Source organism: Ambystoma mexicanum, chromosome 6q (assembly GCF_040938575.1).
Source record: "Ambystoma mexicanum isolate Mex_15411 chromosome 6q, UKY_AmexF1_1, whole genome shotgun sequence".
Classification (NCBI taxonomy): Eukaryota; Metazoa; Chordata; class Amphibia; order Caudata; family Ambystomatidae; genus Ambystoma; species Ambystoma mexicanum.
In genome coordinates this window covers 590,614,204-590,758,382 of record NC_090937.1, presented here as the reverse complement: position 1 = coordinate 590,758,382, position 144,179 = coordinate 590,614,204, and positions in this window count along the sequence as shown.

The following is a 144,179-nucleotide window of genomic DNA, read 5'->3' as shown; positions in this document are numbered from 1 at the left end:
TTGGAAGGATGAGTTGATAAAGGCTGTGAGGAAGGGGGCTAGGCTGGGTGCGGAATCCTTGATGAGGCTGGCGGGGCATGCATCCCCTTTACAATTGGAAGGTTTAATGGAGTTGAGCAGGGTGATGACCTCTTGCTCTGTGATGTTTTTAAATTCGAACAGCGGGGAGGACGTGGTCTTGGTGGCTGGTTTAGCATGCATGTTCGCTATAATCTCGGAGAGGGCTTTTTGGTGGCCACGAATTTTACTTTGGAGAGTGTTGAGCTTCTCAAGCATGGCAGATTGAATGCTGTTACACCATTTGTCATCTTTGATGATAGAGGAGGGGGGGCAGATGTTTTTTCGAGTTCCCTGAAGATGGTGAAAAGTTCCTTGGAGCCTGACTTAGCGTCAGCAATCCTGGTGTTAAAGGAGGCAGCCTTTGCTCGAGTGATGTTGGTCTTATATAGTTTGGAAATGGCTTTGAATTTTTGTTTAGTGGCTTTAGACGGGTTTGCCTTCCATGAGGAGAGAGCAACCCTCTTCTGTGCACGTTGATCAAGGAGTTCTTTGGAGAACCAGGAGTTGGCATGTTTGGCTTTTTTGGCTTTTTTGAGACAAAGTAGTACCCTGCAGCAAAGACAAGAAAGATATACAAACAGCAGCAGGTGTTGAAATGGTAAGGGAAAATGCAGTAGGTGCACAAAGATGGTACTTTTCAAACAAACAGTGCAAAGGCATAGGGTATGCAGCGTTAATGGAATGCACCAACAAGAAAACTAACATCTGCCTTCAACAATCTTACCCCACACGTGCTTTACAATCCAAAAAAGCACAAAGAGGCAGACTTAGGGACGCCAGCTACGGAGAGCAGAACATAAGTGAAATGTACTAAGTAAACTAAAGTTTGTGTTGTAAGTGCACAGGTCCTTAGTGTATAATAGTAGGAAAGCATAATGTTTTCCTTTTTGTGCACAGCAATAGCAACCATCCTAGAATGTGTGGAAGACAATTTTCTGCATGAAAAAGCGTCAGCAATCCTGGTGTTAAAGGAGGCAGCCTTTGCTCGAGTGATGTTGGTCTTATATAGTTTGGAAATGGCTTTGAATTTTTGTTTAGTGGCTTCAGACGGGTTTGCCTTCCATGAGGAGAGAGCAACCCTCTTCTGTGCACGTTGATCAAGGAGTTCTTTGGAGAACCAGGAGTTGGCATGTTTGGCTTTTTTGGCTTTTTTGAGACAAAGTAGTACCCTGCAGCAAAGACAAGAAAGATATACAAACAGCAGCAGGTGTTGAAATGGTAAGGGAAAATGCAGTAGGTGCACAAAGATGGTACTTTTCAAACAAACAGTGCAAAGGCATAGGGTATGCAGCGTTAATGGAATGCACCAACAAGAAAACTAACATCTGCCTTCAACAATCTTACCCCACACGTGCTTTACAATCCAAAAAAGCACAAAGAGGCAGACTTAGGGACGCCAGCTACGGAGAGCAGAACATAAGTGAAATGTACTAAGTAAACTAAAGTTTGTGTTGTAAGTGCACAGGTCCTTAGTGTATAATAGTAGGAAAGCATAATGTTTTCCTTTTTGTGCACAGCAATAGCAACCATCCTAGAATGTGTGGAAGACAATTTTCTGCATGAAAAAATGAATGAGGATGATAACCCCATAGGTAAGCACCGCAGTGTCAAACAGGAAAGAATTACTGCAAGTGGAAGCTCCTAGAATGGATGGAGGTGATTTTGCCGCATGACGAAATGAGTGACCATATTAACACCATAGGTAGTGAACGGAGTGTAAAAAGTAACACAATTACAATATATTGCTTCATGTATACTAAAAACATTAGTTTGTCTTTAATGAACATACGGGAATACAAAGGAGTACACCATAAGCGGCACCTCTTCCACATAAAGATATGGCCACAGAAACTAAAGGAAATGTTGTAAATATGAAAGTAGAAACCTGGATGCAAAACGGATGAATTGCTGAACAAATTTGCTGCCTTGCATAATGTTGTACAAGACCATATTATGGAGAAAATCAAATACAACTGCCCTATCTGCACATGTCCCCCTTCCCCATTTCCTAGCTCCCCATCCATGCAAATTGCATGTCCTGACAGACGCTTCAATGAGACCCTCACCATCAACTTGTAGAAATGCCGAAAACTCCCACATATGTATCCGTTTGTGGTCCCCCTTCCATTTCCAAGAGTGGCTAAGAATGTGTGCAAATAAAGGGTAATATGTAAAGTGTTACTGAATTTATATGTCCCTTTTCTTTTTGTTGTAAGAAGCCCATTAAAACTCTGAAAGGCACAGTAGTAAACAATTTGCCACCAAATAAATTCAAATGAGCGGATATTACAACAATTATCAAAAACACAGACAAAAGGAGTAAAGAAGACAAGACATACCCTACTACACACACACAAAAAGAGCCTCTTCAAACATACCACATACCCTTCCATCAAAGTACTCAGACTCAGAAGGAACTGGTCCAATCAATTTGTCTAATACAACCGGTGGTAATTGCTATACAAATGTCACAATAAATGTTGTAGTCCAAATGTCAGCAATTGTGCAAAGCATTTATTTAATGGCACAGACCAGATGTGTTTACAAATGCTCTTCCTGCACAGAAATGCAGTAAGTAATCCTGACAACTTTTACAGTGTCTCAGTTGTAAGGCAAGAATTGGACTACTGTGCTGGAATGGTGAAATGCACATTAAACCGACAAGAAGAGTCACAGGAATTTGTAATGTACTCACTATAAATACTGGCAAGCAAAAACATACTCATAAATGAAGTCTTTCGAATGTCCTACCTGTGGAACATACATGCAGTCTCTGCAACCATCTCATTCAGGAGCAATTCCCCTAAAAAATCCTTTGTGCATGTACCAATACCTAACTGTGACTTCATTCCATTTCAGCAACTAGTGCACAACGAAAACTATAGCATATTGTGTACATCGTGCAATTCTGATAATCGGTCGACGGTAAGTATACTCTCACATACAATGGCCGTCACACATGGCCAGGTATCGCTTTGCAAGAAAACCTTCACAACAGTAGCCATAATGCACCACACATGCGCCACAACCAATGGTGTGCACCGTATTGCATACATTACGAAGTAATGGTCATGGTGGGAATGCAATGATACTTCCATCATTCCAAAGCAGAGAGTACCTGGAAATCTTGCAAATGCCTACCTAATAGTCTTCAAGGCAAAACGTAGTAATTGATGTACAAAACGTCTATACCTTACTCCTCAACAGGAACCAATTCCCTTGTAAAGGCACAAATTAAGAATTACCTTCCACACTATCGCCCTAAAGCAAGTTACCATAGAGCACGCATTCAAGAAATGCATTAAACTGTGTGTTGGATAATTTTATCCCCAGTGAACCCAATGAGGTAGAATACGCAACCTTGCATGTACCTTACACCATAATAGTACAATTTTATTTGCAGCATTACGATAACCCAACCAATGTTCCCTCTAATTTTTTTGGGCTGTGTGCGCCAAAGAATAGTTGTGTGCGGGCTGTTTTTCAGTCATGTGCACAACTGAGTGATGCGCTGCCAGACCGGTGGTGGCTAGCGGCGGCACAGCGCCCCACCAGTGAGCAAGGCTTAGTGATCAGATTCCACAGTGTGCAAGCGAGGAATGCGAATTTGCGGCACAAAAAGCTCTACTTCAAGGGACATTTGGGTGGTCTATTCTCCTCCCAAGACTTTAGCTCATCTCTCAGGCTTATCAAAAATCTCTTCCCTCTCCATCCATCCTCTCCTCCTATTCTCTGTTCCACTAATCTGCAGACTGCAGGGACTGCGCCTGGGCTATGGGGTAAAGAGGCCTGTGCAAACAACAACACATACTGACCAAGTTCCCACTAACTTGCCCAATTCGCTGCTAATTCCTAGCCTTCCTCAGCAAAATTGAGCCCAGAGAAAACATATTGGGGGCATGCATGTGCAAACGTGCTCTGCTACAGGGATGGGCATCGCACCCGCGTGAACAGATCCGAATAAAGATACCCTGACCTGGAGCTAAAAGCAGCCCCTGCACATTTTCCGCCCAGCATAGGCATTCATGTGCCGAAAAATGACTTCAAGCAAGCAACTGTATCAATTGTGTTAATTGTGTGTCTGCGCATCGCCATAAGTCAGAGCATTTTTGTATGGGCCCAATCACTGTGCATTCTATGTCTTCTGTTCAATAGGGGACAAATACAACGAGAAGCATATATGTTTTGTTGAGCTGATTTATTTAAAGGTATATATACTTTTCTAATTGATTTTGTACTTTTCAAACCATTTCCAAATGCTTAAAAGCCAAACATACTTTCTTGAACAACCTCTACAGAGTACAGAGTAGCGCTGTAACTTTGTGTTTTGTACTGCATTGCCTATGCAGTACAAAACACAAAGTTACAGCGCTACTCAACTATTGCATAATGCAAGAAAACTAGCAATGTCAAACGTTTTGACTTTTGAGTAGGCATGGGTAATGCATTTGCCAGGCCATGTCATAGGGGTGTTACCTGACCATTGATGGTAGCAGCTGCAAAATGGTGAGAGTGCTCGGGTATATAATAGCAGTCCCTAGCAAATGTCTAATACTTATCCACAAGCCAAAACTGTTGGCTTTGCCAATGCTTGTTTTTAACAGGACCTCATTGAAGGACATGCATAGTGATTACAAATCGAATGGCTGAAGGCAGACCTGGCTCAGACATGTTTATTACATCAGTAGTAGTGTACAGGTCCAATTAAGTCATTATGTTTCAGAAGACTGCTTTAAAAAAAAAGAAAAAAACTGGCAGGCACTTGGAGCTCAAAGCAGACAAGGCATTGGCGGTTCTGTGGGAGGCCTGGTTCGATTCCTGGCCAATGCAGGCAGTTTCTATTGGGCGCTTTGAAACACAATGTACTCACTGTATAAGCGGCTAACAAATGCACAATAAATAAATGTGTGTATGGAAGGGGCACACTGCATTGTTAACATTTTATAGTTCATTTTTTTAAAGGTTTGATTTCTTTTAATGAATACATAATATACAGTGCAATCCTAGTACGTGGTTACAAACCCCAAACATCCTTCGATTAAAAAAAAAAAAGCAAAACCATTTATTTTAGCTAGACCGATCTTTTCAATGTGATATCTATATGGATTCACACTTATCTTATGCATCGCTCTGTCTGTGTGTGTGTCATGCACGCTCTAGTGTACAGCATGCTGCCATTACGAGGAGACCAATTAAAAAGGTAAGTGCATTTTTGGTTTGTGAAACTATGTGTTTGTGATGTCTGTATATTGCCAGTGTGTGTATACTCCGTGGGCAGAGCATGTGAAATTGGAATGCATTATGCATGACAATCAGCTTAAGGACGAGTGACGATTGGACCTGCTTTTATTTTACAAATTGTGTTAGCTCAGGCTCTTCAGATTTTGGATGCACTATTTAAGTGTGTGTCATTATTTGCACCCGAACCCAAAAGGTGTTGAGGAAAGCAATTCATAATATTTTCAAAGCCTTTGGGTTCGGGTGCGAAAACACTTTCCTCCTATTGCTCCAACTGATATGTGCTCCCACCCACCGCCCCTACACATATACCAACCAGAGTCCACGGCTAACAAATCGATCCCCCACGCCCTGTGTGAGAAGCTGTTCATTTAAAGCGCTGAGAAGCGGAACAGGCTGCAGGTCCTTCGCTGGCCTTTCAGAAAGAACGCATAGCACAAATAGTCTTGCTGCTCACTGAAAGCGTGTGTGTATTGGAGGATATACGTAAAAGTGTTGCCCTGCGCCCAACTAGAAGGGTGCATGCTATTGTTCAATCTACATGTTGTAGGTTTTCCTGCTATTCCTGCTATTGTATATCTTTCTAAATCCAAAATATCAAAGCATACCATTACGGATGTATGCACTGACTCATTGGCTCGATTATTTTGAGGGATTGAAGAAGGGCACAAACAAACGGCCGGACAGACAAGGGATCCCTGCACCCTACACATCCAACAGGCCACATAAAACCCTGTGCCAAGAAGCGTATCTACAACGGTGACTGGCATATGTGTGGGTTGATTAGTGCCATGCCCCCACACATCTAAGGTTCAATGGGCAAGGGTTGCTTTAGCAATAAGTACACGTTCAATGCAGTCTTTGGGATCTTTTCTGTGACACAGAATATAAAGTCCTCTGGAACAATTTATGCTAGTCGTGATGCTCTTCAATTTAGAATGAAAGAAATGTCTGCTGTGCATTTTGGGATAAAGGCGGCAGTATTGCTGATGAACCAATACTCCGGATTTAAATAACTGTAATAACAACATTAGCAGCGAGCGACTGTAGAAATAGCAGTATTTGTAAACTGGACCCCCGCCTCTGTGCCCTGATTTTCGGCTTCCATAATGAGATAAAGGTCTGTGTAATTAAGTGTAGTGCTAAGATTGATGACGAGACCGGCACTTCAGGGAGTTTGTAGCAGACACATGAGAACCAACAGGCCCCTGATAGAAGAGGGGCAGACAATTACCAGAGCACAGCTTCGGCCAACAGCAGAGAGGTCCTCACTGGTTCCTTCCATGTAACGTCAGGGACAACGGAAGGAATAAATAATTCATTTTAGATTCGGAAGAATATATGTACTAACCAACCTGTGCAGCAGAAAGGAGAAAGCAGACAAAATCGTCACCGTCACGAGTCTCGGAAGCCACAGCATGCGTTGCTGTCTGCTGGCTTCTGATTCTGAAGGTGAGAGGAGGAGGCTGGCAAGCTGCGCAGAAGTGCACTCCGCACTCCAGCCCAGCCTGGACTGGCACGTGCCGTATTCCCTGTGGGTGGGGGAGGAGGGGAACGCGAGCAAGAGTTGTCAACAACTCTTGTTCGTGGTCCTGATTCGTTCTCCTCCCCCCTCCCCCACTGTTGTACAGTGTGAATGAAATCAATCATGCCATGGGGAATCTAATCCACAGCGTTGGCCTGCATCAGTGCACAGACTTGATGGACACAGGACACACAAACTGGGGAGGATAAAGGCCATTGTATCCCCCCCACTTAAAATTGTGGGGGGATTCGTCCCCCCATACCCCCATGTACTACGCCCATGCCAGCAGGCCCCTTCCTGAAGCCCAAAAACCGAAGTAGACTCATGCCGAGTGCTGAGTGCTGCTGACAGGGCCATCCTCCTCCTAGTCGGATCCTAGTTTGTTCGGCACATTACCAGCCCAGCCAACGGGCCCCCCCAAAAAAATGTGGTTTGTAAAAAAATAAATTGAAAAAAAATACAAAAAATTAAAATAATGATTTGCAGCAAAATGAGCAAGTGCGCGGTAAAATGTGCAATATGCGCGGCTCCCAAATCAAAGGTGCGCGGCCGCACAGGCGCGCACCTTACAGGGAACGTTGAACCCATCTCAACCTTCACCAACCACTGTGCTACTAACATATCCTCAAACACTTCCACAGTATGAGCAGTTACAGTACGCCAACAGGTAGATAACTACTGTCACAATTCTGCAGAAGCACAGTACAATGGCACAATACTTGCAAAAATGTAACGCTTACCTCCGGTGCCCTGCAGGAGTGCCTAGTCTGGAGTGTTCTAACGCATTGCCCCCTCACTTAGGTTAACTGTGCACTGAAGAATACCCCAGCCACTCTCTTCCCCAGTGGTCTGCCGGTGGCTTAACATCTAGAGGTCTGTGAAGCTGGGAGGGACCTGGAGCAACTTGGTTCCTGTGGAAAATGGTCTTCATGGGGTCTGGATAACTTAAAGGTAAGTGTTGTATTTAGTATTGGTTTCTATTGCTTTCTCTCCCTCCTCCCATCTCTCACCTTCCCTGACATAGCTGGCTGGCATGTTGCAGCATTTGCTCACTGTAATGAACTGAGGACTGAAGGCCAAGGTTGGTGGTAGGTATCCGACTCCAGTTACTTTCCTGAAGACTAGTGGTCCAGATCAGCTGCATCGCACAAGATACGGATGATGATCAGGTTAGGTCTAGTGAGAACTTATTCTAGATATTGGCCGCTTCTCAATCTGAAACATAGCTTGTATGTACAATGTCTTTGTTGATGCGTTCAATAATAATAGTCTCTTTATTTCAGCACTTCTAGGCAAAACACTGGCAAGCTGTCTGGACTCAGAGTGGAGCGAAGAAGCTGGAACTTGTATGCAAGTGAGTTCAAGTTAAACTGGGTACAGGAACTAGGAAATATGTGGAATTTCAGTCTCTTACTATTGTCGTTTTCTGATTTCAGTTTCACAGGAGCTGTGATTACTGTGGATGGCAGACGAAGGATCGGACACACCAGGTTCTCAGGATGGGACACCACAAGTCTTCCGAGGTGAAGGTAAGGATCAAGACCAAACATGAAGCAGAAGCCCAGCGGGGAAAGTAGTTCTTCCATTGAGGGTGAGAATGCTACAAACTCGCGTAGGTGCCAATTGCACATGCAAAATAAACAGGAGCAGTAAGGGTAACACTGCTCTGTTAGGAAGCAGATGAAACGCTATTGGTAGAGTGTGGTATGGGGCGTACTTTCATAGCTGCGCACCACACCCTGACAACACTAGAGCACCAAGGATGTTGGATCCATGTATCTATCTGGTGCCATGTTGGGGTCCACAGTTGGTTCCTCTTTGGCAGCCATGTTGGGCATGACTGTATATTTAAATAACCTAAATTTGGTGCGGAAAGCAGTTTTCCACTCATCCCCCTTCTTTATGCAGACTAAATGGCATGCACTGCGCAAAATCAATTTGCTGTATATTTTCACCTCTTTAATTTGGTACAACAGTATGGGAATGAAAGGTAGCCGGTACCTTTCTTCACAGTTATCTGATTTTCCCCTATAATCGATGCAAGTTCGGAGGTCCCCTTCCTTCTTTCGTGTGAAAAAGACAGCAGAAGAAGCTGGGGACTTGGAGTGGCGAATAAATCCATTTGCCAAGAACTGGTCCAAGTACTGTTGCAAGTGCTGGTTTTCTTTTTGCGTAAGAGCAGAAATGCGGCTACATGGAACCTAGGAGCCTGGTATCAAGTCACATTGGAAATCATATGGTCGGTGAGGAGGAAGGGAATTGGCTTGTTCTTTTTCAAACACGTCTTCAAATTCCTTGAATATGGCAGGTTGTTTTCTCTCCATTGGGTTGTATCATGGCCCCCAACATTTGTGTTCTAGATGCTGGCTCCTTTGCCACAACCAGTACAAATGGGTAACAGGTGCAAAGGCACTTGGATGGAAAGATCACTGTATGCGTTTTCCAGTTAATAACAGGATTGTGGTACTCCAACCAAGGCTTGGAAAGTATAAGTTGGATTTGTGGGGCATTAATCAGGTTGAAGGTTATACGCTCTTGGTGGCTGTCATTGCACAATAGTTTAACCTCTTCCGTACACTGTGTCACTGGCCCAGGTGACAATGGTAAACCATCTACTGAGACTATGTTGTTCATCTTCTTCCTTTGGTGCCCCGGTATGCTGATTCTCTGTGCCACTTTCATATCTATGTAATTACTTATTGCACCGCAGTCGATATAGGCTTCCAAGGCTAGATCTTTTGGGGTTGTTCTTGTCTGATAAGGATGACAGGTACTGTAAAGTGTGAGACTGTGGTTGAATTCAGCTCCCTCAACAAGCCGATCCCTACTTTTCTCGAGTCTTGGAGTTGTCCGACAGTGTAGTAGGACCTTTTGGGGTTCAATGGGAGCACCTCAGCTACTCCCAAGGGCCGTTTGCTTGGTTTCTGTTACGAAGACGCTCTGGGCACAGGTAGGTCTTCGTGGTAAGATTATTTATTTAGATAACAGGATATAAAGGCCCCCACAACATAGAGGACTCCTCTTCTCCCACAAGAGGCTTCAACTGACAAACTAAGAACCTTGAGAAAAACATAAACACACACACAGGGTCTGTGACATCATCAGAATCTGAACTAGTAAACATTCCACTGCATGGCTTTCCATGCAGCAGTGATCAACATCATAACACATCTCCCTTTTTTCCAAAGTTTCATACATACGACCCTTGAACCTTACACTTGACCTCTCTTCACAGTAGCCACCCTACTCTTGTTCCAGACCTGACCTCCTTCCACACGTACCGCTCCCTTCATAACAGCAACCACTCTAACTGGATCTGAGTATAATGAATCACCTTTTCTCTTCACCACACCCTTCTTTATTCTTACCCAATCACCTCGCTCCACATGCAATTCTTTCCTTCCTCTTCTCCTATTTTCTCGCATAACCCACTCGCTCTTTTTTTTCTTGAGTGCCTTTCTCACCTCATCAATGACTACATCCGACTCCCTGCTTCTCCCTAACCATGGAGGACACGCCATCGAGAAAGTCTTACGGCCTCTCATAAGTTCAAATGGACACAATCCAGTAGTTACATGGGGTGCCATGCGCAATGCCCACATTCTGTTTTGAATCGTCACTAATTTATCGAAACCACACTGCTCTCCCATGCGTATGCTTTCCATCACACATCTATTTAGTCTTTTCACCACCCCATTGGTCTCAGGATGATAAAGCGATGCCCTCCTATGACTTACCCCACACCTTTTTAAGTATGCAGGAAATAACCCTCCAGTAAATTGCGTCCCATTGTCAGTAAGGACACTCTCAGGTAATCCTTCACTCGCAAAGATTTCCTGCAACACCTTCACCATGTTCTCTCCCGATATTTCACGCACCACCTTGAAATCTACCCACCTGGAGAATAAATCAACCACCAGTACTACATACTTTCTTCGGCCATACCCTAGGTCAACTGGACCCAAAATATCTATTGCTATATCACACCAGATTTTTGATGGAACTCCTACATCAATCAGGGGCTGCTGCCTAGCCTCCTCTCCCTTCCCACTCCTGATGCAAAAATGGCATTGTGCAAGATGATTCTCAACTTCCTTGTCGAATCTCGGCCACCAATAATCTGATCTTAATACTCCCTTGGTCTTGTTAATACCAATGTGGCCACTATGAGCCAAATCGATAATTCTTTTTCGAATACCTGGCGGAGCGACTGCTCTCTCCCACCTGAACAACACACCATCAATGACAGATAGCTCATCCTTAACTTCCCAATAAGGCCTCTCACCCTCGACCAATTCAGATTTGTTGGGCCAAACAGACGTCGATACATATGTGATCACCTTATTAATTATCGGGTCTCTTGCAATCTCCACCAGCCACTCTTCTCTAGATACAATTCCCTCTGTGTTAACAAACACCATTTCCATTTCCATCTCCTTACCTAACCCTTCCAGGGTTGTAACCCTTACTCTTGAAAGATTGTCAGCCAGCTTGTTCTCCTTCCCAGGTATAACCTCCATGGAAAATGTGTGCGCCTGCATCCTGGTAACCCATCCAGCTACTCTGCGCGAAACCTTATCCAAACCCTTACTCTCGAAGATAACCTTTAATGGCTTGTGATCAGTACGCAAAACAAATTCCATACCCCACACAAAATTTCTAAACCGCTTAACAGCCCAATAACAAGCCAAGGCTTCCTTCTCAAGAACGGAATATCTCAACTCTGCACCCTTCAAGGCACGTGACGCATGTGCTACCACCTCCTCTGATCCATCGTCCTGTCTCTGCGAAAGTACTGCACCCAGCCCTCCTTCGCTGGCATCTACAGTAATGATAGAACATTTCCTTGTGTCAAAACAACCCAATGGGCGGGCCATATCAATCTCTTGTTTGATCTTTGTAAATTCCATGTCACACTTTTTGTTCCATATGAATTCAACCCCCTTTTTTAGAATATTCCTCATTTCCAAAACTTTGGATGCATAATTCATCACAAATTTTTGATAAAATTCCGTCATGCCTAAAAATGAACGTAGTTCACTTTTGTTAGTTGGCGTTTCAATTACCTTTATCGAATTTACAATGCTCTCTTTAGGTTTTACCCCTTCATGAGAAACTTCATGGCCTAAGTAATCTACCTTTGAAACAGCAAATTTACACTTTTCCTGCCTTAATGTGATCCCCCTTTCTTCAAAAATTCTCAAAACTTCGAACAATCTGTTGTCGTGTTCTTCAAGTGTTTCTCCACAGACCAACACATCATCCTGGAAACAAAACACCCCCTTCACACATCTGAGTAAGCGGTCCATTACCTTTTGAAATACCGACGAGGCCGATGCCAAACCAAAAGGCATCCTTCTAAATTGAAAAACACCCTTGTGAGTAATGAAAGCAGTAAGCTTCCTACATCCCTCCTCCAACTCAATCTGGTGATAGGCTGACGCCATATCCAATTTTGAAAAAAACTTCCCTCGCCCGACCCTGGTCAACATCTCATACATGTTGGGCAATGGGGGCCTATCAACCATGATACATTTATTGAGCTCACGCATGTCTTATGCACAACCTTAGATCTCCTGAACTCTTTTTAACAACCACTACCGGGGATACCCATTCAACTCCACCTGCCTTTTCAATCACACCCGACTGTAACAATTTCATCAACTCCTTCTTGACCCCTTCCCTCAAGGACAAAGGTACTGGCCTAAGCTTCGCAGCTACAGGTGTGCTATTTCTTCTCAAAATGATTTGGTGAATAAAACCTTTCATTTTTCCCATGCTTCCATTAAACACTCCACTGTGCTCTACCACATACTTACATGACCCTACACCTGATCTTGATACCTGATAAACCTGCTCCTCTTTGTTTGGGTCCAGCCTGATGGCAAGATTTTTCTGCTCCCTCCATCCCAACAAGGATTGTCCCTTTTTTGTTATGTATACCTTGCCGTCGCATTTCCGGCCCTTGAACACAAACTCACTCCACACATACCCCAACAGGTCAATTTTGTCCTGATTGTAACCACCTGGATTTATATCAGGTTTAGATAGGCCAGACACTTCCCCTTGCATATCCTTCTCAAACACACTTCTTGACACTAAAGTGACCTTGGAACCAGAATCTGCCATCATGGATAACTCATGGCCATTCACTTTCACCAAAGCATATGGACGCTCACAATCATCCACACTTTCATCCTCCATGACAACATTAACGGTGTTAACAACAACATTCTGCATTTGAAGTGTCATTTCCTCCTCAGACGATCTTCCATCTTCTTCTTCGTTCACATATAGGATCTTCTTTTGAGCATTTTGTCCAAATTGAAAGTTTCTGCAACAGTTTGCATAATTCCCTTTCCTCCTACACTTAGCACATGTAGCCCTGCTTCCCGGGCACACAACCGAGGATGCAAAGTGTGTATTGCTCGCACATCGGAAACATAGTCTCTCATCTTTCTTCTCCGCCTTCTCCGGTGGTTCTTGGCTTCTTTTCTCTTCCACAGTCCCCCGACTTGACTGCCGATTCCTGGACTTTTTCGTCCCCTTCCCGTCTGTCACACTTAAAACTTCAGTTTTGCTCTCCTTTGGCTCTCCTACTTCGTTTCTGGATAATTTGGCAACACACGCTAATGAATGTTCTACCCTCCTCGCAATGTCCAATACGTCTTCCAGATTTGGCTCATCTCTTAGCCATAGCTCCTCTCGGATTTTGTTGGCCCTGCAATGTGTCATGAATTGATCACGTATGTGTTCGTCAAATCCATCTTGGAATTTGCAGGACAAGGCAAGGTGTCTCAACGCCGTCACGTATTCCTCTACAGATTCTCCAGATGCCTGCACACACATGCGGAAATTGTATCGCTCCAATATCGTACTGGTCTTGGGATTAAAGTGCTTCTCCAACTTCATCAGAGCCAAATCAAATTCGTTCATGTCATCACCACCACCGTCCCCATGCGGTTGTGGAAGCGTTTCATATATTCTCTGGCCCTCATATCCCAAGAAATGCAGCAACAACGCCAGTTTCCTTTCGCTGGAGTAAGAAGTCCCACCAGCTGCCTTCATGTAGTGTAAGAAACCCTTGTGCCATTGAGCCCACAAGATTTTTGCAGGTCCCGGCACTGGCATAAAAATTGGCGGTCCTGCGATACCTGGTAAACCTGCCATAATGTCAAGAGTGTGAGCTGCTGGTCTCTGACTTCCTAAACTGTGGTTGATTTCCGAATGCCTCTAGGATTGCACGTGCCTTCCGATGCTGTGCTAGCTGTCTTCAGATGGAGTCCTGCAAGGTTGAAGTTTCTCTTTTGTTGCAGCTTATTCCACACACAATGCAATGACAAGATCCTTGCTTATCCTAGTTGGCGCACCTTCTACTATACTGCAGTGGTGCGGTCTATGCTGCTTGTCCACTCGTAAGTCTCTAGATCAGCACAGCACGCTACTTTCCACTCTTGCGCGCCTTCTACTGTCTGTGCGGTAATGTGTTCCGCCTGCGCGCCTCCTACTGAATTTACGGTAGTGCTCTGCGCCGCCGCCCCGGCCTCTCACTAGTTTTCCAAACTGCGTGCTTCCAACGGACTAGAGGGGATGGTCTCCTCTGGGTTGAGGCGGGACAAGGCTGCCCACCTTTCCTTCTTGCTATGCTTCGCCTTTCCCCGATCCTCGGCGATGTACCAAGTACCGTCTCTGGGCCACGCGCCCCCCCCCCCTTTTCTTTTCAGAAGCTTAAGTCCGGTCGCGGCGATCCCGCCTGTGGAAGAGAGGGACACAATCGCGCAGCTAATGGCGCCACTGAAGAGCACAGTGGGGCAACCAACTCGTCGCTCGTCAGTGCATGCGGGCAGTGCGGCACTTACTTGGAAGCAGCACTCATGGGATACGAGGATATCTGCCTTGTTGGTCCGAGGGCCGCTGCAACGCTGGGAAAGGCGGAGTGGCCCCGAGCAGGGACAAAACACCTTACGGCGGGGTGGCCTAGTTTCGGTGGTCGCTTCTACGCCTTTTGGGCAGCGGAGCAAAGTGCGGGGAGACTTGTTGCTGGGGGCCTCCTGTCATCCCATCCTCGTCGCCATTGTTACGAAGACGCTCTGGGCACAGGTAGGTCTTTGTGGTAAGATTATTTATTTAGATAACAGGATATAAAGGCTCCCACAACATAGAGGACTCCTCTTCTCCCACAAGAGGCTTCAACTGACACACTAAGAACCTTGAGAAAAACATAAACACACACACAGGGTCTGTGAAATCATCAGAATCTGAACTAGTACACATTCCACTGCATGGCTTTCCATGCAGCAGTGATCAACATCATAACAGTTTCTTACTACAGTCCTTCAGGAAGTGGCCTGCTTTGCCACAATATAAGCACAACAAGGTCCTGCTGACGTCTCTCTCTTTTCTCCTTGGATAGTGGCCACCTCACAATACCCAACTGCATGGACTCCGGGGCAATCCTCTAAGCACAGGGTTGTGTTTCACTTGTTTTGATGAATAAGGGCCTATTCTCTGACCGGGCACGCTATGCCTTTCTCTCCTGTAATCAGTGATTTAGCTGTACTACTAAATGCACTGCCCAAATAGCGGCATGCCCACCGCAATATGATAACACTGGTTCATAAAAATAGCATACCTTTGTGGGTCCCTAGAAATCATTCAGGAGGGGCCAGGGGAATGGTAGGTGGAGTGGTTACATGTGTATGGGGTGCCCCAGCTATCGTCCCATCAGATGAATGAGTTAGTGGCACATGACCTGCTTCCGTTACCAGTAGGCGTTTGGCAAAGTCATTGGTTCTTTCTCTGGTAAGTACTGCTTCCTTTCGCACTGAGTTTGTTTCTGAATGGGCTGTGAGCAACTCTGTTTGCAAGTCCTCCAAAAGGGCTGCTAACTGGTCTACCCCTAATTCCATCACACTCTGGCATGGCAGGTGATGTGGGCTTAGCGTTCTCTAACGCGTACCTCTGATGCCCTAAAGGAGTGCCCGGTCCAGGCTATTTTGAGATGTTACCCCTCACTCGGGTTACCTCTGCACTCAAGAACACCCCACCCACTCTCTTCCCCAGCAGTCTACTGGTGGCTTAACCTCCAGAGGAAAGTGAGGCTGGGAAGGACATGTATGAACTTGGTTCCTCTGCAAAATGGTGTTCGGGGGTTTGGATAACCTAAAGATATGTGTATGTAGGTAATATTGGTATCTATTGCTTTCTCTCCCACCTCCCGTCTCTCCCCTTCCCTAATGTACATGGATGACTAGAGTGTCGTGCATTTAGCTCACTGTAATAAACTGAGTACTGAAGGGCAATGTTAGCTGGTAGGCATCCGACTCCAGTTAAGTCACTGAAGACTAGTTGGCCAGACCGTCTACGACGCACTGGATATGGATGATAAGCTGATAAATTCTGGTGAGGCGTTAATCTAGATCTTGATTGCTTCACAATGTAAACGTTAATTTGTATGTGAAATGTCTTTGTAGATGCATTGAATATTAATAGTCTCTTAATTTCTTCACTTCTAGGCTAAACACCGGCAAGCTGTTGGTACTCAGAGCGGAGGGAAGAAGCTGGCATTTGTATGCAAGTGAGTCCAAGTTAAACCAAGTAGGGGAACTGGGAGGTACTTGGTATTTCAGTCTCTTAGTATTGTTGTTTTCTGATTTCTAGTTCGCAGGAGCTGTGATTACTGTAGACGGCAGACGAAGGACCAGAGACACCGCGTTACCAGGATGGGACGCCACAAGTGTTCCGAGGTCAATGAAAGGATGAAGACCGAACACGAAGCAGTAGGCTGCCAGTACAAGTAGTTCTTCAATTCTGGGTGAAAATTCTGCAAACTCGCATAGGTGCTGATCGCACGCGCAAAAGAAGCAGGAGTGGTAAGCGTAACACTGCTCTGTTAAAAATCAAAGGAAACGCTAACCACATGGTGTGGTCCGGGGAATGGTTTTATAGCTGTGGACCGCGCCATGTTAGCGGTACACCACCAAGGATGTCAGATCCATGTGTCTATCTGGTGCCATTTTGAGTTCCACAGTGGGTTCCTCTTTGGCAGCCATGTTGGGCTGTGCTGCCGCCTTGTTCCATATATGCATGTGGCAGACAGCCATCCCACAAACCCATTGACTCCCTACACTGTCATTGGGGGAAATCCTCCTGGACCGAATGTACAGTGTAGGGGCTCCAGCCATGCACTCAATATTGTAGACCCTGCCCACAACTAACTACAGTCCCAAACATGTTCATGATGCAAGACAGCAAACTCCGTACGATGGCCCAGCCACCCACGTACACTGATCCAGGGCACACACAGTCTGCCTTTGTCCACCGTTGCCTTATAACACACTGCAGTGTGCACACTACAGTGCCATTTCTCAACCATTCCCTGTGCATTGCAACTGTAATTGCACTATGTTTTCTTGCCATTCTTCCCCAGCCTCTGCTAATGCAGACACAAAAGGCAAAACGAAAAGGGAATGCATTTCGTGGTGTAAAACAACACCCCTTATGATCACTTATGCAATGCTAGATTCCCTGTTTTGCCTTCAATATGCCCTTTCTCACAATCAGCAGTTCTGCTCACCCTCACTGTGGTCAAAGTAATAATGGCCAGAGGTGGACACAGCTGTCAACTGACACACAAACATGAACAGGTCACAATGAGGGTTTTTTAAAGCTTTTTTCCTTTGGACACACACAGAGACATTGTGGCGTGGATCTAACAACACTCACTAGCACTGTCATTTTTTATAAAAATGAAACACATGCAAGGAACGTCTGGTGGGAACGTTTGAAAGACATTTTGCTAGTGTGGTGCCATACAAGGACAGTATCACATACACAACAAAGAGCAATGCAGTGGGTTCACATATGACACTACTCAATAACACTCACTGCATGTTCATTGAGGCAGCCACTTATGACAACATCCTTCCTGCAAACTCTTGTCCTATAAGCTGACAGTAGTAACACCTACATATATCTACTCTTATACCAGTTTCTTCTTAGATATCTGGCACCTTATTGCGCATGCCACGTCTTCCAAATTCCAACAGATGGGTGGTGGACCAAGCATATCAAGATTACCATAAACAGTGTGTTTTACGTCATTGTTATCTTTGCTGACCAATATGTCCCTGTTTGTCCATGTGCCGTTCGGCCATACGAACCAACCTGCACACGTTTTGGATATAAGGCATCACAAAGGCAACGGCTGGTACCTTCTTCATCTTGCAAATGAAATGCCTTCTTCCCCACCGGCCACCAAGGCCTGTACATTATTCCTTTTTCCACTTTGCTAGACACCAACAAAAGGACAGAAGTGCACAGACGGCATTGAACACTGGATTTTGGTTGCAAAAATAAAAGAGCGATGATAGCAGCCACCTTACACGTTCTTGTGATCATTCTGGAGCAAAATAAAGCTCTTGCATCAATTCACAGTGTTGGTCATATGGGAATTTTCTGGAGCCGTATGCTCTGTGTGCGCATGTGTGCTTTTGCTTTTGTTTATTTTGCTTCTTTCCGGAGCAAAGTGCTCACATGACAGCGTGTGCTAGGCTTCACTCGCACGTAACAAAACTACTTGGAGCGCATACCGTGAGCAACCATCTTCACAACGGAAGACAGCTATGCCAGTGCCTGTTGTGATAGTGTATCATCCAAATACGTATAGGTAATGGAAGCGCTGCACACATACGAATTGCATGCAATAGGTTCACCAACCGCGTTCGTGGGCCATCTCAAGAAGTACACAAAAGAAAGCTACAAGTCAGACGAACTGCCGTCCTGTATGTAGTGGGACTTATTGGCGTACATGGTTTTGTTCAGTGAAAATGTATGTGAGTCGGTATATACATTATCCATACGTAGAATGTGTGCTTCCTAGTTACGGGTGTCATGTTGCAATGTTTTTCTTCCCTCGTATAGCACAGAGTATTACCAGGGGCCCACCATACCAAACAGAAATCGTGGCATGTCAGTCCGTGAACGGCAACAAGGCCGATGACATACACCATATGCAAGTGCAGGCACTGCACGCCACCTCTGGTGGTGTACCAGATAAAACATTTCCTCCACACCCATTCTGTAATGGTGGCCACCCACAGGAGAGATGCATACTTTGGTGTCCAGTCATAATGTCGAACCAATAATGTCGAATTACAAAAATGTCGAATCCAAAAAGTCGAAAACAAAAATGTTGAATTTTTATTTTTTTTATTTATATATTTTTTTTGGGCTCCGGGGGTAAAAAAAAAGGGGTAAAACAAAAAAAAAATTAAAAAAGGGGGTTTGGGGGGGGAACCCCCCCCATTTCGAAAAAAAAGCAACCAAAAAAAAAAATTCGACATTTTTGTTTTCGACTTTTTGTTTTCGACTTTTTGACTTTCGACATTATTGGATTCGACTTTTTGACTATAAACCGCATACTTTCAATAGTTTTCGCTAGAGTTACATATCAGTATAGGAATGAACCCAAAGAAGGCAACAATCTGAAACCTACTTCCAACTTGTGGCCAAACTGTTAGTTCCAAGGGCCCTAGCCATGCACACAAGGCAGTAGGGGCTTCCCACTCTCAACACAACACAGTAGACCTAATGAAAATGTCCCAATATCATCTGCAATACTCTCCCCTTCCCCAATGGGCTCTGAAGGTAGTCGCCTGTCCAAGTACCCGACGATGATTTATGTGTGAGAAGCTGTGGAAATAGCCCATATGTCAAATGTGTGATGGTAAAACAATCCTTACATCTCTCAATGTCTTACTGTACTCCCTGAAGAAAGGCTCTGTTGACCACCATTCCAAGGGATATATGCACATGTCTCACCAATGCTGCTGTATGAAGTCTAGCATGTCCTTCTACGGCCTCCGCCCATGCACCCAAGCACCTAATCATTGTGCACACCCACTATATGGCAATAGAGTCATGCATGGCAACATGTGGCCACATAACTTTCCTGTCTACAGTTATATAGGCATAGTAAAAAACCCAAACAAGGCACCATTCTCACACCTACTTCCAACTAGTGCCCTGAGGGTTACCTCCAAGGGCCCTAGCCATGCACACAAGGCAGTAGGGGCTGCCAGGTACAACACAACATAGTACACCGACTGCAAACATCCTCATATTCTCTCCAAAGCACTATCCCCATTGGAGTCGGTCTCCACTCGGCCTCCACTCACCAAAGAATGATTTTGGGCTGTGCAGCTACCTGCCAATAAAGTATATGTGCGTTGCTGTGTGAATGGTGCATTTCGCCAAACTGTGATGGTAAAAATTCCTTCCACATGGCAATGTCTTGTTACCCTCCCTGAAGCAATGCTGTGCATGATCCCTAGCCTCTTGGGTACATGTGGAGGCTTTGCAGACACAACACAACATAGTACACCGACTTCAAACATCCTCAAAGTCTCCCCAAAGAACTGCCTATCCCCATTGGAGTTGGGCTGCACTCACCAAAGAATGATAGTGGCCTGTGCAGCTACCCACCAATGAGGTATATGTGTGTTGCTGCGTGAATGGTGCATATCGCCAAACTGTGATGGTAAACATTCTTTCCATGTGGCAATGTCTTACTATCCTCCCTGAAGCAATGCTGTGCCTGAGCCCTAGCCTCTTGGGTACATGTGGAGGCCTACAACCTCTGCCCATGCACCCAAAAGGCTAAGCTTTGCCCAAAAACACTACACACCAATGGAGGCATGCATGGCAACATTTGGCCACGTACCATACTTGTAAAATCCTACTACTGCTACCGACACTCCTACCCATCGCTAATACACAATGGAAACCCACAAACACAACGTAAGCACCGACACCCCTTGTAAACAGCATAATACATTGTCAATTTCTTCATGACATCTGCAGTGCAGTCTCCATTCCCAATGGAGCGCCCATGCTGTCGCTCAAAAGGTTGTCGGCTGAGGAGCTATCCCCAAATTGCTGCATTGGTCGCGTATACCCCTTGCACACCACTATCGTCTTTGCACTAAACAAAATTATCCTAATTTCGGCTTTTCACTCCCACAACCTTTTCATGCCCTCTATCACCAACCCGATCCTGCACACCATGTTTTGCAACTCCTTCCGGCATGGTGAAATTCCCATATTGCTTGCGTACACCACTCGCACACCACTGTGTTCTTTGACCCAAATAGATACATCACATTTTTCACTTTTCACTCCCCCAAACTTTTCATCCCCTCTTTCACTCTCCCGATCCTGCAAACCATGTTTTGCAACCCCTTTCGGTGCAGCACTTTCCTCTGATACACCATGGTGACGTTTCCCAAAATGTATGATGCATAAAACGCTTCCCCCCAACCAACCACTGGCCACATCCAAAGTTTGTCGACGGCATACTGCAAGCCAATGAGCCTGCTGTCCGCGGAGCAAACAGGGAAATGGGTCAGTGCAGCAGAGACAGATATCACTAATTTTTTGACACGTACATTTCAGTTCTTTGAAACACAAGTACTGGTCGGATTTGCACCAAACACACAAATGCACGCTTTCTGCACCAAGCCCCCGCCACAAATTTTGTGCAAATCCGTCCAGCCGATCGGCCTGTAGCTGTGCGCAAAGTTTTTCCCCATTAAATCTATGGAAGAAAAAAAATGTTTGGGACCCCCCCTTATAACTTTGCATCCCCTGCACGAAACCTCACCAAATTTGCTGAAAATATTCAGAGGGGGCATTTTTTGCAAAGTTTGGTGAGGATTCCTCCAGTCGGAGCGAAGTTATAAGCTACCAAAAAAAGTGGTATTCCAATGAGTTTAGCAACTTAACCATAACTACACGGCCGATACCGCAGGCTGTGTAATATATATATATATCCTTTTTTTACTTCTTTATTGTTTTCTTTTAACAACAACAAAACACATAACATACACACAAACTTAACATAACTGGCTTATTGGCACTTCGTACCGATCTTGCCCTTCCATTGTAGTTTCATGGTTTCCCCAACGACCTTGTTAGTTCAGTCCGGACCTCCGTTGGGTCGAGCACCAGGTCTGGTACGCATAATGTTCTATTCTTGGGCTTCGTGCTTGGCCTAACTATTTCGTCTATGGACCCTCTGTTTCCGAGGGATCTTCGGAGCTTCCCTCCTCTGGGTGGCCAAAGAGGTCTTGTATTAATGTGTTCCAAGTAGTCAACTTGTGCGCAGTTTCACCTTCCCCTCTTATCACTGCTCTTGTCCACACCACTATCTCTGCCTGCGTCCACTTCTGGAGGTCTGACCACCATGCTTCTACAAGCGGGCCCTCCTTTGACTTCCATGTCATTGCTATCCTTCTCTTGGCCAATATACTTATTAAATCTTTCATCTTCGCCAGAGGTGATTTGTGCTTAAGCCCTCTCGAGAAGAGGCTCAGTAGGTACTTTTTTTGGGGTATTCCGCCTGGATTTGAAGTCCGCTTCCTGCTATCTTAAGTCTGATCCTGTCCCAGAACTCTTGTATCACTGGGCAGGACCAGAACATGTGTACCATGTCCGCTTCTTCTGACGAGCAGCGGGGGCACCCGCTCTGGCCTCCTGTCTGGACTTTATTCATCTTTTTGGGTGTGAGATATGCTCTGTGCATTACATATAGCTGCGCCTGCCTAAATCTTGCATTTCTGGATACCTTTTTTGGGTATTGTAGGGCCCTGGTCCATTCTTGATCGCTGAGGGGTCTCCCCAACTCCTCCTCCCAATGCTGCCTCGTGTGTTGTTCCTGTGGGTTTTTGACTTTCAGTAGCTGTTCATATAACCTGGAGGTTGTGTACGTTCCCTCTGCAATGTCATACCATACGTCTAATGCCATTTCCTCATCCTGGTCTTCCCAATCTGGCCATCTTCTCATGATGTTTCTCAGCATGCCGGTATATAGGATGAATTGACCAACATGTATTTCATATTCGTCTACCATTTTGTGGAGGTCCGCCCACCTTCCCTCCCTTCTCAGGTCTCCGATTTGTGCTACACCTTTAGCCTCCCAGTGTGCTCGATATGTTGCTAGTGTATTTGTGTTCCCTCCCAGGAGACCTGCTAGAGGGATTTGCGTCGACTTCGAATCTTTTACCCCTTGGAGTTTCCACACTCTTTTCCATAAATCCACTGCAATGTTGAGCATGTTCGGCAGGGTTCTGAGCCGGGGCCTGTTGAGCCATAGTATTTCCCTTAAATAATACTATTTCAGTGCTGGCTGGAAAATGCGTGTATCTATTGTTTCGTCTTCCCCCAGCCATTTTACTGCAAATTGCAGCTGCCTCGCTAAGTAGTACCTCTCAAAGTCCGGTAGTCTGATACCCCCCTCTTCGTAGTCCTTCTACAGGGTCCTTATTGCGATCCTATTTCTCCCCCCCCCATAGGAATGAACGCGTTATTGTGTTTAGTTTAGTGAAAAAGGCCCTAGGTATGCTGTATGGGATGTTCGTGAGGAAGTATAATAGGCGGGGCAGCACCACCATTTTCAGGAGGGCTGCTCTTCCCATCATTCCCAGTGGGAGTGTCGCCCAGAAGGTCATTGACCGCTGTGTTCTTTCTAGAGCGACAAGCGTGTTGTATGCATGGGTATCAGCGGTGTCATGATGTATCCCTATACCCAAATATTTGAAGGTGCGGGGCGCCCATGTCAGACCCAGGTCCGGCAGACAATGTGGGGGGACGTGTTTTATACCTGCCAAGGGGAAGAGGAGGGACTTCTCTTTATTAATCGCTATGCCCGAAAGCCTGGTGTACGCCCCGACCGCTTCTAGGAGGTAGGGTAGGTTTGTGGTTGACTTGCTTACGAATAGGAGCATATCATCCGCGTATAGCAAGATTTGGTGGAGTACCCCATCTATGTCCAGTCCGGTGTCTGTATATTCTGCTCTAAGGAATACCGCAAATGGCTCTAGGGCCAGAATATATAACATTGGCGATAGCGGGCACCCCTGCTTGGTTCCCCTATGTATCTTCCACTCCTCGGAAATGAATCGCCCAGTTTTCACCCTTGCTCTGGGTTCCTTGTATAATAACCTGATCCATCGGAGGTACCCCCCACCCCGATACCAAAGTGGCCGAGTACACCCATCAGCCATTCCCATCGCACAGAGTCGAAAGCTTTGACAGCGTCCAAAGACACTATTACGCTCTCGTCTTGCAGTCGATTTGTCTCATCTATCACGTGGTGAAGTCTGCGGAGGTTCCAGGACGTGTTCCTTCCCGGAACGTAGCCTGTTTGGTCTGGGTGGATCAGCGTGGGTATTACCTGTATTAAGCAGTTGGCTAGGACTGCCGTTAGTATTTTAGCGTCCTGATTAATAAGGGATATCGGCCTATAGGAGGCGCATTTCCTAGGGGGCTTCCCTGGTTTGAGAATCGGGACAATTATTGATTCCGACAAGCTTGTCGGGAGACGCATGGTCTCATATGCATCTTGGAATGTCTCTAGTAGTTTCGGGGTAATGGCGCTCTTGTACGTCTACGGGCCCGGGGTTTTGAAGTTCTGTGATCACCATCTCTATTTCTCCCACCGTGAGGGGTGCATCCAGTAGCTGAATCTGTTCTTCCTCTAGCCTCGGCAACCCTATTTCTACCAGTGCATCTGCTATGTCCTCTGGGTCTATTTCCGGATTTGGGGCGTACAGTTGCTCATAGAAACTCGCAAACATAGCGTTAATGTGCCCTTGGTCCCTGATCTCTGTCCCGGTGTGGGCTTCTAGAACCGTTATGGGATCTGTTTTACTCTCCTGTCTGGTGAGCCGGGCTGGAGCCTACTAGGTTTATCCCCTTCCGTGTGTAACCGCTGTAGGTACCTCCCATATTTTAGCCTCCCTAGTTTTTCCCAGAGCAACATACATTTAGTCTGCAGCTCTATCAGCTCTCCAAGTTCCTCCCCCTTGATCCCCGCTCGTTGTTCTTTCAATTCGATCACCCTCTCGAGTTCACTCAACTCCCTCATGGCCGCTCCCGTCAATCCTCCTGTTTTGCCTATTGCCGCTCCCATTATTACCACCTTCAATGCATCCCATAATACGGCGCCACTCTCAACACTGCCCTCGTTCTGCTCGAAATAATCATTGATCACCTCCTGGAGGTGTTCCTCAAACTCACCCTCTCTCAGGGCCTCTGCTCGAAGTCGCCATGTTGGGATAGGGGCTTTCCTATTAGTGTGTGCCCATGTCGCCACTATTGGGGCATGATCAGAGAGTGTGCGTGCTTTAATGGTGATTCCCGTGATATCTTGTAGTGATTCCCTGCCTGCGAATATATAGTCTATACGTGTGAATGTTCCATGTGGTGCGCTATAGTGTGTATAACCCCTCCCCTCCCCATGTACCTGCCTCCATACGTCTGCTAGCTGTTGCTGCTCCAGGATCCTATGCAGTTCTTTGGCTGGGGGCGCCGGCTTCTTGTGTTTATTATCAGACCTGTCAAGGAGGGGATTCAAGGTGCAGTTGAAGTTGCCAACCCAGATGAACGTATCCTCCCTATATTGCGCTAACTTGGGTGCTAGCTTTTTGAAGAAGTCAGTATTCGGTGCGTAGGTGTTGACCAGGCATACCTCTTTGTTTTCTAGCATTCTAGTTATCGCATCGGGCTATGAATCTAAAACCAAATATTGTCACAAAGGATGCGTTAGTGTCACTGATAGTAAACAGTGGTCAAGTATTACATTTATATAAAGATGCATCGCTCTGGGGTAATCTGGGTTTACAGATGAATAATAAAATGTTGTTTTGGAGGAGTTGGAGTAATAAAGGTATCCTAGTGATTGGTGATGTCTGGAATAATGATGAAATGATTTCCTTTGAAAATCTGAGAGATGAATATGGGTTGAGTAGGCGGGAATGTGGAAGGTATGAGATCTTGAAGGATTTTGGAAAGTCAACAGATGTTGGGCACACCAATTGTCCAGAAACCAGATGTTTGTGATCTATTTTCTGCAATGCAGCAGAAGGTGTCTAGTTTTATGAACCTTATGCCCTTGGAAGGTCATTGGTTGGAGTCATGGGAGAAGCTACGAAGGACCTGGTCTGAGGAATTGGGTGAGGACATTTTGGTGAAAGAATGGGAACAGCTTTGGAGTGTCTCAGTAAAAGCAAAGATCGACCTCAACTTACGCTACATCCACCAAAGAGTTTTGGGTCGAGTTTATTGGACCGCTGTCTGTATGTGTGCCTTAGGTCTGGCGGATAAGGATTATTGCTGGGGTTGTCGGCAAGAAAAGGGGACGCTGTTACACATGCTGTGGAGTTGTGATAGAATGATGGACTACTGGAAAGATGTGCTGGGCAGAATTGATGCGATTTGGAACGTTAACTTTCCACAACTTCTTGATCAGTGATACTACAGTCTCCAAGCTGCGGCGGAAATATTGACTCTGTAATAAGAATCTGGATTAATCGAGGCATACTTGTGGCAATTAAGCAAATATTAAAAGTATGGAAGACGAGGAAAAAGCCTCTAATTGAGGAATGGCTTTTTGATATGAAGACTCTTTCAAAGTATGAGAAATGTGTGTTATGTAAGCAACACAAGGATGTGGTATATGAAGATCTTTGGGGGCCCTTCGATTAATTTTATGGAAATTGATAGGTGTGTGTTGGGGGTTATTTCCTTTAATGGGGGGGTGGGTGGAGGTTGTGGGTGTGTATTTGTTGTCCTTCATCTTGTACTGTCTTTTATGTTGTTGGTTTTGTTGAATTGGATTGTACCTCTAAAGATTATGAGTTTGGTTTTGCATAAGTGAATATACAGTTGTGATTTCATGAATTACTGCTTGTGCAAAAAATTATTATTATATCTGTACATAGTTCAAACTCTAAATTGATTGTTATGTAATGTTTATTTTTGGTGAAAATTATAAATAAAGAATAACAAAAAAAAGAACCAAGCAATGAGGTCCTATAGGACCTTATTTACAAACATGTTTTACAATGGTTCAATTCCTTTTGAAAAATGTTTTTCAAATCAGGCCCACAGTGTTATTAGTTAGACATATTTTTCAAAAATGTGACCTAGAAGGTTTGCTAATTTTTGGAGATTTTTAGGAAAATCTAACCTAATCTTACAAATACCCTCTGAAAATAGTATATGCTGAACTGTGGTGCAATGAAAACCTGCATGTCATGCATGCAAATTAGACACAGAGCAACACTCAGGTGGGGAAACAAGATCCTGAGGAGCGCAGAGAGAGAGCAAGCTCTGATGTGCACAGCTGAACTCAACATCATTCACCAGGCATCACTGTAGGATATCATGCATGTGTGCCTCATGGTGCTGCTATGACATTTGTGCAAAGCAAAACATATGCGCATGTGTTCAGCTGTTCAGCTGTACAGGTAACTGACAAACTGTGGTTACTGCCAACAAAACACACCCAAATCCTGTCTTGCACAGTGACATTATCACCTCATTGTAGTAGCCCCCATAATCTCTGGGTGAAATCGTTAGTTTTACTGTTTTCATAATAAGGTGCTCCCTGTTTGCAGGATCACTCAGTGAGGTAAGTGCCCGCCCAAATCATCTCTATAACAAGGCCTGCAGTTTGGGGTAGAGCTTTGAAACTCAGTGGGCTCCCTCAGCTTTTCAATCTTCGAGGTTGAAAAGTTCCATCGAATTAAGTTGGGTAAAGCTAACACTGATTACACGCACAAGTGATTCGACCTGAACAACTTTAGAGAAGCGTGATAACATGGTCAATGTCAGGGGCCGGGCTTTAAGTCGGCCGGGGCCGGTTGGCGCCGAGCCCCAGCAGGCTCTGATATCTCGTTTTGAGTGGTGTCCCTGCTGGGGCTCATTAATCTCCTCTGGCAGCCCAGCCACTACATGACAAGGATTTTTTTCAAATGCCGGACACTCTTTCTCATGTGCGAGAGCATCAGGCTTCAGAAAAAAAACGCCTTTCATTCATAATTGTGGCACCGCACCTGCGAGCCATCCGTTCAAGTAAGAGATGCCCCACTGGGGAGAGGGTGCTGATCTCTACAAAAGGCTGCCTGACAGGGTGCCTGTAGCTCATTGAGCCGGGGCCATCAAGGGGTGTGGTCTAATGAGCCAGCAGGTGACCTCACCCTTCTCCCGCTGTTAGGCCACGCCCCCTTGCTGAGCCCAGCTCATTGTGCAATGCTACTTAAGGCACTGGAACTCAGGGGTCTGTAAGGTAAGGCTTTTCTGATTTGGTCGACTATGACTCCCATGGTCTCTCAACATTGCCAATGCCATCTAGGCTTGACAGGAGCTGTAGTCCAACACATCTTGAGATACAAAGTGTGCATCTCCTTCTGTTAAACTCACATTATTGTGGCTAAGCAATTTGCGCCTGTCTAAACACATTCTGTCTAAACACATGTGCAATCCATCAATAGCAAGAGAAAAACATTTCCAATGTATCTGATCTGCTTCTAATTCCGCATGACATTTCTAATCTAGAAAAACACCAACTTTGTTTTCTGGTAGCAATATGCTTGGAAAAATACTGCATGAATATAAACCTTTGATTGCTGTATCTTCATTGTATTCTTATTGAAATTATAATGCATACATACACATGTCCCAAAGGAAGTCCAGTAGTTGAGTCTTTCAAAAAAATTCATGAACAAGTGGAGTGATTAATAACGTTGCTAACATTGTACATTGTATTGTGTGCGTTTGTGTATGACCTGTGGCGGGTGGGTGTATGGTATGATATCAGAGTGCATATTCCAATTTCCTTCTCACATTAGCAGTAGCCATGGAAGGTTGCCAGTATTGAATAGAATGACAGTTACAGCCTGAGGCCATTTTAATGAATCTGATGTGAAAACAGAGCTATTAGACAGAAGACATTACCTGGAGTTGATTGAGACGCTGGCCGCTGTCTCTCTTGTTCATAGCGGTTGCTAATGCACATATTGCTTCAGGCTCATTGCAGGTATCTAGGGATTGCGAAATGAACTGAAGGAAACATAAGGACTGTCACACGCAGGGCAACGTGTTCATCATAAGTTGTTATAGTGTCATTCGTTGTATAGCACTCAGTGCTTAAAGTGGGCCGGGGCCTGCCGGGGCCGGGCCCCGGCAGTCTCCAAAAAGTGGGACTGAGCCGGGGCCCTGCCGGGGCCCCCGTCCAACCGCAACATTGGCGGAATGCATTATCCCGTCGCGGCCGCAGCCGCGACGGGAGATGCGCCTGCCATGAAGTCAGGTGAGCCGACAGAAGTGGCAGCCAGCCACAGCGACGCTGTGACTGGCTGCCACTTCTGTCGGTCATAGTAACTGCCTTTGGTGACCCCTCGCGCGAGAGGTCACCAGAGGCAGTTGCTGTCCCTTTGTTTCACCAGGTCGCCGAGGCGTCTTTAACCCTCGGCGAACCTGGGGATTCCTCGACGTTTATAAAAGATGGCTTTGAAAGTACACATTTCAAGCCATCTTTTATAAAGCTTTGTCGACGGACAATTTTGTCCGTAGTCAAAGCTTTATAAAAGATGGCTTGAATTGTGTACTTTCAAAGCCATCTTTTATAAACCCGAAATCTTTTTTTAAAAAAAGATGGCCTGAAAACTAGGCACACCGTAGGGTATGCACACAAATATATTTTAATGTTATATATTTGTGTGCGTACCTTACTATGGTTTGTGTACTTTGCAAGCCATCTTTTATAAACGTAGAAATATGTTACATATCTCTATGTTTAGAAAAGATGGCTTGCATAGTACACAAACCATAGTAAGGTACGCACACAAATATATAACATTTATATATATTTGTGTGTATACCCTACGATTTGCCTACTTTTTAGGCCACGCCCCTCCCACAGGCCACGCCCCCAAATGAGGGCCCCTCCTCGATTTCTTACCCCACTTAAAGCCCTGATAGCACTGCTGTAGCCTGTTTAGAGATCTTTGCTGTCAGTATCATTGGAAGAGTTGTGACATGTGGAAAGAAAGGGTTGCACTCTGCTTCATGGTCGAATCAGCTTCCATTGCTACACCAACCCCTCTACTCAGCTACTCTTAACTTGTGACACACATCTTCCAGTGAAGTTATGGTTAAGTTGATCAACTCACAGGAAGAACACTTTTTGGGCGGCTTATATCTTCGCTCCCCGTGGACAAATCGTCACCAAACTTTGCATTAAAAGTATATGGTGCGCTCTGAATGTCTTGGGGGACGTTTGGTGAGGTTTCCTCGTGAGGGGCCAAAGTTATAGGGGGGGCATCATAATTGTTTTTTTTTCCTTAGACTGTACAGAAATGTTGCACACCCGTACAGGTCACACCATTGGACGGATTTTCATGAAATTTGCAGCAGGAGCAGCGGCTTGGTCCCGAAAGCGTGCTTTTGCACATTTTGTAATAATCAGTCCTGTACTTTTTTTAAAATTAGGTGAAATGTACCTCTCAAAAAATTAGTGATATATGTCTCTGCTCCGCGTTCCCATTTCTCTTTTCGCTCCACGGTCACAAGTCTGATTGGGCTGGAGTGTGGGAGTGTGGCGTGATGTCGGCAGACATTGGACGCACCAGGTGGTTGGATGGAGGGAAGCGTGATGTGCGTCATAATTTTTGGTAACGCTGCCATGTTGTATCGGAGGACAGTGGGGCACCGAAAGGGGCTGCAATACATCCGTTGCAGCATCTGGTGGTGGGAAGAGGGGATGGAAAGGGTAGAGGAGTGAGAAGTGAATCATCCAATATATTTCATTAAGTGGAAGAAGACGGTGGTGTGGCAGCGTTATTAGTGCGTACCGCGGCAGTTTGCGGGTACGTCCTTAGGGGAGAACTTTGTGTGGTGAATACAGGTAGCCTTCGTTACGGCTGCATAGGCGCTGAGGCAACCTTTTTCTGTTGTTGCTACTGGCAGGCTCCATTGCAGATGGCGAGTGCATAGCACATGACATGAGCATTTTTACATAGGGTGTAGTATGGTTTGTTGTGTGTGGTAAGCTCCTAGTGCTTTGGATGCATGGTGGCAGGCCTTGGATGCATGGATGCAGGCCTTACACCAAAAATTATGTCCATTGGTTGCAAGTACATTTCACATTGTTGCCTTGGGTGTCTGGTTTGTCAGCATTGTACACATTGTTGGTTGGTACTGGCAGGCTCAATTCCAGATGGCGAGTGCATAGCACATGCATTTTTACATAGGGTGTAGTATGGTTTGTTGTGTGTGGTAAGCTCCTAGTGCCTTGGATGCATGGTGGCAGGCCTTGGATGCATGGCTGCAGGCCTTGCACCGAAAGGTATGTCCATTGGTTGCAAGGTTGTTTCACATTGTTGCCGTGGGTGTGTGTTTTGTCAACATTGTACACATTGTTGGTTGCATGGGTGTGGTGATTGTTAGTACGATATTCAGTTGTGGGTACATGGCTTGAGATGGTGGAGTGAACAGTCCTGTAGTGTGTCCACTGGCTAAAGTGTTGAAATACTGTATGTATAGAAGTGTATAGGGTTCCAGTGGATGGTGTGTGGGGTTGGGTTGTCGCCATTGTGCAGATTACTCATTACTGAACTGTAGTATGCTGTAGTGGTTCTTTGTAGTCAATAGAGTGTTGGGGGCAGGGGCAATGTTGTGAAGATTTTGTGGTTTGGTTGGAAGTAGTAAAATGCTATGTGAATGGAAGTCGGTAGGGGTGCCAGAGGCTGTGTTATGTTTGTGGGTTCTGATATCTGGTTACATGTTTGCATGCATGGCTGATTTGTTGGGTACGACTGCCAGTGTCTGAGTTATGCTTCTGGGTTGTGGTACCTGGTCACATGCTGGCATGCATAGCTGCATTACGCTGCGGTGGGTGTGGCCAAGGCCTAAGCTTTGGGTGCATGGCCGAAGGGTGTAGGCTGTAGGCCATGCCCGCCAGAGGGCAGACCTTGGCCACACCCACCACAACATAATGCAGGCATGCATGCTATCAATGTTATATTGGTGTATGGATGCCACAATTATGTTTATGGAGTCATTTTTTTTCACCTTTGCGTCTTTGGGTAACTTGTTATAACGACACGTTGCTGCTTCGTACACATTTACACTGTACATCTCTCTTAGGGTTGTTACCTTTACAGAATGGTTGTGAAGGACATTTTAGACTTGCTAGAGCAGTAAAAGTGAGCTTTTAAGCGTACACTTCTATATGGTGTGGGTTACAGTACTTGTTCTAGATTAGGGAGCAATATGCCACTGAATGCGTTTGCTGTGGTTAGCCCTGAAGAGACCCTTACTTTAGGCACTGCAGTAAGGTATTGCGATATGAAAGGAGTTGCTCTGCATCACACATTTAAAATATGTAAAATGTACACAGCCACACACATATAATTGCAGTTACATAGAACTTACTTTTACCTACATGGAGAGAAGCTACTAACTTCCACATGATGCAATGAATGTACAGCTGCTACAGTACATCAATGTACATTTACGGGCCCCATCTGTTATCTCTGTGTAGAGTCTTACGACTGAAAAGTGTTGGTTGGCTGATTGTGTGTGTGCGATGGCTGAGCATACGTGGGTGGTATGGCCATCTTACGCACTGTAGTGCCTTTCTGCAAGGACATTTCACACCCTCTTGTTCACGAAAGGAAACACATTACTTTACAACTCCTTTACCAACTGTACTTGAATTCCAATGTCTCCTTTACAGGGAACTGAACTGATTGTGTTGCCTGCGTGGTAGAATATGGCCATTAGTGAGAAGGTTTTGTTGACAAGTGGTACCTGTCAGTGTGTGAAGGTTGTAAGCGTGCAGTTATTTTTGTTTCCATCTGCATTACATGTTGAAAGCATTTTTATTATGTATTGCCTATGTGATTGTATATGTAAAGTGGAACGAATACCGGAATTGCAAGGCCTACACAATATGGTATGGTTTGCATTTTGTGCCACTTGCTAAAATTTCATGGAATCTCAATTAGGCATAGATATATAGACTTGTTCTGGAATGACATGATTGCAGAGAGTGCATGTATGTTGCCACATGTAGGCAGTCTCAACGATTTCATATATGGGTATATTTTTGTTTCCCTATATTTGTACAAAATACATTGCAATTTCTGTGCAGCCTCTTCTCGGTTTAACATGGCCTTACCATTCTAGCACAGTAGTCCAATTCCTGTCTTAATCCTGAGATTCTACAACTGTTAGTAGGATTGTTTGCAGCACTTCTGTGCAGGAGTAGCATTTGTAAACACAAGTGGTGAGAGCTGTATACAGAACTGTTTTCAAAAATAGCTGGCATGTGTAATACATCATTGATTGCTATATTTGCATAGAAATGTACACCACTTGTATTGCAAAATTTGAATGGACCATGTAGTAGTACTTAAAAGGGTTGGGGGATGTGTTGGCAGGAAGACTTAGTGTGTATGTCAATGTGTAATGGGATGGCTTTGTATATGAATGGGAACTTGGCAGCATTAGTACTGTTGGTGAGGGGGCAAAAGCTTCACTTGTGAGTGTGTTGTACGATGTACAGTTTAACAAGTGGGTGCATTGCTGTACGAGTATTTACTTTGCAAATGGGTTACTTCTACTTGTAGAATGGTGAGAAAAAGTTTTGGAAAGGTGTTCAGCTTGGAAAGGAAAATGTTTTCCTGTGTGAAATTTCATTACCTTTTCTGTGTACATATGCTTTCCAAATGAGTGGAGCAATTATTTCACTTGTTGGTTTCATTTATCCACATTTACGATTGCTAGAGTTGTGGATGCACAGATCATTTGTTCTTTTTTATACCTAATGTCATACTGTGTGCAGTGCACAAGGTAAGTGGCAGGCCCCCTCTTCTTATTCATGCAATATATGTAGTTGGTTTGGATTGGTAGGGTTCATTAGGTACTCCTTTGCTGTGACTATTTTATGAATGTTATACGAGATATGTTAGTGCGGACAACAGTTATGCAATTGCCAGAAGAAAAGAAGAGATTAACTGTTTGGATATTGCAATGGTTGATATGGGTAAATGAAACATTTGAAAGCCCATACCATTTCAAGTGGTATTTGATGGTAGGTGAAGGGAGAAATTAGTGTATGTTTCCTGAGTAGCTTAGAGGCACTTATACCGGATGTGCAGAACCACTGTATACAATATATTGATACTTGTCCTTTCTGCTGGTGGGTGGCGATTTGTCTGGATGCATACATTTTGCATATTTTTACTGAAGTTTCAACTGCAGGTGTTTTACGATTACACTAGACTTGTACTGTAAGTGCTCTACGGTACATATGCATGTTGCATAGACATGATACTGTTAGATGCCATGGTCTTGAATGTGAATGGTGGATCCGTGTTTAACTATTTAACAGTACCCTATCAGGGAGTGCTGGCAAAAGAGTAGTAGAAAGGGAAGAAGCACTGCCCCTGCTTCACTAGGGCACAGCCCTCGCAGTAGTTGGGGAAGCACACGTGCCACAGCCTGCACTTGTCAGCATGGTGGGCATGCAAATGGGAATGTGGGGAGTATCCAATCAGGTGGTGAGGGCGTGTCTCACTGGGAGGGGCGGTAAAACTTTTTTTCATTGCTCTGTGTAGTGAGGATGGCAGAGATGGTGAGATGAACTGTGTTGCTTGTGGGTGATGACGTTGTGCAAGATCTGCACAGTTATGCCTTGGAAAGAGGCATTGCTGAACATTCTGATATGGAAGTAGTGGAGTCTCTGTGGTGTGTTGTGCATGACCTGTTGCAGGTGGGTGTATGGTACGATATCAGAGTGCATATTCCAATTTCCAATTTGTGGTGAGGTGTGCGTGTGTGCAGTTTTGGCGCTGTAGTTGCACTTTGCCGACATGTGGCTACTGTCGCTACTGTTCAAATTGTTGTTGTGCACTATGGGACATTGCATTTGGGCTACATGCCTTGTGCATGTTTGCTACATCAACTCAAGAAGTTGCTCAAAGCAGTGAAGTAGATTTTCCCCACCGCCACAGTCTTTTTTCATGTATACCACCAAGAACAGTATGGGATTATCTGAATGTAATTTGTCTGCAGCCAAAGGTCGGAAGGTGTATAATTAACATAAGCATGTTTGATTTTTTGTGTGCAGCTGGGATGTTCTACTGTGACAATGAGATCCTTAATCCTAGAAATCTATACTTTTTCCATGCTAATGGCATTTCTTTGACCACCATTGCAAATGGAATTTTGTTTCACAATCTACAGGAATCTTTGAAGAGGTTCCTGTAAGAATGTGAATGTAAGGAGGAGAAGAAAAGAAAAATCTAAAAAATAAATTAAAAAAAGATGTTTGCTTGCAAGTAACTATATATATAAATAAAGGTGCTTTTCAGAGCCACCACTACAGATGACATCTGCTACCATGGTTGAAATGTGTTCCTCCATGCTCGTATAAAGCACAATATGTCTGTGGATAGTGCTATATTTGCAGGAACGCACATGCCTCATCCAGGGTTTTTCAGGATGGTAGGCATGGCAATGGGACTGTGGAGGTGAACGGATTGGTCAATCAGGTATCTGGGTGTCGTGGGCAGTGTTGCAAGTTTGGCGACGTTGTCCCTGCATTCAGGGGAAATTACGCCCCCCTAGCGACTTTGCACTGTAAAATTGGCTGCAGACAAATGTAGATACTTTCTGCCATTGGTTTGGAAACTTAGAGTTTTTTTGATTCATTTGCAAACCCATACAAAAAAGTAGCTAGATTTTTCGGTAGCCATGCAGCTAGTCCTTGCCCATTGTTTCAGAGTAAATACTGTGCAAACTGCACAAGTTGCATCACATTTTATAAAAAACAGGAACTTGCCTAATATTGAAAAAGTCTGGCACAAAAGAAAATGGAAGAGCCATTGCAACCGTCTGACACTTTTTCATTGGTGCCTGAGACAATTTTATGTCCTAGTTCAAATGGGACGCTCTCCTAGCAGGGGGTTCCGCAGATCGGAAACAGTTAGATGAGGTGCTTTGTCAGAGCAGTCCATTGTGTCCGTACTGGAGCTGTCAAATTTTGGGCGCTTTGAGGTTTCATTAGTGTTCAAACCTGTACAGCTATTTAGGGCTGAACTACTTTCTGGGTTGAAAGTGGACAAGGGCCCGGCAGAGGAATTTTATACGTTTCAATTGATTTCCTCCACATTACACGGCCCGCGGTAGCGGCCGTGTAGCTATGGTTAAGTTGCTCATCTCACTTTTTGGGTGGCTCATAACTTTGCTCTCCCTGGACGAATTTGTTTTCGTGGAGGGGGGGGTGAAAGTTATAGGGGAGGGTCCGAAAAAAGTTTCCATACACTGAATGGAGAAAGACTTTGTGCAGGCCTGCAGGCCAAACAGCTGGATGGATTTTCACCAAATTTGCGGCAGGAGTGGCACCATGGTCCAGAAAAGCGTTATTTTGTGAATTTTGTGAATTTTGTGATAATTAGTCCTGTACTTCTTTTAAAAGTAGGTAAAATGTTCGTGTAAAAGAATTAGTGATATCTGGCTCTGCTCCGTGGTCCCATTTCCCTGTGTGCTCTGCGGTCAAAAGTCTGATCGGGCTGGAGTGTGGCGTGATGTTGGTGGACATTGGATGCGCCCGGTGGTTGGCTGGAGGAAACCGTGATGTGCATCATAAGTTTGGGTAATGCCGCCATGCCATAGCTGAGGATAATGCAGCCCCAAATAGGGCTGGAAAAAATGTGTTCCGGGATATGGTGGTGGCAAGAGGGGATGCAAAGGGAAGGGGAGTGTATCTGTGCGTACTGCACCAATTTGGCAGGACCTCCTCAGACGACTAGCTTGTATGGTGACTGCAGGCAGCCTTCGTTAAGGCACCATATGTTTTGAGGCGGCCTGTTTTGTGGTGTGTGCTGGCATGCTCAATTGAAAATAAGGAGTGGATGGCACATGACATGAGAATTTTGGCATAGGGTGTACTAGGCTTGTGTGTGGTAAGCCCCTTGCTCCTGTCATGTATGGCTGGACATGTGATTGTGCATTTCCTATATTGTGGGCATTGCGCAAATTACTGATTACTGTATTGTACTGTGATGTATTGGTTCTATGTACTTAATAAACTGTTCGGAGCAGGGGCAACATTCTGAAGATTTTGTGGTTTGGTTGGCAGTAGAAAAATACTATGTGAGTGGAAGTGGGTAGAAGTGCTGGAGGTTGTGTTATGATTGTGGATTTTGCTATCTACCTACATGTGTCAATGCATGGCAGTATTATGGTGCAGGGGTTGGGTAGCAGTGCAGGTGGCTGTGTTACATTCTTGGGTTGTGGTACCTGGCCACATGTTCACATGCATGGCTGCATAACGTTGCCGTGGGTCTGGCCAAGGCATAGGCACTTGGGTGCATGGCCAAAGGCCGTAGCAGTGCTGGTGGCTGTATAACGTTTGTGCGTGCTGGTACCTGGCCACATGTTCACATGCATGGCTACATAACGGTGCAGTGGGTGTGGCCAAGGCCTAGGCTCTTTGGTGCATGGCCAAAGGCCATAGGCCATGCACCCAAGAGCCTAGGCCTTGGCCACACCCACTGCACCGTTATGCAGCCATGCATGTGAACATGTGGCCAGGTACCAGCACGCAATGGTAACTTTCTTATACTGCTATAAAAATATACTGCTATATATTTTCTTTTCAAATTGCATAGCAGGTCTACATTTGGTGCAAATCATGCGTTCCACTGAAGTCTATTTTACAATGAGCTCTACCCCTGTAGAGAGGTATGGCTGGGTTGCATTTCCTCCCACCATGCGGATACAAAAACAAAGTCAGGAGGCAACTTGTTACCATGTCATTGTGCATTTCCGATGCAAACTACTCCAGTTACGTACACCTTCCTCATGCACTAGTTGCTGCAAGTAGGTTTCACATTTTTGGCTTGTATGTGTGGTGTGTCACCATTGTACATATTGTTGATTGAATGGGTATGGTGATTTTTTGTTCCATCCTTCAGATTTGCATCCATGGCTGGAAATTATGGAGTCCACAGTCCTGCAGTGTGTCCACTGGGTGATGTGTTGGAATATTGTGTTTATACAAGTGCGTAGGGTTCCAGTGCATGTTTTATGTGGTTGGGTTGTGGCTATGGCACAGATTACAGAGTGCTGCACGGTACTATGCTGTATTGGGTGTGTGTACTTAATAGACTACTGCGTGCAGGGGCAATGGTCTGAAGATTTTGTGGTTTGGTTGGCAGTACACAAATACTATGTGAGTGGAAGTGGGTAGAGGTGCCGGAGGCTGTGTTATGTTTGTGCATTTTCCTACCTACCTACCTACATGTTTGCATGCATGGCTGTATTATGGTTTGGGGGTTGGGTAGGAGTGCTAGTGGCTGTATTATATTTGCATTACATTTTCAGGTTCTGGTACCTGGCCACATGTTGGAACATGGCTGCATAATTTTGTGATGGGTGTGCCTTCGCTCTTGGGTGCATGGGCAAAGGCTGAAGGCCATGCACTGAAGACAGTAGGACTTGGCCACTCCCACTGCAACGTTATGCAGCTGTGCATGCCAACAATATGATACTGGTATATGGATTTTGTTTTTGAATTGTATACAGCCTGTACATTTAGCACAATTCATGCTTAGCACTGAAGCCTATTTTACACTGATCTTTTCCCCTGTTGACAGAGAGGTATGACAGGTTTCCATTTCCAGCCACCATTCAGTTAAAAAGACAAAAAAAGGTGCAACGTTTTACTATTTGATCATGCATTTCCAATGCTAAGTACTCCACTTTACGTACACGGAGACATGTTTGACATTGTATATGGTGTACTGAATGTACAGCTGACACAATATATACATATACATGTATGCCCCCTATTTACTATTTATATGTGCAGTGAGTTACAAATCAACAGTGAATGTTGGCAGACTCTTTGTGCAATAGTGCACATACGTGGGTGTCAAGGCCATTTTATGGACTTTATTGCCTTCGGGGAAGGAGATTTTTTGGCCTGTGCTTCATGAAAGGAAAGAAATTCCTTTAGGGCTGTTTCAAAAATTGTACCTGCTTTCTAATGTATGAAGTGTAGTGACCTGACCTGGTTGTGTCGCCTGTGTGGTATATTATGGCAATTGGTGTGAACGTTTTGCTGTCACACGACATGTGTACGTGTGTGAAGGTAGTAAGGTTGCAGTTATTTTTTTTTCCCATATGCATTGTACGTTGAAATCATTCATGTTTTGTGTTGCCTATGGTATAATATATGTAAGGTGGAATGATTATCGGAATTGGAAGGCCTATACAATATGCTATAGTTTGCATTTCGTACCACCTGTTGAAATGGAATGGAATCACAGTTAGGTATAGATACAGAGAGAAAACGTTTGTTAGGGACTTCTTCCGTAATGACATGATTTCAGAGAGTGCATGTTTGTTTCCACATGTAGGAAATCTGAAAGATTTCATTTATGGGTATGTTTTTGCTTTCCAATACCTGCAGTAAGTACATTACCACTTCCTGAGCATTTACTTGTCTATTTAATGTGTACTTTGTATTGCAGCCCACTACTCCAATTCCTGCTTTATTTCTGAGCCCCTGTAACTGTTTGCAGGATTGTGTGCAGCATTTTTGTCCAACCCCATTATCTGTAAACACAACTGGTGTGAGCCATTTTAATACGTGCTTTAAACACTTAGTGCCATTTACAATACACTATTGCTGGTTGTCGATGTGGATGAATCTGGATGCACAAATCTTGGATAGTTTCACAGAACTGTGTACTGGTATTGCCCGAGACTTACACTCTGAATGTGTAACGCCATATATGGAGTGTTGTACAGAACTAGTATTGCTACATGGAAGGTCTTCAATGTGGTTGGTGGATGCGTATGTGACTATTTAACAGTAACCAAAGAGGGAGTGCTGGAAAGAAGCTCGTGGAAAGGGCAGAAGGACTGTTCCTGCTTTACTGGGGCTCGGCCCTCGCTGTACTTGGGGAAGCGCACATGCCACATTGTGTGCTTCTCAGCACGCTGGCCAATGGGAATGTGACTGTGGGGATTATCCAATCAGGTACTGAGGGTGTGGTTCACAGAAAGGGGTGGTAATACTGTTTTTCATTACTCTGCGTAGTGAGGCAGGCTGACATGGAGAGACGCACTTTGTTGATTTTGGGTAATGCCTTTGTGCTAGATCCGCACAGGTATGCCCAAGAAAGAGACTTTGATGGCGATTTCGCTTTGGACGGAGTGGAGGCATTGTGTTGCGCTGTCGATGTCCGCAGTTTCGGCGTTGTACTTGCACTTTGCAGAGAAGTGGCCAGTTTTGCTCCTGTTCATGTTGTTGTCGTGCAGTATGGCGCCATGCATTTGGGTTACATAGCTTGTTCCCATTTGTTCCATCAACTGAAGAAGTTGATGAATGTAGTGAAGAGGCTTTTTTCCCAATGCCGAGGTGCTTTTCTTATCCATACCACCAAGAAGAGTATGGCACTATCCTAACGTATGTTGTCCCCAGCCAGAGGTTGGAAGGTGTCTCATCAACAGAAGTTTGTGTCATTTTTTGTCCGCCGGTGGGGTGTTCTTCTGTAACAATTACATCATTAATTCTCGAAATGCTGAGTTTTTCCATGCAAATGGCATTTCTTTGTCGACCATTGGTGATGCTATTTTGTTTGCCCATCTACAGGATGCGTTGAAGAGTTTACTGTAAGAATGTGAGGAGGAGAAGAAAACACAAAACCCTATAAAAACCGAAAAAAGGTGTTTCTCTATAAGCACCTAAAAAAACAAAAACAAAAGGCTCTTTTCAGAGCTACCACTAAAGACGAAATCCCCTTCCCTGGATGCAATTTTTCCCCATGCCTGCACACAGCACGAAAGCCAAATCTGGAGCTTTTGAGGATGGTAGACATGAAAATGGGACTTTGTAGGCTAAGGGATTGGACAATAATGTTTCTGGTTGCGGTGTCTACGCAGAGGAGTGTTGTACAGAACTGATAGTGTTACTTGGAGAGGTCTTTAATGTGATTGGTGGATGTCTGTGTGACTATTTAACAGTACCCAAAGAGGGCATGCTGGAAAGATTATAGTGGAAAGGGAAGAAGGACTGTCCCTGCTTCAAAGGGGTGCGGCCCTCCCGGTACTTGGAGAAGCACATGTGCCACATACTACAATTTTCAGCATGCTGGCAATAAGAATGGGATTGTTTGGATTATCGTTACTGAGGGTGTTGTTCACAGGAAGGGGCATTAATACTTTTTTCCATTACTGTGCGTAGTGAGCCGGGCTCACATGGTTGCCATTAGTTGCAAAGGTAATGTAGCATAGCAGAATTGGTCCGAAAGCAATTACAGCTCAAAGCAATGTGTCCCGCTACTCTGTTCTGAAAAGCTACAAAAAGAATGCAGAGCAGCAGTGTAGTGTGGCCTTTTGTAGGGCTGCTGTGTAGACCTTGCAACCGGAAAAGAGGCCTACATCATTCAAAAAAATACATACATGTGCAATGGCACTGTGTGGGGTGTTTGTAAGCGTGTACTTTCACAATAATTTTTCAAAAACTGTAGCAGGCGCCCAACTCCAGAAAGAACATGCAAGATAACCTGTTTTGCGTTTTTTCCCCACATTGAGAGTCTGTAGCCATTTCTTTTTGCTCACTGCACCTTCCGCAGATGGGAAATATCCATTTGTATATCAGTCTTTGTCCTGACCACATGGGTAGTCCAGCACCAAAATGTTATGTTATGGCAATTCCCTTCTGAACAAGAGTACCAACAGCAACCCCATACACGTGTTTCAGCCTTGTTGGGCCTCATCAGTGAGGTGGAGCTGTGCCTCTATTAGCACAGTGAGCAGGGTGTCCACGTCTGGGTTCCCCCAGATAACTCAGGTTGACATGTTCTTTCTAGAGTGGGGCGCCTGTTACCTTTTTGTATTTTTGTAACGAACTTGGGGTTGGTCACCCTAAGTTACCTGCGGAAACCCAGACATGGACCCCTTGCTCACTGTGCTCAGAGAGGCATAGCTCCACCTCACTGATGAGGCCCAACAAGGCTGAAACACGTGTATGGGTTTGCTGTTGGTACTCATGTTCAAAAGAGGTTTGCCTGAGATTTCGGTGCTGGACTACCCTTGTGGGTGGGACAAAGACTGATATGCAATTGGATATTCCTCCTTTGTGAAAAGTACAGTTAGCTAAAAGCGATTACTGTGGACTATCAAAGTGGGTAAAAACCACTGAACTGGTTATCATGCCATGTTCTTTCTAGAGAGGGGCGCCTGCTACCTTTTTTGTATTTTTGTAAGGAACTTGGGGTTGTTCACCCTAGGTTACCTGGGGGAACCCAGACGTGGACCCCTTGCTCACTGTGCTCAGAGAGGCACAGCTCCACCTCACTGATGAGGCCGAAAAAAGGCGAAAACACGTGTATGGGGTTGCTTTTGGTACTCTTGTACAAAAGAGGTTTGCCTGGCATTTCGGTGCTGGACTGCCCTTGTGGGTGGCACAAAGACTGATATTCAAATGGATATTCCTCCTTTGTGAAAAGAATAGTGAGCTAAAAGCGATGGCTGCAGACTCTCAAAGTGGGTAAAAGCCACAGTACAGGTTATCATGCCATGTTCTTTCTAGAGAAGGGCGCCTGCTACCTTTTTTGTATTTTTGTAAGGAACTTGGGGTTGGTCACCCTAAGTTACCTGGGGGAACCCAGACATGGAGCCCTTGATCACTGTCTTCAGAGAGGCACTGCACCACCTCACTGATGAGGCCCAACTAGGCTGTAACACGTGTATGGGGTTGCTGTTGGTACTCTTGTTCAAAAGAGGTTTGCCTGACATTTCACTACTGGACTGCCATTGTGCGTGGGACAAATACTGATATGCAAATGGATATTCGTCCTTTGATAATTTGTACAGTGAGCTAAAAGCGATGGCTGCGGACTCTGAAAGTGGGTAAAAACCACAGAACAGGTTATCATGTCATGTTCTTTCTAGAGGGGCGCCTGCTTCCTTTTTTGTATTTTTGTAAGGGACTTGAGGTTGGTCACCCTATGTTACCTGGGGGAACCCAGACATGGACCCCTTGCTCAGTGTGCTCAGAGAGGCACAGCTCCACCTCACTAATGAGACCCGAAAAGGCTGAAACACATGTATGGGGTTGCTGTTGGTACTCTTGTTCAAAAGAGGTTTGCATTTTGCATTTCGGTGCTGGACTGCCCTTGTGGATGGGATAAAGACCGATATGCAAATGGATGCGTGGGTGTGGTCGCTTTGTGACATTGCAAATGTTCTCGATTGGGACGGCTTTCCGCAGGACGCGTTTTGGGCGGCATACTTTGTGTGCATGTGCATAGGTGCCCTATGCACACCATTGGGATCTCTGGACTGATTAATAGTGCGACACACATGTGCCCACCATTTTGGGACAAGCTGGGTGTTTGTAGGGTATAGCGGCTGGGATGTTTATGTGTACAGCTACCTGTAGGATGTGGGTGGGCACTTCGACCTACTTAAAGTTTGTCAGACAAACGCCCACTCCAACAAATAATTATAGGTGGTTCTCAAGATGCGGACATGCGATTCGTACTGACATCGTACAAATGCCTACATTGTCATTTCGGACATGCCGTGCAGGTGTGGTGTCCGTAGGACACCTCCTCTTTGCTTAATTGTGGTCATTCCCACCAGTACTGTGCACCGCTGAGTCATAACGGGATTTTAAAAATAAGGAAAAGCCACCTATACACTCAGCAACAAATCACATATCACCCTTTATTTCCACACATTCATAGATACTATTAGGAAAGGGAAGGGGTAGCAGAAGTTGATACATATAGTGGGGAATTGGGGATTTGTAAAAGTTATTCTTGAAGGGAGGAAGGGATTGAGGTATCATCATAACGTCTCTGTTCACACAGAATTTGAGGGTTGGCGGGCTGTGAAATGGGCAAAGGGTACACGTGCAGGTCGGGCAGTGATATTTCATTTTGTCCATAATATATCCTTGTACATAATCTTTTAAGGCGGCAACATTGATCACCAATTCCTCCATTTTGGCTCCCAGGCTGTGCAATTTGCTATTTACAGAGTTGCTTTCCTTTCCTGTGCCCGTATGATGTTGTGGAAGGGGTACTGCTCTTGCTGCATTGCTTTCCATTCCAATATGGTCTCTTAAAGAAAAATAAATCTGTTAGGTGTACATGAAGCAATAGGTATTAAATAGTTTATGTTTCAGACTGTGGTGCATACCAATGGAGTTACTATCATAAGTCATTTTGTCATGAGGGAAATTCTCTTCCAGCCACTTTAAGTTGCTTGCCATTGCTGCGTAAAAAAAGAAACATTATGCTTATCTACTATTGTATACTGCACCACCTGTGCAATTATCAGACAAACTTTAGTGTGCTTACTATGTTGTAGCGACGTTCTGGTTTTAGTACTTTCCAGTCCTTACTCTGAGTGTTTGTTCTTTGTTCCTAAGTAAAGCAGCTGTGCAGTAAGATTGTTGAAGTCATACGACACTTCTCTTATTGGTGTATTCCATTATGGTGTACTGCCTATGCCTTTGTGCTGTTTGCTTCATAAGTGCACAGTTTGCAGACCTATTCTATTTCCCTTGCAATTCACATACATGGTGCCGTTTTATATATAATCCTTGTGTTTGCTGAATGGTACCACTATGTAAGAGAACCCCTGCTTTTCTGAGCCCGTTAGATGCCACCCGATGTCCACTACCAGATGCATAGTCTGAGACTGCTGTGCCCATTAACATGGCACCAGCAGGTTCAGTATGTTGTACAGTACATCTTTACAAACTAAGGGTATCCTAGTATTCACAATGCCATGACATGCCATCCACTCATCAACGTGGCAGTGGGACACTGCAGTAAACACTGGTAGGGGAGCCGATGATGCTAAGCCCAAGAAGAGGTGAACCAAAAATCTCACCATTTACACAGAAGACAGGATCTTGCAGAAGGCAGAGCTTCACCGAGGCAGCTGTCAGACTGGAAGGCAGGGCACTGAGGCAACTAGTATGAAACACACAAGCAGACATGAGAAAGCAATGAGAAACAGAAGTAAAGGACAAAGACCCACAAAAGGGAGCAGGCATCAGGGAAGTGGAAGGGAAGGCGGACCCCACAGGGATGGTCATGAATTGTAGAACATGTGTTTTGAACAGAAGGAGCAAATAGATGCACTCAGCAGCTGTCAACAGTCACCTGAAAATGTGATTTTGTACCGTGCACAGTACATGTTCAGCATGGCAAACAACAACCCCAGGGCAATGGGGGCAATGGGGGCAATGGTGTGTGCCTGGTGTCTGTGAAGAACCTGTTATCCCACAAAAGGCCAGCAATGCTGTTATGTGTGTGGACTTGTCTCAGGACAGCACCCCCAAAAGGGGAGGAAGGACCAAGATTGGACTGCCTGCATGAGTGGATCTGAATATTCAGAAAACATTTCCTGGGATGCTATGTGCCTGGCAAGACACATGTGAAAAGTGCAAGGAAACACCATCACAACCATCACCATGTATCACAGCACACGAACATCTGTGTCTGCCAGCCTCATGTCAACTCACCAACAGAGACCCTACAGTGACAGTCCCCTTCACAACTAGGAGCCTGCAACCAGTACCACCCTGATTGCCTTCAGAAAACAGTATGAATAGAAACACCAGCCTACCATCACCATCAGTCCCATGCACCCTCAAACCTGGACCCGTTCACCTCAATCCAAGCAAAAGAAAAGCACCCCCACACAGTGACAGACTCCCTGACACAAACAACAACACAACTGACAACCTGAGTTGTAGCTGCACAGGGCACCCACCTGGCGTGCATGCACTGCATCAGACCTGGAAAGACATTTTAAAGATATGCAAGGATAGGCAAGGACCACAAAGATTTGAAGGATGACAGAGTGCAAGAGGGAGACAACACACAGAATGGCAATTGCCTAGCAGTGGAGTGCAGCATGAGAGAGAGAGAGAGAGAGGAGAAGGTGAAATGTACTGCAAGGAGGAGACTGGCAGGAGCAGAGATGCGGATGGATATGTCTGACATCACAGTGGGTGAGGGCAGAGAGTATTTGTCCAAGTAAGGAAGACAGAGATATGAACACCTTTGCAAGAAGCAGCCTGGTCAGAGAGCCTGGAAGGAACAGAGATGGAAAGGTGTCACATGTAGTGGGCCATGAATGACACCATTGGGTAACAGAGAAGGGCAGACTGGCAAAGACTATGCACATGTGAAAGGTCAATCCTCAGCTGTTCAGCAGACAAACCACCAGCAACACCCACCATGGCATGCACAGCTGAAAAAGAGCCATGTATGTGTCACGACTCTCACCCAAAACCCCCCTGGCAAACCCATTGGCCAGGTTCAGTCGGACTCAGGCCTCTAGAGCCTGGCATCCTCTTCAAAAGCCTTCATGGGGCCAGTCCTGGTGCCTATTGCACCAGGCTCATACACCATGAAAAACAATGTGCTTGGGAACTACTTTATTGTATTGTCAGCCAACATGGAGGCATCCACATAGCTTGGTTCCTAAAAACCAAGCTATGCGGGCTAGTGTTTTGGGTGTGGTAGCCTAGGGACTACTTTACCTGGACAATTTTGTTGGGGCTATTTAAACCACACCCGAGATAGACATCACACTTTGCGTTACTTTGCAGCTTGCAATGTGACGCTCACCGTGTCCAGCTATTCCCTCGAACCTCGGAGAAGCAGAACCTGCAAGGAGATGAAAGGAACATCATTAGCAGCAGCATCTTACCTGCAGTCTAAATCTTTAAACACTCGCAGCTACTGAGAACAGCTCCCTCGAATCTGCACGCCTCCCGGACAGAACGACCTGAAAGAGGAAGATAGAGGCAACATTAAAGGCATACTCTAGTAAAAAATGTTATTGTCCCTATGGGTTGGCCATGTTTTTTTAAGGCTAAGTGGCTCGATTTTAGAAAACTTTCCTATGCACCTTACCCGAGTTTTCGTCCATTAAACGCACGCGAAAACAAGCACCTGGGAGCCGCCATTTTCTGATAATCCTATCTTTTCCCCGATCGCCCTGGCTGACCTGCTTTTGCGGCACTAAATCAATTCCCCCGCCCCTGAGCCTGACATTATCAAAACATTCATATTCCCCGCCTCTCCCCGTGATGTTACTGTGCTGCGTAGGCAAAGGCGCCCAGTCGTCTTCTGCGCGACTCCACACAGAACCCGGAAACCAACACAGATAAACTCACAACACAGCGCGCCACAATTCAGAATATGAAACTGTACTTTACAATGAAACAGCAACACGGTACATTTGGTAAAGTACATTTATTTGGCATCAAATGTTCAGAGAATATTCATATGAACTCCGGAAGCCATTTATTTTCTTTTATCTGTATCCGCAATAACTGTTCCGTTTCATCTTGAGTCACACGCTGTTCCATTATGGCACACAGGGTGTTCATTTTTGTAAAAAGAATCACTTTGGAAGCACGGTGAACCGCAAGGCTGTTCCATCAACTAGGCACTAGTCCAGCCTAAAGTTTGTTATGTTACTTCTAGCCACTAGTACAGCGTAAGGGCATGTGGGCCCTTGGCGATCGTCCCATAATATGGTGATCGTGCTCCAGTTGTTGACACAAAGCTGCAGGTGTCTGCTGAAGAATCCATCCGCCGGTGTCTCAAACAGGTGGCAGTTGCAGAAAGGGATCAAATACCTGTTATGAAAACAAAAAAATGATAATTAGTCTCGCTAGCCGAACTTCATTAATATTACTCATTTCATTTATTACGGCCGATCAGAAACTATTTGCTTGCAAGGGTAGTTCAATGAAGTATGTTCTTCTCTAACATAAATGCGAAAAGTAACGAGATAAATCGAGGGCAACACACAATGATAAACGACAGTCTACATGCATGAGGAATGATATGATATATGATATGGCATTTGTAACGCGCGTATACTCAAGTGTTTCTAGGCGTGACGAGGCAGGTGGGGAACAAGGGCAGACAGACAACGATCCTACTAGGCCAGGTGTCTTTCTGATCACGCATGGGGATGGGCTGTACAAGGATAGTTGAATACAAATTAAATAATAGGGCCAGCTGGTGGCAAGTGCAAGGTAAATTCCAGGACAAGGGGCTGAAGGATACAGAGACAGTCCCGTAGTGCAGGGAAAAGTGGCTGGGCCAAGGAGCGAGATCGGTGAGACCAGTGAACCTGCATGCCCATGTGCCCACTACGAACAGTTTTAACATCTTTTACAGTCTTCATTCAATTCATTTATTCATGCTTCCATTCATTAAATCTTCATTCCGGTATAAAAGCGTGTAAAGATTTACTTACATTATATTTGAAATTTCCATTGTGTCTCTTCGTAATGCAGTCTGTAAAACGGACCGTGCTCTTGACAATGATTTTTCGTATACTGACCTAAAACTGAAACTCGGTCTAGTTTCTGAATTTTCTGCCTTATCGTCTCTTACGTTATTGCGCACTCCCTTCAAATGTAGTTCTTTCGGCATGGTCCCTGTCTCAAGGTCAAAAAACAATAGACCCTTATACTTCCAGTGCAACTTGTGGGCCTCATCTGTGCACTGTCCTTCACATTCTTTATTTGCAACATCACGTAGTATAGGCATCTATGAGAACTTGAAGTTTAGAATCCGTCTATGTAGTGCGCCTCAATGTGCAAATGCGAACTGGCTTCTCTCCCAAATGCCACGGCCTGCTTGGCTGGCGCGTTCTAAGTGCCCCAATTTTGTCCCCGTTGTCTGCGAGCTTTGCAGCCCAAATTGAGACATTTAATTTTTTGCGGAAGGTCAGGGAAAGTATAAAGTACCACAGGAGCTGAGTTAAAAGTGAGATTTATTGTTTGTTTGTTATATTTTTTGCAATACGCAAGCCTCCCCTCCGTTAACAGTGCGCAGCATTTACATTTACATGAGATGAGACATGAGAAAAATATAGACATACACATATGTGAGGTGAATATAGAGAATTCAAAGATGACACCCAGCTTCTTCGCCACCCATGATGGTGAAGTTGGGGGTTAGGTTTACTGGTACACTGTACAATAACATTTATTTACAAAAATACAATCCTATTGCAATTATTTAAACCGCGATTTGTACTTTACAATCAGCTGTGCATCGGGTGGGCATGGCACAGTCGCAATGTTTGGTGGCAATGGATCACTGCTCTGTACAGAAACGTCCAAAATTCCATATCTGTGCTTCTCTTACACAGCAACAATAAGGCCTTTCACAAAGTCGAACTGCATTTCATCATAGACTGGTTTGATCACCCATTGCTTACTTCGTTTTGAAAACACCTTGGTGTAGCGAGGCATCCTTACTTTACCCCTAGTCCTAGATTGTTCACGTCCGACATTGCTGTTATGGGCCAAGACCGCTAGTACAGTGCGATGTTTCATGCCCCGAAAGCTAAAATGCAAGTGCTTTGGCCTGTACTTTAGGCACATATTGTGGAACACCTCCAAATCTCCTGTGTGACAGAATTCTGTCAGTCCTCTCAAATCTCTTGATAGAGTTTTGTCGAAAACAATCTTCTCAATGGCTTTGTGTGTCGGTGATGATGGAATCAACCACTTCTTCTTCCGTGCCTCCTCTGGGGACAAAGGGCCATGTTCACATTGGTGGAAATGTTCATTTGCTGTCCAGCGGTGATTGTTGGTACAGTGGTGTATCAGTGGCCACCATTTTTCAAGTAGTATTTCCACTGACCCCTCGCAAGTTTTTGAGCTCCACCAAAGATGGTTGGTGATAGAATGTGACCACTGCAAAATACTTTCAAAACATTTTTTTTTTCCTGCAGCCGAGATTTTCTTATTGATTGATTTAGCAAGATGCCATACGTCAAATTGATGTTTAATATGTGGGAACTGCTCTCTCATTGTCTTGGCAATTGAAACGTGTCTATCCGTGGCTATGAGGTCGATGTGCATCCCCCTCGATTGTAGATCTTCCACTGATTTTATAAATCCTAGTTTCTCCATGGCCACCGAGGATGTACATTGTGTTACCTGCACGACCTCCGAACTCACAATTTTCTTACTATCCATGACCTGAAAGTGGTAGGTGCAGTACTTGGCAGAAAATCCAGGGCTATCGCACTGTCCATCGCCGGCTAGCCTGAATCGTTTGCCTTCGAATGTACTTGCTAGAGACAATTGTTCAATTCTCCAAGCATCACTAATGGCCGGAAACAGATAATCACGTTGGTATGTGTAGTACAGCGCACTAGAAATGAAATGGAGTCCTACAAACTGAAAGAAAGCCTCTAACTTTCTAAAACTGGAGCCACTAAAAAGTAAAGCAGCTGCACACAGTAAATTGCCTGCTGGCATTTTCCCCAGCATTGGTTGTCCAGACCATGAGAACCTATGATGTAATCTACAGGAGGCATTTATTTTGACGTTACTGCATTTTATGAGTCACATTAATCAATGGCTTCCCACATACTTTCCCTCTAACGGAATGCACACATTTCAGCATACTCATAATTTCCATCAAGCAACTGTCGAATACAATGTATTTGCTGTCTTTCATTAGACTGTCATCCTGCGTCAACGTTGTTTCGGCCTTTGACGTTGTGGAGATGTCAACATATTGGAAAGTAATATCGCTGCTATCAAGTATTGTTGCGTCTATGGATGCTGCGGCTGGTTCATTCTCTCTCATTTCAACATCTGCTAATTCAACATTGATGGGAGAACACAACAATGTCGACATGTTTTTTGGTGGCAATTTTTTGGCTGGTGTAGATTGTGTAAATTGATCTGCAACTACTTCAGAGCTATCTCCAATACATTCAATAACATCTTCTTGTGGTGGTCCGGTCGCACAGTAGCTATGGTCCAATGCAACTTTGCTGTAGTCTCCAAACAGAGCTAATTCATGTTCTGGCCATTGGACATGAGCATCTGAAGCCTGAACACGCCTCGCCTCAATTAATAGTTCCTCCATAGTGTACATGGTCTGGCAAGCCACATCTCTCATTCGCTTCACTGTCTGTGTGTGTATAGTTCTGACGCCCACGGGTAACTGGAGGAGAGATTGGAAAAGGGATGTTCAGTTTAAACACAAGATGGAGTGTAATAGAATTGACTGGAAAAAAACATAAAATAGTCCCCACCACAAAAAAAAATTTAAAGTTATAAACTGTTTGTAACTAACCTTTTTTTGTTTTATTTTCTTTGCAACTTTTTTGACTCGATCTTCAACATCTGCACGCTGTATCTCCGATTCGTTTCCGCATGTCCTCCCTTCCTCTTGCGCTGCAAGGACTATATTTTCTGTATCCGCATAGCCAGCATGGAATGAGGCTCCATCGTCTCCCTGAAACATAGTACTTTAATTACTATGTATCAAAATATTGTTAGCATAAAACACGTGAGGACGAACACACAGGTACATCTCAATAGCCAAATACGATTTAAACATTTTGTGCAACAATCAAACGACAAGTATTTGACCAGTGATGATCTATTTCGATGGAACTGTTAGTATCCATACCTCTGGCTCTGCATGGACTGCCATGAATGGTTGTATTGGAGAGGAGGCATTCGCATCTCCCTGAAACACAGTACTTGGATTAGTATGCTTTTCAATATTGGAAACACAACACACACTTGGGGTCGACGGCACAGGTACATATAAAGAGATAACCGCGAAATATGCATTGTCCAAAAGAATCAAGGAAAATCAAAATATGATCACATTTCATCGACTTATTTCAACGATTCCTTTACATCTGCATCATCTCAATGAGATGTTGTGATTGTGGTGGAAGCTCCGTCGTCTCCCTGAAACACAGTACTTGGATTAGTATGCTTTTCAATATTGGAAACACAATACACACTTAGGGTCGACGGCACAGTAACATATAAAGAGATAACCGCGAAAGATGCATTGTCCAAAAGAATCAAGGAAAATCGAAATATGATCAAATTTCATCGACTTATTTCAACGATTCCTTTACATCTGCATCATCTAAATGAGATGTTGTGATTGTGGTGGAAGCTTCGTCGTCTCACTGAATCACAGCACTTGCGTTAATAGGGAAGAAAGTATAGCAAATGGAATCACGTTATATGATCACGCATGCTGGAGCTGTCAGTATCCATACCTCGTGCTGCTGAAGAATATCTATGGATGTTGCAAATATAGTGCGCACTTCCGAAAGCTGTTGCGCCGTTTCGTATACTTAAATGTCAGGCTCTACATCAAGTGCGGGGGTTGACGCTCCATCAACTGCCTGAAACATAGTACTTGCATTAGTGAGGTTTACAATTGTGAAAACATAACATACACCTGGGGTCGACAGCACAGGTACATATCAACGGATAACCACGAATGAAACATTGTGTAGAACAATCAAACGACAGGAATTCCGGCTCTGATGATGACCCTCGATGGAGCTGTCAGTATCCATACCTCATGCTGCTGAAGAATATCTATGGATGTTGCAAATGTAGTGCGCACTTCCGAAAGCTGTTGCGCCGATTCGTATACTTGAATGTCAGGCTCTACATCAAGTGCGGGGGTTGACGCTCCATCAACTGCCTGAAACATAGTACTTGCATTAGTGAGGTTTACAATTGTGAAAACATAACATACACCTGGGGTCGACAGCACAGGTACATATCAACGGATAACCACGAATGAAACATTGTGTAGAACAAACAAACGACAGGAATTCCGGCTCTGATGATGACGCTCGATGGAGCTGTCAGTATCCATACCTCGTGCTGGTGAGGATCATCTAGAAACGTTGTAGATGTGGTGGACGCTTCAGCATCTCCCTGAAAGACAGTACTTGCATTAGAATGGATAACATTAATTATAAATGAAAACAAACACCAGTGGACGATAACTAAGGTGTACATCAATTGGAAAGCAGTAACTATTACTTGACATGCATAAAACAAGTATGTAGCGGATTAGCCTAGTAAGATTACCTGGACGCACTAGAAGTGGTTGATAACTGCGACCAAGTCAAGGATGTAGAATGTTCTTGCTTCAGATTCAAGGGATAGTCAAGAAGTTGTAAAGGTCAATTAATGATTGATAGTGAAATGCCAATATTAAAAATAGCCATGTAAGGCGACAGAATACTTGAAAAATGTTCAATACAGCACAGTTCCCTGTCCCCATATATATATACATTGCGTTTGTGGGTTATGAAATCGAAAAAGAATATATTGATAAATGTCATTATTCAAAAAACTATACACTCATATCAATATCGAAGTTATTACAAGGGATAGAACACCTACAATATCTATTAATCCATTCGGCTACACACTACCGCAAGGCCTAAAGCTACATCGGGACACTTGACTCACCGGTGGCGGAATGTGGACGAATAGAGTGGGAATAGCGTTTTCGAGCAATTTGTGTGTCGTTCGCTGTTTATTCTTCTTTGTTACCCAAGAAGTTGTGTACATGTCCAAGGAAAAGTGCCGGCTGCAGATGCGGTATCGATCACCCCTCTTGTCCTCTAAGACTTGTTGGACTCTACTTTCCAGCTCATCCAGTGGATATCCGCAATGTCTGACCCATTCTCTTATTCGATCAACAGTTTTCGGGAATACATGCATTGTAGTTCCTTCAGATTTCGCATGGGTCTTCGAAGGGCAACCGCTAATCGAACAGGCAGGCATTGTTGATAAATCTGAAAAGTAAATATCGACATTATTATACAATCTTCAAGAGTAAAGATTTGATACAAAAGTAAATGAATCATCCAATGATCAATGCAAGGTTTGTTTTGGTCGCAGGAACTATTCCAGTTCATTATGTGTTGCTTAGTATTTGCAAAAGTTGTAGAAATGTATAATTCATGTGTCTGAAATCTTAACATGTGACTCGTCCATTGGATGTTTTGTCTTGCATGAGAAGGAAACATGCTAACATTATTGACTGGACCCCCGAAGGATGCAATTCAATCACAATAGTCACAGATTAAAATAAATAGATCTATTGATAGCATAGCAATGGAAACTGAAGTCAATACCAATGAGACCAATGAACATTGCACTATTTTGTACTCTACTGGAAAATAGATGGAAATTTAAAAATCTGCGAAATATAACCAGGATACATGGCCTTACCTTGACCAACAAACACTTGGGTTCAGCAAGCAGAGCAGTATGTTGCGGGAGAATAGGTGGATGGCCACAGGTAGCGCACTGATGGGTATGCTCGAAGCGGTCGGTCACAGAGTTCACGGATAGCACGACGACAAGCAGATTAGCATAGATCTCAGTGGTTCCCAGGTAGCACGTTCAAGAGTTGAGTTGCAAAGCACAAAGATGTTCTCATGAGACATATCGAGTGGTTTTTAAAGTATTAGAAACTGGGGTGTGTTTGTGAATGAATGACGTATGTATGTCGTGGTATTAGGGGGGCGGCCTGCCTCGGGGGAGGCCTGGCTGGAGACACGGGGTCTGAGTAGGCCATGTGACCGATGGCCCCTTGGCGTGGGACACCTTTTGAAGTGTACATGTAGTTTGGCACCTTGGCCTTTTGCGCCCCTGACAGCCCCCCATGCCAGCGAGCATCCACCGGCGCGAACCGCCTTTGATACAGGGGGGTGGGATGGATGGGCCTGGGGCGTGCAGATAAGGCACAGGAAGACTGTTGAATGGAGACACACTTATGTGGATTGCAGGGGGGTGGCCTGCTTCAAGGGGAGGCCTGGCTGGAGACACAGGGTCTGAGTAGGCCATGTGACCGATGGCCCCTTGGCGTGGGACACCTTTTGAAGTGTACATGTAGTTTGGCACCTTGGCCTTTCGCGCCCCGGACAGCCCCCCATGCCAGCGAGCATCCACCGGCGCGAACCGCCTTTGATACAGGGGGGTGGGATGGATGGGCCTGGGGCGTGCAGATAAGGCACAGGAAGACTGTTGAATGGAGACACACTTATGTGGATTGCAGGGGGGCGGCCTGCTTCAAGGGGAGGCCTGGCTGGAGACACGGGGTCTGAGTAGGCCATGTGACCGATGGCCCCTTGGCGTGGGACACCTTTTGAAGTGTACATGTAGTTTGGCACCTTGGCCTTTCGCGCCCCGGACAGCCCCCCATGCCAGCGAGCATCCACCGGCGCGAACAGCCTTTGATACAGGGGGGTGGGATGGATGGGCCTGGGGCGTGCAGATAAGGCACAGGAAGACTGCTGAATGGAGACACACTTATGTGGATTGCAGGGGGGCGGCCTGCTTCAAGGGGAGGCCTGGCTGGAGACACGGGGTCTTAGTAGGCCATGTGACCGATGGCCCCTTGGCGTGGGACACCTTTTGAAGTGTACATGTAGTTTGGCACCTTGGCCTTTCGTGCCCCGGACAGCCCCCCCCATGCCAGCGAGCATCCACCAGCGCGAACCGCCTTTATATCAATATACAGTATATCGCCTTTATATCAATGATAGTATATCGTTGCTTATCAATAACAAATGCCACATACCGGAGATTCTTGTGAGCACAGACCCACACTTCAACCGGTGTATTATAGTGGCCAAGACCCTAAGGCCTGTATAATCCATTGGTAATTGATAGTATAGATATATGTGATTCATTTAAAAAATTGAGACAAACGTTGTTAAAATAAATGTGGTGTTTTATTTTGTATCTTATTTTCATGACAAAAAAAAAATTAGAAGACTTTAAAGGTTATACAGGTCAGGTTGCAGCACAGCGAGAGAAAATCCCCTGTACTGACCGCTGTAACTTGGGAACGTGTCTCTAATGGCACGAACGGCACAGGCGGGTATCACTCTTCGAACGCGGTGTCCAAGCCTCCCGTGAAGCCACCATGTAAAGGAACGATAGGCCACCAGCCTGTACCACCTGTGAAAAGGAATGAAACAAACTGTTTTTAAATGACCCAGATAAGTTTAATAAACGTTTGTTGTCAATGACAATTCTTGTAACTAATGGCATTTTACACGGACAAATGCTATCTAGACAATGCACACTATTCAACGCCTTATATGCGTTACAACGATATGTAGATGTAATTTTGGATATAGCAGAAGAACATGAAATAGGAGTGGCATGACAAGCAGAGTATACTTACTCGTTACTCGGATTACGAGGACGAACAGTTGCTCGAAGTTCGTGCATAAGCACCATCATGATTTTCAAGACGGCCCGTGTGAGGCAGGCTGCCCTGAAGTCTGGCAGCTCGGTGATGCATTGCGGGCGTGGCTCTCCTTCCAAAATGTAGGCCAGGCATCCCGAGTTTTCTCGGCAGCAGCAGTTCTCGTCCTCGGTTGGCATTAGCTCGCACCGATTGCATGTGCACCAGGTGGAGACGCTGTCCATGCGACTAGGCCCAGGCTCTTCATCTGTTGAATCGTCCTCCCAACTGCCGTCCGAATCCCCATCGTTTTCGCGTGCTTCCCTTTCCAGTAGTTCCTCCTCGGTATACTCAGGCTCGTACATGTAGGGCATTATTGTAGCCATTGTGTGGTAAACAGAGTAAAATAATTTACCGAGATGGTACAGGTGTTCACACGGGCTACAAGCGGTGAAGGTAGCTGACCAGAGCACAGAAACGAGTCACAGAATACTCAAAGTAACACAGAGAGAGGAATGGAATCGAAAATCTGCTGCTGTGTGTTGTGAAACGGTCTGTTTATACTTATTGAGGAAAGAGGCGTCCTGCCATTTCCATGGCTACACGTCATTAGCTGAAGCGCAGCGAATGTTGACACGAGACGTGCTTTGGCGTTGGGAAATGGGCGGTACGAGTCTGCTGATGACAGGCTCAGGGGCGGGGGAATTGATTTAGTGCCGCAAAAGCAGGTCAGCCAGGGCGATCGGGGAAAAGATAGGATTATCAGAAAATGGCGGCTCACAGGTGCTTGTTTTCGCGTGCGTTTAATGGACGAAAACTCGGGTAAGGTCCATAGGAAAGTTTTCTAAAATCGAGCCACTTAGCCTTAAAAAAACATGGCCGACCCATCGGGACAATAAAATGTTTTACTAGAGTATGCCTTTAAAGAAAGTAGTAGAGACATTTACAAATTACGAACTGCTCAAAAGGCTTACCTGGCTGGTCGCCTCTCGGCTGGCACCACTCCGGACATTCCACTTGCACTGAAGAACACCGCGACCTACAAGGAAGGAAAACACAGGTGGCATTAAGAGCGCTACGATGCGATAAGTAAGCGCTATGTGCAGCGCTGCAAAGTCTTTCCTTTGCTATACCAGCGGGGCTCAACCAAGCCATTTCGCCGTGCTGAAGCTCTGCATACCTAAGGGAGAAAAAAGAGACATTTTAAACAAAGAAAGGGATGCAGGATAGCAACAAAACTAAAGAATAGCAATAAGACCTACATGAACAATATCAAACGGGCCGGCGTCAGTGAAGGAACTGGACCCCACTCGCCCATGAAAGACAACGCGCCCCTGCAAAGAAGGCAGAACGGAGAGCACGCCTAATTCCACCACAAGGTGAGGAGAGGGCGCCAGAGGGACAGAAATCATATGGGGTGGATACTTACTGCAGTCGGTCAGTCTTGAACACCGTCCTCCTGTATTTTCAGGCAGAACCTTCCCCGCAGACCACATCAAGGCAAAGCTGAGAAGCATACCAGTGAGTAACCCGGCTGGGTGGCGTCCCTGTGGATAGCAGGTGAGCGTAACAGTATGCCACATGCCTGCAAAGAACTGCCTACAACCACATAGCCATACCCTACACTAAATAACATTCACCCCTTTTGACCTCCACTGCAAATGAACCTCAGTACAATATGCAACTGTTCACTCACCCCCCAACAAACCACACTCCGTGAGTGAAACTGTTACAGTAAGTGCACATGGATCCCATGGTGCAACTGCAACTCACACATGGAGAACGGATTAGGAAAAGCTGTAGGGAGTGGCGATTGTTACACATGCATGGGCACAAAATGGGCACACACAACATGCGCACTCACTGACAGTGCTGGATGAGATGAACAAGGAATGCAAACCAAGAAACACCCCATTGTGGATAACCAACTGAAACAAACACTGTACAAAAACGTGACCTTATTGTTTAACACAGAAGTCAGGGGTACACATGCGCATATCTGGTGAACCCTACATGCAGCAAGTCTGACAAACCTGGACTGTGGAGTCAATGTACATAAATGGGCATAATTGGGCTACCAGAGGCTACGTCATGAAGCAGTGCTGCGGAGGATGAGCATACCTGACACTCAAAGTGTGTCGTCCATGTGGAACAGCGGCAGGCCCGGGCAAGTCATTTAAGTATACAAGGGAGTGAATGGGGAAGTGGCACAAGTCAAAGAGTAGTGTGCACAGAGAGTATATTTGCAGTGCCAGGTAGGATGTTGGTGCCGGGAGGAGGACAAGGGTGTCAGTAACGTGACAACATCATAGTCAGTAAGGCAAGTGTTGGAAATCCAAAATACACAGAGTGCATACGCACAGAGAATGCATGCCCTCTGACTGTCTGTCTGCTATCCAGGAGTGGTGTGACACCAACCATCTCTCCCTTAATACCAGTTAGGCGGAGATAATACTCATCAGCACACCTGCTCCCTTCTTTCCTATCACTCTCTTGCCGGCCTCTCTTGGCCCTATTCCTGCTCCCACCTTTGAGGCTAAGAACCTCTGGGGCATCTTTTACTCCACACTCTTCTTTTCTCCTCACATCTGTAACGTCTCTAAGAAGTCACACTACCAACTGCACCTCCACAGAGGTATTCTTCTTCTCCTCTCCTTCCCCCAGAAGCTCAATGTCTCTAGAGCTGTGGATCTCTCTAGGCTGGACTACTACAACAGCCTCTTTCTAAATCAGCCTGATTCTACTCTCTGCCCTCTGCAACTCATCCAGAACAGGACTGCAATACTTGTCTTTGGCCTCAAGCCCAGGGATCGTATCTCTCCAGCACTGAAATCTCTGCACTGGCTTCCAGTGGCTGCGAGGATTAAGTTCAAGACCCTCTGCATTGTCCACAAGGCCTTCTGGGTCCTCAATAACTCAAACTCTCTCTTTAGTAAATATCTTCTTACTCGAGCTCTTCGCTCCACAGCCTCCAACTCACTAGGGTCAGTCACTTCTCCAAGCAACAAGTTGGTGGTAGATCTCTTTCTTTCTTTGGCTGGGGCCTCCCTCTGGAACAGACTCCCTGCCTCTCTGATACTTGAGGAGAACCATATCTGGTTCCGGAAGCACCTCAAGACTTTCCTCTTGGCTTCTGCCTTCTGTCTTCCTCTCCCCTGCTGAATTCCTGGCTGAAACTGACCTGCGCTGGTCACCTGGCTACCATCTGATCTCAGGCCCAGGTCCCTTCGCTGCCAGTTGCACACCTGCACAGCCCCCCTGGCAACACTTGCACTTGGGTCTGTATCTGTAACCCTACAGTCCCCCTACCTCACTTTGGACACCTGCTGTCTGCACTTACCTTGCACCTGTCACCAGCTGGCCACACTTCTTTATTGTTTGATCCCATGTGCTGCATTGCCCCCTCCCTTTACCCCTCACACTTTTCCCCAACCCTCTCTCCTGCACTTGTGCGATCTCAATGTCACCTGGTCTAGTAGGATAGTTGTCTTTGTCTTCCCTTTGTTCCCCCTCACTTGCCTCATCCCGCCTTGAAACACTTGTGTACAGGCACGTTATAAATGCCATATCAAGTCATATCATATCATATCATGTCATATTATATCATATATCATGCCATTGAGCAGATCTCAATCGAAAAATAAAATGGAATAAACAAAAAATTCCTCCTTGGAAAAGGTGGCACAAACCATCATCCCGGTCATGGGGATTGAAAAAAAAACTGTCAATGCCGAATCAATGGGTCAATGAAAACATAGAAAAGACCACATTGGTCATATACAAAAGAAAAAAGTCCATCCTGAACTGGGGAGGTTGGGAGTACACCCTGGAGGGGGAATGGGAGGGTGCATTTCAATATCGACATGAGTGGGAAAGCCAAAAGTAAAAGAATGAAAAACACGTCCATGGGCTCATAGAGCTCACAGGAACGATAGAGCAGAAAGCTGGTCTGTGCTGGCACACCCAACCTGTGGTCGATCTGCAGGTGTCTGTGGTATTGGAGCCCTAACGCGCAGTTCTCACAGATGGCTGCAGAGTCTGTATATGTGCTCACCCATGATACATTGAGTTGCTCAGACAGTGTCTGCCTGAAGGCATCCACCTCCCTGTTGATCAGTGTTGATGTGGCTGTGAGTCCGTGATGGATTGCAGTACTCATGGCCTGCATCACAAGCCTCAGGGCCTCTCTCTCTGTCTGATCATTTGCATGCAGGAACTCCTGCAGACACCACAGATCAGCCCAATGGCAATTGATGTTGACCTCCATCCTCAGTCTGTGGGAGTGGCATGAGGAGCTCATGACCTGCAGCTGTTGCTCTACCCGGGCTGCTGTTGGGGTCATGGTCTTGGCCACCTTATCCATGCCCTGTGAAATGTTGTCCAACATGTTGCTGTGCCAAATGGTGGCATGCAACATCTGCTGCTCCCACTCTGTCTCCCCAGTCTGCACAAATCCACCACGCCTACTGAAGCCAACTGCACCTCTGCAGACTCATGGGCCCCATCTGATCCACCCGTTGTGGTATTCACCCTTGACCTCTTTAAAGCATAAGCATCTAGTTCAGCATCAAAGCCAGTTGAGTCTGAAGAGTCCACAGCACAACTGAGGATGGTTTGGAGCACCAGTGAGTTTTTATGGTGGACAACACCACATCCTCCACTGGTGGTCTGACGCACTACTGACTCTTCTTCCTCCTCTGCCTCTGTATCTGCGGCATTCTCACCTGCACATGGAGAGAGAAAGACATATCGATCCATTTGCAATGACACAGAAATGTACATTTTCATCAAAGTGCACTCACACCACAAATGGCAGAGTCTGCATGCATCACATATTGTATATTCACACATGTTTAGCTGAAAGCAAAGTATGCATGGCATTTGCTGACCATTGCCTCCCCCCACCTCCAGGTCATGTCCATACCATCAGTGGAGATGTTTACATACAAAAGTGGCATAAACTCACAGTGATGGGCCATGCAACTGTCATGCAGCACACATACCAGAGAAAAGAACAGCACAAGTGAGATTGTAATACTGAAGGACATGACATGGCAACAGACATCCACCCATATCCAGAGACATCACCACGGTCAACACATGACACACAAATCAGGACTGAGACAGTAACTGGACACATTGGGCCTCATCACAAGTTTGGTAGTAGCCCTTAAATGCGGCGCTAGCGCTGTTACCGCCGCATTAAGGGTCCGCCAAATCATGGCTTCGGCTGATTTATCCCCAGCTCTGAGCTGGGGGGAAATCTGCTGAATATTTGCCAATTTTGGCACGTTTACCACCAGCAGGAAATCCGCCAGTGGTAATAGTGCGAAAATTCCCCGTTGGGCCCAATGGGGAATAAGGAATTCCCGAATGGGCTCAATGGGGAATGGGCAATACCCGTTCCGCCAAACCCATGATCCGGCGCTAATAGCGCCAGGGGGTTTGGCAGTAGGGCTATTAACGCCAGCGCTATTAGCGCCAGCGTTACCGCTCCAACTCGTGATGAGGCTCTTTGAGTTCCAGGGCAAATTTTAGGGGGAGTGAACATGCCTTTGAATAGGTGCAGCTGAAAGTCGGCCATCAAGGCAAGGGCCATGAAGTGAGGAGATAAGGAATGAGGAATCACAGATGACAACAAGATACATTGACCCACGAGAGGGCAAGGGGGATAGGCCCATGGTGTGGATGGGAAAGAGGGAGCAGGGTCACAATGAGTAGGATCTCTTTGTCAATGGTACTGTGGCTGGTACCAGTACACCATGCCTGTTCTGCACACCACAGTACATAAAGGTGTCTAATGGTGCACATTTTCCAGGGGAGTATCCTGTGTGTGATGTGTAATGTCACACAGAAATGTGCAACACATGCCTGCAACACAGGGTACTCTCAGTATGATGAGCGTGTGACATGAGTCTGCACATCAGAAAACAACAATTACCCAGGGGTTTCTTACAACTGCAGCCTGCTATGGTACTCCCCAAAAAGCTGGCTCATGCATGGCAGGCAAAACATGCGTTGCACAATGACAGCCACCCACCAAACGTGTCCTCATAATTCTCCAGGCCTCCCACGCCTTGCACCTGCACAAGGAGGATAAATTGGCTTTTGGCCACTTCATGCTGAGTCAGCTGCTCCTCCTCTGGTGGCCCCCCTCCAGTTGCCATTACAGAGGCAAGGTTGTCACTATGCCTGTGCTTGGTCCAATGGGTGAGATCATTAAAGCACTTCTGAACCTGTTCAGCAGTGAGCATCTCCACCCCTAAAGTGTTTATCTGGTTCGTGACATGCTGCCAATGAACCATATGTTGTGCGAGTGTATGCTGCATACTTACAGGCACATTTCACAATGGTGATCAGTGACGTAGTCAATGAGGATCTGGAGCTCCTCATCAGAGAAATTCTTCTTCTGTGGGCCAGTGTCCTGTGGCGTGTAGTGGGGTTGAGCCTCTTACTGCTATGCAGGGTGTCCCTTCCTGCTTTAGTGGCACAGGGTGTTGGTGCTGCCCCAGTCTGGCTGGGACCAGGTTGGCATCTAGTTTCTGGACCACCTGTGGACTGGGGCCTTCCATGGACCATGGGGCTGGAACAGATGTGTCCAAACCACATCCCTGACCCTCTTCGGCTGGGGCAGATGTCTTCACACCATGTCCCTGAGGCCCTGGGGCAGATTTGTCCTGCCACATTCCCCACCACGACCCTGCCTGCACCCTTTCCCTTTTGAGGCCTTTCCACTCATGTCACAGGTGTAAGGGATAAATGGTAAGCACACCAAGTTATTGTCCTAGGCAATATGGTCCAGCAAGGCTCAAATGTACCCCAAAAGGGAAAAGATATGGTACGCGATATGCGGAGGCACCAAGGCACCAGAAAATTGCATACGCGATACCAGAAAACCTTCCAAAAAGTCCAAAAAGTGGCACGTGATACGCAGAGGCACCCAAAAATCTCAGAAATTGTGTATGTGACACCTGAAAAGTTTCCATGAAGTAATTAAGTAAAAAAAAGTGGTATGCAATACACAGGCACCCAGAGATGGACAAATTCTGTACGCGACACACCGTAGGCCTAAGAAAAAGCAAAAAAACATGCACCTATGCACAGAGGCAAACCCCCCAAAAAAAGAATGCAGTATGTGGTACCTGAAGGGAAGGATTGTGTAGCACAAACATAGACGTCTGCAAAACTCTTCAGGATCATAATCTTCACGCGCACAGCTAGTGATGTACGTTGCACGATTTATATTACCTGGTCATTGCCGTGAGCTGCATAGGCGTGCTGCGTAGGTGCGCAGCATCACTGCACACAGGACATAACTTTACTCTGCACAGCTTATGTGCGGCATGCATGTTTGCAGATGCTTCATCCTGTTTGTAGCTTATGTGTGTTGTGAGACACAGCTGATCACTGCCTCATGCCAATGCAAGCCATTTGTGGCATCAGACACTGTATACTGGCATTTGCGTGAGTATTGATGGTTTGCGCATTCATGGCTTGTCGTACTTGGGTGTGTGCAGTGTGTGAGCATGGAGCAAGTGTTTGGACATGAGAGATGTGGACATGCTATGATGTAGGCACATGAGTTACGTGCGTCATGTCCAAGTCCACGTGTGGCACACCTGAGAGTGCATCCATGCAGGCACATCTGCTGACAGTGACACAAGTGCATTGGTGCTTGCGTATGTGGAGGTCATGCATTGGCGACACCAGGCCTGGGATGTCACCTATCATCTCACTGCCTTTGTAACACAAGTGTGTGTGTGTACATACATTATTTGAATGGTTGGACAATCAACATGTGCACTTTGTTCCCAGATATGTGTAACGGTACATGGTGCACATTTAGCAAAGTGTATTTTGCTAAGTGGGTTTTGCTGTCTCGCTGGAATTATTAGTTGCCTGTTATCCGCTTCATCGCACACAGCCGGCATGTCATGATGCAATTTGGATCCGAATCCGACGCTGTGGATTGGTCCGTGTGTGTTCCGCCTACATACCCACAATTCCTAACAAAATCACAGTGGGCGCGGATTCACGTGCGCGCATTTAGCAAAATGCGTTTTGCTAAGTGGGTTTTGCTGTCTCACTGGAATTGTTGGTTGCCTGTTACCTGCTTCATCGCACACAGGCGACGTGTCATGTTGGAATTTGGATCCAAATCCGATGCTGTGGATTGGTCCGGTAGGATTTGCTGACTGTTTGAAGAACGTTATCTGCTGTGGAAACATAGTTTCACAGGACTTTGTCCCATAAAACTTGGAAATTGTAAATATACCTTCTCAGAATAAATTGGACCTGTTGGCTACTTGTGAAATAACTGCCATAACTCTAGAGTCTGCATGTAATACTGGGGAACTATGTTCTACTCAGCCAATATTGTCAATTCCTGGCACACATATAAGTTCCCATAACTCCTCGCCAAAACCGCCTGCAACTTGTACGGTATTAGCACAACATAAATTGTGACAAGCATATGACAACTTAACAGTTGCTGGTGAAATCGACGAGGAGGCTATGGACTTCATGAATATTAGTAATAACCAGAAGCATGATTCATAAGAAGTTATGTATATATGTTCCAACTCAGGAGACTTAATCCAACTACATGATGAGAGTAAGCTTCTAATGAAGCAGCCATAGCTACAATAGAGGAAACAGAGGTACAGAGGGTAAAAGACCTCGAGTTATCAAAATCCCCAATCATGTTTGACAAATTTGAATCTGTTTCCTCTACCAGATCTGTATCATTCGCAACGCCCACACCTTGCTGATCAAAATTTAATGATTTGATTGAGGAACGTCCTTCCTTTATTCATAAACACCAACCGAACGCCTTGCATAACCGATTTTCCTTTCCAGAAGCACCTGCCTTAAATAATCCATTAAGTGCTATGAATATGGCCTTACTTTCCATTGCCAAACTATATGAGACTCTTGATGAGAAGGTAAATAGACAAATGTCACTGCTGATGCAGTTAACAGCAGATTCAAAAGAGAGATGTATAGAGTATAACTTAAAAAATACGCAATTGAAGCATGTCTTTAGTCAAACATCGAGTCAACAAGAGGGGGTCAGTGACCATGAAGGAACCAACGTGCCTACATCATTCTTGTCCTCTCACACTATACTTCCAGTCCCAAATGCAGTAATTCAATCAAATGCAGCTTTCCTCGGCAAGCTCCCGTTAATTACAAGGGAGACAATAGCTGACTTGACCAAGAATGCAACTCAAAGGGTGTTTGGTAATGAGACTGGTGCTATCCTAGACACCTAAACAGTGAAACGTTGTATTCCTTTTAATATGTTTTGCAACAAAATAGATAAAGTAGAGGGGCACGTGATTCCCCCCATAATACAACAAAAAAGGATAATAACACAATCAAAAAGGGTCCAAGTGAAAAACATGTCCAAACAAGGAAGTATGTAAAAGCGGTTTACAATGAGAAGAAAGACGAACAACAACACATCAAAATTGAAACAATCTAAGTCACAAGTAATACGCTTTAAACTGTTAGATATTCTAGTGGCCCTAGTATCCCTAGCATCTCCTTTGGCCCCAAAAGAGCCAAGTAAAACACTGCATGCAGTGATCTTACCTCTGTCCATTGATCCTATCCTACAATGTGAGAGAACTCAGGCAGTGGAGTCAAATCAACCAGAACAAAACAGGATATTGCATCCAACTATACAAGAATTGTGTGATGAAATAAGATCCTCCATCGCACTGTACGTAAAAGAGAACAAAGAGATAGCTCTGAACACATGCAATATGCAGCCAATGCAAATGGCAATTCCAAAAATGAACCTACTTCTTAAAGGTCCTAATGCAGTTCAGGAAGGGATATCAAATGATAAACAGCATGTTAGTGCTCATAGTAATAAAAATGGGGCTCAACAAAATGATCGATTTGTCAATATACAGAATCCAGATAGATAGAAGAACCCCTTCTCCATTAGAGAATAGATGGGCTCTGTACAAAAATCATCATAGATTATTATTAAAATGTAGAAGCCATCCCTATATGACCTATGATTTAAATCGAGCAAGTATTTTAAACATTTGCTCAGAAATACCAGCCGTAGAGGATCTGACATCAACAGATATTAGTCTGGTCAAATTTGGTGACCGTACAAATCTAGGGGAAGCCAGACTCTAAATTCAATCCGGGGTGGTCCTAAACACACTTTGGCAAGCCAGGTCATCTTTATATGATATGGGATTCTTATTAAGTCAGCATTTCTCACTAACTGAGGAGAGAGAACAACACAAGAATCAGGGAGGATGAGAACTTATGGGTATACATCAAATGAAGGTAGGACTACAAATCAAAACACAGATATTAAAGATAAATGGCAAAGTAAGGCTTATGAGCAAAGATTATAACAATCCGTAACAAGTGAAGAAATCAGTTTAATATCCTGGAACACGAGAGGACATAGACATTTAATTAATTCTAAATGTGATGATCTGTTCAATTCATTATGATATCATAGTCTTCCAAGAAACTTGGCTTCTTGCAACTCGAATATGGGATGCGTACAATATTTTGACAGTATCAGCCATAAAATCAGTTCAAGGTCGGCCTATGGCAGGCTTCCTAATGGCCTTCAAAAAAGACCAAAATGTTCAAATACAATCTTATACTACTCATACTCCATGGTTTCAAGTAGCAAAAATACCGTGAGGCCACCGTGTTCTTGCCATTGTAAACATATACTTGGGGAAAAAACAGCTTACATCTGAAGCTTGCTTTGAACGTCTAAATGCCATCTTGGATATGTTACTTTTGGATAACACAATAAACCATACCCTGGTTATGGTAGATTTAAACATACATCTAATAGCTAATAAAGGGTCAAAGTAAACAGTGGATGAAGACCGCTGTTCCATTCTAATGGCAGAAAGAAATTATGTAATGCTGAATGATACCTGTCCAGGTGATTCCCTACCGTGCATAACATGGCATAGGGACAGTCAACAGGCCATTTTGGACTACATCTGTGCCGATGCTGGTTTCCTCAACACTGTTATATTGTTGAATATAAAAACTTCTGCATTGAGCGATCATAATCATGTTTAACTTGGGATTGGCCACACTTGCAACAAAAATAAAAAATAAATGGGCACATGACAAATTTGATCATTAATAATGCAAAGAACTGAGTGAGATGGAATAGAACACATTTAGCTCAATTTGAACAATTACTAACACATTTGTATCAACGCAATGAAGCTCAAGTGTAAGCATTTTATGTAGGCTCAATGCAAATATTTAAGCAGGGTGGATCAAATGTGCAGCGGTGCAATAATGGACATCTCCATGCATTTGACCATGAATTGAAGGAAAAAAAGACGCAGTTGTGAAAAGATATTCGGAACCTGATAAATGTATCTCCTGTGGCAAGTTTATTACAGATAAAACATTTGAGATCTAGCTCCGAGGAAGGCGAGCCATCCAATATCAACATGATGGTGAATCCATGATGAAACAAATCATATTGAAATCCTCGGCAGGCATATGGGCACTCTGAAATGGAGTTGCCCAACAAGCACAAGCCACTATTCAAATCAATCCCATAACTGATTATGCATGGCGAGCCCATTATGGCAATGTCTATCAGTAACCCTTTCCAGAATTATATTGTGGTCTGGATAAAATAACACTTGAACACAAGCTTGTTATTGATGTAGCTGATATCGAACATTGTATTTCAAAACTAAGCTCCTCTCGTGCCGCTGGCTTAGATGGGCTACATAACTGTATGATGAAGCGCAATCCGAAGGCCTTGGCCCAAATTTTACATGTGCTCTTCACAAATATTATGGAAACAGGTTCAATACCACCATTGTGGAAATCATCAATTATCCTACCAATATTCAAGAAGGGAAACCGGGTAGATTTGAGCTCGTATAGGCCCATTGCACTCCTCATTGCCCAGGAAAAATCTTTGCCCGGTTGGTCTTAGTTGAAATTAACAAATGGCTAAATGATAGGAAATTGAGAGATCCATTCCAAACTGGCTTCCTTCAAGGATTAGGAACAGGTATTAACCTAATAGCATTAAATACTATAATTCATCATGCAAAACAACAGAAGCAGGCCATATATGTGGCCTTTTTAGATTTCCGGTCCGCATTTGACCTTGTGCCTAGAGAATTGTTGTATAAAAAACTTCTTGAACAAGGGTGCCCATGGTTCATATTAAAATGGATAATAGAGTTTCATACAGGAACAATCATACAGGTTCGATTAAGGAATGATGGCTTATTGACCAGCCCAATAGAAACGTTTTGAGGCCTGAAACAAGGGTTTTTATTAGCTTCGGCCTCGTTCAATTTTTTCATCCTTGATATAGGCTTTCGTTTTAAAGATCTTGTAATTGATGCACCTAGACTTCATGGGAAAGCAATACATTTGCTACTTTATGCCGATGACATGGTTCTGATCTCCAAAACGCCTAGAGGATTAAGAACAATGTTGAGTGCATTAGATAAATATGCCCAAAGAAACTGTATCAATATTAACACAAGTGTTGCAATTTGGCACTGTTAGACAAAGAAATAAAAACTATCAATGGCAGATACAGAACACCAGCTTGCAGAGAGTGACATCATATACCTAAGAATTTGTGTGAATAATCATCCACGAGATAAACCTCATGAAGACCATATTAAAAAAAAACACTTACAGCTCAATCACAAGGTACTATAATTAGAGCAAATTTTTGAAATTTACTATAGAGCCATTAATCGTATATTACAAAGTTATAGTACAAGTTAGTACCGATCATACTCTATGGCTCAGAAACAAAAACTTATCAACCATATCAGTATTGGTCAAAATTAGAAGGCTCATATTGGAAGAAAGCTCTTGGTTTGCCAATGTCAGAATCACTATCCATCATTAGACACTAGCTGGGCCTTGCATGATTATATGCTATGTATAAATGGAAACTGTGCTCATTGTATAGGAAATGCATAATGGGAGGAAATGAAAACAGTCTTTTCAAGTTAAAATCAAGCCATCTTAAAACATCAAATGATGACGTTGATAAGACATGGCACCTTCAACCGCAAAGGGTGTTACACGGAGCGGGTATATCAGAAACCCTATTAATTGAGCTTCCTGATAAAGCAAAGTACAAAATCTGGACATATGACTGGATTCAAAGCAGAGAATGTTGTATGCAAATCCAAAAATGCAAACAAGATCCATTCTGTTTAAAGAAGTATGGCAAACATGAGGCTTATCTTATGCAATCACCACACTCCAACTATCGTGCAGACGTTTTGCGCTTTAGGCTGAACATCTGGCTCACTAAGGAGATTCCTCATAAATGGAAAATTATATCCCGGGAAGAACTAAATTGCCGATTCTGTAAAAATACAACTGAAACTATGAGACATCTAGTGGTAGATTGTGTTGAACTATTAGTTCCAAGAATCAGACACTTCAAATGCTACTTTGAAGAATGTGTAAATATTACACCTGATCAACTATGGCTGACATTTTTTCACACCAACAGGAATTGTGTAAGATACACTATTATAAACTATCTTAAAAACATAAAGATTGGATCAAAATTAGTGATGAACAAACATATGAAAAGTGAATCTTAGCGAATAAAAGAGCTGTTATGATGTAATAAGATATAAAAATTGAAGAATTATGTTGATATAATCTGACAGGTAGAATCTACTGTTATATATGTGTCAATTTTTGTGACTGTTATTATTTGAGAAGTCATTATAAGGAATAATGTATTGTAAATGTTTTTATATTGACAATTGTAGAATGTTATGCTTTTGTATGTTGACAGGTCGAACTATATTAACCAAAATAACATTAAAATTAAAATTAAAAAAACGGTACATGTTGCTTGCTTGCAGGTCATGCTGTCGCATGTGGACATCAGTGACTGTGTTTGTGTGGGTAGGTACCCTGGTGCTGCCCCATGACCATGGCTGCATTTCATTCTTGTGTTGGTTGGTCATCAGTATGGTGGCGTTGCCTGTTTTCAGTGATGTGTTGTTGGGCACTGTACAATGTGCTTTGTTCCCATGTGCATGGGTCATGACTGTGATTGAGCCTTCACACTACAATCATGGAACATTTGCAATCCAGTTTACCACAGCACATACTTGTGTGTGGGCCTTGTGTCTGGCAGTTCATGGTTGGAACATGATGCATGAATTGTCATGTTTATTGTGTCTATGCCAGACATTCATTGACAACAATTACTGATGCCAATGTTTTTGTTCCACAGTTGCTGCAGCTCATGAAGGCATTGTTGTGGAGCAGAAGGGCAGGAACAAATCCACAAGACAAAAGCACACACCCTGGCAAGTCAGACATACATCAATATCATCCCATGGTGATTTGGATGAAGGAGGGCAGGTTCCATCAGGTGGAGCTGCTAGGGGTAAGTCCCAGGAGGTTGTTGTGTTGGGGGACTCCTCCGTGCCTGTGGGCCAGGGTGCAGAGACATATGGGCATCTAGGGAGAAAGGCTTTCTGGAGTAATGCAGGGAGATGGAGGAGGTGTTGGAGGAGAAAGCAGATGAAAGCCATTGCACAGGGTAGGGTGGGGGGCATCCAGGGCGGTGTTCAAGCTGCAACCCTGGGCCAGGAGCAGGAGGATGTGCAGTGCACCATGGAGGGAGCAGAACAACCTCCTGTGCTGGCTACATCTGATCCAGCTGTTAACACCATTGTGGATGCCTCCACCCAATATGGGCCCTCCTTTGGGGCCACAGAGATCACCCCTGAGGTATTGCATGCCCTGTTGGCTGGCTGGTATTGCAAGGTGGACAGGCTCGATTTGTGATGATGTGAGAGAGTTTCATGCAATGCTCTCACAGCATCACAACCTGATGTGCAGCTCTCGGTGGTCTCTGTGTGCTGGTGCTTTCACATGCCTCCTCCTCCACCGCCTCCTCTGTGCCCCATTTATCCACCAGGGGACATTTCATGCCAGTTAGCATCTGTTAGGGAGAATTCTCAAAATGTGCTAATTTCCCTTACCTTTTGAGGCTCCCAGCAACTTTGCTGGATTTTTACGATTTGATTTTTTTACCTGGGAAGAGTTTTAGCCTTTTTTCCCACTCTTCCATGTACTTTGTGTGTGTTTTAATTTTGTGTTCTTTGGTTATGGAGTTTTAAAACAACTCCAATGCCATCATCTTTTTCTGTGTGTCACACAGCACCTACAGTGCAGTGGCAGAGAGGTGTCTTTCAGACTCCCCAATGTTTAAATACCTTCTCTGGGACTGACTCTGGGACTGACTACTGTCTCCCAGAGCGTGTAAAGTTAAATTGGCTTTACTAGTCTTTTTAAATTTACTGACCCAGCACACACTATCTTAGAGTGTTGGAGGGGTTGCTTAGCTTACCCTGAGTCTAGAAATCAGGTCAGCCATGTTGTTCAATATGGCTCCCAAGACCTATCTCCAAAAACAGACTCTGGTCATCTTTTTTCACCATTTCTTTTAGGAAAAGTCCTTCTTGTGTTTGGCTCTGTGCGTCAAGCCAGGTTTGGTCCGTTTGTTCATTGGCCTTTGGCGGGCTTCAGTGTTAAAGCCCTCCTCTGGCGTCTGAGTGTCTGGGGTGGACAGGATGTGAGGGAGGTGCCCGAAACTCCCTGTGCTTAGTCTCCTAGGAGACCTGAATGCACTCTGGTGTGATTTGCTGGCTGACTGTCCGGCAAGGACAGCCACCCTGCTGTGTGAGCGACAGCCAGTCTGCGGGAAAACAGTTGAAAAGCCGGTCTATGGGACTCGGTAAGCAGAGTCGACAACTGGAACGAAAGAACCAACGACGAGCTGAAGGAAGAGGACTGCTGCAACTCCTGGACGACCGGTGAAGCCCTGCTGCAGGTCCTAATTGCCTGGAATTCCAATTGACAGAGAAGCCCTTCAGGGTTAACTTCTTCCCTTGAGTCTGGTGGGAACAACCAACTCGTAAGCCACCTGGACACCGTCCTTTTCTGGTCGAATTTTCATCAGAGTGCTGTTGAAAGCCAGATAGCCAGAGGGAAGGAAACCAGCTTGTGGACTTTAAGGCACTCACACCATAAACGAACGTCTTGCTACAGCTTTTGGCCTCAATCCTGGGCAGTGAAGGATCCACCCGGCGTCCTCCTTCTTGTCCCCATGAATGAAGCACAGGAACAGCGAGATCTGCTCGAACTGCCAGGAACAAATGCCTCAGCTACAGGTTTCTTCATTGACAAGGTACTGTGCAAAGGTGGTCCGGAACTATTTTCGGCCATCGAGAAAGTGTGTGAAACTTTCCTCAACTTCAAAGGCTTGTCCTTCCCTAAACCTTGGTCAAACTTTTCGCCTAGCCAAATTCTTTTAAACTCTGTTGCAAAGACATAACCGTTATCTACAAGAACTGTGCTATCCTATACAAAGACTCTGAACCTTTAACTTTGGCCCAGGCCTATGGGGAGAATTGCTGGTTGTATTTAACTGAAACCCTTTGCCCTGCCTACAGATGTATTTGGGCTGTCTATACTTATAACCTTGTCTTTTTACCCCCTTTATTAAGTATCTGAAGTGCCATTTTGCTCCCACTTCAGGGGAGCTAAATTTGTTCATTTACTTACCGGTTGTGTAATTGTGGTTTATTAGTCTGTGATATTGAGCTGCTTATGTTAGTGTAATGTTTTCTAAATGACTGAGTAAATAAATGCATAGTCTTTTACCAAGAAACCTTGAGTAAGTGTTTGTTTGAATCATTATATTAGTTGGTCCTTTGTGTAACTTGTTCTACTGCTCACTTAAACTCTTGAGATAAGTCTGGCTGCTCAGCCATCACTACCACTTTAATGTGTAGTACAGGCTTGTTCCAAAGGTGAAATTGTGCTTACACATGTAGTCCTAATTGCCTGTAGTGTTCCCAAAGGGTACTGCAGGTGATTCTGCCTAACACCATCACAGCCCCTTAAAATCCTGTCCTACCCACACTGTCCAGTTTGGTGGTCTGAAAGTCCCTGTCTCGGGTGGAAATCCCGGAAAGTACAGTAGAGGTGGTCGCTGTGCCTGCCCAGGAACAGGCATCAGTGGGGCAGCTGGCCCATCAGGACAGTGCTGGCACTGTACCCCTCGTCGTGCAACATCCAGATCGCGGGGGTGCATTCAAAGGGTATGCTTGGCCAGGCAGCAGCATTATAGGAGATGCCAGAGGCAATGATCGTAGGGCCCTACAACATAAGGGAGGCAGGCAACACACCAAGGTTTGTACACCTGGTAGGAGGAGCGCCGTTTCTTTATGCAATTGGTGTGCGTCCGGATGGAGCTGAGGATGCAGCTGATGATGGAGAGGCAGCGGGCTAGGATGGCATGGGTTACCAGGGCAGAGGTGGTGGAGAGAAGGACAAAGAGGCTGGTTTCCCTCCTGGAGGAGGCTTGCAGGGATGCGGGGGAGTAGGAGAGTAGGATGAGGGATAGCCTGCAAGCTATCCAGGATCAGTAACCCACCTTTTAGTATAGGCCGGTACTACAGAAATTGGTAGTGTGACTGAGCAGCTAGCCTTATCTTAAGAGTGGTAATGTGAGCTGTAGAGCTGTACAATGAAATTAGTAAACACAAGTATACAAGTAAACACATGCACACTTAAAGTTACAATCAATTAATCATTCATGTATATACAAAGATATATTTAAAACATTCTTTAAAAAGCAGTAAATGGCTGTAAAATGTATCCCAAAGGTAGGATTCAATTAAAAAAGTGAACAGAAAAAGCTGGTGAGTAATTCATTCATATGTTACACGTGTTCCAGCACCTGGAGTTGATGTAATTTGAGCTCAGTATGGCATTTATATAGGTAACACCTTTGCAATATTGAGTTTTTCAGGAAGGCAAGGTTAGGGTTCGATCCGAACAGACTGATAGTTTATACGAACAGTTAGATTCTCCCAATGGGTTGCAGGCAGTCCATTATCCCAGCATTAAAGTGTTCAACATTTAAAACCTGTAAGGGAAAAAGCATTGACAAAGCAAGTAGGTTAAGTAGGAGGCTTTTTGGGAACCAGGACAGCTAAGGTCAATGACCAAAGTCAAATTCTGATGCTCTTCTTCTTAGAACATTGTTCTCAAATATTCTGTGTTCAAAATAGAAATCACAGCAAATCAAGAGGAGTCAACTTTGGAAAACACAAGCTGTAAGACCAGTGCAGGTAAGTTGAGGTCAACTTAGTGTAGGGTTAAATTGCACTCCTACAGATAAGAAGCACCCCAAATGGCAAAAGGATAATGTACCCCAAGACCGACAGTACCTTTGAAATGAAGAAGTTGTTCAAGTTGGTTGCCTTTATGATGAAATGCAGTAGACACTTGTACCTGGTCCTGTAACGCTCACCTGATTCCCACGGAGGCGCAGGTCTGGCTTCGAGTGCTGATGCTTCTTCAATGGTGAAGCGCAGGACTCTGAAGATGGACAGGAAGGGCCCTCTACTCTGGCTTCTCCGGCTCGCAGGAATATTCCCCTGTGCGTGAAAAGGGAGTATTACCTACTGACTGAGTTATGCTCAAGCCTCCCACTCTCTTCCAACCCTCCACGATACCCTTCCACGATTCCCCATGAAGTCTCACCTTAGGGTCTGAAAGGACAAGCTCTCCATCCTTCTTCTGACGCAGGGGCGCGTTGAACCCAGTTACTTCACTGGATTGAGGTTGGATGGGAGTTCAGGTAAGCTTGGTTGTACTGGTAAGGTGCTGTAAAAGTTCTGTTGCAAGTTCAAGCTTTAAATAATAATGTTCATTGTCTTTTTTCAGGTGATGAATGAAGATTCCTTTGGAGAATTCTTGCAACAAAGCGCTGATGTTGATGTCTTTTCCCCATAGGGGCCGGGGTTCGGAATGCCGGAGATATGGCGCCGACCCGAAGTGAAACGTGCAGTTCCAGTAAAGATCTGGTAAGTCCTAGATGAGCGCTCAGGTAATGTTTTTGCATTCGCTCATCTAATGTCTTTGTCTTTTTTCCCCATAGGGGCCTGGGTCCTGCTTGGAAGCAGCAAGACCCGAAATGAAATGGGAATGACCCAACAGGTAAGTCGTAGAAGGAAACTGAGCTTTTCCTATTCCCTTCCTTCTCTCACCTCTTATTCTTGTCTTTTTCTCTAGGCTCCGGGAAGTGGCTGTGTATCCGGATGATCGCTGCTGAAGATGGAGGAACCCAGGAAAGGTGAGTGAAATGCAGCGCTGCAGCGATCGTAACGAAATGCTTTTAAAAATGATGTCTTCCCTTTCAGGATCGTCTGTGATGTCTCCGTGGTGCAGATTAGCTGGTAGGTCTCTTGTCTCCCTTTGCAGGTGACCCAGGATGCTGACAGGCGTGGCTGAAGTCCAGATGCAGGAGCTGACACGGTGAGCGTCCAGCTGCGAGGAGCAGAACAACGCGAAGCGTGAGTTGCTGATCGGGTGTGGTTTAAATAGCTTTGGAAGAAGTTCCAAGTGTGTATCCTTCCTCCGATCAGGTATGTATCCTTCCCCGACCACACCCGGGTGGAAAGTAGTCCCACAGGTAAAGTAGTTCCTATTCAGGCCTCAAGAGGGCCTGGATGTGGCAGCATGGTCTGCATGAGGTAAGTGCACATTAAAACACTTGAACACATGTCTAGCTTTATGAACCTGGCGCCTAAGGCGCCAGGACAGAGGTCCAACATGAGCCTGGCGCCTAAGGCGCCAGGACTGAGTCCAAAGGGCCCCAGCTTGGGCCCGCTGGCACTCCCCTGGGGGAAATGATGCCTGCCTCTGGGGTTGCTGGGTCGGACCTGGCTCCTTGGAGGTAGGCACCATGACAGTACCCCCCCTCAAGGCCCCTCCCAAGGTTCTTCCCTCCGGGGTTTGGGCTTGTTCGGAAATCTCCGGTGAAACCTTTGTACTAATTGAGGTGCGTGGACATGGTTACTAGGCTCCCACAATCTCTCCTGAGGTCCATATCCCTTCCAGTCAACAAGATAGAAGAGTTTCGACTTTACCACCTTGGAGTCTAAAATGTCTTTAACTTCGAATTCTAATTCCCCTTCAATTTGAACTGGATCTGGAGGCTTGGACAATCGGGTTCCTGGTTGTACTGGCTTCAAAAGTGATGCATGAAAAACTGGATGAATACGCATGTTGGACGGTAGAACCAGTTTAAAGGCCACTGGGTTGATTATAGCTTTGATGGGATAAGGTCCTATGAATCTGGGATTGAAGGTTCGCGGGCCCTTGAGGGGTAAATGTTTAGTTGCTAGCCATACCTGGTCTCCTACTTGGTAAGGAGGAGTTTTACTTCGGTGCAAATCAGCGTTTTCTTTATACTTTTTCTTGGCTTGCTGTAAATGAGTTGCAGCTTCTTTGAAGGCTCGGGTTATTGTGGAATGCAGATGATTTACTGCGGGCATTTCCAGGGTCAGAGGTGGATCTAGATCAGAGGTCCGAGGATGGTGACCATACAAAGTATAAAAGGGGGTTTGTCCGGTTCCAGAATGCACTGAATTGTTGTATGCATATTCTGCGATCCAAAGGATGTCTTTCCAATTTAACTCGGATTGGTGTAACATGCACCGAAGATATTGCTCGAGAGTCTGATTGGTTCTCTCGGTTTGTCCGTCGGTCTGGGGGTGGTGGCTGGTGGATAACCGCAAATCTATTTGTGCTAGTTGGCAACACTTCTTCCAAAAATGTGAGATAAATTGACTTCCACGATCCGAGACTAAAATGGAAGGGAAACCATGTATGCGAACTATATTCTCCAGGAATTCCTTGGCCAAGGTGGAAGCTGAAGGCAAACCCTTTAAAGGGATAAAGTGTGCCATTTTGGAGAATAGGTCCACAATTACAAGGATTGTGTTGTAACCAGCACAAGGAGGCAGATCTGTTATAAAGTCCTTTGACAGGGTGTGCCATGGTGCCGGTGGAATATCCAAGGGTTGAAGTAGGCCGGCTGGCCTTTTCTTTTGAGCCTTGTTTTGGGCGCAAATTCCACAAGACAGTACAAAAGACTTTATGTCTTTTCTCCAAGTAGGCCACCAGAAGTGGCGTTTGATTTTTTCCTCCGTTTTAGCGATACCAGGGTGTCCTTCCATTAAAGATTCATGATGATGGGCAATAACAAGTTCTTGCAATTCTTTACTTGGCAGAAACAACCGCTCCTGGAAGTAGGGTAAGTCATCCTTAACGGTGTAATGAGGACCCTTTTGACTCCATTCCAGTAAGGTTGAAGAGTCTAGAAGTTGTTTTTCTTGGGTTTGGATATCCTCAATAGATTGCAATGAAGTTAAGCCTAAGATTCTTTGCTCAGGTATGATGGGCTCAGGTTCTAAGCTCGAACTAGGTTTTTCCATGCCAATCCGGGATAAGGCGTCTGCTTTTCCATTCTTGCAGCCAGGGCGATAGGTAATTACAAAATCAAATTCTGCAAAGAATAGAGCCCATCGGAGTTGTCGTGAAGATTGAGCTTTGGCCGTCTTTAAATACTGTAAGTTTCTGTTGTCCGTAATTACGGTGATGGTGTGTCTTACCCCGAGAAGGTAGTGACGCCAAGCCTTGAAAGCAGATTTGATGGCCAGTAACTCTTTATCGGTAATTGCGTAGTTGATTTCAGGAGGAGAACATTTTCTGGACCAAAAGGCCACTAGGTGTAGTTGGTTAGTTTTTGGGTCTCTTTGCGACAGGACAGCTCACATGGCCGAACTGGAAGCAACGGTTTCCACTATGTACGGGAGATCTGGGTGCGGGTGCTTCAATACAGGTGCAGAGGTGAATTTGGTTTTCAGGTCCTGGAAGGCTTGTTCGGCCTCAAGAGTTCATTCGAAGCGTTTGTTTTTCTTTGGGAGAGCGGTGATGGGTTGGACTGTTCGGGAAAATTCCGGGATGAATCTTCGATAGAAATTGGCAAAGCCGAGCATGCTCTGAACTCCCTTCACCGAGCTTGGAGATGGCCATTTGAGGATGGCGTCCACCTTTCGCGAGTCCATTCGGACTCCTTGAGGTGTCAGGATGAATCCGAGAAACTCAACTTCTGTGGTATGAAAAACGCATTTTTCGAGTTTTGCAAATAGTCTGTGCTGGCGCAGTTTCTCAAGAACTGCCCTAACATGTTTTCTGTGATCAGATTCTGAAGAAGAGTACACCAGGATGTCGTCAATGTAAACAATGACGCAGACATCGATAAGTTCCCGAAGAACATCATTCATAAAGTACTGAAAGGCGGCAGGTGCATTGCACAAACCGAAGGGCATCATCTGATATTCGAAGAGCCCAAATTTGGTGCGGAATGCAGTCTTCCATTCGTCGCCTTCTTTTATGCGCACCAGGTGATAAGCTCCTCGGAGATCTAACTTGGTGTACACACAAGCGTCTTTCACCTGGTCGATAAGCTCAGGGATCAAGGGCAGAGGATAACGATTCTTAATCGTTATTTGATTTAGGGCGCGATAGTCTATACACGTTCTAAGGTCGCCTTCTATTTTTGGCACGAAGAACAGAGCTGAAGAGACAGGAGACTTGGACGGGCGAATAAAACCATTGGCTAGGTACTGATCTAAATACTGACGCAAATGCAGGTTCTCAGGTTCCGTAAGAGCATAAATCCTACTACAAGGTAGTTGAGCATTGGGTACCAGATCGATCTGGCAATCATAAGACCGATGGGGAGGTAACGTCTTAGCCTGTTCTTTCTGAAAAACGTCTTGGAATTCTTGGTATTCTGATGGTAGCTGTACAGGGGTGGAAGTTGCTGTGGCTAGACCCATAGCTGGATTTCTTGGATAACAAGTTGGTTCACAATCAGGAAAACTTATCTTCTTTGCTTGCCAGTCAATTCTGGGATTATGTGTTTCTAACCAAGGAATTCCAAGAATTGCTTGAAATTGTGGGGCCTTGATCAGATCAAACACGATTGCTTCCCGATGTTCATCCTGACCCACCAGTGTCACTTCAACAGTGGAATGCGTTACAGGCCCTGAGGCTATTTCGGTTCCATCTACTGTAGTAATGACATCTTGGGTTACTTTCGGGCGGAGAGGAAGCTTACTCCTGGAAGCCAATTCACGGTCTATGTAATTTCCAATAGCTCCACTGTCGATGTATGCTTTTATAGCATGCAACTGCTGAGGCTGTTTTGGGTCCACGAGCACCATTGGCATGACGAAGTGCGAGGTCAAAGAGTTAGTTTTCAAGCTCGGCAAGCGGATCCCTACGCTTGCCGGGCTAGGTCGTTTCCCGAATCAGGTGTCTCTAATTCATTATCAGTAGCTCCAACCACCTTCTTAAGTGGTTTAACTGGACAATTTCGAAGAAAGTGACCGGAAGTCCCGCAATGCAGACAAAATTGCATTTGCCGCCTTCTCTCTCGTTCTTTCTGCGTTAAAGGTCCTTTAACACCACCGATTTGCATAGGTTCAGATACGTCGGTACTCTTGGAGGTAGCGTGGGTTTTGATCGGTACTCGGTTTTCATACTTGAACCGATCTGCTTTTCTATTTTGAAGTCTGTGATCAAGTTGAACCACCAAGTCAATGTAGTCTGCGCAGACCTGGGGTGGGTTTACTATCTGAGCTAGAACATCCTTAAGCTCTCCGCGCAGGCCTCGATGAAACAATGTGATCCTTTTGCTTTCTGGCCATCCAGTTTCCACAACCAGTCTGTTAAAGGTGGCTATGTAGGACAGAAGATCCTGATTACCTTGTCGTAAGGATAGCAGTTCGTTATCAAGGGCCTGTCCTTGAGAGTGTCAAGCGAACAATCTTTCCATGCTGGCCTGGAAGCCCTGAAAATTCTGGAGAATGGGATCATCCTGATTTACCAATGGAATAGACCAATCGGCAGCACTGCCACTGAGGTAAGATAGTATAAAGGCTACCTTGGTCTGGTCGTTAGGGAAGGCTCCGGGAAAGTGTAAACGACATTGGTTCATAAAGACGGCATATTTCTTGGGATCCCCCGCAAAACGTTCAGGCGGGGCCAAAGGCATGTGTCCAGGTAGATTAATTTGTACCGGGTTACTCAAACCCATTGATGTGGAAATGTCTCCGGAATTAGGTAAAGGAGTGTGCCCTGCCTGGGCCTGTAATAACCTTTTGGCTAGGTCATCAGTTCTTTCCTTAGATAAGATCAGTTCTCTATTGAGAGCGTTAGTCTCCTGGCGGGCTGAGTGCACCTCTGCCCGTAATTCCCCCAAAAGCTGGGCCAGCTGGTCAGTCTCGGAAGTCTCCATAGCGCCCGGGTAGGAAATTGTGGGTAGGCTTCGCGTTCTGTAACGCTCACCTGATTCCCACGGAGGCGCAGGTCTGGCTTCGAGTGCTGATGCTTCTTCAATGGTGAAGCGCAGGACTCTGAAGATGGACAGGAAGGGCCCTCTACTCTGGCTTCAAGGGCTCGCAGGAATATTCCCCTGTGCGTGAAAAGGGAGTATTACCTACTGACTGAGTTATGCTCAAGCCTCCCACTCTCTTCCAACCCTCCACGATACCCTTCCACGATTCCCCGTGAAGTCTCACCTTAGGGTCTGAAAGGACGTGCTCTCCATCCTGCTTCTGACGCAAGGGCGCGTTGAACCCAGTTACTTCACTGGATTGAGGTTGGATGGGAGTTCAGGTAAGCTTGATTATACTGGTAAGGCGCTGTAAAAGTTCTGTTGCAAGTTCAAAAGTTCAAGCTTTAAATAATAATGTTCATTGTCTTTTTTCAGGTGATGAATGAAGATTCCTTTGGAGACTTCTTGCAACAAAGCGCTGATGTTGATGTCTTTTCCCCATAGGGGCCGGGGTTCGGAATGACGGAGATATGGCGCCGACCCGAAGTGAAACGTGCAGTTCCAGTAAAGATCTGGTAAGTCCTAGATGAGCGCTCAGGTAATGTTTTTGCATTCGCTCATCTAATGTCTTTGTCTTTTTTCCCCATAGGGGCCGGGGTCCTGCTTGGAAGCAGCAAGACCCGAAATGAAATGGGAATGACCCAACAGGTAAGTCTTAGAATGAAACTGAGCTTTTCCTATTCCCTTCCTTCTCTCACCTCTTATTCTTGTCTTTTTCTCTAGGCTCCGGGAAGTGGCTATGTATCCGGATGATCGCTGCTGAAGATGGAGGAACCCAGGAAAGGTGAGTGAAATGCAGCGCTGCAGCGATCGTAACGAAATGCTTTAAAAAATGATTTCTTCCCTTTCAGGATCGTCTGTGATGTCTCCGTGGTGCAGACTAGCTGGTAGGTCTCTTGTCTCCCTTTGCAGGTGACCCAGGATGCTGACAGGCGTGGCTGAAGTCCAGATGCAGGAGCTGACACGGTGAGCGTCCAGCTGCGAGGAGCAGAACAACGCAAAGCGTGAGTTGCTGATCGGGTGTGGTTTAAATAGCTTTGGAAGAAGTTCCAAGTGTGTATCCTTCCTCCGATCAGGTATGTATCCTTCCCCGACCACACCCGGGTGGAAAGTAGTCCCACAGGTAAAGTAGTTCCTATTCAGGCCTCAAGAGGGCCTGGATGTGGCAGCATGGTCTGCATCAGGTAAGTGCACATTAAAACACTTGAACACATGTCTAGCTTCATGAACCTGGCGCCTAAGGCGCCAGGACAGAGGTCCAACATGAGCCTGGCGCCTAAGGCGCCAGGACTGAGTCCAAAGGGCCCCAGCTTGGGCCCGCTGGCACTCCCCTGGGGGAAATGATGCCTGCCTCTGGGGTTGCTGGGTCGGACCTGGCTCCTTGGAGGTAGGCACCATGACAGGTCCTAGGTCATGATGACAAAAGGGAGGACGTCTGGCAGGCTCCTGTGGCAGCACTCAAGAGAGGGACTAGGCAGCTTTGGATTTCCATTGATTCAGTGGCTCTTTGTGGTTTTGGAGCCTTCTTCTCAGTGACAAAGAAAAGAAAAGAAACGCTCCAGTTAAGATTTCCTTGATCCCTTGGTCCTGGACTCTTGGGAGGGGACTCTGGATGCAGATTTTTTGCTTTTGTAGGGTCCTCTGGATGCCCACGAAGATTTGCATGGATTCCAACTTCAGAAGACAATGCACTTACAGGTGTTCGAGCTCACCCAGGTATTGGGTTTTTGCAGCCTTGGAAAGTCACAGCATGTCACGGGGTTCCACCAAAATAGAGTTTATCTCAAGGCTAGTTGGTCCCAAGCCTAAGGGAGGAAGTCATCCTTTACGGATCTTCCCTGTCGATTATAAAATGGGGTCAGCACAGCTTTAGGACTTCACTGGGCACTTTGGGTCCAGGAGGGTGCTGCTGGTGAATTCTCTCATCTTCTGCTTTGGATGCTATCCTTCAGTGGTCGACACTGCTCTTCATCCCAAAAACCTCACTTTTTATGCAAGTTCCCATTCATTCCCCACCCTATACTGTCATTCACACAGCACGGTGGCTGTCCTTAAGTAGGAACAGCCAGCTAGCCATTTGGAACTAGTTTCACTCAGGCACACCTAGAGACAAAGAACCGGGACATTTCCGGATACTCCCTCACTTCCTGCCTTTCCAGACACACTTAAGCCTGGGTGGGCTTCAGGGTTGAATCCTGCCAAAAGCAAATCACAACAAGGACCAAACCCGATGGGAACAACTGAATAAAAGCCAAGAAGAAACCAATTAACAGGAAATGGCAAGAAAAGAAGACACAGGCCATTTTGGGAACATGTTCACCCTTGGGTGCAGCACTGCAGCTGAGGTATGAGCCTGCAGATACATGTCACTAGAAAGTAAACAAGAAACCACTGTGACCAGCCATTGAAGTAAGTGTAAACAAAAATTACACAAGGAATGGGTTAAAGGAATTACTAGGTAACCCCCCCCCCAGCACTCCACATAGGTTGGTGTGTGCTGGGCCCGCAATGTAAAGGTAAATAAGACACTGGTCATCTTACTATTCCTGGGAACAGTAGTTGACCCAAGAAAATGCATTGAAATATTAATAGAAGTTCAAGGGACTTCTCAGTGGCACTGTACAAAAGGTGCTGTGTGTCACAGGGCAAACGCAGATGCCTATGGAGTTTACCAGACTCCATAAAGCAGTAAGGAACATAGAAAATCACAGTCAGGAAAACACATGAATGAGTGACAAAAAGGTCCCACACACTCAGGAGTGCAGCAAAAGAGCTGGCCGGTCTATAAAGTTAAAAGGAATTGGCACAGAAATAACCATTCTCCCTAACACTCGTCCCCACCAGACTAAGGGACAAGAGGATTTAATCCACTCCTGGATGAATGTCTTGTTCCAGTCGTTCATACTTTCTGAAGAGACCATCAGCATTTTGGTGATTGCCTCCTGACCTATGCTCAATGGTAAACTCAAACCCTTGGAGGCTGATAGACCATCTAAGTAATGTAGGATTTCTCCCCTTCATTTGCATTAACCATCTCGCGGGATGATGGCCTGCTTCAGTAAGGAAAGTAGAACCATACAAGTATGGCCTAAACTTATTCAAAGACCACACAATGGCAAAACACTCAGGCTCTATAGTCCTAGTTTCACGGTCCTTCAGTATTCTACTGATGAAGCAAATAGGGTGTTCTCTACTTTGCTCATCCAGTTGTCGTAAAACTGCACCTATACCCGTATAAGAAACATCTGTTTGTACTATAAAAGATTGGATGTAAGCGGGAGCTCTTAACACTGGAGCTTTGCAGATGGTTTGTTACAGCCCTGCAAATGCCTTGCCATACTCCTCATTCCATCTGACCTTCTCAGGAAATTTTGGAGTGGATATGACATTCAGGAGAGAGACTATGGTCCTGTGGCTCTCAATGACATTTCTGTAGTACCCAGTGAGACTTAGGAAGCCTCTCACATGGGGTTGAGTACTGGGGGTGGCCCAGTCCTGTACAGCTTGTATTTTAATAGGCAAGGGCCTAATCTCACCACCTTCTACCTCATGTCAAAGGTAGATCACTTTGCTCTGACCAATTTGATATTTGCTTGCCTTTAGGGTCAGAGAGGCCTGTTCAAGAGCCTGCAATACATGTCCAAGGTGATGAAGATGGTGTTCCCAAGTGGGGCTGAACACTGCTATGTCATCCAAGTATGCCATGCAGAAGTCCTCTAATCTATTCAGAACCTCGTTCACCATCCTTTGGAATGTAGCTGGTGCATTCTTTAGTCCAAAAAGCATAACCTTAAACTGGTATAAGCGTCCTTTGGTGGAAAAAGCAGTTTTCTCTTTGACATGGTCTGTCAGTGCTATTTGCCACTAGCCTGAGGTCAAGTCAAATGTGCTGAGGACTTGGCAGATCTAAGTTTGTCCACCAGCTCATCTTTCCTTGGTAAAGGATGGGCATCAATCTTTGTGACAGCATTTACAGCTCTTATAGTCTGCACAGAATCTCAATTCCTTGGTTCCTGCCTTTGGCACTAGCACAACTGGTCTAGCCCATGGACTGGTAGGTGGTTCTGTAACCCGGAGGTCATGCATCTTGTTAACCTCCTCCTTTCTATGAGTTCTGACATGATCAGTCATTCTGTAGCCCCCCTGCTTTTCACAGGGAGACTGTCACCAGTGAGGATATAATGCTGGCCCCAAGGGGCCAATCCTGGTGTCAGAGAAAACAGGGAGGCAAACTGACTTAACAAAACTTTGCACTCCTCCTGTTGCTGCATAGTCAGATATGGAAAAGAGTTTGAATCCTTCAATTGTCTCACTTGAAGGGTGTCCCCTTAGGGGATCCGGGAGAGGCTCACTCTCCTCCTCCTCTTGATAAGAGGCTAGAAGTAAAACTCCCAATTCTGGGCTAGATCTAGAGACATTTGACTTCAGACCTTAAGTGTGAAAGACCCTAGGGACCTTCTTGTGGTTGAGTCCACTAAATATTTCACCTCTTCAAGTTTGTCTACAACATTGAACAGTCCGATCAATTTGTGATTGTAGGAACCATAATCAATAATAACTGGTCTGCACTGAACTCCACCATGATGGCCTCCTGGACATGCCAATGTTTGACCAGAGTCTGACCAGCTTTCAGGTTTTCTGTTGCTTCTGTCATCAACAGTACCATCCTCCTCCTGAGGCCTAGCATATAGTCAGTGACACAGATTAATGGAGGACTCTCCAAACCCACTTTAATCATGGCTAAGGGGCCTCTGACTGGATGACCCTATAGAAGTCCAAAGGGCTGAAACCCACTCCAGCTTGAGGCACCTCTCTCTAAGCAAATAAAAGGCATGGCAGTAGAAGGCCCCACTTTCTTCTCAGGGGTTCTTCTAAGGCACATATCATGTTCCTCATTGTTCTGTTAAACCGCTCTACCAATCCGCATGTTTGGGGTGGTAGGCAGTTGAGAACAGTTCTTCCACATGGTCTGCATGTAGTGGGACCTAAAATGAGATCCCCTGTCAGAGATAACTTCCTTGGGAAACACAACCCTGATAAAAATTCCAAGGAGGGCCTTAGCCATTGCTTGGGCAGTAACAGTCATCATAGGTTTAGCCTCAGGGTACCTGGTAGCATGGTCTACCACAACCAATATAAATTGATTGCCTGAGGTAGTAGGAGGGTCTAGGATCAAACAATGTCAATCCCACCCTCTCAAAAGGAACTCCCACCACTGGCAGGGGCACATTCTTGGATTCACTTTTGTCAGTGGTCTGACAGCTTCTACAATGTTTGTCAACATCTGCACCCATCTTGGGCTGGTAAATGTACACAGAAAGCCTCTCTTTGGTCTTCTTGGAGCTCAAGTGACCAGCCAGAGGTATCTCATGTGCTAGTTGTAGTAGCTTGGCTCTCACCACCTGGGGTACTACCAGTCGCATGAAGTCCCCTGTAGGCTTAATGTAGAGGAGTCCATCCTCCCAGTAGAGTGTATTTTTCTCTGACTCTTGCCCTTCCAGATGGGAAGCTGTTTGTTGTCTCAGATCTTCTAGAGAGGAACAATCTCACTGTCCTCTGTTGAAATCTGCCTAGAGGGTCCACCTTCTGCAAAGAAAGTCTGCCTCTCAGGATGGTCTCTACCATCCAGATCTTCAAAGCAGGGCAGGACCTCCTCCAGTTCTGTTTTCCCAGTAGCTGGGTTTTCAGAAATTGGTTTTTCCACCCACTCAGTTTCAACTGAAGTTGGGGTCACTGTGGTGACATGGGACTGCCCTCTCGGGGAAGGTCTTGTCTTCAAAGCAGGTTTGGGTTTGAGACCCTTTTTCTTTCCAGAGACTCTGCATTTCTCCTTGGACTCTTCCTTATTTCTAGAAGTGGAAGATTGGCCTGTCTGCTAGTTTAAGGTACTGGATTCGTCCCCGACCACAAACTGAGAGTTTCCTAAGGTTACCTCTGTGGCCAATCTTGTCAGCTCCTATTTATTTTTGCTGGGAGGCCTACGGTACTGGAGGATACTCCACAAGTTTTCAAGTCATTACCCAACAGAACTCTCCCAGTACTTCAGATTGCAAACTAACAGGAATCCGTACAATCAGGTTATTGAACTGGATGAGGGCTGGCAAAATGGGAACCATTTGAATAGGGCCTCCAGCAAGTTTAGTGGGACCTTTCAGTGCCTTAGCTACATCCTCAGGTTTGAAGAAGCTTTCATTAACCACTGAAATGCTGCCCCCAGTTTCTCTGATGGTAGGAGTCGCCTGACCATTTATAAGTAAACTGTCCTTATAATATTATTTTGTGTTGTCAAGTATTGTGTTATATACATCTATATTCTGTTGTTCCTACCGACCCAAGGACACTAAACAGACACTAGCTTGAACTTCAATGGGGCCATCAGCTAATAAGTGAAAGTGAGCACCTGTCATTGGATCTTCCTCCTCGGGAATGAAGGCTAAGGAGACAGTGTGGACTAGTGAATGTTTACCATTACATCTGAAATCCCCATTCACATGGTCACTAGATCCACCTACCACACATTTACCAATGCTTTCCTGGAATGGGGGTCTATGATAACCTCCCTGTGGTGTGGCCCCAGAGGTTTCACTAGCCCTATAAGGTTTCCCATGAAAGTTACTCTTCTGGTTTTTGTGGCCCTTTTTAAGTGGTGGAGGATTAACATTTTCTTTACTATCTTTCTTGTGTTTTTCCTCTCATCCTTGTTTTGAGTTGCCTCAGAATCCTTATGAATGTCCCTGTTGCCTACCAATAAGTCAGCAGCTTGAACTAGTCTCTTGGGATCAAGTTGCTTAGAGTCAGCCAGGTGATGCCCCAGCTCAGGAGAGCAGGCATCAACAATATTCTCTAGTAAAAGCAAATTCCTCATTCCTTCAAAAGAGTTTACTGTGTAACCATTAACCCAACCATCAACATTTTTCAGGCATTCGCAAACCCTGGTAGACCAAGGGGTACCATTTTTCTTTTTATGGTCTCTAAACATTTTAAGGTTTTGGGAAGACTCCTGTTTGACTAGTTCATAATATTTCCTGTCTGTAGCATTCAATTCCATAATAGCATTACAAACGTTGTGGTGGAGCCTAGAAATGATCCATGCAACTAAATCATTCCCAAAAATATTCTGCAAACCATAGGTGAATCCAAATGCACTCAATCAATCCAACACATCAAGTTTAGGGTCATGTATACTTACAGCCTCTGTAGGTAATTGAGGTCTCTTGCGACTAGTAGATTGAGATGACCCTGTGAAGGAAGCAGAATCAATGGACATCTTTTTCACATCATACTCATGCTACATTTCCCTCTCTCTTTGTCTTTGTTTTTAGATTGCACTGCAAGTTTATAGAATTCTAGTTCCAGTCTCAGTCTTCCAAGTGACCGGTTTATTTCCTGTGCTTATATTGTGACCAATAGGCGTTGTTATAGGAGCTTGTTGAATTACAGGGACAGGCTGAAGAGGACAGTTGCTCACTCCTTGAGTATCCTCCTCACCTCCTGACCCATTTGGCAGATTGGAGCTAATCTCTAAACTATCAGTTTCTTCAGTTTCCATATCAAGGTTGGGAGTAGGGGCTATTGGCCTACTCCCAAGGTTCTGGTGACTTAACAATGTTTCAATCAACTCAATCTTATAACCCTTTAAAATAAGTCCCTTTGTTCTACATAAATATTTCAATGGTTCCATTGTAAGTTCAGTAAGGAACTGTTCATTAAAACTATCCACTGCTGGCATTATTTTCCGTTACAAGATTACTTTTCTTTTTTTGGGGTACTAGCCTTGTGGATGGTTTATTTAGGCAATAGTACAGCCAATAGTCACTATAACCAATCTACACCAATCTCACCACCTGCCACGAGTGTTAGGTAAGAATTAGTGCAGTCCAAATGGTGTGGGACTACACAAGACGTATCTCATGGTATTAGGTAAACCACCTATTAATATAGACCTGTACTACACAAGTTGGTAGTGTGACTGAGCAGCCAGGCTTATCCTAAGAGGGGTAATGTCAGCTGTAGAGCAGTACAGTGAAATCAGTAAACACAAGTATCCAAGTAAAAGCTTACACACTTAAAGTTATAGTAATGTAATTATTTATTTATACACAAAGATATTTAAAGCATTCGTTAAAAAGCAGTAATTAGCTGTAACATTAATCCCAAGGTAAGATTCAATTCAAAAAGTGAACAATAAACCCAGTGAGTAATTCATTCATATGTTACACATGTTCCAGCACATGGAGGTGACGCCATTTGAGGTCAGTATAGCATTTATATAGGTAACAATTTTGCAATAATGAGTTTTTCAGGAAGGAAAGGTTAGGGTTAGATCAGAACAGGCTGACATGTTATAAGAACTGTTAGATTCTCCCAAAGGGATACAGGCAGTCTATTATCCCAGCATTAAAGTGTTCAACATTTAAAACCTGTAAGGGAACACGCACTGCCAGAGTCAATATGTTCGGGACAGCCAAAGTTGTTAGGCAGAATCACATGCAGTACGCTTTGGGAACACTAAATGCAATTAGGACTACAGGTGTAAGCACAATTTCAGCTTTGAGTCAAGCCCATACTACACAGTAAAGTGGTAGCGATGGCTGAGCAGCCGGACTTCTCAAGAGTTTAAGTGAGCAGTAGAACAAGTTACACAAAGAACCAACAAATACAGTGATTCAAAAATACACTTACTCAAGGTTTCTTGGTAAAAGAATATACATTTATTTACTCAGTCAGTTAGAAAACATTACTCTAGAATAAGCAGTTCAATATCACACACTAATACACCACAAAAATCCAACTGGTAAGTAACTGAACAAGTTTAGCTCGAAATTAAGTGGTAGCAAAATGGCACTTCAGATACTTAATAAAGGAGGGAAAAGACAAGGTTATAAGAATAGACTACCCAAATACATTCATAGGCAGGGCAAAGGGTTTCAATTAAATACAACCAGCAATTCTTCTCAATAGGCCTGGGCCACAGTCAATGGTTCAGAGTCTTTTGTATAGGATAGCACATTTCTGGTATATAACGGTTAACTCTTTGCCACAGATTTTTAAAGAAATTGGCTAGGCAAAAAGTTTGATTACTGTTTAGGGAAGGACATGTCTTCGTAGTTCAAGAAAGTTTCACGCTCTTTTTCGATGGCTGAAAAGATTTCCGGGCCGTGTTTGCGCAGTACCTTGTCAATGAAGAAAGCTGTATCTCAGGCAGTTGTTCCTGGCAGTTCAAGTAGATCTCGCTGTTCCTGAGCTGCAGTCCTGGGGACAAGAAGGAGGACGTCGGGAGGTTCCTGCACTGCCTAGGGATGAGGCCAAAAGCTGTAGCAGGATGTTGATTTAAGGTGTGTGTGCCTTAAAGTCCACAAGCTGGTTTCCTTCCCTCTGGCTATCCGGTTTTCAACAGCACTCTGATGAAAATTCGACCAGAATAAGACAGTTTCCAAGTGGCTTGCGAGTTGGTTGTTCCCACCAAACTCAAGGGAAGATGCTAACCTTGAAGGGCATCTCTGTCATCGGAGTTTCAGGCAATTTGGACCTGCAGCAGGGCTTCACTGGTCGTCCAGGAGTTGCAGCAGTCCTCTTCCTTCCTCTCCTCTTCGGTTCTTTCGTTCCAGTGGTCGACCCTGCTTTCCAAGTCCCAGAGACCTGCTTTTAAACAGTTTTCCCCCATTCATTCCAGCCTGGCTGTCACTCACACAGCAGGGTGGCTGTACTTGCCGGTCAGCCAGCCGGCCAATCATGCCAGAATGCATTCAGGTCTCCTAGGAGACTAAGCACAGGGAGTTTCGGGCACCGCACTCACATCCTGTCCACCCCAGACACCCTGGCGCCAGAGGAGGGCTTCAGCACTGAAGCCCGCCAAAGGCCAACAAACAAAGGGACCAAACCTGGTTTGGCACACAGAGACAAACACAAGAAGGACCTTTCCTAAAGGAAATGGTGAAAAAAGATGACCAGAGTCTGTTTTTACAGATAGGTCTTGGGCGCCATATTGAAAAACATGGCTGACCCGATTTTTAGCTACCGTTGTTAGCGGTCAGGAAAAATCATGGTAGTTGATCTAAACCACTGCCACCAGCCATTTAAAGTAGGAAAGGGTAACATTTTCCTGTTACATGAGTGTTTTGACTTAGGGGAAGCTAGGCAACCCCTCCAGCACTCCATTGGAAGATAGGGTGTGCTGTGTCAGTAAATTTAAAAAGACTTGTAAAGCCAATTTAACTTTACATGTTCTGGGAGATGGTAGTCAGTCCCAGAGAAGGTATTTAAACCTTTGGGGAGTCTGAAAGACACCCCTGTGTCACTGCACTGAAGGTGCTGTGTGACACACAGAAACAGATGATGCCACTGGAGTTGTTTTAGAACTCCATAACCAAAGAAAACAAAAGTAAAACACATTAAAAATGAAAAGTTGAAAGCCGTAAAATATAGCATAAGAGCTGGAGGGCTCTAAGGTACAGGGAATTTAGCAGTTGTGTGAGAATTTTCCCTAACAAAAGTCAATGGACAAAGTCAAATTTCTGATGGTGTTCTTCTAAGAAAATTGTTCTTGTATAGTCAGTGTTCAAAATAGAAGTCACAGTAACTCAAGAGGAGTCACATTTGGAAATCATAAGCTGTAGGGGCAGGTAATTTGAGGTCAAGTTAGTGTACAGTTAAATTGCACTCTGGAAGATAGGAAGCACCCCAAATGGTAAAAGGATAATGTAACCCCATCCAAACAGAACCATTCAAATGAAGAAGTTGTTCCAGCTGGTTGCCTTCATGATGCACTGCGGTAGACTCTTGTTCCTGGTCGTTGGTCGTGGTGACGTAAGGGAGGATGTCTGCTGGGCTCCTCTGGCAGCACTCGAGAGAAGGACTCAGTAGCAATGGATTTCCATTGATTTATCGACTCTTTGTGGTTTTGGCACCATTTTCTCAGCACCAAAGAAGAATGAAAATATCCAGTTACGGTTTTCTTGATCCCTCAGTCCTGAACTCTGGTGAGGGGACTCTGGATGTAGATTTCTTGCTTTTGTAGGGTCCTCTGGATGCCCACATAGATCTGGCCAGATTCGGACTTCAGAAGACAGCACTCACAGGTGGTAGAGGTACTCTGGGTATTGTGTTTATGCAGCCCTGGAAAAACGCAGCAAGTCAGGGTTGCACTAAAGAAGAGTTTCTCTTGATTCTAGTTGGTCTCACCAGCCAAAGGAAGGAAGTCGTCCTTTACAGGTCTTACTTTTCAATTTAAAAATGGTGTCAGCACAGTTGCGGGGTTTCACTGGCCCCTTTGTGGTCAATGAGGATCCTGCTGGCCTTTTCTCGCATCCTCTGCTTCTGATGTTGTCCTCCAGTGGTCAACTCTGCTCTTAGTACCAAAAACCTCACTTTTTATGCATTTTCCTATTCATTCACAGCAGGGTGGCTGCCCGGAAGGACAGCCAGCCGGCCAATTGGTACTGGTTGCACTCAGGCACACCTAGAGACAAAGGACAGGGATGTTTTGGGACCCTCCCTCACTTCCTTTCCAGACACACTGGAGCCTGGGCGGGCTTCAGGGCTGAAGTCTGCCAAAGACCAATCACTCAAAGTACTCAAACCTAATGCAAACAACAGAGTAAAAGCCCAGAAGAAACAAACTAACAAGAAATGGTGAAAAAAGAGGACAGGGGCAATTTCGGGAAAATGGTCACCCTTGGTGCAACATATACATGTCACTAGGTAGTAAAAAAGAAATCAATGCCACCAGCCATTCAAATACGTTAGTGTGAGAAAATGTTGCATGAGGAATGCGTTTAAGGAATTACTAGGTAGCCCCCCAGCACCCGCATAAGGTGGTTTGTGCTGGACCCATAAAGTAAAGGGAAGTAAGACAGGGGTCATCTTGTATTTAAACATTAAGAGAAGTCCAAGAGACTTCTCAGTGGCACTGCACATAAGGTGCTGTGTGTCAGAAGGCAAAAGCAGATGCCTATGGAGCTTACCAGACTCCATAAAGCAGTAAGGAACATAAAAAATCATAGTCAGAAAAACACATGAGTGAGTGAGAAAAAGAACCCACTCACCAGCAGTAAAAATTAAAAAGCCATGAGTCTAGCAAAAGAGCTGGGGGTCATTAAGTTTAAAAGGAATTGGCAAAGAAATTATCATTCTCCCTAACAAGCGGTGCCGGTGGGAGGTGTTAAGACTTGGAGGGCTGCCTGGGGGTGGTGTCTGAGGTGAGGGGGCCTGGCGGGTGATGTCCAGACTTGAGGGGGCTGCCTGGGATAGTGGCAGAGGTGAGGAGGCTGGTGGATGGTGTCAGGACTTAAGGGGGCTGCCTGGTGGGGTGGTGGAGGTGAGGGGGGCTGGTGGGTGGTGTGTGGACCTGAGGGGGCTGATGTGCAGTCAGGGTATGTGCCAGCAGTTTGTGTGCTGTGGGAGTCAGGGGGACGGTTTGCAGGGGTGCATCTATTACTTATGTGGGACCATGTACAGAGTAGCTGGGACGCAGTCATTACTTATGTGGGAATTCGCGCAGAGTAGCTGGGGTGCACACAATACTTACGTGTGACCTCACGCAGAGGAGCTAGGGATACAGCCGTTACTTACGTGGGACTGCACGCCGAGTGGCTGGGGTGCACCCGTTACTTTCATAGGACCTTGCACAGAGTAGCATGGGGTGCAGCCATTACTTACGTGGACCGATCGCAGAGTAGCTGAGTTGCAGCCATTACTTATGTAGGAAATCGCGCAGAGTAGCTGGGGTGCAGCCATTACTTACAAGTGACCTCACGCAGAGCAGCTGGGGGTGCAGCTGTTACTCAAAATGGACCTCCCTTTGAGTAGCTGGGGTGCAGTCTGTATTTAGGTAGGAGACCTCACGGAGAGTAGCTGGGTTGCAGCCTTTACTTATGTGGGACATCACAGAGAGTAGATGGGATGCAGACGTTGCTTACGTGGAACCTCAAACTGAGTAACTGGGGCGTTGGCTGTTGTGTCTGAGGTGGACACAGAGCTTTGTGGAATGGTTGGTCAACTGCTATGCTTTTATATATGTGTTCATATTGGCTGCACATGAGAAATGCAACATATATAATATGAGCATTAAGGAAGATTGGAAGGTCGAGAGTGCAGAATTTAATACTGACAAGTACAACAATGCATAGCTTTTATGTCAAGGGAGATTCGTATGGAAGCTCTCAGGTCCTATCATCTCCTCACCTTGTTTACCCAAAACATCACCCTTTTTTTACTGTGACCATCACAAATGATCATCCAGAACATGAAATTAATATTCCAGTGTGTCCGTCATTTCAATGAAACATCACCAATGCAACAACTTTAGCAGGTTGAGGATTCACAGTCCTGTGTTTACTGTATATTTCTAAGGAAGGCACTTAGACGGCTTTTGCCCAAGTTTGAAAACGTCCAGTTTATCTCTGATCATGTTCCACTTATGACAACACTGAATTTCCCCCAAGCCACCAATAAGCCAAGTTGCAGGAAACTCAACAATTCCCTTCTGATGAATGCTGGCTTCAGAAGTTGGAGAGCCTCATTGTGTGCTGACTTGTTAATTCACAACACTGCCCCCTCGTATTTCCCTTTCATCCTTTTGAGATGCATGTCAAGCCAGTTTCTCGGCCACTACGTTATGTGAGTATCACGAAGGGCAAAAGGGGGATGTAGCAGTGGATGAGTGTGATATGTGTCTAAGATGATGTATTAGTGGGTAGAAGGTGTGTGGCTCATCGAGGGTCGTGTGTGGTGGTCACGTGAAGGGATGAGGAAGGGGCTGGAAGGAGGTCGCATGGGTGGTAGAATGTGAGAGGGTCGGTTAGGATTGAAAGGAAAACAGACTGTGCAGGTACTCCCTTGCTTTTGTGTTTCAAGCTAAATAAAGAAAAGAAGCATACACTGGTCTTCCACGTGTCAATCTTAACAATGAGATATTGCATGTAGTTAACATAGTGACACCGAGAAATAACAACTCACCCATTGATGTTAAAGACACATATTCTATTAAAAAACACAATATATTACACTAATTACCAGTATCTTTTGCTGCCTTTTTATTAGGAATTAGATACAATATTATGTAGGTAAAAGTAGAAGAAATGGGTGTCTTTGTTTGCACTTTTATCTAATGTATATTTTGTATCTGCACTATGCGTGTTGCATCTCCAAGACGCGTTATATCCATCACCACTGCTTCCATACTCCATGTGTTGCTGGTTGAATCGTTATTCAGATCATTCTCTGGGCACTGTTTTGGGGTATTGTCTCACTCAGTTAATTAATCTATTTATTTCTGTTAATATGCACCAGGCTATGACAAATTGTATTAATCCAGTTTGGTGTACAATCATTTACATACTGTCAAATGTGTGTGCTGTTGCTTTATGATGTCATGGTTCTTCTTAGAGTGTTGTTTCTTAAGGAGATTCCATGTGGAGTCAGTTGTTGCCTGCTGCTCAAGGCAGTGCCTGCTGTGACCATGTCTCTGACTAAATAAACCTCACTAAAGAGTTATGCTTGTCTGCACAGCATTTCTTAACACACTGTCACTTCCTCTGCAACACTAATTCATAATAACTATATAACGATACAACACATCAACAGAAAGTAAAATAGGTAGATGGACAAAAACGTAAGCATCATTACTTACAGTGGCACCAATTTGATTTAGTAGAGACACAATATTCGATATACTGCAGGGCTGAGCACACGACCTCTTTACAGCAAAGGCTAGTTTACCAGGCTCACCTCCAATGCAAGTTCCATCATGTGTGGGATGGAACCTAACTGACTAGGGACCAGAATGTGATGTGAGGAGGGAGGGACACCAAGTGAACTTTACAGTGTACAGCTGGTTTTTGTATTGCACCAATGTGTGTATGTTCGTCCTGAATTTCCATAAGAAATCATTGAAGGCTTGCCCACTCCCACAGTTAAGTGGCATGTTGCATAGAACGGCACCATTGTATTGTTCACGTGATGGATGCAGAACATCCATGTCCCAGACACTTAAGCACTAGATGACCCATCTTCTCCGAGTGCATTATGCTACTAGTTAATTGGTTAGGTAAGCCCGTGCGCATGGTGAAATCGTTGTCTGTTGTTGTAATTAAAACCCGCACATTCAGCATGCAAGTAGGCAAACTAAGAGGTCGTTAAAATGTCTGTTTTATCAGGAGAGCACTAGGAACATTCTTGACTTTCTACCAGCTGTCTTTTCAGACATCCGAGTTCATAAACAAAAAGTTTATAATCTAAATGTAATGGATTTCACTTCCTGGGGCAACGCAATGCAATGAAAGTGTTTAAAAGGCTTTCCTCGGTATAATCAATACGGCTTTCACAAAGCATTGATTCAGTCGCAGAGACCTCTTTAGCAGTTTCGGTGGCACTCCCAGGAAAACCAAAGACCATTTATCACGGCTGCTCTAAAAACAGGGAATTAAGCAATGCATTGTTCACGCCGCAGCCTGAAAAGAGTAGGTCTCGCTGCTTACATTTATGCACGAGAAGGAACAGAAGCCCTCTCCTGGTGATATATTGATACTAATTTCTGGATGCTGTCACACATGCATACTTTATCAACCAAGACCTTGTTGGCTCTGGGACACAAGACATCTGGATAATCTGGTTTGGGTGCCTCCTGTAATTATAATTTACTCTAAAGAAAACACAGCCCATCCCATTTAATCTTCCTCTCGGTACGCAGGTGTCAACTCGTAAATCACTGGTATATATATCAACTATTTCTTAAGGCATTTAGCCTATGGAAACACAGGACCCACTGCAATATCTTTTGACATGAACACATTTCATTGCGTGAGCTTTAGCGACAACGTGTTTCATTCTTGCCTTCTTTCATGTGCTGTGCAAGATGGAAAATCGCGGTATATTGCAATGCATTTAATTTACTGTCAAGTACCGGATGTAAACTAGAGGTTGTGGTCAAGTCAACTGCAAGATTTGACTGTCCTATTATGTCAATCAGCAGGTAATTGCTATTGCTCATATGGATATTATCTGGAGAATGTGGATAAGGAACAATTAGATTAAGGAAAATTGGAGTATGTTGCACGCGTGCGCACTGTACAGAGGCCATCTGATAACAACTATCCCTGTTGGAACCATCTCCCATGTGACCAGGAGTTCTAACTTTTCGGCAAATCTTATCAGAAGGCATCGGAGAATATGTGCAGATCCGTCCCTTAAAAATGTGTGCAGCACTGAATATGTGTGACTGACTGTGCCTCATGAATTATTGGCGATACCCTCTCTGAGGTGCATGGTTAAAAACAAATATCTATGTAGGAATGACAGACAGAGCCAGAGAGAGTATTTCCATTATGTCTATTTTCTATTTGCATACATAGTCTACAAGAAACCTCACGTATTTTTAAGAGAACAACATGCATTTGTAAATATTTAAACTATGTGTTAGCTCCATAATTATGTTTTCACGTTTAAAAGGTAGCTAAATGTGCACTTCTCTGACAATTCCTTAATTATGTGAGGAAACGCCTTTCCCAAAATGAAGTCAACACTGTACAGAAGCGAGTAACAGCAATAATCACGCCTACCTGTCACTTGTTTATACGCCAGGCCCAAAATGTGTTATTTTCCAAGCAATGTGATTTAGTAACAAAGCTAATGAAAAACCTCTACAATATATTTAAAATGATATTCTACAAGTAGGTGTCTTATTGTTTCGATACAGTTCTCATTTTTACATAGATCACAACACTGGGAAGGGTCCATCAATTTTTTCACCAGAACCTTTCACTTACAAAGTTGTTAACATGTTCAAATAGACTAACATGAACGTCCTAGCAATTTGTATACACAGACATTTTTCAGTATACGAATGTGGCATAAAATATGGTGCAAAAAAACATAATGTATTGTGGGGTAAATATAGCCCTAGGATGGATGAACTTCCCTGGCAATGGTGGGCTTAAAAATGTAATTTGAAAGCACACAGTAGACTGGCAGAGCAAAGGCAGCAGTTAATTTCAACTGCAAAACCATGAAAACGTTAATGTATTTGCCAAAATAGAGAGCAGGGCTGGACTGGGAACTAAAAGAGGCCCTGGAAATAATTACTGCGGTCCAAAAGAGGCCCTGGAAATAAAGTTCAAAGTGGCCCCAATGACACATTGTCAGCAAGCCCAATGCTTTTCCTATGAGAACATTTGGAAATACCACAGAAAAGAGGCCCAGGGTACAGAGGCCCACCGGGAAATCTCCAGAGTTCCCTATAGGCCAGTCCACCCCTGATAGAGAGACCATGGTTATGTTGGCATTCTCAAGCTTGGGACAAGGAGCTTCTTAAATATGAAACTACACTGCAGAAGAGAATTCAATGGCACACAGTAAGGAAACTGGTGGATGTAATAAAACACTTAAGCAATATGCCCATTGAGTCGGAAAATGCTCCCGCCGCGAGGGGCATATTGCTATTAGTATCCCGGCCTGCAATATCTGCATGACAGGAACACTGAAAGCATTTTTTTCTGTCCTGAAATGCTGCTGCGTTTTGGGACAAAAAAAAAAAAAAGAAATGACCAAGAAAATGACCACCGGGAAAGGGAAAACGGAGTCCATTTTGAGTTTCCATGGCGGCCGTCGGGAGCAGATGCGCTGGGAACAGAACTGTTCCCAGCGCGTCCGCTCCAGAAAAAAAAGGAGCAGAAGGTAAGTGGGGTTGGGGGGGTGGGAGGGTAAGAGAAAAAGTTTAAAAAAAGAAAAAAAAAAGTACCTGCATCCCTGACAGGGGACGATGGAAGCCTCCAGCCATGTGGAGGTGCGGAGCAGGGATGGCCCCGCTCCGAGTCTCCACACACGTGGAGGCTGCCATCGTTCCCCACCAGGGATGAAGGAGCAAGAAGCTAAGTGGGGTGGGGAAGGCAGGGAGGAGGGAGGAAAGGGGAAAAAAAAGAGAAAAAAAGCCTTACACGAGTACACGGTGGGGGGGCCAAGGCAGCCTTTCAGCCGTGAGGCGACTCGGAGTGGGGATGGTCCCACTTCGAGCCTCCTCATTGGCTGAGGGGCTGCCACGCCCCCCGCCGAGGACAATGCGCCTGGAATCCCGGCCAAGAATCGAAGGAGTCTCGGCCGGGTAACAACCCGGCGCGAGCCAATCAGAATGCAGGTTGTATTCTGCTTGACTCTCGCCGGGTACTTATTATAAATACGATGCAAGAAGGAAGATGGAAGCAAAATGTTTCTGATGAGATACAAGACATGGAAGCAGGTGCCATGTAATGGAAATAAACCTGTATTTTAAAATCACCAGTTTTTGTTCATAAGAATTGGCCCCAGCCTGGGCTAAACACCCAAACTACTTACCTTTTCCCATCAAATTCAAGGGTCAAACTCTTCTCTTGTCTCCATCACCAAAAAAAAAATTTCTTTAAAGCTGCAGGCTGGCTGGGAAGGAATTTATGGGGGTGAGGTGCTAACAACTGTGTAAACAGAGAGGCAGCGGTTAATGGGAAAATACAATAATTAAAACACATATTTCTGGTCCCTCTCCATTAGCTGATGACATTTAACAGACAACAGGAGACCACCACATGATGTTAGGAGGCAGAGCTGTCCTCTCTGCACTAAAAGATAAAGGAACAGATGGACATTAGCCACTGGAGACAGAAATGTGAAGTGCTTTCATGGCAGTCTAAGTCACAAAGGAACAAAGGAACAGATGGCAAGGCTACATGTGAAGTTTCTTAAAGAAAAGTAATGGGAGGTTAATTAAAGTTGAAGACATGCCTGTATTTAGATTTAGAGATTGCCATAAGTGTATATGGATGATCGAATTTCGTCAATGTTTCCTGGAACCATAACTCTCACTTAAATTATGCAAATATCACTGAACATCTATCTATACATTTCTTATATAGTGTCATTGGCCCATGCGCCTCAAGGCACTCACAAGACATAGACAGCAAAGAACATAAAAAGGGACTTGCAGAAGGTTAGGGAAATTAGTGCAATCTAATTTAAATCTAATTCTTTGATTTACTGACAACCAGTGCAGTTTCCTTGGTGCCTTGGACACTAGGAACCGACAACCAATGCCACAAACAGCACATACTGCTCCATTTTGAATCACCTGAAAACTCTTAATATTTCCCTGGGAGGTTGCAACAAGAAGTCTATTACAATAATCTAGGTTGGTGTTAATAATAGCAGACACAATTGTAGCCCTGTTGGACTCGAAATGTCACAAAGCAAAGATTCTGGGAGATGATAGCTTGTTGAATTATATATCTCTATCAAAGAATGCAAAATAAAAAAAAAATGATGTGGAACGATTGGATCAAGACCATTGCAGAGAAGTCGACCTATAAAGAAAATCTGAACTGCATTCTCGAGAAAAGATCAATCACACAACTAGCGGGATATCTGAAAATCTTTCCAGACTCAAGAATAGGATCGCTCTTTAATAAGTTGCGATTGAATTGACTCCCCACAAGATCAAACAGCAGATCATGACAATTAACTATGCAGGTTTTGCAAACAGAGAGGAAACATTGAATCTCTAAATCATATCATCATGATGTGCCCAAATCTACAAGAAGAAAGAGCCTTGTGCAGATCCTACTTTAACATCAGCAATCAAACTCTAACACAAGATGAACAATGGGCGGAAATCCTTCTGGGGCAGGATAATAAGCTGATATTCATAATCATCACTTTTTCGGAAAAGATCATGAAATCAGCAACAGACTGATCTGACAAACCTCTGACCCCTATACTAACATTGCCATTGTTAAAGACATAAGAGCTAAAGTCTTTTGATATACTGAAAGATGTTTAAGAAATGAAAAGTTTATGTATAAACTACAACATTTTAATAATATATATATATATATATATATATATATATATATATATATATGCATATATATATATATATATATATATATATATATATATATATATATATATATATATATATATATATCTGTATCAAAACATCTTGGGTTGATAACTGTCATATTTGTGGATACATTACAAAAATCTGCCATTTGAACCTGCAACATTATGCTGAAATGAGACACATTTCATTATGTCTGGCATGATTGGACCATTTTAGAAACATATAGTTTGTGACTCTTATTTGCACATTACACTTTTTGCCATGCTGTAGTTTTTAAGGTCACAAATGAAGTGGTCTGAAATGCAATTTCAAAGGGGTAGAGTCATAAACTCCCAAGAATGGAGCCCAGTAACTAAAAGGGACTAATCAGAGAAAAATGGAGAACAGTAGAGGTCCAATTCAGATCAAGGGCCAATAAACTGGGATTTGAGGTTGTTTTACCGAAGCGGAAATGTTCGAGGGAGAAAAGACAGAAGATTAATATTATTATTTTTTTATATATATTTGAAAGAAACTACAGTTTAAACACAAGGCAAAAACTTTTGTTTCAAAAAGAAAGACAGAAAGAAAAAAATCCTTATATCCTCTAATAATAATGATAACATCCAAAATAGACAAAAGACAAGTGCAAGGACAATACAGAAAAGAGACAAGGAGAAAGAAAAAAAAAGAAAGATTTTTTTTTCGAAATAATCTTTTGCCTTTTCACCCCTGAATATTTCCAAGTTAACCAAACCCCTACTCACACCCAGCCACACCCCTAACCACACCCCAACACACCCCTACCCATACCCCCACCCCCTACTTACCTTGCATTCTGTCTCACGTTGGTCCCTGCAACACCTGTTCTCTTTCACTTCCTAAGCTGAAAATACTCATGTACTCCCTGCGCCCTGATGATCTGGGAGGTGATGCCTTTTCCTGAGCAGAAAGCCCGAGTTATTCTATGTAGGTAACCTGTCTAAACAAACCATGTCTTGTGGGGATCTGTTTGATTTAATACCTTCATTTATTGATTGGGTGGACATATCAAGTAGATACTTGGTATGTTTTACTAAATAAGAATGTAATTAACTACCCTATAGTCAACTGACATTTTGTTGAAATTTGAAACCAACATCACTTCCAGTGTGGATAGAACTATAGTCTGTTAAAGTATATTTAATTGCATTCCACTTTAGCTATAAAGGCAAATGCTGCTGAATCAGCTCTCCTCCCCATGTTAGACAGCATGAAGTATGGCTGCTCCTGTAGGAAGGATGACACACTCAGCCTCGGGTTTTCAATACAAAACAGTTCAAGACGTGAATAGAGGACTGGCCGGCGTTCCACATTAAAGTCTCTCTTCCTATACTTCCAAATAACATTTCAACAAAATGTTCACACCGGTCCCCATCTGTCAGGCTCAGACTTCTTCAAAACAAAATTTCACATTTGTCCCCCTCTGCCGGGCACAGACCTTTCTCAAAAAAGGTTCACATTGGTCCCCCTCTGTCGGGCTCAAACCTTTCATAACAAAAGTTTAACAATGCTTGCCTGGGACTCCCTTCCCCAAACCTATTAAACTTTGGGTCTCCATCAGTCTAGCTCAGACTGTTTTCGGATGTTGAAGACTTTCGAATGTGGATGGCTTTCTTTACAGACATCCAACAGGCCACTTTGATTAAAAGTTAAATATTCCGCTTTTTACTCTCCCCTTCACATGGGGGTCAATTTTGACCACTTTCGCTTTCACGATTAATTCACTTTATCGCTATAAACAATACACCTTTCAAGGAGATTTTTGATTGGGCTACTTATATTCACCGGACCACTCCGTTACTCAGTATCGCTGATTACTCAGTTGTTCTTACTTCAAAGTTCATTCACAGGTCTGCCTTTCTCTGCCTTTCATCTATACATGTACAGCCTTCACTTGCAATATATTGTTGCCACTTCAATCATTCTTTAATACACACCAGTCTCTCAGGTCACTTGCCAACTCACTGGTTGTGTGTGTTTCTTTCTTGGTTTTACGATCTCCACTTCATGAGTCAGGGTTAGTACCACAGGCTTGGCCTCGTCTCCCCCAATCTGCCATTCACCTGGGAGGGTCACTGGCATCGTTGGAACACAATTAATTTTTACTTAAAGGTAAAATTAACTATTAGGCTTACTGTTCAGCATTAAGGTGTGCAAGGGATCGGAGTGTTCTTAAAGTGGATACTTATTGTTTCAGATTTGTTACAGCTTCGTATCAGGGCTGGTATTCTTCCCCTGCACCCAGACAGTTTTTGAATTGCAGTTAAGAATTGTGAAATGTATCTGGTGTGCACAGATTGATGTAAATATGTATGTCCTTGGAACACAATGCTGTCTTCTACTTTGGTATCTGTCCTTCTCCACATGTCTTTCATGGCCTTTTGGAGGCAACAACCTCCTGAAGGGAACTCCCGGGTTTTTGACCCAATGCTTTCATCCCTTGGTCCGTGGCTCCACTAGGTTCGATTTCACCCTGGAAGTTCTGCTCGTATTCGCTTTTCACCTTGATCAGAGTGTGTCTCTAGGTTCCACCATTTATCCGTGTGAGGAAAGCTAAGTGGTATCACGTGTGTGCACTTAAAGTCAAGTGCAGGACTCGATTGGCGGGACATGTCCAGTACGTTATGTAAGAGTTAGTTGTACTACTCCCAGTCGCCCTTTTCCTCAGCCCAGTGTTTATGTAGAAAGGGGGGAAAAGATGAGACATCGCAGAGTTCTAAAAAATCGGATATGTTGGGTGTACAAAAATGGGGGAATGCAGCATCTCACCATCGGCTGCCTCACCCCCTGTTCCTCGAAAGACCCTTCAGACACGTGATCCTCGCACTGGTCCACCACAGGGTCTGGATCCAAAGGCGATGGCCGTACCTTGGCCACCTGAGAAAGAGACTAATGGGTGGGATACACTTTGGTTTCTCACAGAGGAGAGCATCAAACAAAATGTCCAACTGCTACCTGTTCCTCAGAACCTGTCTTAAAGCAGAGTGGTTTACTTATTTTATTTATTGCACATTTTTTAGGCGCTCATACAGTAAGTCAATTCTGTTTCAAAGCCCCCACAGGGCAGCAGGGATGGATAATGGGATTGAAAACAATTATTACAGTGGAAGACAAAAGACAGATATACTATGCCTTGTGAGTATTCAGAACCTGCAAGTGCAGCGAGAAGAGCGGAACTAGGGGGGGGGGGGTGGTAAATGCTGGAATGTCTGTGCTTGTGGGTGAGCAGCAGATGAAGTATGTAATATGGTAAGTGCTATGTGGCCTGGAGCCGCATTGGTTACAAAGTGCAAGCCTATAGGATTGAGGCTGGTGTGGGTGCTGGGTAAGTGCTGAGAGGTAGGCAGAGGCTGGGGCTATTGGGTATGGGAGGCCAGGTCCCCAAATGGATACATAAGGGCCCTGGCCACCAATCACAGCAACTGTGAGATTAACAGAGGAGGGATGAGGGGAAAGAGGAGGGGAAGGGGAATGTCTTGAGGAGCTTGCGGAATTTGAGGAAGTCACGCTCAAGGTGAAGAGGATGGGCGTGGCTGTTTCATAAGCGGGAGCCAGCTGCAGAAAGAGATCGGCCTCCGGCATTCTGTTTAGTGAAATGCTTTACACACAGAAAGTTGGTGCCAGAGGACTACAGAGGTCTAGGAGAAGAGTATTTAGTGAGATAAAGTTGCAGATAGTGTGGTCCCAGGCCCCAGACAGCCTTGTGGATGATGCAGAGGGATCTGAATTTAATCTGTGCCACTACCGGGAGCCAGTGAAGAGTTTTATGGGCAGGAGAGATGCGTTCCCTGGGCTTAATGCCAGAGATAAGTCTTGCTGCCCTAATCTGGATTAGCTGGAGGGGTCATAAAGTGGAAAAACGGAGATTCAGGAGAACGCTATTGCAGTAGTCAAGCCTAGAGAGAACCAGGGATCGGGTAACATAGGTCTTCTGGGGAAAAGTGAGAAAAGGGAGAACTCCTTTGAGAATGAAGAGTTTTAAGTGGGACTTCTTGGCAATGTCCTGAGTGTGAGGGAGAAAGGAGAGAGAGGTGTCAAAGATGTGAACCGTTAGGCACTTTTAAATGAGTTAGCGCGTTGTTAGATGGATGAGGATGCAGAATAGCTCTTACCCCAACAATAAGACCGACTCAGGAAGTTGGCAAAGATAATCTGTTTTATTCTCAATTGTCTAAAACAGACAACTGACATCAACAGACATCTCACAGCATAATCTCAACGCATCTCATAAAAATAACACTTTCATAGCAAAAACTCATCATTCCTGACATCATACAACGTGGCAAACTAAGAAAACTTATTTAGGATTGTGGTTGGTCTGTGGGGGACATCTAGGTATACTTTCTGTAGGGGATTGGATTACGATTGGGTCTCTATAGTAAGGTGGACAATTTATGCCCACCCCTGGTGCAAGTTATCCAAAATATTTGTTAGATACACAGCACACCATACACTCTCAAACTATAGGGATCTCCAATACATGGCCCTCTATAATTGGTTGGCACACTTGTACCCTTCTGGAATATTCAACTCACTAGCTGCACGCAAGCTAGTACCACAGGTGCTAGTGGGTGGACTTGACCATGCCTCCCCACCCAATCAGCCCATCATCTATCATCACTCATGCCTTCTGCCATTTGAATTGTCTTTGAACTTGTCCTTGAAAAGTATCACTGCTCCTGAGAATAGAAGGGAGTGCAAGCATGTTCTTATCTTTAAGAATCGGTGCTGCTTGCCCATGTTCGGTTTCCATCTACCCTATGGGGGTAGAGCACATTGAGGGTGGCCAGAGTGAGCGGAGAATAGAGGGAACAGGGGTCACAATGGGACTGATTCAGTCTTGCTGGCATTGAGGCAGAGATCATTGAAAATACACCAGGACTGGATGGCAGATAGGCAGTCAGGGATGATGGAAGATGCAAGAGGGTCAGCAGGAAGTTTGAAAAAGAGTTGTGTGTCATCTGCGTAGGACTGGAAGTTGACAGAGAAGGAGGAAATGAGGAGTGTTAGCAGAGAAAGCTAAGTGTTGAAGAGCCAGAGGTTTGAGCGAGGCAGGACACCACAAGTGGAGAAGGGAGTAGGCGGGGAGAAGGTGCCCAAAATTACTTGTGATGAACGGTCAGTTAGGAAGGAGGTAAGCCAATCTAGTGTCCACTTTGACATACCAAGGGTATCATGGAGTGGTTTTATGAGGATGGAATGGTTAACCATATCGAAGGAAGAGGTGAGATCGAGTAGGATGAGGACAGCTGGAGAGTTAGAGTTCAGAGATGTGAGCAATTCTTCATGGGTGCCCAGAAGAGCAGTTTCCATGACACTGGATGCTCGGAATCCAGAATGATGGTCATGGAGACCACCAACAAGTTCAGTGTGTGAGGCAAGTTGTGGAAAGGCCAGCTTCTCGAGGAGTTTCCCATGGAAAGTGGTCATTAAAATAGAGTGGTGGTTGGCTGGACAGATAGGGTTGGCTGAAGGTTATTTGATGAGGGGCACACAAGGGAGTTCTTGAGGGAGGATAGGAAAGATCCCATGGCAAAAGAGTGGTCGCAGAGAAGAGCAAGTGCAGGGGGAAAGAGAGGTGATGTTGCCCTGGATGGTTCCGAGGAGCAAGGGGAAATCTGTTTGGAAGAGACCTTCATAGAGCAGGCAACTCTTGTGACATCTTCAGGAGAGAGAGGCAGAAGGAGGGTGATAGGCTGTAGGAGGCAAGGGATGGAGGGAGGCGTTGGGGGAGGGTAGTAAGGGTGCTCAGGATGAGCAGTGTTTTAGTGGTGAAGCGTGTGGCCATTGTGTTGCAAAGGGCCTGGGATGGAAGAGGGGAGGAGGAGACTGCAAAAGGGTTGGCTAGTTCTCGGATTTTAAAGAGTTCAGCTGTATTGTTCGACGCACTTGATACCCAAGCCTGTATGTGGGCCTTTTTCTTGGTACGGATGGAGAGTCTGTATTGCCTATGGAGCAAGCACCAGGCCAGTTTGTCAGAGGCTGTTCCTGAGGTTTGCACTTCCGTTCCACCGCTCTACACTTGTGTTTCATCACTGGAAGTTCAGTGTTACATTCAGAGGTGGGTTTCAGGTGGATCATCATGACTGGGGCAAGAATGTCAAGGGTGTTGGTAATGGCCAAATGGAGGTTGCTGAGAGCAGAGTCGGTGGTAGAGTCTAGGGGTGGGGGAGAGTTGGGGATGTAGGTGGATGCGAAGGCAGCAGCTGATACTCGTTTAATCAGGTGGATGTTTGTAAAAGAAATTGGCAGGGCTTTTGGGGGGGAGGTCAATGGGCTGAGGGGACCCAGGTGTGTGTAGAGGAGAGAATGGCCTGAACAAGAGAGTGGAGTGCACAGAAGGGGGGGGAGAGAGGGAGGTCAGAATGCATGAGGGCATCCAGAGTGTGTCCAGCCAAGTGGGTTGGGCCAGAAGGGAGAATGGAGAGTGAGGTGCAAAGGTCAAGGAAGAGAGTGGATGCAGTGACAGGGGAGTTCAATTGGATGTTGAAATCAACCATGAGGAGAAGATTAGAGGTGGTTGAGAATAGGGAGGAGCAGATGTCCGCCCATACAGAGAGGCACAGTATGGTAGTGCCAGGAGGCTGGTTGATGGTAGCAATGGTCAGAGAGGAGGAGGGAGAGATGACCAGCTTGCAGACCAGGCTCTCAAAGGAATAGCAGAGCTGGGTGGGTATGATGGAAGAAGGAACCCACTTAGGGAAGATTAAGGCAACCCCACCACCAGCATAATGAGGTTGTGTTGTGGCGATGATCTTGAAGAAATCAGGGAGAAGGGAGTCAAAAGCAGTGACTGCGCTGGCATTGAACCATGTCTCATTAAGAGCGAGAATGTCTAGGTCAGTGTTTTCAAGAAAGAGGCATATGTTGGCAGAATGTTTGTTGGCTGAGCAGGTGTTAAATTTAGTCAGGTGAATGAGGTCTCCGCCATTGAAGGTTTTCTGAGGTGGAGTACAGTGACATAGTACACCAGTCAGAGGAGAAGGACACACAGAGTGGTAGGAGGAGAGGCAGGTGAAGGAAGAACGTTAATAAGGAATGGCGATGCCAGTCAAAGAGGAAGTGGTTGTTTTGAGGACCCTGAACCAAGATAGTGCCTGTGTGGTAGACATTATTGATGCAGCATGATGATGAGAAGCCGGCCAAGAGTACTTCCCACTTGATGCCACCATTAATGTGAGAGGATGTGAAAGGGCGGAGAGTGGAGATTAGATGATAACTCCATAGAACTGGAGTAGGGACAGAGAAGAGGATATCAGTGAAAACCTGTCTGGAAGTTGCACTGACGTAGGTGTCTGTGACAGCTAGGCCACTGTTTGTGGGCAGGGTGTCTTTTTGTGTTTTTTCCTTCCAGACTTTGCGAGAGAGGGAGGATAGATGACAGTGTAGCAGTTATAGAAGGTGAGTGAGATGGTGAGAGCCATAGGGGCGGCAGAGGTTAGTAGAGGAATGAAAGAAAAGTGGCTGAACAGCACAGTTCTAGCTAAACTCACCAGGCGGCCTAGTAGTCACAACAGTCACAAATGCATCCAAAAGGAAATTTGAATTTCAGAAATAGTGGCAGAAATGCAATATAAAGAGGGTGCAGAGATCTAAAACCACACACTGCCTAAATTGCAATTTCAAAATGGTGGCACAAATGCAGTGAAGAAAAGAAGTAGGTTAGGTGGAGCAAAGCAGGCACAGTAAATAGGCACAGTAGTTGGTTCAGAAGGTTAGTGGGTGTGTAGAGGGCCATGGGACAAAGTTCATGGGGGAGCAGTATGCAAGTCTGGAGGCTGAATCATAGTTCGATGAGGGAGGACAAAAAGGTAGCGGAACTCCGGGCCATCCTCATCCTCGAAGGGCTCAGACAGGGGCCTTAGTAGTGGGCCTTCGTTTGGGGGCTGGCAAACTGATTGAAAGTGAACAGCCCAGGCTGTCCAATCAATGTGGATGCAGGGCAAGCCGGTGAGGCACTGGTCCAAGGAGAATCGTGTCGGCCATGATGGAATAAGCCGTCACAAGCTGCAATAGAGCAGCTCACCAGGGCTTGCACAATGTTAAAGGCATGAAAAGGCAGTAGCCCAAAGACAAAGCCAATGGGCCTCAATTCCAGGAAAAGGAAACACATCTCCTGGTGTAGCTGTTCATTCAAGGAAACTTGGATGAACAGGACGCTGTGGTGCTGGCAGGCTAGAATGGTACAAGAAATTGCATCAGGAGGCGCTGACATTTGGCAGAATGTTGGGATTTTACATCAAGCTCTGTGAGGAACAGATTAAAATGGCCCAACCCACAACTCAGTATGCAGAATCAGACTAGAGACCTGGAAAAAGGGCCGTCAATCACTCATGCAATTGGAAAATAATGACAACAGCGTGAGATTTTAAAGATCAAATACAAAAACCTCATTGAGACACTAAAAATTAGATAAGGACAGATCAACAAGAGAGTGTCGAGCGAGAAATTAAATTTGCTGCAATGCAAGACACACAAAAAGAGGTTGTAGAAACAATACGCCACGTTCAACAACAATTAAATGACAAAACTATTCTAAATAGAGTATTGTTGGATGAGATTGTGGCATCCAAACAGTCCATGAAGGAGCTTAAACATGAAAACAGCCAGTTAATTATACAAGGAATAAACTCCCAAAATGGTGTTGATCATATGCCCCAGAATGTAATCATTCTGAAACAGACAATGCAACTGATTAATGAAAAGGAGACTTACAGGTTAACAGTGCCCTGTTACAAAAGTGAATCAGATGAAAATGAATATAGAAAGGGGCAAAACGGATTCTCAAGACCTGACTAGAATCATAGAAGAAAATATAGATTTACTGGAGAGTTTGAGGCTAGCAGAAGCTGACCTAGTGGACACAGCGCATAGTAAAGACACTCATTAGATAGAACCTGTCATTTTAAAAGAAAAGTGCCATGAGCATACACACATAACGCAAGACACTTAGAGAGAATATTACATCTTTCAAAAGAAGTACAGAAAATCAGGAATTAATTGGCAGCGCAGAGCCATGTGCTTGAAGCCAGCCAAACTTCTGTGTCAGAGTTAAAAGCTCAACTCTGAATATAAGCAGGAAGTCCTGGTGGAGAGAAATAAGAGTGAGGAATTAAATTATGAAATTGGAAAATATAAACAGGCATTGAGCCACCCTGACCAACCAAAGTATGGGAAAGGGCCCTATGACCAAGCAGAGATGTCCCTCCAATGAAGGACCTCATGACAGTTACCTACAAACTCCCAGGTACAGACTGGAATGGACCTCATGCATACCACTCATAGAGATCAAGGAAACATGAGGCCGGGGGCATGCCTACCCCTAGTCAACCTGATTAGGAAGGCCAGTCCTCATCAGACATCAATGAATATCCACCACTAAAAAACAAAAGGGACGGTGGCCAGACCGGTGTGCCAAGGGAGACCAAAAATAGTCCTTTGAGTACTTTGACCCCTGAAAACTCATTTGAAGAGAAAATCAGAGAGTTACATTTCCAGAAAATTATATTGCAAAGAGGCCGCCCAACCCACTTCAATGTAAGACAAAAGCAGAAGCTTCAGCATAGGCAGGACTTTGTAAAACCCTACACATATTCAGATTAATTGGTGGGTTTCCTCAGACTACCTGGAAGGAGGGATAGTAGCTATTAGCAACAGTCTGAATAAGAGACTTTGTGCTATCCTGCACTAAAAGGTGACAATGGCGAAAGAGATCCTGAGATCTCACAGCAGCATAGGCGAAAGGAGGAGTACGGGTCCCATGATTCTGTGAGGTGTTCCCAATCTCATAGAGATAGGGAATGCTTAGGAGACAGGGATTGGAGTGCCAATAGTAGCACTGATTCTGAGAGTGGATGGACTCAGGTTCAGAAAAGAAAAAGAAATACCAAACAAAGAAAGGGTTTTGTTAAAGACGCATTTTTGCAGATTAAATCCTTATAGAACTTCATGACCCCATACCACAAGAATGCCAAGTTTACCTAGTGGGAACATTTATGAACAAATGATGTAATCATTTGAAATTCAAAATTATGCTAATTGCATGAAGTTTGTGAAATGGACGGTTTCCGGGACTATGTCAGTTTCTTTGCAGGACTGTAAAACAAGAATCGTTACAAATAGTCCACCTATAAGGCAACCATATTAAAACACTTCACCACTCACATGAACCCACAAGAGGCCCACAACACTACATATAATGAACAATGTGTGGAAAATCAGGCACCTAGGGAGTTTGCACAAGAATTAAAATGCACACTTGCGCAAACTTCAAGGTGAGTGAATACGAATAGTAGGGAATGTATGACCACATACTTCCACACTCTTCCCAAATATATAATTACTCAACAAGTTTGTAATTTCCATGACTGCAGGACACTGGTTTGGTTAATAAAGCAAGCCATCAGGATATATGAGGTCCTGAAACCAACTTACAATAAAAACAACACTAAAACCACAAAACTACCACACCTGCTGCTGCAAAGGACCTGGAGAAGGGAGTCCTAAAAATACTCCTCCAGCTGAGAAGCAGAATAAGAGGCAGAGGAGACCCTCTACCCAGGTCAAATCGAATGGTAGCCAAGCAGATTATCAGAACAATGACCTGTCTAAACAGTGCGCTACCTAAGTCCTCGATACAAGTGTACATAGCTAATCCTAGGGTATGTGTACACAACCACAGCACAAGGGGGGCGGGGGGAATCAGGTAGGTACTTCCACGTAAAACTTACCTCCATACTTCCAGTAGTAGATAAGTAGTGCACCACTTCCAAACCTGAATTTTTCAACAATTACCCTCAAAATCCTACCTTCAAGAACAATACTCCTACTTCTCCCCTGTTCCAGGACAATCATTCATTGAAGAACGAAGAATGGAGAATCAGGACTGAAAATTATGGTGGAAAGTCCAGTACCCAAGCTGCTTCGTTAGAAGGGATGGTTACCCTTTTAGGGGGCAGCAAAGGTATGAGCAGAGACCTCCCTACAACCCAGAAACCAAGCAAAGGTTTACACAGCTTATGAAAGTGACAGTTCCAGCAATTGACTGACGATCTGGGGCACTTTATGAGGGCTCAGTTGAACCCTCAACCTAACCATGCTTCCCAGAACACCCCAACACATGGGCCTGATTCACCAGGGGGAGATGACTAAAGGAAAGTCATGACAGGCAACAGGAGGATGAGGTTCTGGTTGAAGGGAGATACCAAGCCCTTGAGAGCACTTCCTTTCTGACCAGAACAGTACCCCTGGAAACCTATCAGACCGATAGTGACTCTTATACCCTGGGAAGTTGGAGCCCAAAGAACAGAGGGTAAGTAAAAGAGGAAAAAGAAAAACTCACTTTGTAGGGTAGGAAAACCTGATCATCCCCTTTTAAAGAGAAGAATCCCAGTAATATTCAGGTGAGGAAATCTTTTCTTTCTGGAAGGAGGGATACCTCCCAAAGTAAAATGGATCCCAAAGAAAAATGAGTCCCAAGAGACCCTGAATCTGACAGGGTAGGTATGGAGATGGACCCAGATCGAGAGATTCCTAGACTCCAACCATGCTAGCTGGATCATACAGAGAGTGTAGATGTATCCTCCCTACAAACAGGTTCTGAGAACTTCCTTCAGACAAAGTGGGACAGCAAAGAATCTGGGGACAAAGAGGATCCCCCATCAACACACATTGCAAAATGTAAATTCCTTCATACAGGTTCCCAATCAACGACACGGAAAATCGCCCAAGATCACACCGTGTTGGAGTTCAATATTAAGAAAATGACCACCAAGCTGGCAAATAACTCACACTTTCATTGTACACTTGAGGAAAAATATGATTGTGTGCCCCAGTCAAGATACAGGGTCAGTGTGAATGATTGGCTCTGGTGGATATTGGATCCCAATCTAATCTCCTGTCCAAAAAGGTTTTCAATCAACTAATTTAGGAAGGGGGGGGGGACTGAGGGGTCATAAATAAGAGTCAGACACAAGATATTTGTATTTTCAAGTAAAGATGTTGGATTGGGAAACACCCTAACTGACACTATTCTAAAAGGAATTTCCCTACCTAAAAAGAAAAAGTAACGATTAGTCTATGTCAGGAAGTCTGTAGCTGAAAAAGCATTCTTGTGTCCAAAACACCCTTTTCTGACCCTCACACTAAAATAAAACAACTACATGTATTTTTTTTAATGTTAGCAAAAAGTGCTCAAAACCAAAATGTAATAATGACTCCAACAAAATGTTCTCCAAGGTAGAAACCTTTTGATGCAGAGGGTGGTTCCCTTCCGCTGGTTTCTTAACTAAGATGGCAAAAGTTCTACTTCAATTAATAGTTACTTTGTTTCTTCATTGGACTCAAAAAGCTCTTGTTTAAATTGCAAGTTTTGCAACAGTCTTTCTGTTACATTTTCTTTAACTCTGCAGAGTGCCTTGTGCACTCCCCTGCCAGCAATCTTCAATCAATCTCAATTACCTGCTATACTCACCTTCCAGGGTTTCTTTCATAGTTCCTTTCTGATCACCTGATATACTCTCTTGCCAGGGATGTTTACCTAACTTCAACTGCCTGGTGTAATCGCCTGCCAGGACTTCTCTTAATTGGTTCACAGTGTTTTGGTTATACTAACATGGCCTATACCATGAGGTACTTGTATATTGCCCTATGGTAATACTTTTTCAAACATATCCCCCACGCTGGCATCTCAGGCACCTGTATTGGTTTGGGTGTTTTCATTCTACTGTGTCTTGGCTGCATATAAACATTCTTCTTATAGTGTGTTGCAATAGTATTGTGTCTTGACTGCATTCAGACATTCTTCTTATATTCTTTTCATCCTTAGAAAGCCCATATTGATCAAATATGGGCTGGCGAGCTTGCTGGAATGCCCCAACTTTCCCAGCTGCTTTGGGTAGATTCATCAGTCTCTTCCTGCATCAACAACTCTGCCCATGCCTTTGTGGAACAGCTGCTTCATTCACTTTCCACCCTGGAGTCAGTGGAGGCTACTCCATTGTCTCTGAGGCTCTGCAGTTACACAATGGCTTCCTCTCTCGTTCTGGATAGATGAACGCTGCTTCATTGAGCGGCCTGACACCCAGGAGCTTCTGCTCAGCTCCTTGAAACTCCATAACTTGTCCTGCTCATCTGCAGCATCCCACCTTCTGTCCCGGTAACAGTTTCTGTATGTCTTGCGCTCACATGCCTCCACCTGGAGTTCACCATCCTCTCCAGCATTCCTCGACTTCTGAGTGGAGTCATCATCTTTAAATGTCCAATGAAATGTAGCCTTTGACAAGCAACTAACCTGTGCATTATACTTTGGGCACTTGTTACTTTGCAAAAATGTGCTCATCCTCCTGCTCGTCTCAGTAGCTGAGTGATCATGGGATTTGGAGTCCATGAAGGCGATTGGGCTTCTACTTCTTAATTGTTTTTTCTCAGGATGGTTACAATAATACAAATAAGAAACAGAATGTGGCATGTGGGAGTTGTGGGTATTTGGGTTAAAGATGGGGACCTCACTTAAATACTGTAAAGAAAAGGTTTTTTGATGTTCAATAAAAGGAGGAACCATCCAATGACTACATGCCATTAATATGTATGGTGTCAGAGAGTCTTATTTTGGGAAAGCAGGGATACTGTGCTTTATCCAATGAAGTCATTACATCTCCCCGGTAGTCACCTCTTCCTATGTGATCCTCCTTCATGAAGCCACCCCCATGGTGAGGAACAGGTAGCGGAATGCCCTTCTCTGGCCACATGGGACGAGATCCTTACCAGGGAATCCATGATGACTCCACTGGATTCATCACAGGGGAGAGCCACCATATTCCCCTCATACCTCTTCCCAGGCAACTCCAGAATTTCAATGGGAATGATTTCGATCTAAGGAACTGCAGACCTAGAAATAAATATTGGGCAACATTGTTTAAAACACCCGGTGATCGTCCTGACTCCAGAGGGCACTACTTTTTTGCTGGGGAACGATTTCCTTTGGAGGTTATCACCTCTGATCGACTGGGTGAACTAGGTCGCCTGGACCCAGACTAACCAAACTTTCACAACAATCAAGTCTGAGAAATCATTATCATCTCTGTAGGAGAACAAACTGCTGATGGGAACTCTTAGCAACTCTTGAAAATAAACTCTCTTCCAAGTTGCAAGTGTCATTCCACACTTGAAAAGAAAACTCTGACATGTTATACCAGTCAACAATTAGAAGAAACACTGAATCCCTTGAAAGAGGAAGATGAAAAACCAGCCCCAAGTCTCTGCAACATTCAGAAAAAAAGGTTATAACTTGTCTTTCCCCATTCAGATACATGAAGGGGAGGCAGTACTCACCAGGGAATGCCTGAATGATGGGAAAAGCTTCATCAGCAAAGGATTATTCAGGAAACTCCAAAAAGATCAGACCATTTCCCATTTAAATTGATAGATATATAGGAAAATGGTTTGGAAACACCAAATTCAAAGCATTGTCTGCCTAACAGGCTTATGCTAAAAGATACCAGTGGCTACAAAACTATTGAACACACATTTTGGGTTGTCAGAGATGTCCCTTCTGACTTTTATTTAGGTAGTAACATTTTCAATCGCTTTGAAATGAATTTAGATTTGATCAACAACAAAGTATGGTCATGACTGGGGGTAACCCCATTGGCTTTGACAACGCTGAAAGAGCATTTTCGGTTTGCTCAACTGCTGCCTTATGTGGTTAAAGTTCAAATGGTAGAAGAGGTTACCATCCCAGGACAGGTACAACAATTCACAATTCCCCTAAAAATTAAGGCGAGGACAGAACCTCAAACATAAGGACGCCTACATCAATTTGAACTCTCATCTCTAACAACAAGGTTTATATTTACATCTTACATCTTTATTGGATCTAGAGCATGATACTATCTGAATGTTGGTAGATAACAGTGACCCTCAAAGTATAATTTTGGGCATGGCCATCTCTATTGTTTGTTTGTTTCTTTCTTTATTTTTCATGTGCATCAAACCCAAAGGTAGTAGGGCGCAGCAGTAAGAATATGCGAGGCTTACAGAGTTATATATATGTGCAATTTACATAGTTACAGATTTGTACAGAGAGAAAATATAAGAATGAGTGTACATAAACACAGAATAACTTACATATAAAATTACTACAGGTCATTTAACATTTGTTCAGCTAAAATTCTAAAAAATACAGGTTATATACAGTACAGTTGGCAGGGACTATTATACTAGGTATCTTAGTTAGAGGTTGACAGGGTGACTAGTGGTCGTTGGAGTTGATATATTTAATGTAGTTCCTTCTAAGGTGTAGGTAGGGTTGGTCTACTCTCAATTTATGTGGCAAGGAGTTCCAGAGTTCAGCAGCTTTCACAGGAAAGCTGTTGCCACCAATCTTGGATAGTCTGAATCTAGGTAATACGAGACAAATGGAATTGGCAGCTCTTGTCTGCCTGATGGATGTTTTTTCATTTAGTTTATCCATAAGGTAGCTAGGGGCAGCATTGTTTAGAGCTTTATGGGTCAAGGAAATCATTTTTAACTGAATGTTGTTATCAGTGGAAAGCCATTTATGTTGGCGTCTAATGGAGGAGATATGTACTTTTTTATTTCTGCCGATTGCAGCTCTTAGGGCATTGTTTTGTAAGGTTTGAAGCCTTTGAATAATGGCTTTGTTTGCACCGCTGTAGAGGGCATTGCAATAATCAAGTCTGGAGAGTATTAGGTCTCTAGCCAGGATCATGCAGCTATCATTAGATAGGAAAGACTTGCCAGCTCTTACCAGCTAACAGGTATAGGCAGTGGTCGATGCCAGGGAATTAACTTGTTTGGTGAAAGACATGGTGGAATCAAGGTAAAAACCAAGAGTTTTTACTTCGCTAGACACCTTGATGATATTCCCGTCTATACAGAAAGAAGAATATTCCTGGCCTAGTTTTTTGATATTAGAATGCGTGCCCAGGATAATCAACTCTGTCTTATCATCATTCAGGCATAGACCATGTGATGCCATCCATGCCTGAATGATACGATACACCCTATTCACCAACTCCCGGTCCTTGCTGTGATCCCCAGAAAGCGGGAGGAGAATCTGTGTATCACCTGCATAGTAAGTGTAGGTGATAGCCAGATGGTCCAAATCATCGAACACGGGTTTGGTGAAGATGTTGTATAGAGTTGGAGAGACACATGAACCATGTGGGACACTGCACGTGATAGGTGTGGGGTCAGCTGCTGCCGAGGGGGAAACCACTCTCATAGTTCTCTCGCTCAGGAAAGATTCTATCCATCTGATAGCCTCAGTGGAAAAGTGAGCTGCAGAATCCAAGTGTCTGCAGAGAACCTTGTGGTCCACAAGATTGAATGCAGCTGATAGATCAAGTAGGAGGAGGAGTGCTGTCTTTCTTTTATCTCTCAGCTCATCAATTTGTGTGTTTAAATCTATAAGAGCTGTTTCAGTCCCATGTAGTGGACGGAAGCCAGATTGGCTAGCTCCTAGGAGCTTATACAGTTCAAGGTATTTTTGAATCTGGGTGTATGCCACTTTGTTCAGTATTTTCAGTAAAAATGGTACCGTAGTGATAGGGCGGTAGTTAGTGGGGATGGGAGGGTCTAATGTCTGCTTCTTAAGGAGCGGGAGCACCCAGGATTGTTTAAAATTAGCAGGAATATTGCCTGTGGAGAAAGAAACATTAATCAATTTAGAAATAAAAGGTGATAGGTCTCTGGCAGCGTCTTTTATTATCTGTGCTGGGCAAATATCGCCTTTGCAGTTGGAAGGTTTGAGCGATAGAATAATTTTCTGTACCTCTTGGGTAGAAGTTTTGGTGAAGTAAAATTTGTTTGTCTGGTTATTAGGTGTAATATTGGGCGGTGAGTTAGACAAGTGTTGTAGGTTCTGAGAGTCTTTTTTCAGCTTAATTTTGTTTTGCAGTGTATTTATTTTATTTGCTAGCGCATGTTGGATGTCTGCGCACCATGTCTGAACCTTGATACATGTATCTGGTGTGGCAACAGGTGACTCTAGTTCTTTCAGTATGGAGAAGAGTTCCTTCATGTTTGAGTTAGAGTTGGCAATGCGTTTGTCATCGGAGTTTCGTTTTGCCAGACAAACTTCATTTTTCTAATGCAGAGAGATAGAAGTTAAGTTTGCTTTGTTCTCGTTTTCACATTTTCTCTTTGTGAGGCATAAGGCCTTGAGTTCAGGCGTGAACCATTTATTTAGATGGGCATTTGGTTTGCTTGTTCTAAGTTTAAGTGGGGCAATTGTGTCCATAGTAATCAGCATCATTTTATTGTATTCATGGACTAAGGTGCCAAGGTCTAAATTGTCTGGCAGTGCATTTAAGGTTGGGAGGATGGTGGGAATAACTTTGTCCACTGTCATATTCTTTTTATTTCTAGTTAGGCATGGCGGCGTCGTTAGCGAGGCTGTAGGAGATGGTCTGGTGGTTAGTATATTAAAGGACACCAGTGAGTGGTCTGTCCAGAGTTGTCGAGAGATGGAAGAAATATCAGCTGTACAGTTAGAGTCGGCAACCCAATCTAATATTCTCCCCTTCAAGTGGGTGGGATTGTTGACTTTTTTGAGATAGTCCTAAAGAGTTAATGGTATTAGCTATGACCAATACGTACTTATCCGCTGGATCGTTAAAGCCTAGGTAAAAATCACCTAGTAGCAGCAATTGTGAGGTCGTTTTGACATTGTTGGTTAATAAACTATGCAGATCCTCCTCAAAGGTCCAAAGAGGACCAGGTGGTCTGTAAATTAAATGAATAGTAAGTGTTTGGGTGTTATTTATCGGGTGTTTGGTGGTAAGGATTTCACATGATTGCATAATTTGAGTGGGGGCTAGTCTTAGCGATAAGCTCAATTTAGATATGATGGCAATTCCATTGCCACGGGAGCCATCTCGGTCTTGCCTGGATATGGTGAAACCTTGTGGGATGGCTAGCATGAGCGACAGCCCTGCAGCGTTATGTAACCAGGTCTCTGTTATAGCAGGGAAGGCCAAATTACCTTCAGTGATTGGGTCAGCTATGTCTAAGGCATGGGCAACTAGCGATCTTACATTAAGGAGTGCTCCTTTGAAGGACTGTGCCTCTGTTTCAACTTTGAACTGGGCAGGAGTAAATGTATTTCTAGCACTAGGCTTAGGTATTAGTGGCTGATAGGTAGGAGGGATGATTGGCATAGTTAGGTTCCCTACTGTGTTGGCATTTTATTTTCAGGTTTGTTGATGGAAGAGATCTTCTGGGCGGCTCATGCAATTTAGTAAGTCTAGCACAGAGTTTATTATTTCTATCAATTCTCGTGCAAGGCCAGGAGGCATAGGCTCCTAGCCCTGACTCATGATGGTGATTTGTTTGATGCCCAACACGTTTCCATTGTTTTAGGGAATTAAATCATCGGACAATTCTGAACCACTGTTTCCCCATCAGTGCCAGTATTCCTCCAGATAAGATTTGTACCTGTCATCGTGGGAATTTATTTGTGTCCTCTTCATGCCCTTATGGGTTGGAAGGGGTAACATGTGACTTCAGGAAGTATGAGGTGGCATTTAGAGTCAACAGCAGCTAAAATGAATTCAGGCAAACACCATCAAAAGAGATCTCTCCACACAACTGGAGGATACCACTGAAATGTCCAAGCCCAGGGTCTTTCTAAGTTTCAGGTAGATGATCAAGAAACCGATCAATATCACTAATGGCTTTGAGACTGTGGAGCAAAGACAGAAGATGAAACATGTGTTCCTGGACTTGCAGAATATCTTCTCAGTAGATGAACATGACTGTGAACATATATCTATCGATTCAACCAACATACCCAAAGACCTAGAGATGGCTCCAGTATTTGTAAAACAATACTGGTTAACTCACGCATCCATGGAGTCACTCACATAGATTATCGTTTGTCCGTACCACAGTGCCTTTAACAACCCAGTACTGGGGATACTAAAGCCCAATAGCAATGGAGACTATGTGATGGCCTGAGGGAGTTGAAGAAACAGGTCCACATATCACAAATGCCTATTCCCTACATCGATAAAGGACTGGCAGACATTCAAGGGTCAAGAGTGTACACAGCCATTGATTTGACCAATGGTTACTGGATGGTAGCCGTGAGTTGGGAGGACCAATACAGGCTTGCTTTACCTTTGGGAGGCAGCAATTCATGTGTACCTGAACACCCTTTGGATATATAAAATGCTGAAATGAGTTCAATCTTTTCATTCCTAAGGCCATTCCTGACTTAGCCGAAAGGGAAAACCTGGCCTATGTAGATATTGTATTGATCAAGAGCTCAACTGTCTCAGAACATATCATAGAAATGTGCTATGTTTTGGGCCAGTTGCAGAAAGCCCGAGCAACACTGCCCTTTTTGAAGGCACAGTGGTGTAAAACCCAAGTGAACCTTATAGGGCAGGAACTCTCCCCTAAAGTTCTCAGCCCCCAGAATGAAGAAAGTCGAAGTCTTATTGAAACTAAAATACCCTACTAGTCGGCGAGAATTGAGAAGCCTTCTTGAACTCACTAATTGTATTTGAAAGTTCATTGAAGACTATGCAGAGGTCACTCGACAATTTATCGCAGGCTTGGAGTTGAGTCAGGTCCCAAGCAATCCAAGGCAGTTAAACAACTGAAATAAAGCCATTCTCAAGCTCCTTGTTTGGGTTACACCATTAGGAATAAGGAGTTCTTCTTCGGGACATGGTTTTCAGATACCTGCCTGTCAGTGATATTGTACCAAAAGCACAACAAGGTCAATAAACCTATGTTTTATGCAAGCCAAACCTTGTCCTCTGCAGAGAAAAAATACAAAAACTGTGAAAAGGAACACCTGGAAATGGTATAGGCATTGGAAAATTACCGCCTGTTTATCCAGAGTGAGCACATCATCATAGATATTCCTTACCAACCCTTGCCGTACTTACAGAGTTGTAGGAAAAGGGCAGGGAATGTAAGTAATTCCAGAAATACTTCTTGGATTCTGTCCATGCAAAGCTTTCCTGTGACGGTCAGGTATGGCGAAAAGAAGAAGAGTCCTCTAGCGCAAGGATTGGTGGACTTGCATGATTGTGCTCAAGAAAACTGTCCCGAGGACGAAGGTCTAATTACCAAAAATAATATTGAGGCGTACTGTCCCGACAGAAGGTCTATGAAGAAGACACTTGTCAGTGAATACCCACAGTTTATGTGGGTGGGCACCCTTTCCATGTTGCCCATAATGGGAAAAAATAACTAGTGGCTGGCATTGGGAATGCCTGGGTGAATGATACCCCAGAGCCGTCTGCTGGTTACAAAATAGGACACCTAATAAGTCTGGTGGCAAAGTTGATGGCGGTTCATCAAGCCATAATGACTGCAGTACACCACCAACTCAAAGAACTGGTGATAATCACAGAGTCTGATTATGTCAAGAGTGGGTTTGTGGAACACATGACAAACTGAAAAAATAGAGGCATGCTTTGTGGTAACAACAGACCATTAAAACATGGGAAACCGATCCAATCCATTGATGGCTTGCGAACACCAATGGGATGGCCATATATTGGAAAAAGATAATAGGTAATTCCTAAGCAGATTGTCCAGATGAGACTGGGTACGACCTGGCTGGTCAGTCGGCTAAAACGAGAGCTCCACCGGTGGATTCCAAAGATAAGAAAACCCTGCTGGTTGAAATTCAAGTCACAGCTGTGACCAGGTCTCAAACCAGGTCTCAAACTCAAGTCAATAGCTGTGACCAGGTCTCAAACTTGTGCCAAAAGTGAACTCTCAACTGCTCAATGGAGTAAAGAGACTTGGATGCAGATTTATTCACTGCACAAAAATAGGACCCTATTATTGAAAAATTCTAGCAGCACATTGAAGACACACATGTGTTTTCCTCTAAAAGAACACAATCTCTGTATGTTGATGACATTTTCAAAAATGTTGTGAATCCAAGATGGTGTGTTGGTACGGATATCCCTATCTGGATGTGACTAGTCTCATTCTGGAGCCTGATGTTGAATCACGCCCATTAAGCTGCCACTGCTGATCATAGGGATTTTCACAAGACATTTGAAATATTGAGTGAGCTTGCATACTGACCACAACATTTATCTAAACGGGTGTCTCGTGTGTGCACCATTTCAGCCAAATTCCCCTTTGTGTTTCCCTCTGAATCTGCTTGTTAGCTACTGCCCCCTTGACCTATTGAATCTTTCTGTGTGGACCTGGGCACGTTACTTTCATCTGCTATTCCTACGATTTTGCTTGGTGGCTTCCATATCCAATTTGCCACTGTTCATAATTCAAATTCCCTCATGCCAATCATTTTATCTTACATTCCTTCTTATTCCTCTATTTCTGCTATCCCTCTACCTTTTTTGGGCCACTTCCTTCTTTTTTCCCTTTCCTACCCACAATCCTTGTCCCTTTTTCCTTCTCCTTTGACTTTTTTTGCCATGACCTTGGGAATGTTATCACATCAACCTTTTCTTCATTGCTTAGTTCCACTCTCCCTTCTATTACTCAATTCTCATCATTCTCGCTCAAGAATGGCACAGGTTCTCTTTGCTTTGTTCTTCAATCTACCCCGGATCATCGTCTTCCTGCTGGTTCTTTCTCTCCTTCCTGTAAAACTCTGAACTCAGGCTTCCTACCTTTCTTCATTTTCTTAGGACCCAACGCTGGGTTGAGCTACTCTGGATAAAATCCTAGTCTTCCTTTGAGTTGCATCTCTGTAGTCTTTCCATACTCTATATGACAACTCTTCACTTTCTGCTTCAGAAATGTACTATTCTAATCCTCTTACTAGTCTTTTGTCCCATCCTCATAGACTAATCTATGAACTTAATTGCGTTCTCTCTCCTCCTGCTGATCCATCCTTATCTTCCCCTTTCACTCTCAATGATGTTTTGTCTTCACCACCAAAGTAGTTAATCTGCGATCATCCTGCTGAGCTAACTCTGAACTTTACTGTATACTAATCATGCCCCTCCTCATCATTCTTTATCCGTATTCTCCCCTCCTGATACCCCTCTTTTCCTTGTGTGGGCCAACACCGTGGGTTCTCCCACAGATCATTTGCCATATTTTCTTATTCCACAAATCGTTCCTCTTTTAATTCCTTATCTCACCACCTTATTCAACAACTCTATCTTTTGATGTCTTTCCCAATTCCTTTAAACATCCTACCATCATTGTTATCCTAAATAATATTCTCTTGACCCCACTATGCCTTCTAATTTCCACCATGTCTCCCCTCTACCTTTTATGTCTAAAATCCTTGAAAGAATCATTTATTCTCAGGTTTCCACGTTCTAAACCTCCATTCCTTGCTCTCACCACTGTGGATTCCGGCCATTTCATTCTACTGAAACAAACTAACTTTCTGTAACTGACTCCCTTCCATCTGCTCGATATACTAAGCCCTCTTCTCTCCTTATTTTACTAGACCTTTTCACTGCATTCCACACTCTCGATCACCACATTATTTCTTCTAGGCATCCATCACTTGGTATCTCTGGCACTGGCACTGTTCACAATGGTTTTGCTCCTATCTGTCTAACCACACTTAGGGCCTTATTGCATGGAAGGCGGTAAGGGTTAACGGTCACCGGTAATGGTACCGGTGACCATTTACCCTTACCGCCTTACTACGAGGTCCCTTTGCAGGTAGGTACTTTAACGCCTGCTGTTTAACAGGCGTTAAAAACCAACCCGCAAAGGGACCAGGGTGCTAATTACGGTACCGCAATTTGCGGCACCGTAATTAGCGCCTTCCCCATTCCCATAGAGCCCTATGGGACAAAAATGGGAATGGGGAAGGGCAATGGGGGAAGAGGGAATTACCGCCCTGCCAACCTTGGAATAGGGCGGTAATTCCCCTTTCCACCAAGGCGGTGCCGGTATTTTACCGGCACGGACCAAGGTGCTAATAGCCGTGTAATGAGGCCCTAACTCTGTTCCATGACCTGGTCACCTATCCACTTCTCTGCAATTATGTTTTCCTATATTTTCTCCTATCATCTGTATGCAGATGACACCTACATTTTCTTTTCCTTCTCATCCTTTTCAGAGACTCTGAATGCTGAATGACTCAGCTAACACTGTCTTCAGCTGCTCATTATCTTGTCATTACTTTCAGTTTGCAAGCACATGCCATTTTCACCTGTTCAATATATGCACGTCTTGTTCATGTTCCCTCTTAGCTCCCTTACTATGTAATTCCCTCCCTCTATCCATTTATGTATGTACTTATTTGGTATGTATAATATACCTACACAGCAACAAGGTGTTTCAGGGTGTTTCAAGACAAAAGCGGGGGTGGGGTTGGGGTTCGGGGAAGAAAAAAAAACGAAACCGGTCCTACTAGGCCTGGTGTCATTTGGATCGTGCAAGTGCTGTAAGAAGAAGTGCAGGGGAGGTGGGGGGAGTGCCGGGCAGGGTGCAAAGGGTCCAAGCGTTATACGTGAGTGCCAGGAGAATGAAGAGAGTGCAAGGAAGAAGTTCCACATGCTAAGTGCGAAGGACAAGGCTGGATGGGCTCAAGGGCCGCAGGCAATTCTCTTACACTGTTCTCCTCACTCCATACTCAGCTGAAATCTTACTTTCTTTCCTCTTAGGGCATGATACCAATGAACTCATCATTTGTACTGTTAACTGACTGATTTGTTCTGGCTCCTTTTTTGTTCAGTGTTTTGGTGATTATACCTATATACACACAAATATACTAAATGAAAATGAATCGTTTATCCATTTGTGCATAATGGACTTTTTACAATATTCAAATTATGCATACAATACTTATTTTCATATATCATTTTTACTTGAATGCGATATGTGTTTTTCTACTGAATTCAGATCTGAATGTGTTTTATGTCTGAAACATGGTTCTGAAATTATAATCAATAATGTATTGCAAAGGGTCACTTTGAATACATTTTATGTGCTACATTTTAAGCTGCATTTCATTTGTATGTGGCTTGCCCCTGTAGCAAAAGAAACCATCTCCTATGAGAAACATTCTGTTAACAAACAATCATTTTAGGCCTAGCTTAATATGTTTTTATGCACCTAATGATCAACCAGACTTTGAAACTGTTGACTTTTGGACTCCAATAAAAACATAAACAATTTGTTTTGCGCCTTTTTCAAGCTAGTTTAAGGCATCTTCTTGCATTTCAAAGTTATCTTTGAAGTTTAGAAAAAGATTTTGAGGAATTGCCATCTACAGTGGGTGTGAACGCCATAGCTTTTTTGATTATTATCAAATAATAAAATGATGCATGCAATTCTTTCTTATAATTTGTGGCCTGGTAAACAGACCCCTTTTCAGAAAGGTCCATGCCAATAGCATATTGAACACATGTATCCTGCTGCATCTGTCCTAGGATATGCAGCTCCTGCTCTTCAGTGACACATAGCAGGTTCAAAGGTCACATGTGACTTGTGTGCATGTAAATCTACGCCTCTTATCCAAAACCATAAACAATATGAACAACTCTCCATCTGGGGCAGGGTAATGGCTAAGAAGAAGCCACTCCTGGGTTTTGGTATGGTGATTGATAGTGCACGCAATTATTAAAGCCACATCAGATTTATATCATGCTCATTCAAGCCAACCCTGTGGGCCCATGCCAGCTATGGAAATGATATGCGAATTTGCAACCAAACTGCTTGTCTCTACAAATAGCAGGAGAATAGGCAGGAAAGCTGTCTCTCATTGATCCCTTGGGAGGTTGGGTAACACCTCTCCAGGCAAGGTAATGCTCAGTAGGAGAACCTCTGGGAATCATGGTTCAAATAGTTTCACCTACAATAAAAGGGCCAGCAGCACAGCAGGGTTTTACCTACCAATGGACCTTTGAATCTTTAGTCTTGGGAAGTGGACAGAGTTAGAACAGTCAGACAGAGCAGGATGGTCACGGGAAAAGTTCCTCCATCCTGGTTTTCTGTGGGATTCTCTTTCATTACTGTCTCCTCTACTTCCTGTAGAACAGAGCACTTTGAGTAGGATGCACAAACTCAAAAGTCACTTGGCACCTTGGTCCCTCAAACCAGGCGTGATATTATCTGATCCCCTGTGACCTTCTACCTTTAAAAGTAATGCTTCTCTCACTCCTTCCTTGATTCATTTTGGACTCTTCACGACAGATACATTTTCTTTACCCTGTTTGGACATCAGTTATTTCTAAAGCCCTGTTAGAGGTGAAGACACACTTTCTAAGCAGAGGAAAGCTCTGTCCCATACCCATCTCCAGGGAACATTGGGGGTGACCTTTATTGGAGCAAGATCTACACACCCTGCCAGTTGCACCTGTAACCAGGCTCCTTGCTAGAGGGGAAGGCCTCCTGCAGGTGTCAGTTAGCCTCCTATACTGGGTGTTAAGAGGTAAAAGATTCATCTTGTCCCTGAGCCCCTGCATCGGGATGCACAGCACCAGAAGGAGCAAAGGCAGGTGTTTTCCTGGAGTATGTTGCTTTGAACCATCCTCAAAACCAAGTAAACCTCATTTGAATGTCTTTGAACCATTTGGACCCAAGATACTGCATTAGCACTCTCTTCAAACCACTGTTTTATAGCCATTTAACAACCTCAATGCCACATTGTCACAGCAGACCACATCCCGTGTTCAGCTCAAACATCTCTGCTCCAGTGCAAACGATTTTGAACCAGCGCCACTTTGAACATTTCATAGCACCTTCAAGTTCTCCAAATGGATCTGTTCCAGAAAACGACTCAAACTACTGCACCACTCCACCAAACTGCTTGACTCTAATGACACTTTCAAACATCCTTGAGCTCAGTTTCAAACCTGATTAGAAGCTGACTCACCACCTAGACCAGCATTACTTGGCAACTCCAAACCATGTTAGACCTACAATGACAGCATACTGATGCCTGATTCAACCGTCCAAGAACAGATAAATGGGTGTGCCCTTTGATTCCTGTTCACAGAACAGCTTCCTGTGGATTGGCTGTCTCTCAAAGGCTACCTGCCCCCACAATTGCACAAAGAGAGGCAACCACAGGGCTACCGTCTTGCTGGTAGCAGCAAAGATAGCCTGGCTGATCTGGGCACACAGGGTTGCCACATATGTGATATCAAATGTATGCGGCTGGGATAATAGGAGAGCCACCACATCTCAAAGTCACGTATGGCTTATACATGGTATTCTAACATGCCACCACAATAGCATTCTCATAAATACATAGTTATGGGGTAGTGGTGCATATCATAAATTTAGCCCCTGTGCTCTAGTGGCTGTGCCTGTCACGGAAGCTGCCAAGAGGGCAGCTGTGACCTGAACCTGCTCTGTGCTACTGGACAGCAGCCGCAGTAATCAGGCTATTATCGAGCACTGCACATGTGTGCACTATGCTTTTGGCACAGAGCCTTAGGAAAAGGGCACCTGGTTAGATGGTCAATCATTCTGAGATGGAATTACCCACATCATGTTATTATAAAATAGACATAGAAAACAAGGCTTCTACAGCCTTGCCAGAAGGCAATTCCTCAGACACAGTAAGCCACCCCCTTAGGGACCAGCCTGTGTCTGTATTTTCTCTGTGAAGGGTGGCAGCAGTTTTTGCTCAGGGCCATAGTTACATCATTTAGAAATAATCATGGAGCATGTTCATCCCTGTGAGGACCAAGAGGGAATCCAGAGCCAGACCATTTTTTAAAACCATAGTGCACCAGGCTACTTGCTCATGGTTCATTAGGGTCAGGGTGTCATAAGTATCATTGACCCCTTTTTTACAACAATAGGTACTGGACTCAGATACTATGGCAGTTTAGCTTGATTCTTACCTTAAGTATTATTGTCCCAGCTCCGGTCTTCAGGCGCAGGAGTGGAACGTACCAACCAACCCCTATGCGGTGTGGGCTCATGCAAGGCAAAGCTTACACAGGCTTCCGAGACCCCGGCGGGGAAAGAGTGTTAAGGAATCATTGGTTGGACAGGAACTGGTACTGAGGTTAACCAGAAAGAGATTAAGGAGAGGAGAGGTGGACAGGTAAGGGGACACAGGATAAGCAAGACAATTAACAAGAATACACACTTAACCTGAGAATCATGCACTACATGCACATAATACAACCAGGTTTAAGAGCCAAAGAGAAACTTATCTCTGGGGTGAGTGCTGGCCTCCTGCCTGCGCACTCTCTAGGAGCAGTTCAATGCTGCAAAGAGAGCGTGAGTTATTATACTGTGCATGTTTCTTCACACACACAAGGCAATGCTCATGCAGTCGATTAGTGACAGCTCCCCATGCAAGCCCACTCGCGTCCAGCTGTCTCCATATTAGTTTGCATGCAGCTGTGACTGGCTAAACACTGTTTAGGTATGCAGAAATATGGCCGCACGTGGCATCGCCATAATGGGTGTGCCCCGTGTTGACCACCACATGTGGTTGTAGGGAATTGTGCGTTGCCTGCTGCCCGTGGCTGGTTGTGACTGCCTTGCGGGCCGCACAATGCCGGTTGCGGCTTCTCAGTGAAGTACGCATGGCTAATTATATATGCAAAACACATGCACTGCTCTAGGAGGTAAAACACCCTGGAATGTCCCCCGCGCAGTATTGGGTGGTTTCTATGAATGCTTCAGCATAGCCAAGTTAGCTTCTATGGAGCAGGGGGGGCTTGAGATTGTGGGCGATCCCCCCTGCTTGTGCCCCTGGCCGCATTGTAAGCCTTCTGAGCATTCGCTCCTCAATGCTGCCTTGCTGTGTTGTAAGCAGCTTCCCGGCGCTTGTTTGGGTTCGCCAGCACTGGCGCTACTTAGCTTAGGGAGGCAAGAGGCCTGGAGGAAGGTTGTCTGGGGCGCTGCCCCTCGTGCTGCTCCCCTTGCTTGGAGCTCCGGAGAACACGTCTGCTTCGGGTGGACGTCTGAGCACAAGCCCGTGTGCACATGCCCCACCCAACGTGGGTGGAGCTTTGTAGTTCTTGGCCCGGTGGTTGCTGGCAAAGGTAGTCTGCAGGCTCCTTTTCCTGCAGAAAGGACATAAAAGCCTCTTGTAAGGCTGGATTTCTTTTGTTGTGGGTTTCTTGGGTTTCTTTCTCTTGGTGTTTGTTGTTGGTCTCTGTCTGAGGCCCACAGCAGGGCTATTTATACATAGTCCCATGGCCTGCACCCTGATAATTATGTAACCCATACCTTCAATAAACTCCACTCACTCTGATTAACTCTTGTGTTGTGGAGGTAAAGGTAGCTTGGGATAGTGATTGATGGTGGGAAAGATATATCCCATATCACAAGAAACTGACCAGTCCACTGGAAGCCAGCTATAAGTCAAACTTCTGCAAATCAAGTAGGCACTATAGTATGTAGAAAAGCCTGGCTCAATAAAGAAAATCTTTTTTTTTAAAAAAAAGAAAGTGGCACAATGAATGGTTATATTTTCTAAATGTTCTAATACCCTTTCATTGTGTGCTCTTGTCTAGTTCATAACGGTGACAACCTTTTGTGGGAGAGGACAATCTGATAAGGACAGATTTGTTTCTTATCACAGAAGGTGATGGATGGTTTGGAGGTCTGGAAAACACGAATCAGGTTCAATGATTCTTACAAGCTTCAGGACCATCAGACTCCTTCTCATATTGGTCAAATTGGGAAGCCATAAAAAATATCATAGGAAAGGTGTGCACAGATCAAAAACTTGGCATGTTCTGGACAGGGGAATAGTGTTAAATCATTTGTAGATTGAAGTTCATGCTTTCCATCCATGGGTGAATATCAGTGTTTTTGGGCGAGTAGTTTCAAATAGTCTTCAGTCAGTACAGAGGACTAGAAGATTGAGAGCAGAACAATGAGATGAGAGAAAGTCATGTTGCATTTGTTTTACTAACACTAGTTATTAACAGAGTTTAAAGGAGCTGACAGGCAGCATAAATCCCCACGATCATGAAAAATAACAGTGCTACCCACCAACAACAGTTTCCAGTTCCACAAATGAAGGCAAGGGGGTCTTGTTTTCTGTGCATTATAAGAAACTTTGCAAATGCACCAGAATGAGAATTTCAACCAACAGCAGAAACACACGAATAACCACAATATATAGAAGGATGTAGAAAAAGCATGATCAAAGGAGTATTGAAGCATCTTCTTCCATTCATGTATTCAGTGACCCCATCAACAAACACTATATTAGCATCTAGTGTCTGTTGTTTGGTGCAATTAACGTCTATGCTGCAATTACTAGATACAAGCAAATTACAATCTGCAACAAGGTTGGAGGTTGCATTTGTCTGAGGCTGTGGTCTTTATACTTTTTATAGCAGGAGTGTCCATGGGTTCACTTTCTTCAAAGGAAGGGAGCCGGGAGAATCAGTTGGAGTTTACATAATACATGATCGTGGATGCTGGTGGTCTGCAGTACTCACCAAAGGAAAAACAATCTCTGCTGCAGATGCTGTTGAACTACTGAATAATTTGGTTGCGGGTGAGTGAGGTGAGGGAGGTAACGTGGCCACCCTATCCGGTGGGCTGGTGATAAGTCTTCTGGAGATGGCATCAGCTGCACTGGGGCTTCAGGTAGAGGCAAAATCTTCTTGAGTATGGAAAATGTGCATCCAGAACAATTGACTGCTCTCTTGGTAGTTAGGTGATGTTTGTTTGGTCCACACCACCTGGGCTGATGTACCAACATCATTTGTTGCACACAGTACTAGACTAAGTTGCCTGGCTTGAACAAATGACACAGTCCATATGGAAAATTGTGAAAGGCTTTGTTCTCCTGCAAGTTGAGAGTTAAGACAGCCTTCACATAGGATTTACAACAGTTCAATATGGGCTTATAATCAAGATGAAAACTCATTTGAAAAGGAGCTTGTGTAGGTGTTGCAGCAATTTGCATGGGTCACCCAGTAAGTATCTCAGAGGTTGATAAGTGGTTGGCATTGTCGCAAATATGGAGCAAGGCATCAATAAAGCATCTGGCAACTTAAGACCAGTTTCTGGGAAAATCATGGAGTGCTGCATTGCAATGTCTCCTATTTTCTTTTCTGCAATAGTGCTGGTCTGGGTGTGATTAGCACAGCGTACGGTATGTGTGATATTTGGAACATGCAGATATCTCTAATAACCAAATAAATTAAGTGGTTCCCCCAGTTACACTATGTTGTGATTGGGAGACCAAATCAGGGAATTAATTATGTAAGTAAACCTTTTGCTTTGTTAATGACATCTTTCTTTCTAAAGGGATACACACCACCATGAAAAGCACATTGACTACCACCAGATAATACATATATTATAGATGTCTGGTGAACTGAATAAAGTCTGTTTGGATATTCTGCACCTCATAGTAGCTGGGTGTGTGGAGGACAGAGTTTTGACCGCCTGACCTGATCTGTGCACCAGAGAGACAGATGGGACAAGGGCCACAATAACGGTGGAATAAAGTGGAGAAATAAGGAGCAAACCAATAACGGTTTGCATGTGTGATAATGTCTTACCACCAGGAGCCCCTGAGTGGTTCAATTGAGCAAGGTATGGTAAAAGTGATCTAGATGCTACCGGGAGGCCATAATGACTGTGTCACAGGTTTTCACTTCTCAACTTACACATTCTGCATCAGCAGTATTCTTTCTCTTCTCCACCAGCTAGATTCTGCATCATCACCAGCCTAGAAAGGAGGGCAATTGGGGACAAATTCACAGAAACACAAAATGGAAAATCATTGTAAGCCAAAGAGCCTCTGAATACCATGGTGCATGCGGATTCGTCTACCAGAGTGTTTGCTTGAGCAACATAAGAGAATAATAATTCATGTATGTTGCCCTTAAATATGGCTATGCCTGAATGAAGCAATACAGTGGCTTGTAAGGCACCTACATAGAGTCCATTACACCTAGGGGTTCACTCCAAGGTCAGGAAATCCCACTGTGTCCATTCAATGCCGAAATCATGGGCAGCTCCATGTTCATAGCAAGAATCAGAGTAAATAGTGGTTCACTTCCATTTGCCATAATACAGGTACATGTAAGAGTAGAAAGCTTGGCAACTTGAGGAGAACATACAATTGACATGATACATTTCTAACATTTTGTACTGAGCACAACATTGAAAAACCAGCTGTAAGTTGTCTCTGGGTATCCTCCAAATAAGTCCCATCATCACAGATAATCAACCCTGGGTTCTGAAAAGGAATAGCCTTTAGATCCAATCTAGAGGATTAGAGGTGTCCAGTTACAATTAAGCAGCCATGGGGTCATGATCATCAGAAGATATCTGAAGCGGAGACATGGGATTCAGAATAGAACTTTGTGATACGGTAACATTAGCAGAAGAATGGAGCAGCTTTTTAGATTTAGTATATAGAAAAATTTGCTGGGTTATCCCTTTCAAAAGTAAATCGGTAACAGCAAGACCTACTGCCGCAGTTACTGGATGACCTAGCATCCAAGTATTTGCCTTTTCTACTCACCATGGTAGCTGTGGCAACATACCAAATACAGGGCAGCAGGCATGATGCAACAAGGTCAAGGACTGAGCTGGAGAAAGACAAAGATTAGTGCTTGTCAACGTGTAATTGAGTGTGTACCCCCTCAAGTAATACCATCATGTTCATCACAAAACAATTTGAATGTTTTCTGGTTATTGGGCTTTAGATAATTCTTGTTTGAACTTGGGTAATGCTTTATCTACTTCTCGGGAACAAGGGAGATGTTCAGAAGTGTTGTCAAGGGAAGGGTCTTTCAGAGACTTGGCAATAGAGGCATAACACATTATCAATTTCCGATAGTACAGAGTCATCCCAAGAACCCCCACCCCCATCTGTTCTGGTGTTCCTAACTCCATGTGCCTATCCATAACCTCTTCCTAACACTCTTCCCCCTTTTGGCAGCCTCTAGGTGGCCTGTGTAATTCAAATGGGCACTTTGTGGCAATCAAGGTGTGAGGGTCATGCACCTGAAACTTCTGTGGTTAGCTTGAGAGTGTGGATAACACACGTGACAGTATAGAATCGGACAGGGGAGAGTGAGTGAGGGAGGGAGCCTGAACTGCGCCGTCACAAACACTGGCAGCATAGAGCGGCCTCCAGACTGCAAGGAACCCACGTCCTCGGGCTGTGCACTGTGGAGGGAATGATGAAGGCATACAGAGGCTGCCGGGCTCTGCAACAAGAGGGCTCGCATTTATGAGCTTGGCGGTGACTGCAACCCCAGGTGTCTGCAGCAAGGGACGTTGTTTTTTGCCTCTGCGAGGGTCTGTGTGCATTTTTTAATCAGAGATGTTGAGGTCTAGGAGACTTGGTTTGATTGAGGTGAGTGAGATGTTAGGTGTTAGGTAGAGTGAGGTGTGTTATGAATGTGTATGTGTATGTTGGCATAGGGTGCATTTAGAATGAGTTTACTTAATTGTTGATAGAGTGCAATTAATAGATTTTTTGTGAATAGAGATGTTTAGATATTTAGTGAAATGTATTAACATTGTGTCCTTTCACAGATGGACTATTAGAGTTTTAGCTGAACTCATAGCATGTTGTGAAGTTAATTTGTTTTAACATTTTAATTTTCAGGATGGACTTTATGGACTAAGAGTAAAATGTGTTACTAGGCACAGTTGTTGCATCATTTTCTCAGACTCTGATGGGTTAATAACTGGTGCAGTACCTCTTTCACTAGTCCACTCCTCACCTGAGGATTCTGTGATGTCTTTGGAAAGATCTTCTGGGGATGTCTCCACCTTTTTTTCTTTCCGGGTGCTGGTAGGTTTCTTCTTAGTGGACTTTCCTCTGTTCTTGAAGAGATAGGAACGGGCAATCTGCCCAACAGCGGAGACTCCGGGGAGCCCACCCCAAACCAGGGAAAATCAGAGATGAAAAAACCCTGGAGTAGCTGTTATAGCAGGCTGTAGTGGACTGTAATGGTTGTAGCTTCAGGAGAGTCTTCTTCCGAAAATGATGCGTGGACTGTGGACTACGTGGACCAGCCTGCACTGGGAGGCAGTCAAACAGGAGAGAAGTCCAAGCAAATGCTGATTCCAATACACTTCCAAACTATTAGCAAACAAAGAATGCCTGCTCTGTGTTTGAACTTCCAGCGAGCCGACTCGCAGCTCTGTGCTGAGAGAGGAAGACTATGCATGGACGCGCCAAGCATGGAAACATACGGAGGTCGCTAGCAGCAGCGGAAAAGAACAAAGAGGAGTCAAGAGGGCAAAGGAATACAGGTATGAGTTCACAGGAGGGGCAGTTCAACAAGAATGTAGCGTTTTGCACAGAGTTGCAATGCACCGGTCTAGGACACACGGATAACTGAAATAGAGTCATTGGCGGCCGTGTTACGTGATGGCAAGGTTGAAAACTAGAGTGTTGCTGCACATTCTGGAAGTACGGGATGGAATCAGTAAGCCCTCCAGTGGTCTCAAACACGCCAGGGATGGATTGTGACACATTTAATAGTATGTAAGAATTATTAATGTGACTATAGGAATGTTTTAGAGAAGATATTTGTTGCTGGTGTCAGGTGTGTCCATTGCTCTCTGGTGTTGTTGTGTGTTGGTAAAGGAAGATATGTTATGACTAGCTTTACCTGCACCCTGCTTTGTATGGATTGAATGCTGTGAGTGACTGACGTGGAATGCAGCGAGAGAGAGAATGTTGTTTTATGAGTGGTTTCCATGAATGTAAGTTGAGAGGATGTGATCACTGAGAGAGGATGCCGGTGGATGTTTCCTTTCCCTATGACATACCTGACTTGATGTACTTGACATGATGTACCAGGAGCAGAGTAAAGAAGATATTTGCTCATGCAAGTATGTCAGTGTCATTATTGGCCAGGGACCCAACTTAACAAAGTTTTAAGGATAATGACTGTTAATTTTTTTTCTTTTCTTTTCTTTTTTAAATTTACTAATTGTTAACTGATTGATTGACTTATAGTGGGTGTCTTTGGAACCAACATATGTTTTAGCTTATGTGCACATTTTGTTGTGTGGTTGCACATTTTGAATCGTTCCACAACCTACTCATAGCTGGTTAGGAAACTGCTATTTTGTATATATTTGGCTAACTTCTGTGTATACTTTGCACAACTAGTAGTCACAAGTCTGGTAATAGTGTTGTCATTGGTTTGTAGTTTCATTTTGTGCCGCAATGCTCCAACGGAAAGGGACCTGTTCAATCTCCCAAGTGGAAGGGCATAAAGGTTATTTAAATTAATTAAACCAACTGATGACGTTAATCTACTAATAACCAAGATCAAGGATCTACTAGGTGACATTGCAGTCACAAATAATAATCTGTTACCAAAGAAAGAATAATAATAATAGCACCGGCTGGTCGAATCCTCAGTTCCAACTGTAGCATGTCATTGGATGCAGCATATTTATTGTAAATAACCACTAAGGAGACTGGTAATACTGTTATCAAAACTAAAGCATATAGTTCTAGGGCCGCTAATGCTAAGAGAGCCGTAGAGCCGTTGCAGGTATTTAGTTACTTATCCCCCGATTGGGCAGGTTTGAGTAACTATGTGATTCCAGTTTCGGATATTGATGAACAGCCGGGAATTGGTCCTATTGAATGCGATCCAGTTCCTACTTCGGCCCAAAATGTCAAGCACATCATTGAAGGGGGGGTAGCTCTTAGTGAAATTACACCCATTAGAGATAAGCACACTGCACATGAAGGAGTCACCCTCCCTTCTTTGCCTCAGGAAGCCCATAGTCCGATGGACAATAAGTCAGGCGTAGTCATATTCAAGTCACCGGATCAACCAGCAAGCTCAAACCTTAGTGTCCCGCTTTGGGATTTTGAATAATGAGGTATTAACACAGGAGGAGGTTGTTGCATAGAGAGAGGTTGGATTATGTTTAGAAGAAGGAAGATGGGCAAGAAGAGAAGAGAAAGTCTACCAACACAGTGGGGATACAAGTTAAGTTGGAGGAGTCAAAGCCCCCAAGACCCCAGGATGTAATAGACTTAAAAATAAAAGTTTGTGTTTGTAAAGTTGGCAACACTAATGCAACCATGGGTGTTTTAAATCGTATCATACAAGAATTATCTAAATTAAAAGGTGAAGAAGCTAACTTGGTGAAGGTCAAAGATGGGGTCAGAGGACAACATGTAAAGGTTTCTGGTAAGGGGAAACTGAAGAGGTGGGTAAGGCAGTAGTCTTGTAGAATGAGATAGGTGATAAGCGACCACCAGGTGCTGAGGGTGGACAAACTAAAATGACTAAAGTGAGGGAAGCCCAGTGAAGTTGCCTAATGATGATTGTGGCTTCCTTAATGAGGGTGCCTTGAGAACATTCAATAGAGACCCAATTCACGCTGCTTTTCAACCTTTAATGGCAATTACACAAGATGGTGTGTATAGGAATGGAGAAGAGCATAGGGGCCCTGTTATGTTGCATGTTTAGGCACTTCCCTACCCCTATATTAGAGTGCCAAGGTTGGTTGAACCTAAGGGTCACTCAAAATGGGATGAAGAAAGAGATGTGATCATTTATGACGTTCCTCAACTGAAGGCAGACTGTTTTGAAGATCAAGCGTTATTAGTTAAGAAATCCATACATTGGCTGCGCTGTGTAAGAGGCTGCAAATCGATAATTGGAGATGACATTGTGTGAGAGGTAGGATGCCCATGGGAAACCGAGATTTTATTTTGATGATATTGGCTGATGCTGGTTTGGTTGAAGGGTTCCTATCAATTTAGTTTATATCTTGGCCCCTCTCCGCACTAAAATTACATTATGCCCCAGATTGCCATCACATAATAACCGCCCTATCAGTACAACCAATAATTTTTATCTGCTGTTGAGTACAACATGTCGGCTTACTGAAGGGCTGGATGAGATAGATTGACTGGCAGGGGTAAATCTTATGAAATCTCCTAGGTTGGTAGAGCCCTCTGTTAAAGAGGGATTGAGGATTCTACATGAAATGCCGCAGGGATCCAGAGACTGCTACTGGACTCTGAATGTGTTTGTTTCATCCATGGATCTGACATTGTTCGCTACAACAGACGTGGGCCATGGATGATACTGAATTAGGAGGGTTTACATTTTACAATCTAGATACAACTAAAGGACTGAGAGGCAGACCTAAGGAAGGTGTGTTTGTAATGGTTAGCTCAGCACTGAATGGGACTATTAATCCCCTTGAGACAGGTACAGTTGATTTACAGTGTGTGGATGTGACAGGTGCTTATGGGAAGCACACAGTGATATTTAATATCTATAATACCGTATAGATCAATAGACCAGCAGGGAGTGTCCCCCTGTACAGACTTAATACAATGTGTTATATGCTTAGGGAAATCCAAAGTTCTAGCAATCCAGCACCTCTTATTATAGCTATGGCGGACATCAATGCACAGATTTAACCTATCGAACAACTAGAGAGTGCCTGGGCTGTCCAGGATGAAGCATACGGTATCCCTAGACTGGAGACTGTTAAACCATGCAGGCTTCATTCTGGGGCAATTGAGGCTGCAAGGTTGATATGGGAGGTGGGATTGTGCCCCATAAATGGGAGGATTTCCCCAAAAAACCTGCTGAAGTCACCTTTACAGGGCAAAAGGGAGAATTGTGTATAGAATAAATATTGCTTAATGCCATAAATTGGGAGGTGACAGTTCAAATTGAAGTACTGAAGCAGATTGATAGTGACCACAACCCTTTGAGTTGTATTTGGTGTTCGGGGTGGGGAGTAAAGGATACTGTTGGATGTCGAAGGGGTAACAGCATGATTACTGTTGTAGTTAATTCAAAAAGGGTGGTCAAATGGTAATCACTTGAACAGAATGTCACTCTAACATACATTTATGCAAGTTTAGATACCCATATAGTGGGCATTTGTTTGGTGAACTCATCACTCTTAACTTTGGCCCCTCATCTTCAAATGTTGGTGAACTGTATAGAGGCATGGTGGAAACTCTTTCCTCCATCTTTCTCAAACCAGTAAATAGAATTAGAAGGTATAACTTGGCCAACAAGGGGTGGTTTGAAGATGATTGTGTGTTGGCCAAACAAGAATAAATTAAGTACCTTAGGAAAGTGACTGTGGTTGACAGGTTCTATCTGAGATGCCTACAGGCTAACTACAAGGCACTGGTTGCCCGTAAGAATGCAGAGTTCTATGCAAATAAATGGGAGGAGTTATTTTCCCACCGTATGAAGGGCTGCCATGTTAATTTTTGGAGAATGGTTGGTGGAACCAAAGTTAAGTCATCAGGTCCAGTTACAAATCATATTCCAACAGGTGACTGGCTCAGACACTTCGGCAATGTATGTATGAAAGGACTAAATGAACCATCTGAAGTGCTTCCACAAGCAGCTGGAGCAGCAATATACAATGATCCGCATTTATTGTTTTCAATTGGCAAAGTGGAGGAGGCCATATTTGGGCTGGGCAATGGAAAGGCACCAAGCCCAGATGGTATTCCGATTGGCTTCCTAAAAAAATCAGTTAACAATATGGGCCCCTCTGTTAGCATGAGTGTTTGAGTATGTTGTAAGAACGGGGTATGTCCCTCAGTCTTGTTGTCAAGCTATCATAATTCCATTGTATAAAAAGGAAGATAACACAGACCCAGGAAACTATAGACCAATTTATTTGCTTGATGCGGTTGGAAAGGTTTATGCAAATATGTTGCTGGTGTGTTTACAGTGTTGGGTCCACAAGGACAATCACCTAAATCATCTTCAGGTGTAAATTGGCACTATTTATCAATGTTTTACATTGCATGCAGTACTGTCTAAATATATTTCTCTCCAAAATACCAGGATCTATGCAGTATTTGTGGCCCTACAGGTTGGCAAGATGTTAGCTGTGGTATTGCTGACAAGCAACAGTGTCCCTGGGTTATTTTTGTCTAGTATACAAGCACTGGACTCAAAGAATCTGTAAGGTAGGGGTTGGGTGGGGAGACCACTGAAACATTTTTGTTGATGTGAATTACATTTTGTACATGACAAAAATCTTCACAGGACCTGGTTAAAAAGAATGACATTGATTTTATGAGGCCGTGTAATTGCATTTTTTATGACTGTTCACTTTTTATGCTGTATTTTATGTATTATGATTGGTATATTTTATGTCTTACAGGTATTGCAATGTGTCTAAATTGTTTTATTGTATTGATGCTTTTATGGTTTTGTAACTGAACAAAACTTGAACACAGTATGCATATGTGTAAACATTTTGCAAACCAAATATAGAGTCATTAAAAAGTTGTGTAAATAATGCTTGGATAGTTATTTCCCTGGAACAGTGCATTCCATGTTTTGGTTGACCCCACATACTGTTTATGATTGATACAATTTGACAATCATTTTTGTTTAAAACTGTGGTGTACACTCATCCTACTCACACATTCTACTGTATGCAGTATATAACTATGTTGGCATACATTTCGAATAGTATAGGACATATACTAGAAATAATTAAGAGGGTGTTTTTGATGAGATTTCTAATTTGACAAACAAAAAAGCTGAAACTTTAGGTTTCACATCAGAGGAGGCAGAAACGATAGTAAACTTAATACAAGAGATAAGTCACAGCAGCAAACATGATGATCCATCTAAAAGGATCAAACAATTAGAATACCTTATAAGTCAGGAAATTACACCTATCTGCACTGACCAAATATGACAAAATCCAAAGAATTCTGAGGGGTTTGATATGATATGATAGGTTATTTATAACATGCTTAATACCCAGAGGTTTCTAAGTGCGGACCCGGTGATCGAACCTCTGTTGCTCTGTGCAGTTGGGCTACCAAGGCGAGCACGTTGCCGCAGAGCTATCTTCCTGAGACAAAGATCTTTATGTATCCCACTTCACTCCACTCTTTATAAAGTAAGCAAATACATCATAAGGAAATGGGAATTGATTCTAAATAGGTGCTCATTGGATTTTATATTACTATATAACTAAAAATACAAGAAGTGTCACAACAACTGAATCTCTTATCCAAGGAAACAGATGAGATATTGAATAACAATTGAATTATCTACCAATTTAGGACCAGAGGAGTTGTCAGCTATTTTAGAGGACATAAACATGAAACTACAAGGATATACATCTGAGTTAAAGAAGAAAATTTGTAGGTTTAAAAGAGATACTTAAAATTAGATTCATGACAAGGTCTACAAAAGGAGGAACAAATACCAAACCCAAAAAGATTGAAAGAAAATAACTAGTTTGTCAGATTATACAAGTTTAAACTCTGATAATATGCTACCAGGTCGAAGTCCAAGCATGGAAACTGATACATCTGTTACAGGTAGAGTAGAGGTGATAGAAACAACTAAAGGTAGAACTTTGACTGAAACTTCAGAAAGACTACACACCCTTTTAGAGTGAGACACAAGAAAAATAGAACCAGGAGGGGGAGGAGGAAGAGTTTGGTCAGAGAGAGTCCAGAATCGATACCCAAATAGAAAGACTTAGTAATTAATATTTGCAGCAGGAATCTCAGTCCCAGAGAGTCTGATATATTGCAGAAAGGTGTGACTTTTTCCCGACTTACAACACAAAGCTTTCTAACACCAAGAGTGAGATATTTAAATGTGTGCACAAAATGAAGACGTAACCATTTTTTGCAAATCTTGAAGAAACTGAAAAACAAATTAAAAACAGTCAGGACATGGAGAAACCAAATGTAAAAGTGAATTTATGCTACCAATACCACACAGTACTATTGATGTTTTCAATGAAGCAGTTCTCAAGAATCTCAATATATTATCATAGAAGATGCAAGATACCGTGATCTGAATAAATCAGACATTACTGTTTTCAGGCAATTATATGAGGATTAGAACATTGTTATTTGTCCAGAAGGAGCCATTGTTATCATGGGCACAATCTTATGAAAGGAAATGCAGAAGAACATTAGGAGAAACTCACGCCTATGCTTTACTAGAACAAGACCCAAAAGGGGCATTATCAGCACATTTGAAAACAACACCGGAAGAAGCTGTATATCAGGAACACATTAATGACAAGACAAAACAATATTTACACAAACATGAACCCAAAATACCAGATTTCTACCTGATTTCTAAAATACATAATCTTTCAACAATCTTCTAGGGAGACCCATTGCATCATCCACAGAGGACATATTACAACCTATGTGAGTAAATATTGACACTGTAACACAACAGATAATACAAACACATCCCACCTTTATCAAAGACACACACATTTCTTAAATATGTTGGCTAATCTTATCCTAGATACACAAGATATGTTAGTAACCGTTGATGTAAGAAACGTATAACCCTTGATCCCCACAATCTAGGGATGGAGGCTGTTAAATGGATCCTCCGATGAGAGGGATGGGTATGAGAATGTAAGGAGTTTGTAATTTGTCTATTCGATTTTATTTCACAGAATGCAGAATTTAAATACAAGTCTGAGTACTCTGTCCAAATAAGTGGTACTGCCATGGGAGCCGCATGGCACGCTCGTGCACCAATAGCTTCATGTGGAAATTTGAAGAGGAGCATATAAGTCATCACCCAGTTTGGCACAAATACATACAATTTTGGAGACAATTTCTTTTTGATCTGGCTAGGCACTGTAGATACCCTAAACAACTTCATGGATTACATGAATGCTCTAAATACTAGAATTCAATTTACTTTTGAAACTGGGAATCCAGGTATTCATTATCTTGACATACAAATTGGACACCAGGTACGGGTATTTAAGACCACATTATATCTTAAGCCTACGGACTGCATTAACCTTTTACATCGATAACACTTTCATCCACCATCGACAAACAGGAGTTTACCGTACAGCTAATTGCTAAAGGTTAGATGTAATGTAAATACAGATGATGATTATTTTGAAGAAATAAATAAAATAACAGAGATTCTTGGAAAGAGGCTACACAAAAGGAGAAGTTAGTGAGGCACAAGTTAGAGAAATTAACAGCCATCACATACACATCATTGTTGACTAACAAGAAAGAGAAAATAGGTTAACAACCATTACTGTGTGTAAATAAATACAGTACCCAATTCCACAAAAGTAAGACAAGTATACTAAAGCATTGGTCTTTCCTCCAATGCATACTGAGTAGTCTATTTACTTGAAAAGCCATATTTGCCTACCAGAGGAGCAATGATCTCAGGGATGTTCTGGTTAATGATAAACCAGATAAAAAAACATAAGAAGAAATCTAATAACAGAGGCACATATCCAGGTGTCAGCTGTACTAAGTGCAACAATGTAATTAAAGGCAATAAGATTTTGTACACCGAAAACAGTAGAAGCAATCATTCTGAATTATTATGCCACATGTGATACTATCAATGTGATTTATGTGATTAAATGCTTAAGTAGGTTACTGTATGTGGTACAGACAGGACGTAAAGCAAAGACACGATGGAATGAACATCGATCAAATATTCAATTACGGAATACAAAAACCCTAGTGGCAAGCCACTTTGATGAACAGAAACATCAGGTGTCTCAAGTACGATTCCAGATTGTGGAAGTAGTTAACTTCAAGAATTTACAGATGAATATCACAAGCAGATTGCTGCAGAGAGAAGCCCTTTTGGATAGACAGACTGGACACTGTATAACCACATGGAATGAATAAGGAGTTATATTTGGGATGCTTTTTGTAAAACGCTTTTGAACATATTACCATTAGACATTATATATTACAGTGAAAATGCAATATGGAGGAAAAAATTGTCAAAACTGTTTTTATTACAGGAATATTTAACATCATATGCATAGTAATGACTTGATCTTTAAACAAACATTTTTTTACGTAATAATATCTGAACACTGGCTATTTGAAGCTTATTGAGGTTTTTGGAATTTCTCCTTGAGATGGTTTTTAAAACATTTTGGATGACACAATTGTTTTACTAATTTTGAAGCAGGCTTGGAGATTGCTTTAATAATAGAGACCACGAGTGGTTATGTCATTTTGTTTTGATTATTTACATACAAGACATCGCAGAATTCTGTGAAATCACATTATGAAGAAAAGCATGTAAGACATTCATTTTTGGAGAGGAATTGGATATTGCTTTTTTCAATGTATTATTAGTGTTCAATAATGGTATCGACCCCATGGTACTGTGCAAAGCAGCCATTTTGTCCTATTGATGTTAAGCTTTTTGAAATCACATGATATTCAAATTGGCTTATCATAAGCAACAAGCAAATGTTCACAAACATTTGTAAAGTAATAACACAATAAGGAGCATAGATAAACACTGCAGTAGGTAACTATCTTTAGAAAAGATAACAGCACATTAAACATGCATAGTGAAGGTGCATTTGAGTGCATAGCTGGTACAGGTGAGTATGCTGCCCCCACTATAGTGACCCATTTTGGGCCTTTAAACAAATGAGGTTCTTCTCCCCAGCCCCATGTGAGCACCGGCTCACTTCCTCCACAACCATTCTCCCCGCCTCCATGCCCTCCCCGCACTCTGACTCGTAAATCCCCGGATATTAACAGCCCTCCCTGACAGCGCCCTGCCCAGCAGCCCCTCCGGCTATGGGCCCCGAGGCAAATGGCGGCTCCAAAAGTGGCAGCTCCCAATCGTGTCTGCAGGTTCTAGCAGGAGAGGCCAGTTGCCAGCCATCAACCAGCAGTGACCATCAAGGTAGGTGTGGCCTGGGTGGGGAGTAGAGCAATCACTGTACTCCAGAAGCCCTGACACTCTACCTACCCATAGAACATAGCACACCAGACTGTTAGTACAAACCAGTTTTGCAGCTAGTGAGAACTGTGATTGTTAGCCTGTGCCACATTAAGATAGAACTGTAATTATTGGCCTGTGCCATATTGCAATAGAACTGTGAATATTAACCTGCGTCGCAACTAGAGGGGACTGTGAATATTAGCCTGTGCCACATTAGGATAAAACGGTGGATAATAGCCTGCATTTCATCTAGAGAGGACTGTGATTATTGGCCTGTGCCACATCTAGAGGGAACTGATTATTAGCCTGTGCCTTATTAGGATAGAACTGTGGATAATAGTCTGTGTTGCATCTAGAGAGGACTGTGATAATTAGCCTGTGCCACATTGAGATAGAACTGTGATTATTAGGCTGTGCCACCCTAATAATCACAGTTCTATCTCAATGTGGCACAGGCTAATTATCACATTGAGATAGAACTATGATTATTAGCCTGCATCACATAGAGAGAGGACAATGATTATTAGCCTGTGCCACACTGGGATAGAACTGTGAATATTAGCCTGCGTTGCATCTATAGAGGACTGTGATTATTAGCCTGTGCCACATTGAAATAGAACTGTGAATATGAGCCTGTGCCACATTAAGATAAAACTGAGAATATTAGCCCGCATCACATCAAGAGGGGACTGTGCCACATTAGGATAGAACTGTGGCTAGTAGCCTGCATCGCATCTAGAGAGGACTGTGATTTTTGACCGGTGCCACATTGAGATTGAGCTGTAAATATTGGCCTTTGCCACATTGAGATAGAACTGTGAATATTAGCCTGCGTTGCTTCTCAAAAGTAGTGTGAATATTACCTTGAGTCACATATAGAGGGGACTGTGCTTATCAGCCTATGCCACATTTTGTTTATTTGCCTAGTCCACATCAGGATAGAACTGTGGATAGTAGCCTGTGTCGCATCTAGAGAGGACTGTGATTATTGGCCTGTGCCAGATTGAGATGGAGCTGTGAATATTGGCCTGTGCCACATTGAGATAGAACTGTGAATAATAGTCTGCATCACATCCAGAGATAATTGTGAATGTAACCGTTAGCTGCATGAAGTCTATTCATTGACAGACAAAGGGGCTGCTTCTGGGATTTCCCCTTCGATTCCTGTGATACTCGATTTGACGAGCGTTATATACACTTCTGCCACTACGGCCTGACATTTCCTTTGTCTGCCAATTCATTGACTTCATTGATCTACTAGAGCCGTTTACCCGCATGGTCCTCCATTAGGAGTTTTCCTTACTTCTCGTTTGTTTTTGGTGTGCGCCTTGAAGACGACCTGTGTGTCGAAACACATGTCGGCTGTTCAGAATTAAATATCAAACTACTTTTTTTTTGTTTCATTGTAATGGTGTAAAGCGCACAACCACCCCCTCTCCCTTTCTAAGCATTCTATTTCAATTTCAACCAGGGTGGATTGATTAGCGGGAGTTGAAGTGCTGCTTGCACCTCCTTTGAATTACTTCTTGATTACAATACACTAGTGATAACTAGTGCACAGATACTCAGTTTCAAATCCACACTTGTTGACTGTGAATAATAGCCTGTGTTCCAA